Genomic DNA, 121896 nt, shown 5'->3' on the forward strand with positions numbered 1-121896 from the left:
CAAACAGGTACATCTGAAATAGAGAACTTTGACTCAGTTGCTCAAACACAGACATTTCAGACACCTAGGGTATCTGAGACCTGGGGCTAGCAGACATGAGTCTAGAGGAAATCTGAGTCCTTCTCGTGTGACAGCTGGAGGCTAGATTAAATGTGGTAGGGCATTTCAAATTGCACTAGACACTTCTATTTTGATTATTAAATCCTACCTTATATGTTGAACTAAATATCTTAAGCTTACAGAGTCTCAAATGTCAGTTAAACATTTCCATTTACAAGAGTTTGGTAGCCAGTAAATACACCTTCTATGTCAAAGCATGCTGTTGGTGCCCTAGTCAAAGAATCTCAGATAATTAATGTTTATTGTCTAAGTCCTGCTTATCAGCAAACAATAGCAGCTGATTTTTTATAACAATTACATCTAAACTACATACATTTGCACTGTGTAACACTCTACTTATTTTTTAAAGTCCTCAGCATTTAATACTGTCACTAAAGGACACAAAATGATTCATATGACCACTCTCAGTGTCAGAACAAAAACCTGTGACTTTATTCTCTGACTCCAGTATTTATAGATTCTCGACAATGACCAGGGATTGGATAATTAAGTTACCACCTTCCCAAGCACACTGGTCATGCAAAATGTCCATCAAAAGACATTTCTTAGAAGGAATGTGATAAACAAGTTCTGTTTACTGGACTTCCATGGGAAAGTAACTGAAACTATGAAAACATTATCAGAAGGCTTAATTTTCAGGGCAACATAATACTTTTCCAAATTTTATGTTAAGAACAGAGAAGTAGTTATTTATCACAGATGAACATTTCAACTTCAGCTACTACAGTTACCTTGATAAATTAATACAATGCTATTGTGATTACATATCATACATTCAAAATAGACTTATATCCACCAACCCAGAAGCAATTCTGCCTCCTTGTACCTTCGACTAACAACACTACGGTACTTCATGAACATTCACTATTCTTTCCCAGGGAACTCCAGGTTCAATTCGTGCTCAGGAGGAATGTGCTCTGATAGAAAACCATGGTTGTAAGTAGAATTTTTATTTCATTTGCTGCAGCACCTGGAAATTGTGTAATAAACAACTGCACAATTGAAAAGAAGGTATCATGATCAAAACAAGTGATAGCTTCCCTGGAAAACTTGGATTGTATTCCCCTGCTGCATGCCTTAATAACATTGATAAGGCACTTAAACTTAGCCTTTCTGAGGCATCATTAATTGTGCCCACACACATCCTGCTCCAACTTATTCCTTAAATATCTTTTGCAAAAATGCTGATAACATAGCTGTAAATGTAATCCAGAGGAGTTCTGCTTTCAACAGAAGTTAATATACAGCATATAATGTTAAGTACTCTGAAAAATTATGGTGTAAGGTTTATTTTTTTCAATTTGTATGTCCTGGATTATTTTATATGGATAAAAACATTTTTCTTTCCTCCCTCATTTCTCTAGAATATTATAGAAATAAAATAATTAAGATTATGAAGACTCAGACATTGAGCAGCATGAAAATGCAGTAATTCAGACCAGTGCAAAAATGAGCAACATGGAAGGCAGAAGGTTACATGTCAAATGACAGGCCAACAAAACTGAAATACAGTTGTAACTGAGACTTGTATTTAATATCTACATATTTAATCTCAATTGCACAGATTGCAGTCAGAGGATAAGCACTGGAATTCACTTAACTGTCAAGGAGCGAAGAGTTTAAGAGTGTCTGGTCATGGAAAAGTAGTGGATGGACATGAAAAGGAGTCTGGAAACAGCATTCTGCCAAAGAGGCAAAGAATGAGGAGAAGCCTAAGAGTAGCTGGGCAAAAACTGGAAAAAAAAAGCCACAATGAGAAATGAGATAAACACTCATTGTATTGTAATACCTGTACTATATCAGAAAGCCTCTGCCACATGGAGAGTAGGGAGGAAAATTTGCTAAGATGTTAGCAAAAGCTGAGATTGGACATGGCTATGAATGAGACTAAAAACTGGGAGAAGTATTTGGAGTAAGAACTAAAGTGGCTACATAGGAAATGTGGAAGTGTATATGCAAAGCAGAAAGGAAATTTGACTAAGACAGTGGATACATAGGCAAATGAAACTCATACTTCCCATCTCTGAGTTTTCAGCTTCTCAGCCTAAACCTACCTTCCAAAAAGTCTTTTTCACAATTACTTTCAACTTTATCCTCCAGTTTCCATTCAGTTTCTCTCTCAATCTTTTAAGACTCAGCAGACGTGTTGTTTTTAACCTCAAGCCGATCCAAGCACCAGCAGCCAGGCTAAGGCTCACAGTGGCCCAGCTGAAAAGAATTGCATTGCAAATCACAGAGCTGATGCCTCATTGCTATTCCAGCTCAGAACTGCTCTAAGAAAGAAATTTATTATGAGTCAGAACTAGTTCAGTAGGAATGGCCCAGGTGCTAACTGATGAGACAACCACATGTCTGGGGTGTATGCACAAGCTCTTATTAGATGTAGGAGATGCAAAGGGGAGAAATATATTCATCTGCCATCCCTTACAAACTATGAAAGAAAAGAGCATGCTTAGTGATTATGATAGAGTATTAGAAATTAAGTTCCAGGAAGTCCCTGCTAACTATACATACACTGAGCACACAAACCTCAGTTTTTCAAAAGATAATAAATCTTGAAGGAAGGGAATGGGGAAGGAAGAGCCTAGTGTGGGAGCTTTGGGTAGAATCTTTTGCAACTAGTAAACCAAGTCATACTCCTGATGTAGCAGCTAGTCCCATGTCAAAGCACAAGAGTCACGAAGTATTTGAACTAAAAATAGTTTAAATATAGTTTAAAATAAAAATAGTTTAAAAAAAATTTATTTTTTCCTCTTCGTTTTAGCTTCTTTTTATTAACTGACTGTGCCATTTTTGCTCTAATGATCTTTACAAACTACCTGAGGAAGACATCAGCATGAAAATTTTTGCATCAAATTTTTAAACTAAGGCAAGTTTTAAATAAATGAAAATAGGCCTGTAATACTACTGATCCTATATCCATCCCTGTTACACTCTTCCTGGGGAAATACCGTTCCTTTGCAAAGGCCAAACTATTTGTAATTATCATATGATTCTATCTTTTAGAAGGAAAATATTTTAGAAACATTTTACCATGACACATAATAACTTTATCCTTAATGCCATCCATTTTTAACTTCACTTCAATGCCTGTCTGTAATACTAGCATAAGCTACAATGACGATCCCAGAGATGGCTTATTTGTACCACAAAGTTTAAAAGTAATTAAATCATGTTCTAAAAATTCTTTAATGTCTACCTTCTGGAAAATGCTTAAACATTCACTAGTCACCAAAAGAAAGAACACAAATGTGAGATTATTTTTTTCAAGAAATAAGGAATTCTTTTTTAAATGGTAATTAGCAAAACTGGAAAAAACTTGCTTCATCATTTTCTTGGTGGTCAAGAGTTTCCATTGAGAAGTCAAAGTGATCCTTTGCTCTAGTTAAGAAATTAAAGAAGATACTCAGAAGTACACTGATGAATTCTGCTTTACATGAAATACTTACACATTCATGCTAGCAGACAGAAAAAAAATCACTTTCTCTCTATGTAGTAAAAGTATTGTCATGGAGAGTAGGAAAAGTAAATTTGTCCTGACATAAACGAAGATAGTGCACTAAGATCTCCCACATCTGAGCTGAGTATTCTAGCATGTGAACCCCCACACAAAATGGGTAGGACAACACAAATATCATTTACATTATCAGTCCAGTCCTTGCCTTTCTTTTTAATTCTTTCTACTTTTTCTGAAGGCTGTTGTTTGGGTAAGTCCATCCCAAACTGTGATTTGCTTTAAATAAACCAAAAGCAGAGACCCAGACTGCATTTAAGTAAATGAAAAATGCAGTAGGTCTCTGATTTTTTTAAAGAAAGCTTCTCCCCGAATTAGTAGCCTAAAAGAGGCTTAGCATCAAGGAAGAATGCAACAATGTATGATTTAGTGTCACTAGAGGTGACAACAGAGCTGTAAACTACAAACACCTAAAAGCTTACAATACAAGCTGTCAAGCAAAGAACTCCCTGCAGGTTTAGACCATCTGGATAGCTCCAAACTTTTCTTAATCTCAGTCAAAAAAGAAAATGAACTTGGATGTATAAACAGTGGAATCTCAAAAAGGAATGGAGACACTACTTAGTATCAGCTACTTTGCATCTGATTTCTGCATTCACAAATCAAAAACAACGTCAGTAAGTAGCTAAGTATTCACAATATAACCATCAAAGTATTCAAAAATATGACCTAAAGTGAGAGAACCAAGAAATTTCACCTTCTTAGTATAATGGATAGCTATATTACAGTCTATAAATATATACACAGGAAGACAAAATTCATTTCAATCTCGCAGACTGAAGCATAACAAGACCCAGGGGCTACAAACTGAAGACAGACAAACTTAGAATTAACATCTTAATTACCAATGATGAGTACCTCATTGAAAATTGTGACAGACACTCCCATCCTTGAAGTTTGCTTTTTAAAAAGAAAGGTAGAGAGGTTTTTATCTTTAGAGAGACATGACCTAGTTCAAATGGGAAGAAACTAAGACAGCCATGAGGTCTCTGTTGTACAGTATGCCAGGCTAGATGATCACAGTACTCCCTTCTGGCTTTTTAATCCATGAAACTGTGTACATTTCCATTTCAATGAAACTGCATCTTTCAATGAGCATTTTTTAAAGGAACAGCTTTCCAGTGAGCTCTAGTTATGCCTTGAAGGCATAGCACTCTTTTGGTGGAGGCTTGTGAAAAACTTCTGGATAGCACAATATGGTGTTACTCTGAATGGAGGAAGCATTCAGTCCTTTCTGAGGCAGAGCTGGGACCAAGTACAGAATACAGTAGAATCTGCTTTGTTTAACGTATTAATTTGAAAATTAACTCTTTGCAGCACCACAATGAATCAGTTTAAGTCCTCAGTTCCACCATCATTTCATGAATTTGACAATTGCTTGGCATAACCTAATTTTTTGATTGTGTTTACCAGATACTTTCTCTTAAATCAGCATAGAATGGGGAGGTGGCGGGGGGGGGCGGTTCTAATGTAAAACTGTTACACTGGAATACATATGGATCGGGACTTCTGATTTCATTTCTTCAAAAAGGAATTTTGTTTTCTTGTATCAAAATTCATGGAAACCTGAACCAGAAAAAGACAAATGGATAACACTGGGCAATTCAGAGTATTTTTTATTGCATCAAGATAAATCACTAGGGCAGACACAGCCTTCAGAGACCCTCTGGTTATGGCAATCTAACCAGTTCACTATTTTCCATCTGAGTTAAACCATCACTTTACAATATTAGCTAATAAAAGATTTCTTTTTTTTAAATCCACCTCACTATAGGATTTTGGAGTTTTGAAGTCACTTGTTTTGACAGTTAGCAATAAATTTAATCTGTTTTCAGTACGAGACACAGAATGTTACTTATTCATATATATTTCATTTTCTTACAGCACTTTCCATTTCATTAATATGTTCTTGTAATTTTTATTATCTCATTTCAGATGTGTAAGGAATCAGCCAAAAAAAGCAAAGAAAAGATGACTATAATTCTGACACAGAAGTAAAACTATAGACCTTTACAAGAAACTAATTTTTGATGCAGGTAATACAACAAAGTGCGGAAACCTTCAAGTTCAATGACATAATAGCAGCTTAAATACAGTTACCCAATAAACATAGTGCATAAAGACTTAAAATGCAAGCATGTCTTAAAGGTAGAAAGGATAATCAGAATAGTTTACTACCTTCTGAAAGTATCTCATTATTTTGTGAGTCAATCTCTGACTGCAATTTGTATGTGTGCATGCACTATAATCACATTTCACCTTGAGAAAATCTTGCATCTGTTACATGCTTTCAGCAGAGACTACTTGCACTAGTAAGTCTGAAAATCTGATCTGACTTTATACTTCCTGTGATGCCAACAATGCCTCATGCATTTTTCTTCTTTTAGATTAGTGTTTCTGAATAACTTCTTATGCCAGCTATTAGTTGTTATCTTTTTCTTATTATAATATTTTTCATCATCATGTCTGTAAAGGTCACTGTGATAGAAAGGGTAAATCATATAGAAAATATCTGTAGTCATAAATAAAGAGTTTGAAAATAATGCTATTTCTTTTTCACTGTTTCATTCACAATGTTACCTCTCACGGTCTGACCTCAACTGTGCAACTATACCCGATGAGAGCGTAAGAATAGCAACCACATGTTTGTCCATAATTGCTGTTTGTCAGCCATTTCTTCAGCATTAACAATGTTCCAGACAACTCAAGGTCAACTATATCTTATGCTAAGGAAAAGCACCCTTCCTATCAAAAGAAGCGGGCAAGCCAACTAAATCCATTGCCAGCTTCCAGATGAGTGCTTGATTCTGGCTCAGTTTTGTACCCACAACTAAGGAAAGCAAAGCCATTGAGTAAATTCTGCCAATATAAAATGGCAATCAAAGCAACTGAAAATATTGCCAATACCTTTTTTCTCTTTATACTCAACTCTATGTTTTTGCACAATGTTTTAATTCAGAAAGTTAATCTAGTGCCCTGAGATGACCTTCTTCATAGATCTAACCTTGAAAGAGTTCTAGAAGACGTTGATGTAAAGACAGTTCTCTAACAATTTCTAGTGTATATTAAAAGGTATAAAATTACATATCACCAATTGTCCACCTTCAGTGTTACTAAATTTACCATTGAAACTGATAAGATACATTAACCTAAAAATAAATTAAATAATATGATTTAAATACAGATTTGATTAAGACCTGTACTAGGCACACAAGGGTTGAAAAATTGAACCATGTATAGTCTTAGAAGAATTGCATGCAAAAGAAACAGAAATAGGATTAAAACAATTTAGAGAGAGCTTTGCAAGGAAAGTAGCCATATATCACCAATTACAAAAATATAGTATCTTCAGGATGTAAATAGGAATTACTGTTTGCCATTTGCACCAAGTGCTCGGTAAAACTGTATGAAAGGAAGTGTTCTATAGTTTGATTTCTCTTATACTAAAATCAATGAGATTTTTATTCATTTTCCATAATTAGACATTTCTAACCAAAAAAAAATAGTTCTCATTTTTTTATAGGAAAATGAAAATAAACCCATGAAAAAGCTATCAGCTCAGTTAGAAAGCATAAAAGAATATTCCTTTATTCAAAGATGCAAATACCATTTGAGAAAAAACTTTAGATTATTTTTCATTAGAAAATTACTTTAAAATTTAATACTGGACTATTCATCCTTTCTGTGGAGTACTAAAGGACAAGATTAATGTATTCCAATCTTTTGATGGAAGTTTTAAAAGAAAGATTTAGAAGGGTCTAATGCCATGAAGCATTTGGCAAGAGTATCAGTTGACCTTATGCACCAATTGTTTCATGTCTTTTGGCACTGAAACTGTTTTTTCTTCAGCTCCACAATATGACCCCTGTTTCACTGCCAAAGCAGACCTTGACATTAAGAAAAGAAATTCTGGTGGCAGCAGATTTTAGGGCATCAAAAACGGCAGATTCAACATCAGTCTCATGAGAACATTGCAGTGTGCTGATGGAATTTTACCCAAAAAAATTGTTCAATATCAACCCAGAGTTGCTCATAAAAATTGTGTCATCTACTTTTCTGTTGCAATGCCATTCAGATAGATAAATTCTAAAACTTGCAAAAACATGTCTGGGTTTTTTCCTATGCAAAGAACTATTGGTAATAAAGGTACATGTCTCAACAGGCAGACATCAACTAATGAAGCTTGACACCATGCTAAACACACTTTTATAAGTAACCTATGAAGTTTTACAGAGATTAAGTGGTAAGTGCCACAAGCTCTGCTCAGTCCAAGTTCCAGGTTTAGATTTATGATGTGCATTAACCAAATTTGTTTGGACTTCATACAACAGGGTTTAAGTCTTGTCATTATAGTAGTTCAGAGTATAACTAAATGTCAGATTAACTCTTAGCTCAGTCTCTTCCATGTATTAAACAAAAAAAAAAAAAAAAAAGACATTCTGATGACAGAAAATCTAGGTGTAAAGGTATCATTATAATTAAATCATGTAGTACAATAGACGTGTAACATGTGAAATATGTTAATTGAATCTACCTGTTGTTTTAGTTGTAAAGTGACAGCCTACCTACACATCCCAATGTTCAGAGCTATTTGACTGACCATGTAATCACTGAAGGTCTCAGTGTTACGTGTAAGTGAATACAAAACATGGAATAGGAAGGATCAAAAATTGATCCTTCACAAACTGAAGAGAAAAAAGATTTAGAGACAAGACTAAAACAATATTACCTCTAACATTCTTGCTTATATTAAATTTAATGATTTGAAATTTTATATGTCTACACAGTATTCAGGGAAATATAAGCCTTTAACTCTACATATTTGGATTGTATCTCCTCTTCCTGACACACTTCTGTTTGGGTCTCAAGCTCAACGCTTAATTTTAATGTGTGTAGCTCTAATGAAATCACAATGAGGTGTTTGGTATATGGATATCTTTAGTATGTAAGTTTTCTAAAGGAATCATCATTCCACATCTTTATATAAACACCTCCTAGAGCAGTGGTTTAGTGTGGGACATTCTGGCACTTATAAGCTTAATTCAATAGTTTAACAAACTAAACGACAAGAGTAGTTTGTTTACATTATATAACACTGTTAATCAGGTATAAAAATATAATATCTTCTCTAAAGGACAATTATTACATTTTTAAAACCCTTTCTAAAGCAGAAAAAAGATTATCCAAGACGTTTGTTAGATTTCTATTGAAATTACATTAGAAAATTCTTTCCAAAACACTTAATGTAATGCAGCTATTCTAGAATAGGAGGTACTTGCTCAGCAGGGTGCTTATACTGCTAAGGGAATACAGATTTCTCTACATTAACTTTTTCAGCAATCTTTAGAAGCACATAATACAACTACCTGGCAGCATATATACCCTATTCAATATTTTGAATGGGAAGAACAGAAAAGTTATACAACTCCAAAAGTGTGATAAAGTCATGTGATGCAATGGGGGTAAATTGAGATGGTAAGTGATAATGCCCTTTTACCTAAAATTTCCTTTTGAATTTCTTAAGCACAGCAAGGATGTTCCAGAACTCTTCCCTTGTCTGCCCCTTCACAATTACAGCAATAATCACAGCATTTTAATCCTAAAAGTATAGGATTAGGTCTTTCGTCTTCAAATGTCTTGCCTTTACAAATTTATTCTACAGCTAGGCTGAGGCCATAAGAGAGACATGTAAATCATCACTAAAAACATCTTGGTGCTCTTATTGTGTTCTATGTCAGCTGGGCACCAACAAAGAAGTCAACAATAAATTAAGTATTCATGCTTTTATTCATAAGCTACACTAACTTACAGTAATCATTAAATAATGTTGATTTTATGGAAAATATGCATTGGAATTAAACTGTACACATATTTTTTTTCTGAAATACATCAGAAGTATGAAGCAGATTTACTGCTTCTATGGGAGTCTTTTCAAAGTGCATCTGAAAAACTTAATTCTCCTCTCAGCAATGCTTAGCTAAGACAATAAATAAAGAACAAACACACCTTAGAATGCGTTGCATCAAACTTTCAGTATGAATGACACTGGAGCTTTTCCTCTGCTTATTTACTCCAAAGGAAACCATTAAAAAACATTTCTTCTCTAAGCTAATACAGCATTACTTCACTAGAAAACACAAGTTACAATGCCATTTATTGCCAATGTTTGTTATCCAAGATTATTAGGAATATATGATCAGAAATAATGAGTTTAATGGAACAAGTATTAACTTCAGCTGAATTTATAGGATCACAGAATATCTGAGGTTGAAACAGGCCTCTGGAGGTCATCTGGCCCAACCACCCAGCTTAAGCAGGGCCATCTGTTCTTCTATTGTAGTCATGCAACCATCCCACTACATCTCAATGACCCCACCAAGATAATATCCCTGCAACTGCATGTAAATCTCTGATTTTCCTCATATTTATTCTCTGCAACACTGTACAGACCACCATATAGGCACACCAGCATGCCAATTTCTCAGAGTCTGGGTTGTTGGGTTTTTTCCATAATGGCACTTCCTTGTTTACACACAAATGCTTGAAATGCCCCCACTTTAGCCTTGTTTTGTTGATTTTATGCTCTCTTTCATTCACTCCGAACTTTTTGTAGTTAACCCCAACTTCTCCGTCTCTGGTGGTAACTCTCGCCCTTGTTGACCTGAGTATTTGAAAGCCCTAATTATCAGGTCTGGCAAAGACACCAATGGCCTGCTTATGGGGGTGGATTCCAATCTTTTCCAAGCAGGTGCTGGTCCTCAAGCAAGGTCCCTTGGTCATAGAAACCCAATCTCAGTTGTAACCAACAGCTCCACATCCAAACACTGATGTTACAGCATCCTTCCAGCCCTCCCTTTCCTTGCAAGATCGAGAACAAGAACTGGGCCTCCACATTGCTGACTATATCCTCCAGAGCTCTGCAGTCAGTTTTGATACTCTCCAGGTTGCCACCAGCAGTATCATTGGTACCCACAGGAAAGAACATCAGGAGGCAACAGTCACAGGCCTGGACAAGTTTTGGCAACACAGTCCCAGATTCAGTTCTCAGGCAAACAGAAAATCTCTCTAGGTGACAGGTTGGGCTGGCAAACAGCTACCTCCAGACCACACTGTGCAGAGGTTCCCACTTCTGCCACTCTCTATTTTCTCCTATCAGCTTGCATAGGTCAGGGTCAGCTGGCCTTTGCTTTGCTGGAAAGTATATCTGTATCCTCCTCAGCTTTGAAGAATCTCTTTTTACTCCTGCCTGTTTTTGTTGCTGGGTATCCAGTGTGCAACCATATTCTTAACTTCAGAACTAGCAGTTCCAACTTTCCAGATACTGAGTAGTTAATTCCTATAGAAGGCACAAACCCCTGCATTTTTCTTTCAGAGAAACTACATCACAGATTATGCACATGGAATATATTTAATTTTTGAACATTATTGATTAAGAGGGTGCTAAAAGGACACTTCTTGTACTATATTGATACTCTGAGTTACATGATTTATTATTTCTATGAAAGGGCTTTGGTTACCAGACAAGCATTTATTATGAGGGTGTAAAAATAACTGAAATAAACAAAGTACTTTAAGTATATTCAATATTGCAAATTTAGTTTTGTGTAGTGGGTATTCCAAAGACTTAATGTTTGATATATGAGCCAATTAGACAAAAAGAACCATTCAATTTACTTTATAACAAATACATTTTATTCAAAATGCCCTTGAAAGCAACTATCCACATCCTGAGTGTATGGTGTTCCTTCCTATGTACTCTCTAATCTTTGCCAATGAAATTAGCCTTTATTGATTTCGTAGCTCACTAACAAAAACGTCAAAAGAGAAGAGATAAATGAAAATAGCACTGACCTCAGTTCCTCAGTTTTGTACTTTTTGTTCCTCTTTACATATATGACAAGTTTATTCATAAAGTCACTTTTTGTGCCTTTTTTTTTTTCCAGATGTTTCAGTCTGTCTAACACAGTATTTAACAACATCAGGCTCTCACTACAGTTTTTAGTATTACCTGCAGAGGCTTATCTTTTTGTTAATGCATTTTAATACTGCACAGGCAAGTGTGGAACTATCCTGCAAATTTTAGGTTCATCTCCATCACATGTAACCTGGACCCAGGCCACTTGGCCCGACTGAACCCCATGATATTCCTATCGGCCTGCTCCTCAAGCTTGTCCAGGTCCCCCTGGGTGGCATCCCATCCTTCCAGCATGTCAGCAGTGCCACACAGCTTGGTGTCAACTGCAGACTTGCTGAGGGTGTACTCCATCCCATTGTCTGTGTCTCTGATGAAGACATTTAATAGCACTGGCTCCAGTACAGACCCCTGAAGGACACCACTTGTCACCAACATCCATCAGGACATTAAGTCATTGACCACTTTGCATTATTCGTGTACTCTGTCATGTCCCAGTGCTGGGATTCAAACTCCTCCATTTGCTGTCAACTCTTTTTAAATTCCTGAATAGCTGAAGGACTGAAACTACTTAAAAACTGAAAAAATCCCCCATCAGAAATGAAACAAACTCCATTCTTATTTTCATTAAGCTGTTCTAAGAAAATCTGTCATTTCCTTCAGTTGCATTGTTTTGTTTGCTCACAAATCTGTGAATTTTAGAAATAAAATATTCAAGGAAGTTTATAAGATCTTTCAATATAGCCCCTTCAGAGCACTCCCTCTCTTTTATAACTTTCTAGCAATTATAGATTTGGTTTGGTTTTTTTGGTTTTTTTTTTTTTTTAATTAAGAGTATTCTCCACTGATCAAGAAACTCACGAGATTATTTGAAATTTTACTTGTAGGTCATATGGCTATTAATTAAATAAGAAAAGGAAGAAATATCTTGTAAAGTATTCTTGAATTCCTTAATTTTTATTAAAATTATCGTTTTGTGCAAAATTAGCTTAGAGTGCCCATGCTTGGTAATGTAGAAAGATGTGCAGATAACAATAGGAAAAATATGTGCAATTATTCTTTGAATTTTAATCCTGCCTTTGAAAATTCTTCTAATTTTTGATCACCTAAACACACTCACACAAACAAAAAAAGGTAAAAAAAGAGCAATTAAATTAACTGAACATACGTGAAAAAAGTCTTAATTACTTATCTATTATGTAATTAGGATGACGTTGAAGGAGATCAGAGCTCTCTAAAGAACAATAGTGTAGCCAACTGAACACAAACATATACACATACCTACAAATATGTATACTCATGCCTATATTAATTACATATTAATTACGTAATTAATACAAAACCAGCACATTCCTATACTCCTGCATATACCATACATTTGGAAAAAACTAGGTCCTGCTACTTTTCCACATGACCATAGCAACAGTCCAGGTCAGACCCGGAACCTCTACAACAAACAACTTTCAAGTTGCTCTTTAAAATGTTTCTTCTTCATGTGCTACATTTTTGCTAACATTGTATCAAATATAGAAACATTGCACTTAAAGTACTTATCTAAATTCACAGAATAATAGCTAATCACCTTCAAGATAAAGGCCTGGGAACTTCTACATCCAGTCTCAAGTCTATTCCAGTTGTTATGGTATTAAGACAACTTAAAATTTAACAAGTTATACTTTATAGAATCTCAGGATGGGTGAGGTTGGAAGGTACCACAGTGGGTCACCTGCTCCAGCCTGCCTGCTTGAGCAGGGTCATCCTAGAGCACATGGCACAGCATTTTGCTCAGACAGCTCTTGACTGTTACCGGTGAGGGAGACTCTACAACCTCTCCAAGCAATCTGTTCCAAGTGCTCAGTCACCTGCACAGTAGAGAAGTTCTTCCTGATATTCAGATGGAATTCCCTGTGCATCAGTTTCTGCCCATTGTTGGTTGTCCACTGGCCAGCAAGTCCTTCTCTGCAGAGCTGCTTTCCAGCAGGTCAGCCTCCAGTGCTGGGGCTATTCTTCCCCAGGTGTGGGACTCTGCATTGCTTTTCTACAGATTACTTTGTCTGGATTTGCAGAACCATTTCACACATATGTGCTAATGAGATTCAAGAATGAAATCTGAAACTGGATTTGAGTATTTCCCCTTAGTTCACAATTTGCGCACTTTTTTTCTCCATGCTGTTCCTTTTGATTAAAAAAAATATAGACTTTAGCAGAAAAAAGGTGGTTATTTATTTCTAGGTGCTGAAGCATTTGAAACAATTAACATCCCAATACACATTAAAAGATTTATTTATTTTACTTTAAGTATATTTGATTTTCAAGCCCACCACGAGAAGTCAGGATCGAAGAGCTAGAAAAAAGGGCACTTGAAGATCAAAAAGAGTAACTGTGGCAAGTATACAACCTTAAGATTTCTTAAGTCATACCATCAAAATGATTTCTAAAAAATAACTGGAAAAGTTGAAAGGCATAAGATGGAAATAACAGAAAGCTTAGATTTTCAATATGTAAAACAGAATCTCCATTACACTTGGTTTTTAGAAAGAAGTGAAAAATCCACTCAATGATTCCCAAAAATAAAACATCTATCAGTCACTTTTATTGATAAAAGTGGTAAGAAGCTTCAGTCACACAACTGTCACAATCAGAAAAAGATATCACAAGAAAAGTCACGGAAATTTATATGTATGTAAGAGTCCTTTTTTTCCTTGGAAAATTAATTTCAACATATATCATATAAAATACTTCCCCAAAATACACTGTAAAAGCCTGTGATACTGTAAAAGGAGTATTTAATTAAGTGTTCTTTAGGTGAAGAATCCTTGAAAATTTAAAGAATCTGGAATATGAACAGGTCTTGCATGTAGAGTTTTATTACTCTATAAAATCTGCACATGCATGCATGCATCAGTGAATCCAATTTAAATAAATATTTTTCTGCCTTTTTTCTCAGTGCTACATTGTAGGCAGTGCCTGCATATTTACCTGTATAATTACAATGCTCCCTAACTCCAAACCATTAACCACAATGCAAAACATAGCAATACAAAATAATGCTCAACACAAAATCTTTAGATCTGCTAACATGTATTTCTGTGTGTGTGGAGTCTAATTCTCTTTGATGGATCATGACTGGTACGTGAATTTCCATTCTAGATGACTGTTAAATTTTTTGACAAGGTTATCAGATTGGGGCATTTAAATTGAGCCAAAGCAGCAGATGTTTTGTGTTAGTTCAGTGGCTATTCATGAGCACATATAACAGGTACCAGAGGAGTTGTTATCGAAGATGATTCTATTAAAGTACTACTACCAACTGTCAACTTTTTAACATTTATCACTTCATGTTTGTAGATATATTCCAATGATTTTTCTTTTCCTAGATTAAGAAAATTGATGGCATAGACAAAACATAAAATGACATAATTTGAGCTAAAATTTCTAAAGATTTTTAAAGCAATAAGAAAGAAACCTGATGCTTTTTAAACGCTCAGAAAAATGTCTACCTGGCAATAATTGCTGATTTTTGTCCTATTGATTATGAAATAATTAAGGAAAATTAATGGATTATTTGGAGCTAAGAAAGTGAATAATCCATTGCAAAATTATAAAATTATCACTTGATAAAAGAAAACAGTGAATACTGTAGACCATAAAATAATACAGATATGAAGAGCAGAGGACAGTAAGGAAATAGGAATGCAGGGCATATGGTTCAGTTTTCTAGGGTAAGAGTAGAAAGAAACATCAGTAATAGCTTTCCATCAGAAGCTCTTACTCCTAAAAGCCTGGCACCTGACCTGATTCTTCAGGATATGGATCAGGTTTCTATGAATAAGAAATAATGAGTATATTTAAATTAGTTTAAATGAAAGAAACACCATATCTTTACTAAGACACCAAGCTTGGCAGCATTTTTTGCAGACTCTGAGAGAACAAAAAGCTCCTTGAACCAAAGACTATTGTTCCTTTTTACATGGTTTCCTGAAAAAAAAAAGAGCTGCTTTGCTCAGCTCCTCTTGATCACTTCCAGTAACCAATTCCATCTAAGTCCAATACATGGGAAAAGGTCTCAAAGATTTAACATTCCTACAAACTTTGTGAAAGCAGACAGCTGTATGGGGTGTCTGCTAGCTAAATGAAAATGCAACATGAATGCAACTTTTACTTAGTAGTGTAAAACTCACTCCTCAGTAAAGGCCTTCCTTTCAAATTGATTCTCTCTTGTTTAATACAGTGTAAGCTTATATTAAAGCCTGAGTATTACTCAATTAAAATACTAACTCACAAATCCAAACCCATAGGCAATATGGATTCATTTAGTCTTACAGGACTATTTCTTAAACCAAAATTCTCTAATTCAAAGCATAAAACCAACCAACATGCTGCTCGTTCCACTCTCTCCATCTCTTTGGCATGCAGCCCACCACTCTTTCTTCTTCTCTCTTGCACTAAGAATCTGGCATTCCTGCCTGCAGTGTGGCTCAGCACCCACTGTCTCCCCCAATCATCCCTCTCAGACTATTGAACAACCTGGTAGTTAAAACGTGCTACATGAAAACACAGATGTGATCACACTTAGGGATTTCTGCAGAGCTTAGTGCTGCCCATCTGCACTGAGAGCGTACCAAATACCTCTCCCAAAACATATCAGACACCTCCAAAGATGAAGGCAGCATTTCAGTGCCACCCTTTTTATCACTGGATTTTTACAGACATTGAGGAAAAGCAAGAATGCAGTGGTCATAGCAGGTAGCTAAATGCAAGAACCTAAATTTAAGGGGAAATTAAGATTATATAATGTATAATATATTAATATATACATGTAGAGTTTAAGGGATATGCTGGTTTAGACAACTGTAAGAGCACTGATTTCCTGTGCCATTTTCTAGAATTTATGGACCAAAATTCCAGAAATCTCATTTTAATAACCAAGACACGCAATCTAGCTCTCACTGCTCTCGATCATCAAGAATCATGCACATTAACAATGTGCAAAAATGGTATGGAATTGAAGTATCTTATACATCTACTTTTCCTAACCCTGCCAAAAAGTGCTGCAAATAACTAGCGAAATGCACAATGTGAAAGGAAATGTACATTTTGCTACTATGTCACACTGTTTTCTTTGCAATAGGAAGCTCATCTATTCTCTGGATAAGACTTTAGATAAAACAGTTGCTTTAAGAACATTTGAATGGGATCAGATCTCAAGTCCAACTGGTTCAGTATCCAATACAGGTTAAAAGCAGAAGTTGGAGAACACTTAGTAACAAGACATGGATCATATCATTTCTGTTATTACTGTAACTTAACAATGTAAAATTTAAATGGGAAAAAATTCTCCTATCAGGCTGTTGTATGATAGGGAGCATCCCACAAGAATTCACTTGGCTTTATTAACAATCTTTACAGTTGAGCTGGAATGAGAGAAAGTTCATAAACAGTGTTAACACTGGTAAAATAGAATACTGCTTTGTCTTGTCAACTGATAATATTTTGAGAAGCATTAACATTTTGAACCTCAAATTTCAAAAATCTACTATTCAAAATGAATATGGAAAAAAACTGCAATTTGCATTTGCAACAGTGTACTGGGGAGACATCCCAAATATTCGTTCAGATCAAGGTATGTCCTGAAGCAGAAGCAGACAGCAGTATTGCATCACCACAAAGCTATGTTCAATTTAGCTGCTGTGTTAAGATGCACAGTACATCAGCTCAGAAAAAACAATATGCTAGTTCGGTAATATTATTTTTGAGATCCTAGCCAGTGTACTTTCTCTTCAAATATAACACAACTGGCCTGATTGACCCTCAATTTAGGGTCAGGAAAAAATCTTGTAGGTTAATTATCATACTGTTTATTTATAATGGATAGGTGACTTTTGTGTAGCTGTGATTATCTCATATATCTAGCTGATTTCTTGCTAATAATAGCTGACTCTAAGAGGTATTAAGATACAGTATTGATTTCAAAAAGATTAAACCACTGTGCTAATATACAAGAGATTATTCAATTAGTAAAGATGACTGGCAACATCTATCTAAAAATGCTCCCTGCTCTATGGTGAATATTAAAGTATAACTTAGCTAAATACATAAAATCAAAATCAAAATACTTGAAAGCAGTCAAAAATGTGAATTCTAAAATTTCAGGAACAAGAAACAATTTCCAGAAAATAAAGGTTTATAAAACCTGATCTTAAAGTATTTCAAAGTGCTGTTACTAAATAATCAACTGTTATTTTTTTAAAACTCTAAAAATTCTATTTTGAATTAAATTGCCAGATTTTCACTGTAAGTTCTCTGACACATTCTGTTCCATAAAGCTGGAAATTTTTTGTCGTCCAGCTGCTTTACTAAGCAGTATAAAGGTGTTCTCTATTGGTAAATAGCCAAAAAATTGAATGACAGTCAATGACATTCATTCTCTTTTTCAAGTTTCTCAGTGAGTTTCCTGTTGGCTTTCTTTTTAGTGGCTTTTGCACAATTTACGGTATCATATCTTCCATTAAAAAATTAAGATTCAGCTTAAATAGCCTCTAGATGAGGTCAAAACTATTTTCATCATTTCAACCAACAATATTGTCTCTGGTGTTCATTATGCCAAACAAACAAACAATAAAAAAATCTCTTTTTATTAGTGTAGGATGAATTTATTCTCAAATAGCTGTCTATTCAAGTGTCTGCCTTAGTGAGCAGCTATCCATCACACTGAAATAAAACTGTAAATTTTCATCACTATTGCAAATGGTCAATTCTTTTGGTTTGCTAGTTTGTTTTACTAAGAACCATATTCATGCACCAGGAAAAGGGACTATGCAAGAACTTTTCCCATCAAAGTGCAAGGGTCAGCCATATGTGCCCAGAGTGGTGAGGGCTGCTTGTAATTCATCCCTTGGTGAAACACAAATACCATTCATTCAATACACATCAGAAAACCCATTTTTTTCCCCAAATAAATAGTGATAAGGGAGGTCCATTGCCTCAGTTCTTCCTCTAAGATAGGCTTTCACAATCTCCTGGAATGTTCAGCTTGAATTTGTAGTCAGTGTTGAAGTGGGAGAGGTTATTTTTCTACTTTAGTCCACAAAGGATATCCATATACTGAAAACCACATCAGTCTGAGTAGCGGACAAATTACAATATCTTTGGAGTGTTGTTTTACTGGATAAGGTTGACTAAAAGCATCTAGCTCTAAATGTAATTACAGCACAATTTTACAGCTTTTACCAACCTACTTGAAATTATTAGGTCTAATCTGTTATATGACACCATTGCATAATTTTCATTTTTCAAATAGAGTGGCTTCCTTATTTTGGTAAGTATTGTTAAATCTATTAGAATATGCAACATGCAATTAGGTATGATTCATTACTTATGCCCAGTAGTTAATTTGAGACGCATTTTCCAATACAGTTTTCATGATAATGTATCTTAATTTCTCTAGTTTTAGCTTGCTGTGAGACAGCTGTCAATTTATTCTCATTGCTCTCTACTTTCATTGCTCCAAGCTTAAACTTCACATGTCAGACTGACAACAAGGGAAGTTTAATGTACTTCTAAGTCTTACAAGCATACCTGGCAAATTACAACATAAAACCCTTATCAGGAAACCTGAGAAATCTCTAAATATATATATATAATTCCTTTCAGCTTCTGTGTGTATGTTTACTAAAAATAGTGAAGACAGAATAAAATTTAAGAGACTTTACAAAGGGGAAAAATACTTCAGATACACAAACTTTCTCTTCTCTCTTGCCAGAAAGAAATTTCCCTCTGGAGATTTCAGATCTAGGCATCAAACATCATCCTCACCCTTCTATCTTATATCTAACCTTTCTATGCCAAAAGGATAATACAACTCCTGTTCACATCCTACCGTGGACATCTGGAGACAGGATCATCACAATAGCATTATTTGCAGTTATCATACAGACTGAGGCCTTCGGAGGTTAGATACCAGATAGATGAACAAAACTCTTCTGTTTTTTATCCATGAGTGACAGACACTGCAGAATAGTTCCTTTGTACAGTCATGTTAAAGTTTGTTATTATGAACTCTTCAGCCAGAATGCCTGTTTCAGCTATATTTATTTAAGTCATTGCTGTCAAAACAAAGATTACATCATTTTACACCCATGTTTTACAAATTAGGTAGCCAGGACATCTGCAAAATGAAGGGTAAGCTCATTTACTTTGGCAAAGGGTTTGATATCAACTGATAGAAGCAGTATCTGTACACAGTGTTCTTAGTGTACTGGGTAACAGCTCATATTTGGACTACCTGTACTGATTTCCAGGTACATATTTAAAAGTTTTTGGTTTTACTGCTTCCTGTTACGCTTTGGAATGCCTTCAAAGAGAAAGGTCATTCTTTCTTCACTAATCACTTTTTCCAAGGGGAAAAAAACCAAACAAAACACAAACTCCACAAACTTAATAGGAAATAGTTTTATAAATATATCTTTTGTGTACATAGGTAAAAAATAGTTTTATGACGCAGTTCAGGCAGCCTTATCCCACACATTGAAATAAGTAAAATAAAAAAAAACCAAACTTCAGGGCTATAAGATGGTGTTTCTACCAAGCTCTAAGAAACAGCAATGGGAAATCATATTAAAGGTATCCAAAACATGAACACAAAAACATGACCTAAAATACATAAAAAGCAAAATAAAACTAAAGAACACAATTCGAATTTGAAGGCTTTGATTCAGAGCTCCTTCTAATAATTAGTATTCTGACAAATTTCTCTTGCAAATCTTGAAATAGAGTTATAAAAAGATGTTTTATGTAAAAGATGTTTCACATCAGGCAGTATATTAAATAACCCCTTCTGCGAAGTGTTTATCATTTTAAAAATCACCTCTTTCTCCACCTCCTTTCAAGAATCTCAATACAGAGATGCTCAGCAGAACTCCTTTATGATGACCATTAGAAACACTTGTTAATCTCTGTACTTTTTCATACCAATCTGTTTTTATACATTTGCTCAAGTCCTAGAGTATCTAGGAGCCTCCCAATGTCTTTAAACAATTCTACAATGTCACTGGTGTGTTTTAATGACATCCTAAGAGACAAAACCTGCATGAAAATTCAAACTGTCCAAAGAGATTTGAACTTTAAATTCTGTGAGAGGTTTCCTTTTCTATTACACAGCTGAGTATTGGAGATGCAAGAATGAAGTGAGCTCCTGAAATCATGCAGGTGAACTATGTAGAATGAAAAACTGTGTATGAGCCATCACCTTTGAATCATTTTTGCTAATTATATCTCTGTTTCCTAAGTTGATAAAGGAGAACTTGAGATACACACTTTCTTCCTTCCACTATATAAATATTATTGTAATATTCAGAGGGTAAAAAAATCAATATTTTCTAAATACAAAATCTTTGAAGTTATGCTAAGTATCCAATAGTCATCTGACTTTTTTTTGTCAGGTTACATTGAAGCAAAGAGCAAAAAGCACTGAGAAAAGGGAGTATTTCTAAGATGGCATAAGAATGGACAAAATAGCGTGGTGTTGGAAACCATAGCTGAAGCTTATTTGAGATCCACTTTCTTGAATGATTTCTGTAATTCTCAAATGACACTGGTCAAAGCTAGCTATTTTGCTTTTTAAACACATCTTTGTATATAAACCAAATGTGGTTTACACTGAGTGCCTTTGTATGATATCCACATTTGCATCCACACAAAACATTGATCTGCTTTCTAAACTTCCAGCCTCTGGACAAGTCAGGAGAAAGAGCTTTGCTGACTAGCAAAGTGGGACCCCAGCCTTTTGTCCCAACACTAGACAGTGCAAGGTGGAGAGTGATAGCTGGACTCAGAGAACTGCACCATTTTCAAATTAATAGCCTTCATTCAAATACTGTCAACTAAAAATCCATGCAGTGGGGGTAAAGCAAATATTTTGGTTTAAAAAAATTCTGCATCAGAAAGTGTGTGATATGGTTCAGTCAGAGTTTCCTGCTAAGCTTCATATTGGACTGCACAGTTGTGCCTTCCACTTCCCCAAGTATACCTTCATATTTGATACTACCAACACGGTACACCAAAATGCTGATAGACAGCTGGATCAACCACTCTCAGCTAAAGCTATTCCTTCTGGAAAAAAAATCTAAAACCCTCATTCTACAGCTGGACTGACAAAATCCTTCATCTGGACCAAGAGAGTCTGTATTGTCACTGTGTACCATACACCAGAAAGAATTTATGTACCTGAGAGACAAAAAGTTTTCTGAATAGTTTTATTTGACCTAGGGTCTCTCTGATGAAGTATTATATTGGAGAAGCAAAGATAGTAAACATACAGCATGGAACAGAAATATTTTGAGGTTAAGTTCTGTTCTGCTTATTGGTGGCCCCTTTACTTTTCACTTTTCTTGCACCCTAACCTGTCAACTTCCCAAAATCCAGATGAAATTCTACTTTAAAGAAGTTCTTAAGAGTTGAAAAGCCTGTATTACTAGGGATTAGAAGGATGGCAGTCAAAATTATTAACTTCAGAAACTTTTCATATTCCTACTATTAGAAAGAGTCTAAACCCCCTTTATTTTGTCCTCTCTACAAGCACAGAAAAAACCCTTGTTTTCACTAATGATCTTGTAATCTAAATACTGCAAGAGACAAGAAATGGGATACTACAACAAAAGAATGAAAAAAAGGTATGTGTGATATGAAGATTTCAAGGACTGTTGCAAACACATGTAGAAACAAAACAAGAATTTTAAGGAGGGATGCTTTGGGAATAGCAAAAGCCTCATGAGCTTCAAAAAGAACACTGGGAAAAGCTTAAAAAGAAAGGCTGAAAAATTAGCACACAAGAAATATAAAACTCAGGTTTAATGAGGACATGAAGTAGTTCCTGGGATGTCAGTCAGTACAGAACATATGTGTAGATGATAACACAGAAGAAAAGCCACTTGGAAGCATCAAAATGCTTTTGTACAGTGTTAAGTATTCTTACTACTATTTTTTCCAGCCTACTACAGATACAGATAAGAACTGCAAAGTTTTATGGATTTAAATTTTACAGAAGATTGATTATTTGAACTCATTCAGTATATTATGTTATTTCCAGACTGACTTTGTAAAAAAAGCCCAAACTGGTTTATACTACGAATATTTCTTGCTATTCTATTTTACATAATATATACATACATATATATGTATATATACATGTATATACACATATACACATACGCACACACACACACATATATATATATTTTGGAATTCTTATCAGTGGGTCAGTTATATGGAATTTTACAGACTAGAATGCATATGTTCTACTTGTGAAATATTTCCTAGAAAGCATTAGTGAATATAAATTCATTTGAGATTTCTATCAGATTTTCTGACTACCGTCATTCTATTGGCATACATGTTTCAGCGGCGAAACAGACAACTTTGGAATTAAAAATATTATCAATAACCTTCTTTCCACTTTCAGAAAATATTTCCTTTAGTCAACTTTCTTCTTTGTCAATCAAGTTAAAACAAAGACTCAAAATGAAGATATCTTGGCATATGTATCTTTTATTCTTTCTATAATGTAGTACTCCCACTGGCTTTCATGGGAATTATGCATATGAAAAGACTGCATTATTAGGCTAGATTAAGAGAAAACATTTAGAAATACTTAACACATCATACCACTTCAGAACCTAATATTTATAGTGGTACTTAAGCCTGGAGCAATATAAACAAAAGTACAAAATACAACTCCTGGAAATGTACTATGGATGGATTTTTCTTAACTTTTTCCAATAAAATTTTACTGAGTTAAAACTATTTTTCCTGCTTTTTGATATATGAACAAATAAAGAAAAATTAATCAGATCACTCCAAAAGACTTGCAATATTCCTAAATGAAAGAAATCACATGTCAGCAAAAGGGGACAGTAAAAGGGTTACATACCAAAATATGAACTAGATCTCTGTGTAACCACATTAAGGTCCTTAAAATTTTTCTTGGTCCCTATGTCTTTTTTAACATATTAAATCTGATCCTCTGTAAGCATATGCAGTCATCTTTAACTCTTAAGACACATGCTTTCCATTTTGACTTCATAAGTGTTGTTCTCCTCCCTTGCCACAACAACTCAAGGATAATATGAACAATCTTCCTCTGATCCAGGAAAGATATTGGGCCCTTCCTTTCAACTAAAATCGAATGGTTCTCCACTTTAACAGATTGGGTACACAACAATTGGCCCTTCCCCAGATGCATAGCTCAGATGTAATCTTCTAGGCTAGTTAGAATGTGATAACTTTATAAATGTTTCCTTTTTTTTTTTTTAAAACCTAAAACATACTGCTTCACAGTTAACCCTGGATGGTAATTTTTGATTGCCAATAACACTCTTGCCACTTTTGTAAAAAAGTATTCTCACCTGCCTGTAATAGTGCCTCAAATTCAGATTGTCCAATCTGACTAGAAAAGTTCAGATTTTAACAACTAGCCACCCATCTACTTTATAACAAGGGCATTGTTATGAAATTTTGACTCTGCAACAGTACTTCTACAACTTGAAACAATCCTCTGAGGATTGAACATTTCAGATATTCTTTACAGCTTGATACCTCACATCTGGACATCACTAATCAGGTCAGTCACAGGCACTTATCTTGTGAGATAAGGATATTGGAAACAATAACTATGAAGACTCCTGCTAGAAATCATAAATTCTTGAATTAAAGACCTGTTCAAACACATGCTGCACCTTTTTCAGTTAACTGTAGATACCCTAGACTGTATTCTGGGTTAACAGATGTCTTTGTACCCACCATGTGCAAGTCATTGTGTTAAAATTTTCTTAGGGAAACTAGATTTTCTTAAAAAGTGACAAACCACATTTCATTAAGTGAAAATATAGAACTTATATGGCATTTGAAACCATGTCTAAGTCCAAAACACTGCATTTCAAGAAAGTAGAAATAATGAGAGTCCAGAGCACAGCAACAAGAATTAAAGGAATACAAGAAAAATATTGGGGGTTTTTTTCTATTAGGTTGAAAACAAAAAAACAGGGATTGTTTAAAAGAATAACACAATGGAAACATGACTGAGAATCTCAAATATATAAGAGTCTGGGGAAAAGAGGAGAAAAAAATCCCTGTCACTACTAACTAACAAAAGCTCATGGGTTCAACTAATTTACTTTTAGCAGGTTAAGTTTAAGATCAGAAAGCACAAAAAACATTCTAATGGGAAGACTAGTGAAATATTGGAATAGATAACTTACTTAGGTAAGTAATCATAACAAATCTTTAGGCAGGCAGGTGCTCACTTAAAAAGACAACTTTTATTGATTGTGGCTTTGGAGGAAGAGTGAGGGGGCAGATATGACACCTTTTGGGAATAAGTTTCAATTGTATGATTCATGCTGAAGTGACTGAAGAAATGTGGCTGTGTAGTGACCCACTTGCTGTGGGACCTTGACTTGGAAGGAAAGTCTTTTTCTGGAAAAGACCAAATCAAGTTCTTCATGTATACAATCACTTGGATTCTGCTACAATCTACAAATCACCTAGTTACATTGATTCAATCTGCAGCTTCTTAATTCAACTGTTTAATGATAACGACTTTCAGGGCTGGACTATATACAACCAATATCTGATCCAACCATAGGATACAGGATTTTGCTTGATAAGAGGAATTACTTAGTAACACGTCCCATGGCCTTGAGGCCAGACAATACTAGAAATAGCTGCTAATAACACTGAATTCCAGATGTAGACTTTGCTGAAAAACTTAAAGAAATTAGTTTTACAATATTTTTCTTTAAAAATCTAGATGTACTCCAAATTCTTATTCTCATATATCTGCTATTAAGTTAGGATCTTTAGTGTTTTGATTGTTTTTAATTTAAGCCCAAAACTTCACTGGCAGATCTACTATCATAATTAGAGTCACAATCCTGTACAAAGGCCACAAGCCTTTGGAGTCTTTGGAGAATCAACACTAAGTAAGGAACCTTCTCTAGTCAGTTATTTTGTTTCCAATAAAAATGTCTGATTAACGGGAGAACACAGGACAAATGTACAGCTTGCAGTCTCCCAGATTAGCAACTAAGTATGGAAAAACTATCATTTTACAGCTTCATTTCAATATTCTTGACTATCATTCTATAATAAGAAGCATGTAGAAGTAGGAAAGTTACACAGCCACACTTATTCCCTACATTTAAATCACTTGATCTAACACCAGGTAAATGATCCAAGGAAAAATCAAGAAACCTGCATCAGAGTTCATCTTTTGGATGGTGAGAACTAAACTATTAGAAAATAAAGTTTTTAAAATGTATAAAGACCATGACAGCTGTAATAGGTGCAACAGCAATATAGCAAGTATCAGATGTTCTCAAAGTTTCTACACATAAAAAGTAGCTCCCACTCAAAACACCGTAATTTGACTAAGTTACGAACGTCAGTGCTTCAAATAAAATCCTTTAAAACACATCTCATCTATACATGATTGCTCTCTGATGGTGTTTACTTTGCTGCCCTTTTCACAACCACTACAAAGAGGCATGAAACGCAGCTCCGCCTCCACCCTCCGATCAGTAAAGTTGCCAAAAACGCGGTCCCGGAGTAAAGCGAGCCCCCGGGTTGCCCATTCGGGCTGTCCGCGGAGTACTCACCATGGCGGGCTAGTTTGGAAGACTTTCTTCCCCTCCCCCTGCACCTACGCACAATGAGGGAGAACGGAGAGCAGTTTCAGCATTAAATTTGAACTTCCCTGCTTTTGTTAGCATGAGTCACCACCTTAACATTATCTCAGCTGTAGACTTTTATCTGTGAATATCTAAGCCCTGTCTTGTGGAAAACTAATTACTGAGCCACTGAGAGGCTTCATAATGTCCTGCATTTAAGTCCTGAACATCATACATAATGCATAGGAAGCAGTCGCTGCACTCTGATTACAGAACACTGTCATTAAGAGAGCAAATTAAAGATGTGAATAATTCACTGGCTGAGCTTATTGTCAGTGCTGCATTGTGAAATTAGAATTTCTAATAAGTACTGCAATTTTTTTAACCCAATTAACACAGAGAACATCTTGAGTCTGATTAGTACAATAAAAATTATTACCTTATTCTTTTGCTTCACAACAGCCAAATTAAATACTGTACTTAATTATGCAGCATTCATCGCTTCTGTGCTAGAAATAATAATAATAAAAAATTCTCACTATCGCTTTAATAAGACTTCCGATATTTAGAGTGCAACTGAAAAATAGAGCATATGAATCTTCTGCACAATTTCTTATCACAAAGTTACTGGCTTTTTTTTTTACAGACTTTGAAAATAGGGTTTAATATCAGCAGCCGACCATGATGTCACTGCTGAAGTCTTCTCTGGAAACAAAAAGGTATTAAAAAAATCCCACAAAACGACCCTTCTGAACAAGCTCTGAATATATATTGTGAATTAACTTTCTCTGGGTTGATGTGAAGGCAGAAAAAAAAAACCAAACCACTCACTGGCTTGAAATTGAATACACAAACATAGAAACATGTATACATACACACAGACACACACACACACATATATATATAGGTTGTTTCAGAAAAGATGCTTAGGAAATATAGTAGAAAAAAAAAAAGGAGCTGGATCAGCTCTCTTACCTCAGTTCCCTCTTGGCACGGGATAGATAACATCCTTTCATCCCAGAAAGGATAAAAGTCCGATTCAACATCCAGCATGTTGATTTTTCCCCACACGATGCCTGCTGCCATGTTAAATAAAGAAAATGATCACTGAGGATGCAGCTTTTGTCTCCAAATATTTGAATACTGCCTTTTAGTGACAAGGACCCCAGGAACCTTCGCACATCTGGCAGCAGTCACCACTGGCTGCAGCTGCTGCAATGGGATTTTTCCTCAACCCTATTTCATTTCCAGCTCCTTTTTCTTCCCCATCCTGAGGAAGTTTAATCACCAAGCATGGCTAGGGAAGAAAAAAAAGGAGGAAAAAAAAAAAAAAAAGGAAAGGTGGTATTGCAATCACAAGCTTTCTTGGTTCTGTCCTAGAGACAGGGACTGCAGCAACCACCTTGCATCTTTGTCTAGTTATTTTAGCATGTGCGTGCAAGAGGAGAGGAAAAAAAAAAAGACTGAAAATTATTCAGGCATAATGCAATAGACATAAAGAGACAAAAAGACAAGGAGAGAAAGAGAGGGGAAGAGAAAGAGGGAGAGTGAGGGAGGGAGAGGAAACAGAAAGACTAAGAGAGGGAGAGGGGGCTGTCAGTGCAGATAAATCTGCATATGGAAATCAGGGTTATCCTGGGTACAGTTTTATTTAACCATGATGTACTGTTTTTTTAATTAGACAGGAATTTAAAGAAGGAAATGAGAGATTCTTACAGACACAGGAGCAAATGAAGCATTTTAAATCACAGCAAAGCTTTTAGAGCAAGCTGTAGTAGCAACAGCAAAACTTTTTATAGCAACTTTCTTACTAGAAGGAAGTTTCGTGTACTGCTGCTATTTTGCATCCAAAATCCAGGCAAAACTGGAAAAGCATTCATTTTGAACCAAAATCAAACCACAACAATCCAAAATAATGCAACACTTTTTTAATAAAAGAGCCAAAAGCCACTAGGTGCACAATGTGCACTTCAAGCTAAGTTATGCCAGTCACAGGTTTTAGGACTTTTGCCCTGGCCACCATTCTCTGGTGATTGTCACACCCAATGGAGGTGCTGCAGTAAATGATAGGAGTGATAGCTAGCTTGAATTACAAACGCACTAAACACCTCTTCCCAAGCTTGATGAGAGTTGTGTTTGGGGATGCAAACATTATCTGATAGACATAGGAAGCTTGGATCTGAATCTGTAAGGCATCAGAAAAGACCAGGAGAACCTCATGCCTGTCTCTGTGAGGGAGCATGGGAATGAGTGAACTGAGAAGGCCGAGGAGAAGAAGGAAAATGAGGTTCAGTTGAAGTCCAGACAAGAAAGACACCAGAGAAAGAAAGGGGACAATTGCAGTGCAAGGAACGATGTATAGGATGTTACAGGAACGATGGGGCAAAACTATAACAGCATGTAGTGACAGGACACGGGGGAGTGGGTTCAACTTGAAATAGAGTAGGTTTAGATTAGGTATTAGGAAAAATATCTTTACTGTGACGGTGGTGAGGCACTGGAGCAAGCTGAACAGCGATGTTGTGGATGCCCCATCCCTGGAGGGGTTCCAGCCAGGCTAGAGGAGTCTCTGAACACTCTGCTGTAGTTGAAGTCACCACAGGAGGTTTGGAAGTAGATGATCTTTAATGTCCCTTCCAACCCAAGCCATTCTATGATTCCATGATTCTGTGAGCACAAGGGAGGCAGCTGAACAGCAGTGGCAAGATGGTGGCGTTCACATACAAGGTGGCCAGAAACCACTTGGCGCTGGCCGGCCCGCCGACGGATACCCGGTTAGGCAGGGAAACCCGATGGCCTGGGAGGAGCGGCGGGCGGTGCTTCGGCCTGGAGTGGGCGGGGCGGGCCGGGGAGCGGAGGGGGCGGGCGGGGCGGCAGCGGGGCGGGCGGCAGCGGGGCAGGCGCGCCCGTGCCGGGAAGGGGCGGAGCGGGAGGAGGAAGCGCGGCCGGGGAGGAGCGGCCGGCGGCCAATGGGCGCCTTGGCGCCTGCGCAGTGCGCGGCTGGTGGCGGCGCGCGGGCCGTACGGAAAGGGCGCGGGCGCGGAAGGGAAGCGCCGGCCCGGGCGGCGCGCGGGTCCCGCCGGAGTCCCTCGGCCGCCGGCCCGGGGCTGGCCCGGAGGGGAAGCGCCTCCGGGGAGAGGGCGGCGGCGCAGGACCGAGGCGTTACACGTGCGGGTCGTGTTCGTGGGCGCGTTCCGGCGGCCCACCGGGCTGCTCCCGCCGCTTTGCAGCTCCTGCCCCCGGATTGCAGCCACCTGGAAGGTTCTGCTTGGAGGATAAGGAGCTGAGGTGATTAAAGTCCTTAATTGTTTCCTTTGCATCAGGGACGTATGGAACTTGTACCCAGACAAGTACGGAACTGGTGAGGATTATGTGCGGGAAGAGCTGCCCTCTTATGTAGCTGTTCCGCCAGGGGTTTGTGTCGTATGGGGCGATTTTCATACCCCGAACTGAGCAGGCTTTTCTTGGGAGCTCTTGTGGTTGGGAGCATTCCCTTCAGCTGACTCACCAGCTGTGCCAACACCGTAAGTAGGGTCCTGCTGTAAACTGGAGCGCAGAAGTCATTCTTCCCCTTCTCGCACAGCCTCGTGCTCCGCAGGAATGTGAATGGATGTGAGAAAATAGAACAGAAGCTGTTTTGTTCTTTATTTTCCCCTGAGCTCATTTTTTTAAATATTAACAACCTCTATTATCAACTTCTAGCCATGGTATATACTAGTTTCTGCAAGAACCATATCGAAATCCACCAGCAAAGAAGTTGAAAACTTCAATTTAGGGTTTTAGTTATATTGTTTACATGTTTTTATAGGACTCTCTGATTCTTGTTGCCTAATTCTGCTCTTTCAGTATATTGTATAAAATATGAATACACTGATATTAATTGTACAGTGAACTTCTTTTGGACATGGTAGTCTTTCTTTGGTTTTGTTTCTCTTTTTTCAGATTCCTAGGTAGTTAGATTTTTATTTTTTTTTTAATGTTGGGAGCCTCTAATACATGATGTACTTCTGTAGGATAGCTACTCTGGTCATAAAATGAGGTGTTGCTGGAAGCAGCTTTGTAATGCATTCCTGCCTTGTGTTATAACCTACTGCTAGTCTAACCTCATCACTAATTAATTTAGAGAGCTAAACCAGAAGAAAATATACCTGTTTGGGTTTTTTTTTTTTAGTCACTGATGTGTCTTCTTGAACAGGTTCTGTTCAATGAGGAAGATGTGGTTGTACGAAGGGGCAGAATTACGTGACAGGGCATGTGACCACGATTGTCCTTCTTGGTCCTTCCTTTTACTTCAATGTTACTGTTGGTCAGATCTGTAGCCTCACTTGAACTGAAGAGTTATGTGGAGTTGTAACAATGAGAAAATTATTTGAAGAAATGCTATGAGTATTCTTGTATTTATCTGTTTGTTTTCTGGGCCAGGTGAAAACAATGGAGGATGACTTTGGGGCTTCCTCTACATCCCCATTTCTCACTGAAAGCTTGGAGCTGGCAATGGAAGTGGTGAATGAGAACTCAAGGCCATCTTGCTTTTCTTGCGCTTTTGACAGCCAGAATGGAGGGAGAAAGTTCTCTGCAGAGTCTTATTTAGCAAGTGGGTCTCTTAAGAGGTATGGGATTTTTTTTGATTACAAATATAAAAGTCTTCTAGTAAGTTCTTTCCTCTCATGTTTGGTGCCTTTGAATGCTGACAGGTTTCCAAATCAGTTTGTTCTTCAGCTCTTCTGATCCTGAAATCTACTTGGTCATACCAAATTGGGAAGGGCTTTTGTATTCATAAACAGCTTTGAATGGTGCTCTAGACGCACTTCTTAGCTTTTTGAACTTATTTTCAAAGTACAGTAAAGGACATTTACAAACCTATTCAAAACTGGCCTGTTGGGCAGCAGCAGCTGAGATCACTTAAATTTCTGAGGAGGCCTTAGCACTGCTCTTCCCAGTCATGTACTCTATTAAATGCTGGCCATTTTTCTCTTTTATACTCTGCCTGGCTTCCCTGAATTGCTGGGGCCCTAGTAACTTTAAGATCATCTTTCTCAAAGCTTCACCCTGCATGCGTTCTGGATTTAAGTTTCTGAAGTCATAGGCATAGCAAATAAGTATTTTCTGTGAGATTTTAAAATGTTAAAATCTGGTTTAGTTGTTATCTACCTTATTTTCTGTCATTCAGCTTAGTTTTCTGTGCTGTTTTCTCATATTATAGGGATTGTCTTGTTTTTCCTACAAAAGCCTAATCTTTCTGTCCTCCTGCTAGGCTTAGTATTTTTTCCCATTGTGTTTTCTGTAAAGGCTTAAGGGGGGTTCCACTGCACCTCCCCCTTTCTCTGCCTTATTTATCATATGTTTTAGTTGTATCAGAGCACGTTCATTCAACTTTATGTCAAGTAGATGATTGAGGGATCCTGTGTCTGCATGAATATATCAGTAGTGGATTGCACATTGACATATTTCACCTGAAATTAAAACTCACTTGATGAACTTGTATGTAAACAGGTTTCCCAGTCACTATAGTTATATATATATTTTTATATGTATATATAAAAAACCTTCTTTTTTTATATATATATAAAGTTCTCCAGTTCTTCTACTGTGTATTTGTGTTGTCTACCTGGATTGCAAAGTCCTAGAAAATCCTCCATGTTAGAGACTGTCTTTGTTGCTTGGAACTGGAGTAGCTGGATTTAATTGCTAGAGGCTTCAAAAGAGTCCAGTGTTCAAGAAGTTACCAAGTGAACTAAGGTGTTATGGGAGGTTGAGCCAGTTATTCAGCAGATTCTCTTTTTGCCTCTGAGAATGAGAAATAGTGTTCAAGCAGAATATTAATTCGGTGTGCAATGTAATGGAAACTAAGCGCTTGCCTAGTATATATTTTAAAATAAAAATATTTTTTACATATTAGAGAATTGAGCTTCATCTGTGTGGGATTATTTTATGAAAGGCAGTGGGAAAATTCTGAAATAATCTACTCTGCTGTCATGCAGTTTGCTGTGATTTTTTTTAATGCATGTTAATGAAACATTTTTTTATTTGCACAGTTATAATGTTTTAACAATACAGGTATCTGCTTTTCTCCGCTTGGAGTAAAATGGTAATTTTGGTGTTAATTTTTCTTTAGCAAGAGCAAAGATTAATTTTGGCCTAGTGTTGCTGAAGTTATAATGACAAGGTCCCATTCTGACTCTCATCTCTTCATCTGCCTAAAAGTGTGCTTTTAAAAAGTGTGCTTTTTAAAAGTGTGTTCAGTGTAAATATTATTAAATGTATGTAAATGAGCAAATATATGTTATAGCATTAGTTCCTAGGTATGTAGTGTGCCTTGAGACAGATCCCAAGCATACAGAGCAGTGTGTTACCCTACATAGCAGCCTCTTCTCTTCACAGTCTGTATGTTACGTCTCAGCCCCTTTGTAAGCATGATTTACTTACTGTTAAGTTTTGTTTCCAAAATATACTTTGACCTGTGACTATATCCTGTTTTTATGATTTTGAAGCTAGGAGTTGTCATATTTTATATATCATATTGCTCTAAAAGGTACAGTTGTCTCTGAGACATCTGTCACATATATGTTGCTGATATATTGAGAAAGTATATTGATGGTACATAAGCCAGCTGTAGATATTGTACTCAATAGGTGTATTACTGGAAAATGTATGAATGTTGTTGGCTCTGTTTTGCAGGGTTTTGCTGAGACTAGATCCTTCCCCAAATGACTATGAAGAAAATACAGTGGAGTTGTTTGGCTTTCAGTGGGTTACTGAAATGGCTTTAGTTGAATCCTGTGAATTTCTCTTTGGATTACTTAGGTATGATAACATTGTATTTTATAATGAATCCACATGTGTAATTATATCTACTGGAAGGGCATAATTTTTCACATTTCACAAACTTTTCACATTTCTAAAAGTAACATCATAAAAGACTGTGGGCTATGCAGTGCATCTAAAAATGATTATTACTGTCTGTTTAATGCTCCAGTAAGTGATGGATAAGACACAGATGGAATTGCAGGAAGAAGTACATTGTGTCACGGATTCTCAATATTATGTGACTTATTATTAAGTTTCTAAGTAGTGTGATGCATATCTTAGGCATCACCAGATTAAAAAAAATAATTAAGTTTAGTTATTACAACAGAGTGTTGGGGTTAATTTAGAAGACTCTAGCTTCAGAATTATATTAATAGACTATGTAAGATTTCCTTGAATAAGATTGTGCTATCCATATAATTGAAGTTGTCTTTTGAAGATTTTTAGTCCTTTTTTGTGCATAAAGGAAAGTGGAGGTTGAAAATCAAATACTATAAATGCTGGATGCAGTGCTTTCTTCAATTGTTTGGATTAGGATAGCTTCAGCAATCTCTTCAGATACAGTTACTCAGTGTTTGACTAATTCAATGTAGATGCTTAATCTGGTCAATGCAAATACACAGATCGCTGATAATCCTCTTTGCTACTGATAATCCTCAGGATGTACAGCACATACAGAGAGTGGATGGGAGAGGAGCTTTTGTATGATTTCGCAAATATATGTGATGTATTCCATCGCTCCTTTCATTACAGTGGATGCTTCCATCCCTTTAGGGTATGTCCAAGGGCATGATGTGCAACATGATTAATAGGGTCTGGCTTATTGGAACATGGTGATATAGATGACTGGAAGTGTATTAAAACCACTATTATTTAGCTTTGCTTGTTTGATGCAAGCTTTGACCTCACTGTATTTTTAAAAAAACCCTAAAGTGATAAAGGGGGAGATAGGAGTATAATTAAGTTAAAAGTTGCAGCATTTAGTCTGATTTTATAACTGCTCATTAGCATAAAATCACTGGGCAGTGACACAGGAATGTTAAATTAAATGGCTATTTTTAAAGTTTTGGTTTTTTTCCTGTAATGTAAATTGCTCGGTAATTGTAATAGACATGAACATAAGCATAATGTATTTTATTGTGGTTTTTAACTTATTCATTCTTTAGAACCTACTGACCTGATAGAAATAATGGATTTCAGCTAGCTCTTGGCTGAGTGGTTGGTTGCTAAGTTGTCTTTTGGCGTGACAAGTCCCTCTGCAAAGGGAGATGTCTCTGCAAAGACATTCAGTTCATTTTTTCAGTCATAAAATGGAACAGTTTCAGTTATAGACCAGTTGACAACTCCTTTTTCCCTTGTGGAAACTGAATATGTTAAGTACAAGTTACAACAGTTTTTGAGGATAGGTTGTCTGTAAATAGTTAAATTTATGAAGTACAGTTCATATCTATGTTTAAATACATGCTTACAGAAAGCTAATCTCTTTTAATGTCTGAGATTATACTTAATATTGTAATTAAAAGTATTTACAGTTTTTAAATATTGTAATAAATAATAGTATCCTGCAGAACTGCAAGTTAAAAGAGTAATTGCATAGTACAAGGTCTTACGGGTTTTCATGTGATAGAAGTGTGAGTCAAAGTGATTGAGACTATGTAACCATTTAAGTTGGTATATTCAGATAATACGTCTTTGATTAATAAACAGAATTACCAGTTTAACTGTCGGAATGTGTATTTACAAATCAAACAATTTAATGATTAACAGCCATGAGGATCAGTCCTTGAGGTACAAATGCAAATTGAAATTAAAACAATTTATTTAAGTAGTAGTATTTTTGTTATGTTTCTTGTGCCCTGTTTGTGCTTTAATTTTATCAGCCCACTGTATTCTGTCTTTGTCAAGTCACTGGAGCGTATTTTTCTTTTTTTTTTTCGCTTGTGGTTCCTCTCTGGTACCTTCCTTCTCCAAACTCCAGTCTCAACAGCCCTATTTCATAAAGCCCTCCTGCTTCAGACTTCCTTCCTTTTTACATAATTACAATCCTTGAAAAATCCAGGCAGAAATTCAACTTGGATTTCAAAACAAAAAAACAAAAAAACAAAAAACCTCTACAACCCATGTAAATGATGGTAGTGTAGCTGACATGACTTTATCCAAGAAAGCAAGAGAGTGCTAAGGGAGATCATTTTACTGTATGTTTGCACTATAATATGCAAGATAAAACCTGTAGTTTTGTGTCTTTTAGATGTTTCTTGTGTCTTTTAAATTCTTCCTAGTTTTCAGGGTTTTTTTTCATAAGAATATTTGATTTGTGTTAGATCCAAGTAGCCTATTTTAGAATCCTTCAGTAGTTATTGCTTCGACTGTATAAGAAATGAGGCAGAGAGCTCCCTTCTCAATTTATGCAGCATTTTCTTTCAAAAGTCTGTCTGACAGTTGTGCTTTTCATATATTCAGTTTAGTACTGCTTTATCTCTGTGGAGATTCTACTGGAAGACCACTTGCGAATAACAGTTGTTACAGAATATGGCCAAGCATTTACCTATGTTACAGCTTTTCTTAAAATATTCATTTTCAGTGGCACTCTGGCTTCTTTAAAAATGTTCTCTTTCCTCTCAAAAACTGAACTGAGCTTTCACTTTTATAAAGACACCTCCTTTTACTCTACAGTATTTATTGCTGTTTTTGCTTTGTGCTGCAGTTAAGGAGATGATCACCCTAAGCAGGAAGCAGGAGAAGCTGCTGACAGGATGTGCTAATGCACATTCACAAGAAGATTAATTTAGTGTGTACTGAGTGTGTGCCATTAGGGCTAACTTTTAGGTTTATTCTGTGGTCAAATATGAAGTTGAGTTATGCTTGTGGAAAGATAATTTGCAGGGAATGGCTTTTTGTGGGTTTTTGTCTGTATTGTTGTGTTCTTCCCTTCCCCAATTTTTAGCCAATTGTTGTAGGTTTTTTCTTTTGTTACTGTGTTTAATGATTTATAAACATGCAAAGATTTTATTCAGTCTGATCCCTTCACACTTGGATATATGTTCATTGCCTTCCAATAAAACACTTTTCTAAGTTTCCCTAAGCTTTTTCAGAACTACAAAGCAAGAAACACCTCTTACCTTTCTCTGTTCTATTCTGAGCTTTCTAAAGTGGAGTTAAACAACTTTTACCTATATAAATACCATATATCTTTGTATTCCTTTAATTAGGCAACAGATATACAGACTGGAAAACCTAGTACAAATGAGTTCATCTGATTTTGGTAAGTTTTATGAATTTAATTTGACATTGCAATAGGCAACTGACTATCTTTCATTAAAGAAGTAAATTCTCACAGATCATGCTAGTGCTTTTACTCTTGACTGAAGGATTTTGGAGTGTGCCTCAGAACAGCATATAAGCAGCATAAATCTGCAGTAGGGGTAGAAATACAGACACCCAAGTGAGGTTAGATAGTAGGGAAATAGTGGAAATGTTGGGAGTTGGTTTGGGACCAGATTTGCCTGTATGGTAGATGCACAGGGCAATCCTTACTGACCTTTGGTGGGCATTTTGCATTAATTTGACTTCAGTTAAGGTGTCACCCTTAGAGCTGAATTTGGCAAAATTATTAACCATTAATTAAAACCAGAAAATTTCATCAAACATCCCAACAATTATTTTAGTTGTAAAGGCAGTAGCTTGGAATTTTTTTGTGTTCTGTTGGCTTACATTTAAACGAGTTAGTTATATTTGCTTAGTTTAGAGTTATTTACAAACTTAATTCATCTTTGCAGTAGGATCGATAAAACGGGATCACTACAAAATGCTTTGTTTCAATTAAATGCTGAGGCATGAGAAGCAGCATGTTTCTGAAGGATTATTGCAGCCTCAGGCTTATTGTAAGTTGAAGGCTGAATTACTTAGCAAGTTGAGAAGTTCAGTAATTACTCAGAAATAAACTGTCTATGTTGTCTTCTCATTACAGATAACGTGCTAGTGTTCTATGAGTGAATATTTTTACACATTGCTATTATTTTTTTATATTTTCATGTTCTGCCATTAAAACCATTGATGTGAATTTATCATCAAGCTTCTTTCATATGCAATTATTGATAGTATCCAAAAAATCTAATTTTTTAATATAAATGGAAATAGCCTATTTTAAGTTATATTTGAACTTTTATGTTGTAGTTGGACATCAAGAAACTGTTCTGTAGGGGTTTTTTTCATTTAAACACCTAATTGGTTGTCTTCTCTTCTTTGTATCCTGCTCTTCCACTTGTCAATTAATCTAGTAAAATTAAGAACTTGAATTTTGTGCTTTGCGCCAGGCTTCCTTTCTGAATCGGAGCAAGTTACCGATTCAGCTGTGACTCAGTTCCACCTTTATAGAAGTGGGCTAGTAGTAGAAGGGTGTCATGAGGATTGAAGTATTTAAAATGGTTAGTAGGGTGATGTTAGTTGTTATTGATGTCTTAAATAAATTTACTGTCAACACTGTTTAAAACCCCAGTTAAGAGTTTTGGCTCAGTGTTCATATAGATATAAATATTGTACCTTAAATTTAATTTCTTATCAGTCTTGATGAGCTTTGGAGACTTTGTACTGAGAACTGTGTAAAGTAGAAGGCATATAAAAATACTGTAATATAAAATTTTGCTTAAACAGAACTGAGAATTTAGGATATAGTATTTGTTGTTGCTACAAATCAACATTAATATCTATAAATAATTACTTTAAGAGGACTATTTCACTTTGTTCTAAACTTGTGGTTCATTACCATGGCAGATGCTATGGCTTCTGGTGTGGTGCAGGTAGGCTGTACACTGGAATATTCTGGTGCTTGTACCAGTTCATTTGCTTTGCCCATTGAGTGTTGTTACTCAAAAGATGTTGAGATAGGCTTGTATGCACAAAGCTGTATTTTTTGGGTCTGTAACAAGTAACATATATCAACTTCCATGTTAACTGGAGGAGATGGGGGAAAACAAAAGGGAGAGTGAGACCAAGATGAAAAAAAGGGAAGACTCCCCAGTGGTCAGCTGGGGAGAGGAGCAAGGAGAACCCTTTCCCTGGCTGTACAGTCCAGTGTAGTAGGTGACCAAAATTTTGTTGCCATGCAAGTCCTCTGGTGACACACTTTAATTGGGCCCTGCTCAAGGTCCTCATTTGATGCTTGCATTGAAGATGCTCTGAATAATCCACATGTGTTGTAATCAGGTACACATGTTTCAGGCTGCTTGCTAAGCTTTTGTATGTATATATATTATTGGGCAGTAGTTACTTGGTATTTAAATGACTATATTTCAATTGTTGTGCACTAAGTTTCATCTTTCTCTAATACAAGCTGAAAGATACAAGGCAAGTTGTAGGAATAAATAAGGAGTGGTTCTTACAAAGTGGCAGTAACTTCCAGTGAGTCTCTGCTCTAATGGGAGTGCTTGAGCTTCCAAGTACAAGGTGAGGATGGTAACACCATGAGAACAACATCTTCAGAGAACAAAGGAAAGGAGACATATAGCCAGAATAACTGCCTGAAAGGATACATGCCTGCAAGTGAAAGGCAGGATTGTGAATGGATGGCTCTTATCATTATACAGCTGAAGGTTCTGTGCACCAGTGATGCTTCCAAGAAAAAGTTACAAAGCATATTTATAAATAAGTTCACCTGTTTAAGTCTGTCAAGAGAAAATTTTTTTACCTGTGTCTTTACTGAAGGTGTCTTGGAAGCAGTCAGGAAGCAGGGCAGTAGGACTGAATGTTTCTTCTAGCACTGAGTGCTTACCCTCACCTTTCCTGAGGGTCTTCTTTTCTATCTGTATCTGGATATGTACTTGAGATGGTAAGATAAAGAATGTATCCCTTTGGCAGGATGACATTTAGAAGTGGGTGTTTACCACTCAGTCACCTCCCAACTTGTCCTCAGAGGATGTCTTACCAGTGGTCTGCTTTAACTTCTGTGGAGAATGCAAATGTTAAACAAGTCATGGTGTGGTTACATCTGCTTTAAACTATTGATCTCTTTTACTTCAGGTCAAGCTGCAAACTTGCACTCTGAAGCAGAGAGTATCAGGCATCAATGTCTTAAATTTTTGCATTATGTGAAGGTTTTCATCTTCAGGTGAGATTTACACACATTTTACTAAATTGGGTATTGAACTTTGTGTAGCTACTTAGCTGTTTTCTGATTGTGTGTATTTTTCTGTACATTCAGGTATCTGGAACCCCCTAAGGTGGAAAATGATGGAATGCTGCATCCCTATGAAGAACTACAAGCTCAGTTACCATCAGTGCTGGTGGAAGAACTTCATGCTTTGACCGTGCACCTTGGTCACCTTTGTGAACTTCCTAGTAATGTTCTGGCAGCATTTACTATTCAAAATCAGGCAAAGGTTGGTGTCTTTATATAATTTTAATTTTTTATGTGGCATGATGCATTCAACTTGGAAAATTTTGGCTTGATATAAGTTCATATTTTTGGTTTGGTTTGGGGTTTTTTTGCTTTATTAAGTGCCACCCTGTACTTGGTAAGCACAACTAATGAGATCTGGATTTTTTGTTGTTGGTTTATCTGTTTTCGTTCCATAGCTTTAGAATTCTTCCTATAGTATACAAGAGATAATACCAATTACAGGTAGGTAAACAAGTATAGCTTGTTTAAAAAATTCCTTGGTGTTTGTCTGTAGTAATATTTAAAATTTCTGAGCATCTGAGTAGGAGGGGCATTTCTTTAAAAGTACATTCTGAAATCTGACTCAGAATGGAAAAATATCTTCTATACAAAGACAAGTGCAGATATGGAAGGAGGCACAACATCATTAAATACTAGTGAAATATACACCATTAGGATTTAGCATGCACATAGCTAGTGCTTTCAAATCTTTTATAAAGACAGAAAAGGAATTTCAGGCTTATGTTGTGTAAACTAATATCTGGAGAGGAATGATCCACTGAGAAGCAACATTTTGAATCTTTGTTTAGCTTGTTAGTAGTGACTGAGCTGATGAAAAACAGTCATTTCAAGTAAACTTTAAGGAAGAGGTTACTAAATTTTTGGAGTTATTTTAAGAGTTCACTTTAGCAGTTTTTGTGCTACCTAATACTCTGTAACAAAAAGGTTAACTAAGGGCATTGTAATTTATCAGACTTGAATCTAAATTTCATAAATAGCCTCTTACAGACAGAATTGTAATGAAACCTTTTGTTGGTTTCTTTTTTTCTTTTTCCTGAACTGAATGGCATGTTTGTATGTTACGTTGTATTTGATCATAGGTATTCATAATGTTCATTGCAGGCCATCTTAGAATGTGAAGTCCAACTGTTTCTACAGCACCTCCACATTCTCCTCTAAACCATGTTCCCAAATGCCACATCCATGTGTTTTTGAAGACTTCCAGGAATAGTGATTACACCACTTAACCTGGGCAGCTTGTTCCAAAACCTGGCCACCTTGTCTTAGCACAGTATCCAGAATTCACTAAAGAAATGCTAAATATATGTAAATATATTTCTAATTGCAGGTACTTCCTCCATCATGGCACTTACTACATCTCCATTTGGATATTAACTGGCTAGTATTAGAAGTTCTTCATGTACTAGGTGAAAAACTGAAGAGTAAGTATGCAAGCCTTTTTCTTGAATTTATTTTTTTACATATGACTTACTAATTTTCCCATCTTGATTTGTCCAGAATCAAAACTACTTTTGCTGGTTTTTATGTAGCTGTGTTTAATGGGATAAACTCAGATATGGTAAAGGTAGATTCTTTGTGAATCATCATGTGACTCAAATTAAATAAAATTGTATTAGAAATTTTTTCTGTCAAAACAAAGATCAGAGTTCATACTCAAGTGATGCAACACACTACTTAATAGCAATGCACTTCCTGACCTCACAAATAAAAATGCATTTACAGATCTTCAGAATGTATAACAATGAATGGCAATTTGATGAAGACAATGTAGGAGAAGTGTCCAGGGATGGACCAGAACAAGGATTCTTGGAGGAGAGAATTTGTATTGCTAACCATGTGCAACTCTAAGAAAATATTGGGCAAAAGAAGAAGCCTCAATCAGGGGAGCTTATAAAAGTAGAGAAAGAAAAGGGCAAGGCAGTATCTTTTAAAAAAAAAATTATAAGGCTTTAAAAGGGCAAAAAGTAAGTTGATAAGAGTAAGCTGTTCATAGAAGTTAGATTAAAAAGGTCATAGAATGCAATTGAAAAACTCAATTTCAGAGTAGTTCAGTTTCATGAAGAATTGTTAAAATACAGAAGAGAACTTTATTTGCTTTGTGATGCTTATATCTATTTTCCATGTCCATTCTACCAAAATAAATAACAAAAGTGTGTTTTCTTCTCTAATCAGTGTGTCACTGTAACCATACATTCTCTCACACCACCTGATTATAAGTTGTTAATATAAATTCCATACAGTTGAAATAATGTTGAGGTATAGAAAGAAAGGACTGTATGTTTACCCCAGTAACTGATGCTGAATCTGAGCTCTTGCCTGCTTCAAGTGCTGTCTCAACACAGCCTTGCTCTCATTAACACATTTTCTCTGTTTCTGCATTACTGTATAGTGTGTGGGTTGGCTTTTTGTTCCATAATTCTATGTTTCTTTTATGATCCATTGTGGGATAGATAGCCTGTTTACCTTTTTTAGAGTATTTTGGAGAAAGGATAGTGAAACTGTTGGAGGCAATTTATTTTTCAAAATTCAATATTTATTTCTAGATAATGTTCTGAGTAAGAGTGATCTATCTTTGTAAGAGGAAGCTCATGCTTTTTAACAACAAAATTTACTAGTCAAGACAGTCATATCTCTACATATATTATCTTGTTTTCTTATGTGCTTAGAATTTCTTACATTTTTATCTCATACTATGAAGCATTCTGAGTGGAAACTTCACACTGCTGAGACCAGTGGCAGGATAGTGGGTTCTGGGCTTCACCTTACATTTCCAGGAATAAAATACAAACTCATTCTGTGTATCGTCTGCTGCACTGATGTCAAAGGAGATGTACTGTTGAAAAGCTTGTGGGATAAGATGTTACAGCCTCTTAACTTCACCATTTTATCTGTTAATGCCTACAAATGCTCAAGTTGGAACATGATCATGCCAGCTTTTTACATCAACACATCCAAAGGAAAGTGTTAGACCTCTCCAGAATTGTTTGTCATCAACTTGCAGATCTGCAAAACATGTCATGATTCCAGAACATGCGCACTGGCATGTGACAAAGAGGAACTTGCAGATAAATAAATCTTTATTCCTCTGCAAAATCTGTGCCAATAAAAGGCTGTAAAGTGCCAAGCTTTTTTACTGTCAACCTGAATAATACCAGATTTCAGTGCAATGATGAAGGGATTAGCTTGAATTTAGGATGAGGTTTCTCACATGAATTTTATTATATCTCACATGAATATCTCACATGAATTAATTTTATAAATTAAAATTACATACAGATCAACAAGCCCATTCTTAGATATATATATATATATAGATAGATATATATTAGAAGATAAATCCTCTTTGTTTTATATTGGTAGAACCAAACCTGGAACTAACCAATTCTACTTTTCTTTTTGTTTTAGGACAAGTTGTATATGCTAACCATTTCATTAATCTAACCGGAGAGAATCTAACCAGTATCAGTTTATTTGAAAAACACTGTGGAAATCTCATATCTGATTTAATAAGCTTGGCCATCAACAAGTATACAAAGGTAACTCTTTTTCTTTATACAGGCCATGGGCAGTTAGATGCTTGTTCTGGGAACCATATGAATTGGGTATTGCACCAGTGCATAGATGACTTGTGAGTGCTTAGTTTTAAATGTTATGTATGGCTTTGTATTTCCATGTTTTAAAGAGTGTTATTTGTTAGGAGCTCAAATTGTGTTATATTTATTCATGACCATCTGGCAGTTGAATGAGAGAGTAATACTGAAATGCACTGTGTACAGAGCAGAAGTGAATGCCACATTTTCTGAGTTCAGTGTTCCAGGTTTAATGCCAAACATGGCACAGTCTAAAAGGTTTAGATAGATGCAAAAAAAAAAAGAGTCTTTTCAAACTCTCTCAACAGGAACAAAAAGAGGATAACACTAATCCTGGCACTAAACTAACTGGACACTTAGAGAATATCATAGTACAGTTTATTGTTGCAGTGTGCCTATTTCCACCACCTCATCTTTCTGTTACAGTACTTCTGCATTTGTCATGGGAAAACTTTTCTGTGTGTTCTTTTCCTTTTTCTTTCCTTCTATATCTGCAGTATTTTTCTCACTTGTTTTGAGTACTCCAAAGCTAGAAAGTCATAATAGCATATAGCATCCAGTAAAAGAGCTGTGTAATCTTTGTCATTTTGAAACCTGCTTTAGATGGACATGTATGATCCATGAATGCAGGACTGAACTCTGAGAATAAGCAGCAAGTGACCACTGTAAAATTTATGTTTTCCTAGTACAGAAACATAAGAAATAGAGTCCCTCTTCTTTATTTTACTTTTGAGGATGTGGGGAATGGCTGTACTAGCCTTTGATAACTGTTCTTTTAAAATATCTTTCTGTAGAAAATCAGTTTTGATCTATTAAATTATCAGATAGTACTGCAACTTTCTCCCCTGAACAAAAGGAAAATAGATGAGAATAATATTTCACAAAAGAAAATTCAAATAGTATCTATCTGTTGAACATAGTGCTTGATGGTAGTCTTGGAAATGTCAGATGATAAAACAGAATTGACGTACTTTACAGAGCCACATTGCAAAGAGGAAAGGTTGTTTTGCCACTACTTTTTCTTAAGCTTTTTCTAGGCATGGGCCATACTTCTTAAATTAGTTCTATTTGAGATCAATTTCTGAAGCGAAGCTTGCACTTGAGCTGGTCACTCCTATAGTATGCAGTCATTGCTGTCATCTGTAATGGAAGTAGCATCCCTCAAAATTGCTGAAAATGCAGCTGATATCTCAAGTAGGTAACACCATCAGCTCATCACTAAAATATGTCCCTGGGCTTTTTTCTGAGAACATTCATGAGTGCAGCTCTTAACATTTGTGGATATCCTTGGAAAGAGGGACATAAACTCTAGTGTTCCAGACTCATATTTTCAGATTGGTTTCATGAGCAGCTCAGGTATGAAAAGGTTTGACTTGGGTCATATACTGAGTCCAATGTGCTCTGAGACACATTTGGCAGAGAAATACATATCTGTGGATATCTTTCTTCTGTCTTCAGCAGCCATACCTCTGGCACCAGAGCTGTATTGTCCCAACAGCATCACAATTTGGGGTTTTGAACATTCTAAGCAAGATACTCTGAATTTCTTCTCACATCCTCCTCTGTTCAGTATCTCTGAAGAAAGCAGTATCTTGGCTATCCTTAGTCTAAGCAGTATCTGTATGGCATCTTGATTTAATACTGCTACCCAGACTCTATCCTGCACAGAAACGCACATTTCCTACCAAAGAGATCCTGCAATCTTTATAGAATAGCAGAGTATAAATACAGATGTAAACAGTAGAAAAACCCTTGTTGAAGAAACCTTGCTGCAACAACTGATAGTCCACATAGAAAGCATGAAACTAATTTCTAAGTTATTTTCTATGCCTAATACTTCTGTAAAAACCTCCAGTGTTACAGTGCATCTGTAGTAAGTAGACTGCTATTTCCAATGGGTCTGTTTTGCTCTTTGGTGGTAAGTCATAACCAGAGTTATTTTTGAGGCACTTTGATTTTGGAAAGTTGGTAGTTGAATCATGAATTTTTTCAAGAGACTTTAGTGGTTATACTGTTTATTCTTAAGATAATATATACATAAGATTAGTTCAGGTTGTTGAGAAATTCCTGCAACAGCTCTTTAACTAAATGTGTGAGGAGAGAGAGAGGGATGTGAAATATTGTGCATATATGTAGGAAGTGAATAAATCATTATTTCAAATAGATCAGCTCTACCATGACAATTTCATAGGATTAACAGGATTCTTGAGAGAGAGAAAAAACAAGTTGTCACATTTATATATGAATGTAAGTTCGTTTTTATAATTAAAATTATTTGAACCTGATTTGGAGCTGTATGAAACTAGTTGTAAACATATTATTCTAAAGGTGGATGATAAATAAAAAGTTTGCATCTTAATGGAATATTATACAGATTTGAAATTATTGGTGATATACTTGTTGTTCTAATTGTGAAAGTGTGGGTTTTTAGTCATTCACTCCCACTTCTGTAATGTCTCACACAGCCAGTGCTGTCCCTGGCATTGCATATTTTTATTTAATTTTTAATTTGCACTGTTAGGTTTCCAAATTCAGAAATTATTTTAAGTGCCAGTGTGATTTGAGAATAGCTGTGCATGAATGGATCAGAAAAAACATGAGGATATAAAAATTCAGGCTCCACCTCATCAGATGTAGATGGCTAGGAGTTAGTTGGCTAAACTAGTCACCCGAGGCATTTTTTATTGTCACGGAAGGATAACAACAGCTCTGCAGTGATATTGCTTAATCTCTCTAGGTACCTATTCCCCTCTGTTTGCTTTAGAGAGGTATAGGTTGATTATTCAAGCTTGGACTACTCACTGTTTAAAGTGAATATAAGCTGCTTTGTCTTCCCTCTTTCTACATTTCTGCCATTGTGTCCTTGCGGAAGGTAAAAGGTGCTGAACTGAGCTATTTCAGCAAAGCTTTTCTCACAGTTTTTGTCACCTCTGAATATAGTTCAGTACATTCATGTGTTGAAGGATAGAGTAAGTAAAGTTTTGTCTATAGTATGATTATATCAGATACAGGTCTGGTAGATCTTAAAAACATGAAAGCATACAGAGTTTTTTAATGTATTTAGCACTTCCTTTTGCTGTTTTGTGTTGTTTCACAATTCAGAGAATGTAAAATTGAAAGATGAATCGCAAGAAGACTATTTTGCATTTGAAATGCATCAGTCTGAGTGAATTTTGTTAAATATGGAATAGTAATCAAATAACGTACATGACTTGAAATATGCTGTTTTCTGCATATTAAAAGAATGCCTTGCAGTAAATTTACCAAAAAGCAGATTTTGTGAAATGTTGTGGGAACATTAACATCCTCATGCCAACAACAACATATTCTACTAGCGTTATGCCTAGTCATTAAGGATTTTTAATATTAGCTGGTAAATAATTTGAAATATTTTTCTTCTCAAGAACATCAAGAAAATGTAATCAATCATTTTCTTTCCCCTACTATCAGACAATGAAGTAGTATTTATTGTAACTTCTTTTCATTTAGGACATGGAATGCCATTTTTATGCGATTAAATAATGTCTGAGAGTGGATTAGAAGAAACTAGGAGATAGCACAACCTATAACTTATGAAGAATTAGGAGTCTGTGTTGTATGAGACAGATATTTTGGATGTTAGTGAAATAATGCATCTTTGAATATGCAATTGTAACTGTATTATTTATCTGAAAAAAAACCCCTCAAACCAAACAGCCAAGACAAGGAGAAATACTGATATATAAAACACCATTTCTGAAATTAACTCTTGTGTGAATAAGTCTATATTCTCTTTCAGGTGCGACCTTCTGAGGCTCTTACCAGTAGCCATTATCCCTGTACCTGCATTAAAGAACTATGGATTCTACTTATTCACTTGCTGGACCACAGAAATAAAGGGTCTAATACTGAGGTAAAGGGAGATACTGTTACATGTGCAGTAAAGTTACCAAATGTTCCCATATGCACAAATCTGATGGTAGAACTGAAGACCGTATTTGCTCCAGGAGAACTGCATGCTAACTGTGATGCCTTGGGCCACTGTCCTGAGTGCACATGAAGCCCTGACTAGGTTTGCAATGTACTGTTGGGTTATGACCTAGGGCATGGATAAGGACTGCTCCTACTGCTGAAGAAAGCAGAGCGAAGGAGTATACTATGAAAGTTCCATTCCTTTTATGGAAGAACAAAGCACAAAAAGCCATGTTTACTTATTTTTTAAAAAAAATATTTGTGATTCCTGTGATATGTCATACAACAAGTCATCTCCAGGCATTGGAAACATGGGTACAGTCAGAACAATGGCTAGCTCATGTTTCTGTCTTTGTTATCAGTCTGTACAAGAACAACCTGTTCATAGTTTTGAATCTTGTAGCTGCTGACTTCTCTAGATGCCCCCTTAAATTTCTATTGTAAATCAGCAAATCAGTACCTGTTCTCCTTTATACCAGTACAACCTTATATGCCTCTTCAGTTTATTTTGTTGGTGTTTTTTTATATCCTACCTTCTGCCTTTTCTAGGCTGAAGATTCCTACTTCTTACAGTAATTCTTTACCTCTGGTCATCTTTGTCCCCCTTCCCTGAACCATTTTCCATATCACCACATCCTATTTTGATTAACAGAGTGCCAGGATTACATTCAGTATTCCAAGTTTGGGTTAAGAGGCCATATGATTTTATACATTTGCATAATGATGTCTTCTGTTTTATTCTTTTCATTTACTGATATTTTCTCACATTTAAATTTTTCTCTCTTTAACTGCTGGTTAGAATTGAACTGATGTTTCTGAATGAATACTAAAAAGTGACAGAAACTTAGAAAGTTTTCTGAAATAATCTTTATAAGAACTGAAGTGGCCATCTGTGCCGTGAGTACAGTTCACTTGGTACAGAATGAAGTACTTCAGAGTAGAGAGTTTGCATTGATGGCTGTTTACTTGTTGGTGACAACAGATGTAAAGGTGGACAGCACAAGTGAAATTGTGTTACCGTTAAGCATTTGCACTGGCAAGAGCACTTTGCAGCTAAGTTAGGATCAGGACCCAGCTAAGGTGGATGAAATACACGTGTGAAGAAGTTCCAGAGAGCTTTCTTAAAACTAGGAACATTAGGCACAGAAGTAAGAAGTAGTAATGCTGTGATATAGACAAGGGTCTGAATCAAGGAGAATTAATCAGTTTGTCAGTGCTGGAACAGACTGTGACAAAACAGGTAATTGGAAGCTCAGTTTGCTGTCTTTCAGATTGTTTCTCTACCATCTACTGTATTCCTCTTGGCTAGGATAGTCTGGTGCTAGAAGTTTTTAAAAAACATAACAATTTTTTACTAAAGAACCTTTCTCTTGTGCTTGTTGGGGCACCACCCTGTCTACATGTCAGACATCAATCCATCAGCTTGTAATTTTGTCTGTGTAGTATTGCACTGGATTCTTCTTGGTGACCCAAGCTTCTTTCACATTGCTTTCTACTGACATTTGAGAGAGGACTTTCTAAAGTAGCCTTGAGTTTTCTGTGATAATACTGAGCACTGCTGTTTGTCATTTTCTTTAAATGATTGTCATCTTGCTTGTTCTCTGTAAAAGCAAATTAATCAATAGAAGAGTGTTGTAGAGAAAATTGTTAAAATAGGTTTTGTTATTGAAGATAATTCAAACTACCTTTTGCATTTTCTACAGTGTTTCTGGAGCTTGCTGAACACAACCCTAAAGAATATCTTTGAACGGCCAAGTACTTCTGAAAGTGAGTCTGCCTTTGAAACAGTTCAATGTAAAGACCCACTGAGTTTTAGCTGGTGGATTTTGAGTCATCTGGCACCACTCTACCAGTTTGACCGTAATGGAAATCTAGATGAAAAGGTGAGTATGCTTTTTTCTAAATACCAAAGAGTTATTGATTTTGATATCTTTGGTTATTTTGGTTGACAGAAAACAATTTGTTTTGTATGCAGGAATTTTCATACTCCTTAAAAAGTTGTTTTAAGGTTGAAAGTGTTAGGATATGCTTTGGACAAGTCGGTATATGTTCTAGGAGCCCCAGACATATTCATATTACATACCAGATATTCAGTAGAGTACTGTATGAAGGAAACTTGAAATATCCCAACTAGTTAGTAACACATATACTTAATGATGTAGCATATGCTTTAAGATTGTCTGCCTGCAGCATAAATGCTTCACTGGGTTTGATGTTTTAGGACTTAAGCACATGAGTTTGTGCTTTATGAAGTATAAACCTCAAACACTGACTGTAATTATTAATGCCACTTATTTTTCTAAAGTGGTAGCTCTGCTCTGGAATCTGTCTAATTGCACTGCCTGTGCATCACAGCCATAGCACCATAAGATGCATCTATATCCAGCTTAATTTTTATGTAGGTGTGCTACCAATAAACATTGTCTGATAACTTGAATTCAAATTTCAGTTTAGGAAAATTGCACTTGCTGAGGCAGTTAATCTATTTTGAGATGTGTAAAAGCTGACAATTTTTCTTAATTGTCTATAGAGGAAGCTTATTAGAAGCCAATGAGATGGATGAAGACCCAGAAACTAAGGAATTTGGGGTGATTGTGGTATAGTGTGTTTTGCCTGGGTTTTTTCTCCCCAACAGTGCTTTTTGCACTAGGGAGACTAGTTATGCCATCTTCTGTCATTTGTCCTTCTATTATTTTATCCTCTTATTGTTATTCTTTTTTTCTGTTTGTATTGGTTTTGGGGGCTCTTTTTTGGGGGGGATGGGGGTGTTTGTGGTCTCTTTGTTTTTGTGTTTTAGGGGTTTTTTAGTGTGATGGCTTTTTTAACCTTCAGCTGCATTGCCCCTATTCCTTAATTTTCCAAGCATAAACTCTGTATGGCATCTTCCACAAATTGGCCTTAATTGCTCTTTATTGTGAATTGCTTATTATTTGTAATTTAACAGTGTGTATTACAACTGGAAAGGCTGTACCCTTTTTCTGCTAAAAGTGGTACTGTGTTTTCCATTCTTGCTTAGGATGAAAGGTTAAAACCTGGAAATGTGTTTGTAAACTGCAAATCTGTAAGAAGGGAAAAATGTTCATGTAGGCTGAGCAATTTTGATAACTTAAAATCCCTCTCTTTGTCTTTAAAAGCAGTAAGTTTATAAAGAGCATGAAAGAAAAATTTTGAAATTCTGGGAATGCTTACAATCCTAAGTAAAATTAGATTTAAAAAAAAAAATTAAGAATTACTTGAGTTTTCTAATCTGCAAATTTGTAAAAAATTTAAATGTAGAAGGTGTGATAATTCATGCTTGAATAGTTCCTTGAAAAACTCATGACCGTGTCTGTTTGCTAGAAGACTTGGCCCATGTGGGATGCTTATGCTGCTTCTGTTTGCCAGTTGACACGTCCTTTAGGAGGCTGTGGTAGGCTACTTGTTATCATGTGGCAAAATGAAGCAACTTCCTGCACGTTTATACAGTGTAAAGTTGCAGGTCTTTTTACAATGAAGGTTATCTTTAGCTTCCCTTGGTTTTGCCCTGTTACTACCTGCTGCAGGAGAGAGACACAGTCTGGAGCTTATTATAGAGGGACCTTGCAAGACAGAATTACTACACTTCCTGCTTAGAGGAATTTAGACAGTGAGAAAAGGTTATTCCCAGGTTAAATACAGAAATCAGTGGGAAACACATGTTTATACTGAGTTTCTTATATTTAATGCCCTAATCCAAATACAGTGATACTGATTACTTTTATCTTTGGGACTTATTTTCCTGTGTCTTACTCGGATAGATAATATGTATTTAGCCTCATGAGAAATTATGTTTTTGTCCCAGGCACCATATTATTTCCATAAGCCAAATAAAGATATCGAATGGAAAAAAAGGATTTCAGTTGTTCTTATGTTAAAATAGGAATCTGAGGTACAGTGACAGGAATTGACTTGCCCTAGATTAAATAATACTTTTTCCTTAGACCCCACCTGGGGAAGAGAATTTCCAAGTCTTGAGTTGTAAATCATGAGACCATCCTGTGCATGCTTTCATGCATGTTTCCAGTAGCCTTTATGTTCAAACTGTTAGCTGTGCTTTGCATTTGAGCGTTACTGTGAGTCTGTCCAGGGATCCCTGTTCTCCTACAAAAAAGTCTTATCAGTAACATCAGGGCCTTTTCACCCACCACAGTAATATAATCTGTCATAGACAGTTGATGGTAATGGGATGTTAAAGGTAACATCCCTTTAGGTCCTGTTCCCCTCCTTGAATTGCAACCTCAGAATGTTTTTTGAGCATTATAAGGTAAAACAGTCTGTGATATGAGTTTGTGAAGTCGGTACAATTACATGAAGACTCTGTAGTCCTGTTTTGTTGATTAAACATATGATGCAATGGCTTTGTGACACGTGCTTTCTTTTAATTAACTGTGATCAGAGGTGGGAGAGTGATGCATCATAAGATGATTATTTGTGTGCTCTGTAGCAAAAATTGCCTCTAAGCCTATGTCATGTGTGGAAGAATTTCAATTTTTTCATGTGGTCTACATGGCTGTAAGGTTGTTATGAAAGCTTTTAAAATTCTAAATAGGTTTCAGACTTGCTTCTTTTTATTTTCCCTTTAGCTCACAAAATGCAATTTTAAATATGCAATGATTCATATATATTGAATATATATTTCACATACATGAAACCACATTTTTAAACTAGAACATTTTGGACAGGTTTCTTCCAACTGTTCTGGGGGATGTACAGTACGTGTCTCTTTCCATATTCCCCTGTTCAGGTCCACTTCACTCCTCTGAAAAGCAGGATTTGTATATTTAAAACTCAGATGGGACCTGATGAGAAAATTTGCTACTTCTGAACATTGCAGGGGTCAGTTTTAATATCCTGTGGGCTAAGGTAATATAGGCAGAGTTCCTTGGGGCTAAGAATTCTTGCCTTTGAATAGAATAATCTGAAATGACTACATGGCAAGATATGCAAACATGGACTTCCAGCTAAGAAACCTAATATGCCTTTTCCAGGTACTCAGCTGTTAGTCCTTGCAAAAGTTTCTTCCTGCAAACTCAGCCCAAGTTTTTGGTTTTAGCAGCACTTCTATGCAGTGTGAGGTTTCCAGCTTCTGTTGATTTTTAGGGCTCTGTGGGGTTGGAAGGAGGATGTTTTAAGACATGTGGTTTGGAGTTGAAGATGTAGGTTCTACATATGCTTTAACAGGGACGTATTGTAAATAGTCGTAACCAGGTGCTGTGCCATATTGCCAGTGCACTAGGGAATACTGTTTGGATATAAATCTATTGGGATTTGAATGAAGCAAGTCTTTTAAACTAGAGAGAGAGTTATAACGAAAAAGAATGCAGCAGGTGGTTGGTTTCCTGAGTTTGGGCTGAACTTGGGTGCACTCTTGTAATCAATCCCAGTTGGTGTCAGGAGTTCACCCTAGATTACTCCAAGATCTTGTAAGGTGATCTGCGTACTGAAGATGAGCTGGAACTTTGGCAACAAACACCTGTTGTATAAAACATGTGTCCTTGGTCTATAGTACTGCTAAAAACATGTTATAAGCAGGCTGATCCAAACATTTAGTGCTCTCATAGACTTTTAGCATAACTAATATCTACTCATTGCTGCCAGAACTGGCCTTTTAGCAGTTCCTTAGCTTTACTTGAAATCTGCAGTAGGATGTTGCCATTGTGTAGGTGTTCACATAACATCAGGCTCTAATATGCAGTCAAAAATTTGATGTAAATACTGGATTTACTGTTACTGAAGTGCTGCCTTTATTCCTTGGCTATCTGTTGATGCAGTGTCCTCTCCTGACGTGACGCTAGCTCTGGTTTCATGATACATAGCCTTTGGCATCAATAACAGCTTAAATCCTGTTTACCACCCTAGGCATGATATGTCCTCTGCTCTTCTGGCACAATTTTTGGTGTCTCTGTCTTATGACCTAAGTCAGGCCATATTCCCTTTTTCTTTCTTTTTTCCTCTCCTAAAGCTCTGTGTTGATTCACTGTTCTAGCTTGAAGTCCCACAAACAGAAATACCAGAACAAGTGAGCAGTGGTGTGGTATAGCTCTGAGAGCAGAAAGAGGAACTGTCAGAATGAGGAAGAAGCAGTGGGAATTTAAGTGATGTGGGTCAAGTTCCTGAATCATGAAATCACATCTTTAGTGTAACTTTTTGTAGATCTGTCCTTTCATTTATATTTGTTTCATAAATGGTCTATGGACTGTGACTTGCTACCATTGTCTGTCTTTCAATATTCTCTTTTCCTTGTGGTGCAAAAATGTAAAGTCACCAAGTACTCAAATAGTGCTGAATGAGTATTAGTGCATCTTTTAAACTAATTAATTTTTTAAATTATCTTGGTACTTTCTGGAGTTCTCTGTGACATTGTCACCAAGCCACACCATTAACCAGTTTGATCAGTAGCAGAGAAAGATGGACCACAGTGGTGATGCTGCTGGAAAGTAGTTATATTTCAATTACCAAAGCATAAAATGCTCTTTATTGTAAGTTCTAAACTGATGTTTAAAGGACAGCTATCTGCAGAATAATGTACAAGGCTTAACAGTTGTGGTAGTGGAGGGAACAAGTAAGGCAGGACAATGACAGAAGTATTATGTTCACACATCTGCTTATCTACAGAAGCTATATACATAGCTGAATGTAAGACACAATTGTTGAATTTCTTAGAAATGTAAGTATGTTGGCCTGGTTGCCCTTTTTTTTTCCCCCCTGAGAAAATGGCCTTAGTTGCAAAGCCTTCTACCCTTTCCTTTCCCACTTTGCATAAATAGATGGAAAATAAAAAGCAAGAAAATGTGAGATTGTACCTTTTCTTCCTTCTTACCTCTTACAGCTTCCTTTTTACAGAACATTAAAGAAAGAAATTGCAAGGCATACTGCTTGGACTAATAAAAAATGCCTGAATGTTTTGCATCTCCATTAGAAGTGAAGGTTAGGATTGCAAATGAGTCACTTAAAGTGGTCCTGGTGGCACTCTTTTTATTTTTGGCTTTTTATTAGCTTTTTGACAGCTAATTTTTAGGACAGATCAATTACATTCATGTTACAAAAAGCTCTTTTAGGTAATGACTGAAGTATTCTGTCATGAAATTAAATATTTCTGGAAATATTTTGCCTGCTTACTTTCATGTTATTACATACTGCTTCCTGTAAGGGATACAAATGCTATTTCATGTTGATAATTATTTTTCAGAAACAGAAGGAATCCAATTGGAAATTTGTGGAAGAACTCCTTAAAAAATCTACTGATGCTCAAGTAAGTGTATAAAGGAAAGAATAATGAACAAGGAAAGTGTCAGGGAAGCTTTCAGGAAAAGACAGTGCACGAAACAAAGTCCAACTAACAAGTGTATTTTTGAGTTGTAGTGTTTTTATCACTGGTGAATGAACAACCTTGACATAGCTAAGCTATGACAGTGTACGGTTCCCTCCTTGTTAGCAGTTCCACTTGCTTTAAAGTGCTTGTGCTTGATGCTAAATTGTCAGATAAAGAAAAAAGATAATTATCCTGGACGGGTAGTATATGGCTTCTCAGACAAGATGTATTCAGCATAAGAACTGGATGCTTAGAAAATGTAAACCAGATACCGAATGTAAGGATATCAAGTTGAGGAGACATGATGAAGGAGATAGTCAGTTGCATTGAAAATTCAGCTATATCCTCATCACAGCAGGAAGGTGACTTGCCTTGCTGAGCAATTTGTCTTACAGGCTTGAATCAAACTCTTACTGATAAGGTTCTAGTTTCTGAGCACTCATTTCATACCTTATCATTTTTCTTTCTGCAGAACTGTTAATGCAATGCTTCATGGCCCAGAGGTCAGAATTGACCTCCTTTTAATATGCTTTTAAATACGCTGTTCATCAAGTTTTTAAAATAAGTTACATTGTAGCTCTGTAAATGTGTTCTGAAGTTGCATGTTACAAATTGCAAATGTTGTATCTGTAGCACCTGTAAATATAATTTATTTATTTATAAGACATGAATAAGCATGTTTATTTTTTCCTTTGGTCTATGAAATTTATTTTTTCATTTGGTATTTGAAACTAAGAAAAATCCTGAAAAGTTCTGTTGTTGAAAGCAGAAGGGGAATTGGTTCTTTTAGTTTTTCTAATTATTATAATAATATATATACAAATAATATAAAAATATAATAATATATAAAAATATATATATATCTTGTCTTGCTCATAGAGTAGCAACAACCGTAGTTAGAGCTGGCATATGGAACAATACTGGTTACAACTTTTCGACAAGAAAATACTGATGGCTGTTAGGAGAGTTGAAATGATAGCATGATTTTTTCAAGTTTTTAATATTCTAAACTTTAATACTTGGCTATGTAGTCTTTCAGCTTAAAAGATTAAGTATTTTTGAATGATTTTGGAATATGACTGAAAACTCAAACTGCATATACATTAAAACCACAAGTAATAACATTACTTATTGGATGCTTACCATTCTGTGAGAGAAACTGGAGAGATTTAGATGATGCATAAAAACTGAGTAGCTTATTAGCCACCTTCCTGTTTGCATCTTCTGTATGGCAGCAACCTGAGACAGAGTAAGAAGACATTTGCAGTTAATGTTCTTTTCTTCAAAATAATCCCCTTGTGAGTGTATATTATTTTGAATAAAGATTACTTTGAAGCAGAATATACATAAAATACAGTTTTTGATGCCTCTGTTAAAAAAGTATTGAAGTGTAAACATTTGGAAAGGCAGCTAAGTGGCCACGTTCAGAAGACTTTCATATTGAGTCAGTCATGACACAGTAATATGAAGCAAATATGTGTTTTAATTTCCAAAGGCAACCACTGTTGGAATTAAAACAAACCCTCATTTGCCAAAGACATGGCTGTAACTATTACCAACCATCTAAGGAACAATCTAGTTTATCTCCTTTTTTTATTTGTTCATTATTTTTTCTTGCATTATGGAGTTAGCTGCCTGAGGGAAGTGCTCCTTGGGGAGCATTAATTCCTATATGTCTATGCACAAGTGAATGTAGTACTTTATTAAAACACGCATCCTGCTCCCTGTCCGCACAGCAGCCTTCTTGGCAGTGCCTAGGAAGTAGAATTCTTTTGCCAGTAGACGTGTCTGTCTCCTCTGTTGATCTGTCAGCTTCAAGTGGTCACTCCTACCTCTTATCTTATCCTTTTGCATCTCTTAAGTATTTTTGAGGCCAGAAAATGTAGTACTGAGAAGTGCAATGTGGTATCAAGAAGTCAATACTGAAATGGAACGTGGAAAAGTGGGAAAAAGCAAAAGTGATAATAGTACTCTTTGAATAAACAGCAGGACAGAATTGATGATACTGCCTATTAACACTTGGCATGACTTTATTACTTAATCCTATCTGAGCCATCCTTTCCAGCCTGTAGCCTGTTACCTACTAAAGACGCACAGAAATAGCTGTGCAAAATAAAAGAAATAATAGTGCTCAATTGCCTGTTTGCTAGAGAGGGCAGGAGTTGGGAGTTAAAAACTTCATTTTTAGGTATATGGGAACTTCAAAACTAATCATGTTTAGTACTGTGTTCATCAACCTCATAATCTTCTTGTGCTTGTTTTGTTACTCCTAATTTCCTTGTAGCTTGTAGACTGTACATGCTCAGAGGAATGTCAGTTTAGACTGAATGGGAGGAAATTAAGAACTCAAGTATGTGTAGTTTTGTGTGTTCAAATGCATTTGAAAAAGGTGCAGAACATACATTCGTAAGGTAAATTGATAATCTCTCTCCTGCCAATGGCTGTTAATTTCTCTTCATGTGAGCTTCAAATTCTATGCTGTGAAAAAATGAATCAATAAGGCACTGTTGTAGCCACTGAGGGTAACAGAGCATCATGAAGCAGCTGAAGCTGGAGTGATCCTTAGGACAGCTAAGTGTTGGGATACAGAAATGCCTAACCACTGCTAAATCTGCAGCATTTTGCTAGTTTCAGTAATACTGTTGTGTTTAGCAGTCTACATGCAGGCGGTAGAGAGCCTAAGGCATGTTAATCCAGGATATGCTGGATTTTGGGTGTGAAGACCTCCAGAAGAAGGTGCTGCATGTCCAGGTGAAGGTGGTAGAGGGGTGCCACAATACCCTGTTCCAGACAGGAGCTCCTTTAAGATTCAGTCTGCCTGCTGCTGAGCAAAGAAAATGTGAAGGTGCCATTCCTCTTATGGGATCAATAGTGATGGGAAGCAAATCACCCTGTGAGAAGTTATGAGCAGTCATGGATAACTGTGCGAGTGTAGTGTGCTTCTTCCTTGGATATATCTTTTCAGCTTTAAGCTGTTGACCAACAGCTGAGTTCTTCGGCCACAAATCGCTTTCTTTTTAAATTCTAGATGGATAAAAGTTGAAGAAAATTGCTCATGTGAAAAAACTCCCACTTCTACCACAAAAAAGGGCATTTTTGGGGAAACTAGTTGTATGAGGTGTTTCCTACCTTTTTTTGTCATTTGAAATTCTCTTCCAAAAGAAGACAAAAAGCTGGTTTGCAATTATTTTTCTACTACAAAATGAAAACTGTTGTAGTAGTAGTATTATCACAACTGTATTTGTCTACTAGGAAACATCAAACTGACTAAATTTATGGATTGTCAGTATAAGAGGAATTTGTGTTTATGAAGTTTTATTGTGAGAATCAAAAGCTTTTTAGTTCGCAAAAACTAATAGCAGTCTGTCTTATTAGACTTCTCATTTTAGAAAAGAAATGCTTTGTGCTGTTTCATTTCTGCCTCAATTTTGTAACACTTTCACTGCATTTTTTGTTTAATTCTACCTTAAGAGAGATAGAGAAGTATTTCTTGGGTTTCTAGGAAAACCAATTTTGTTACTACAGTAGGAGGTCATAAGAGAAAAATGTTATGTTTAGATAGTACTATCATTTTGATAGTATCAGGTGTTCCTCCCTTCTGTGATAAATTAAAATCTGACTACCCTCAAGAGTTCTGATAGTATTTCCAGCAGTGCAAGAGACCATTTTAAGCAAAAGAGCAATGAGAGAATCCATTAATCCCAGGGATATTTGAAGTCTGGATAACTCTTTCATATTAAATTTGAGATAAAGCCTTCAGTGCTATCTTGGTTTTGGAAACTGTTCTGAAACTATTGTTGGACAGATAAATAACAGTTCAAATTGAAGCTGCTCAACTGCTGTGTTTATTGTTGAATTAATTTAACTGAAGCAGTCATTGTTTGTTGAATTAGATCCTAAACATAACCCTAGACTCAAAATACAACTTCAAGACTAAGCATTCCCTTTCTGAATGGTGTGTGTTTTGGTTTTGTGTTTTTTTGTTGTTGTTTTTGTTTTGATTTTTTACATCCTTGTAACTGGATAGATTCCCCCTAGAGAAATAGGTATGTTCAGCTGCAGGTTTTTCTGTTTTACATCAAGATTCCTACTTTTATCCATTAAAAAAAAATAGCTGCTGTTCTGTCCTTGTTTTTCGTGCAAGATTATTTTTTTGGGAAGTCTATTGAATTTATAGTTATGTCATTAATTAAAAACAGTACTTGAGTATCACCTTTCATTTGTAGGTATTTTTATTGCATTTGAAATACTATTCTGGATATTTTTAATGAGTCTTTACTGGAAAGTTATTTTCCTATTTCATTGAGTTTTATATCTTACACATAATGTCTTGAATATATAGTTTTCAATGACTGCTGAAAATGCCTTTTCAATTTAACAAATTGTTTTAGGAATGTACAACTTTAGAAGCCATTTGCCCTACATTAATTGTTCATGAGAAGAGAAGGCAGACATCGTTAGGAGTTACTGTACAGGTGATTGTATGATGGTTTGCAGTGTTGTGAAAAAGTGTAGCGAGTCAAGTTTTCCACATGAATGTATAGCCAGGTAGCGGCAAGTTAATGAGTGAGACTCATTTGTGTGGTATTGAAAATGGGGGAAAAAAGCCACTCCAAAACATAGTGAGTCACAAGAAGTATCACTGTGAGTATGTCATAGAATCATGGAGTGGTTTGGTTTGAAAAGGACCTTAAAGATCATCTGCTTCCCACACCTCTCACATGGGGTAGAGGTGTTAGACTCACATATGTAAGTCTACTCTTAAGACAGCTGCACACAAGTTGGTCCATTAAACCACTTCTGCAGGCAGTGGAGACAAAGCCCTTACAGGAATTACCATCCTGAAGTAGATGCCTAAAATAGACTGGGTTAAACACATAATTTTATGCAGGGCTTGGGGTTCTTAATATCCTGCCTCCCATGAAAGTTCAGGTTTGTTGTTACCAGAAGCTGGATGAGAAGAATTCCACTTTCATTATCCCACAATTGCAACCTCAGTTCTTCACTGTGTTCAAGTTATTTGCTATTTTCTATTTTCTTTCTTATGAACCTTTTCAGAAGTCTTCCAGCCTAAATAATTCTGGGATGAACCAGTATTGGCTGGTTTGCAGGGTGCAATTGTCAGCTTTTATCTTCAAGTTCATTGCTTGTATTAGCAAATGAGTTTACTCAACAGTATATAATCAAAAATATTTTTTTATATTAGGAAGTTACTTTGAATAGTCTGGTAGTACTGATTTTATGTACCCTACAAATAACTTCTTACTTTTCAAGACTGGTGTGTTAGAGGAACGCTTACGAATGCATCTTCAGTGCTGTTTGACTTTGTGCAGTTTCTGGGATTTGAACCTATCTATTGTCACTATACTCTGGGATTATTACAGCAAGAATCTGGTAAGTAGATGAATATATGAAAATGTAGAATTGCATGTAAACAGTCCTTGATTTTGCCGATTGATTCTGATTTTCCTGTAGCCAAGCTTGATTACTGTACTTCTGTAAAACTACCTGGTCAATAGAAGTATCCTTAAATTCGCTATGTTTGTTTAATGAAATAATTTTTAAATTTGTTATGATCCATTACATTATGAAATTATAGAATGTGATAATATATTTTAAGTCTTATTTTTCATCCGGACTGCTCAGTTTAAGATCTTTGCATGCACTTGCAATGCATTTTTATTGTTTTAGCTGTGGTAGGAACACATCCTTTTGTTCCTGTGAAGGAGTGCATCTTACTGCCTTTGTAATATTTGCACTTATTGTTATTTATAATATTTTCTGTTTTCATCTATTCTTTTAGAACAGCTGCTTTACTGTTCCTTGGCTTGGTCTGAAGGATCTGGCAAATATTAGTAAGACTTCTTTGTCAATGCTTGAGTTGGTGAAACGCTGCTGCTTTGAACAGCAGATCCCTTCTCTGTACAACTCCAGCAACAGTTACTTCATTTTCCTCAGCATTTTGGCACGGATTATGAAAGAAGGAAACAATGGTGTGCACCCTTGGAAACAAATTAAAGGACGGTATGGATGCTATTTAGTTTGTGCCATTATGTAACAAGTGTAGTGGGTCAGGGCCCACATGCGAGACAGAGGGCACTCTGCTCATGATAGAGGGTGAGGGATCCGGGGTGACTCATAATTTTAAAAAATCACTTGTTCCCTGAAGTTTCTGTTGCCAGCTGAGACTGTAACTGGGTCCAAGAATCACTTTGGCATCTGCAGCAATTTACCTCGTCCCACTGGCCAGGAATTTGGTAGACTGGCAACCAGTGCAGTGGTACAATCCAGTTGCCAGACAGATAATGTAATTAAAGCACAGAAATTGTGTTTGAGCTGCAGGTAAGCCATGTGTTGTTCAAGAACATGCAGACTGGCACTTGCTAGACGTGCATTTTTATTTAAATATTTTATTTTTTCAGTGGTTTTCAAAATTTCTCATAATATTTTTGAGAGGATTTTTTTCACTTAATTTTGAAACATACTAATTAAGGACAGTCAGTCATGATACAAAAAAACCATAAAATATATATGTTCTAAATGAAACTCTTGATGTTTTATATTCTTACTGAATCCTTGAGACTTTTCTTATAGTAATGCGATAGCACTTGTAATGATTAGTACAGACTTGTTAACTTTTTTCATTAGAGAAAACAGAAATAGTTTTGGTTTAATGTTCTGAGTTCTTTTTAAAAGATTTTATTAAGTATTAATATAATTAATTAAAACTTTATTAAGCATTAGTAAGATGTTCAAGTACGTAAGTAACAATCATTAAAAAATGCCCATGTGTATACACACAAAGTTGTGCTGTTTTTCTTCCAGGAAAGAAGGGTTATCTTGGCTATCAGAAAAGATCAGCATCCCTAATGTCTATGTATACTTCAGAAGTTGTTATAGTGTAAAGTTTGGGTTTATAAATCACTGCAACTATATAGGAAAAAAATACAGTGTTGGATTCTGTAGCAGTATCTTGCTTTATTTTAAAATTTTAATTAGCCAACTCTGTTCTTACTGAGATGGAATTATACTTACATTTTTGTGCTCTTATAGCTTCTTACTTACTAATTTAAGAGGGGGAATAATAACACACAGCACACAGTGCATCCGTCTGCTCAAACAGTTTTCTTCATTTCTACCTTGAAAAAATCAATTACACAAGTAACAAAATTTAACAGCCTACAGCTATGATTTTGGGATGAACTCTGTTTTTAGCAGCTAACCAAGCATTAATTGATGCATGAAAAACATAAATGCCTGTCAGTAGTAATTTACTACTAAGCAACATTAATTGGATTTGCTGTAATTTTTGGTGGCTAGATTTGATAACCTCAACACCACTTCCAACTATTTTCCAGGTGACAGAATAGGAAAACAACACTTATGGATGTTTAACTAGTTTAGGTGGAACTTACTTTAAATTAAAGGTGAAGGATATACCCAAACTTTTAAAGACAAAAATCAAAAAGTTATGCCATTTTCATCTTCTCTGTTGTAAGAATGGTGATTTTTAAATAAAAGTCCACATCCAACCAAAGGTCCCAAAAAAGATCTTTTTGTATACACTTTTTCCTTTTTGTCCACTACTTTAAAGTTTCAAAGTCACAGTGCTTGTCACCATCAGCTGTGTATGACTTCTTGAGCAGTCTCCTGTAAGCAATGCAGATAAAGTTTCTTAACATCTTCCTGCCTGGAGAGCGGTTTCTTGTCCAAATACCTCAGTTTCTCTGTTTTCTTTCAAACCTGTCCATACCATAGGCATGCAGGACAAATTGATACACGCTTTGGCAAAGCACTGTGGGAAAAATGGAATTTTCCGTTAGAAATCTTCCTTTTACTTCAGTGATGGTTTGGTAGGTGAGACTTGGATCACTGCAGCTGCAGCACTGTAACGTAATAGTAGAAACCAGTAGCTGGTTTCCATGTGGAAATGAAGAAGTTGGTGTACAGGAATGCCTTGCTGTCGCAAAGAGATGCCACTTGACAGCTTCCTTTCCTAGGATCCCTCATGGGCTAAACTTGATTGGTTTGAAGGCATAGTAGAGGACATCCATCACAGACAGAGCAGAGTCTACTCATAACATTGTGCTCAGCTTGGTAGTAGAGGTTAAGGATAAGGGGGATTAGGCTGCACCTCTGATTGGAAGCAACACGTGTTTTAAATCAAAAGCAGAAAAACTGAAAGAGCATGTTTGTTCCAGTAGCCATAAGAGTAATGAGAAAAAATAGTATTTAAAATTTAAGGGTTACTGGAAGCAGATAACTGTAAACTAAAAGTATGAAAATACAATTTCAGTCACTCAAGAAGATAGAAAAGTGCATGCTTTAAGAAACTTCCTCTTTCCTGAGTTTTTTTGTTTGTTTTTCTAATGTAGAATTTATTCCAAGTTCCATCGGAAAAGAATGCAGGAGCTGACAGAAGTGGGGCTGCAGAACTTTTTTAACCTGTTCCTCATGCTGGCAATTGTTGCAGAGACAGAAGATATAGTGAGTCGGGTGTTGGATCTTTTGGATTTCCTGACTCCATCCTCCATCACCACATCTCGGAGAGCTCTCATCTGGAGAGGTCATTTTGCTTTCCTTTTAATTTATGTTGAGAAGAATATGGACATTAGTGTCCTGGCTGAGAAAATCTCAAGTGCTTTCCGTGAGAAGGCAAAGGAATTTTTAGTAACCAAAAACGACTACGCACAGAGACAAAATCTCTGGACTCTGCTATCCACCTACATTGATGGTGTCCAAGAAGTGTTTGAGACCAGCTGCTACTTGAGCCTTTCTGAGGAAAAGCTGCTAAATGATGGCTTTACTATGCTGCTGCCTGCATGTAGAGGAGCTGAGCTGAGCATGGTCCTGAATTTTCTTCAGGTTGTTCTAGCCAGACTTCGGTAAGTTATTTAGTTAAGTTGTGGCTATAGATTGGCATTTTGGTTTTGGGGTTAAACTGTAGTTCCTATGAGTTTTTTTACCAAAATTGGGTAAATGGAAAGAGTAATCTCTGAAGGGCTGTGAATGATATGTTAAATTTCAAAATCCACCAATACTTCAGTGCATTTAAAATCTTTGAAATGTTTCTTTATTTTATTTCAGGAGATTAGGTTTGACATCCCGATATTTCATTATGAATTACTGTCTCTTAAGAAAGTCATCCAGTTGCTTCTATTTCAGGCAATATCGTCTTCGGTACAGAAAATTTGGAAATCATTGTCTGTGTTAATTGCATTAATTGGGGAGGTGGTTTTTTTTGTCTCTTCATTTAATGTATTCTGTTTTTCAGACTTTGCATTCTGTTTTTTTTCTCTTTCACCAAGGTTGCATTCAAATACTAGAGTTATGGAGATTTAAATGTTTGTCTGGGGTTCAATAGGAAAGAAGGAAATCATATTTTACCACTTTCAAGCAGATTTGCTTTGATGTACTAGTTCATTCTTCAGCATCCACAATGCCCTTCAATAAACATATTTTTTTGTCTACTGATGCCTTTGAGAAGCAGTCCTCCAGTTTGAAGCCCAAACTGCTTTTTTTTTCATAAGATATTAAGAGGCAGCTATTGATCTTCCATTACTTCAAATGTGCAAGACTGAAATATGTGTAAAGAGCTGTGGAAGAGTGCATAATAGGAATATTGAGGCCCATATGCAAGATCTCTCTTTAACTAGGTTCTTTGTTTTTGTCTAGTAGTTTGACTGCAGCTGTCAATAGCTTATAGATCCAAAGACAACTGTTTTGCAGGCAGTCTTTTGAAAAGAGATGAAGCACAAAACTAAGTTTAGTTGATTTATTATTTATTATTTCAGTTCAACTGAATGTATTTCCTGGAATAAATTGGAGACTTCAAAAATACTTTGACGTTTTCTCTATTAGCTAATTCATTGCATTGTTGTGTTGTTTTTAAAGATGAAATGGGGATAAATTTGAGACTGGTGAAAAAATTGCCTATTTTATAATTTGGCATTATTTTTAAGCTTTCCAGGACTGGGGGGTTATGTGGCCCTCTTGTAACATGCCCACAGAGGGCGTGGAAGTTCAATCTAGGCTTCTCAGGTCATCACAGACAAGGTACAGGACAGTATTAGTATGTTTTTTTACAAAAAGTAGTTCTGCTGAAATATTTGAATTACCAATATGCTCAAATAGTAATTGGTATGAGAGAGATTTTTAGAGCCTTTCATTTAACAGTTCTTTCAGTTTCTGTATTTATACATTTGGTTACTGTCACCAGCCTATTTTTTCCATCTACAGAGGAAGTAAATTCCTTAACACTTATAAAACACTTTGATCTTCAGATAGTATGGAACAGGAAAATGTTGGTGTTTTTCCTGCTTTGACAGACTCACTGAAAATAGTCTGTCCTCTATTGCCATGCAAATAAAACAACACTAAAACCATTTTTTTTGGTTCAGAAGATACGGATGACTTTGTGCTAACCAAATCCTAAAATGTTACGGAATTGAACAGACTGATAAGGCCTTGTCTGTTTTCAAATTCAGAAAAGGATGAAATGCTTGTTTTTAAAATCCAAGCTGATACAAGATAGTAGGTCTTCCATAAATGTAATTTTTCTGTACACTGCACTCTTAATTTTTTGAGTGTGTGACAGGGAATTTACAGGTAGGAAGGAAGTGAGATCACTGATGAAAGAGACAAGCAGCTCCCTCTAGGCTGTTGGGAAAGAATAACTTCATGTGTTACTTTCTGCTAACCCCAGATGATGGCTCACAGGAGCATTCTTTATTGCTGATTAAGTAGCATTATGAAAATACTGACTTGGTTGTGTTAACTAAGTGCCTCAATATTTAAAGCTTAAAATGTCAAATAGTTTTAGCAGTCCCCTTTAACATATCTTGTTGGGTTGCTGGAATCTCATTCCAGGTTTCGCAGTTGTTTTTATTTGAGAATACTGTAAAAATTCTAGTCTTTCATTGTCAGAGTGAGGTGTAGCCAAAAGCTCTTCTTTAATTATAGCTATTCATGCTGCTGTGGTTAAGGGTCTGTCAGCATTTCCATTATAAACCTTTATTTTCAAGGGTTTGTAGCATAGCAGTGAAAACTTGCTCTGGGCTAAAACTTGGCATACAAGGATTTGAAAGTGTGCTTTTTTTCTTTCTTTTTCTTAAAAGACATCTGAAAACAGACTCCCACCTTCACTATTTTTACACTACTGTGTTTTAAGATAACCCTTTCCAGCTTTTTCTTGTATTTTTCTAGTCTGTTAGAAAAGTACTGGTAGCTTTTGATTGTTGTATTTACCTATGCTTAGACTATTTAAAATAAGGTTTCTTAAACAACTTTTTTATCCGTTGTTACCATTACGATTATTTTGGGATCCATATATTTAAATAAAACTGTCTTGGCAGGAGAACTCATTTTTATCAGTTTTTGATATGTGGTGAGTGGGTAATTGGAATCAAGATGCTACTTGCTGGCACTTGCAAGTATTTGATCTTCATAGTAAGGTGCACTGTGAAGTGTGAGATTGTATTTTAATACTGTCTCCTTTTAAAAAGCATGTAAAATAAATAGTAAATAATCAAGAAACTCCCCTAAATCAAAACTTGAAGTGCTTCCTTCCTATGTTTACTTATTCTGCTTCTAGCTCAGACTTAAGCTTTTCCTTTTTTTTTCTCTGTTTTTAAACAATGGTTTTATTTTTATTTTATTTTTTTTTTACTGAAAGGTAAATGCAGGATGCTTGCCCATGTGTGCTTTCATTTGTTCCAAATCTCTAGCACTATCTGTCTGTCATCTGAGTACCTCATGGCACAAAAAGAAGCCCTGGGTTAATAAAAATACAGGCATTAAATGGCTTTGACAGAACTTGTTGTAAAAATGGATCCAAGATTCAGAGAAATCGGCTGTAGGTGCTGGCATTGCAATATGTTATTCCTAAAGGAAGTGTTTGAAACATGCTAAAAATGTCTTGTATTGTAATGGGGTATTGCTTTGACATGAGCTTTCTCTTACTATTGTCATCCTGGCATTTGGGTTTTGTTGAGTCTTAGCACAGAGTTACAGGACTATAAAATGTGAGTACGTGTCCAGGTGTAAAGTCACTGCTGTGCTCTAAAACATCTTTTCCTAGTTCCAAGGAGACTTTTGGTACTGATTCCCATAGGAGAAATGAGAAGTACCCCACCCTAATACCATGATAAATGATAATTTTACTTTGAAAACAGTTATTGTGCATTTGTGCCCATTTATACTTTTTTGCTAATTTTTTGAAAATTTTAGTGTGTAAATTTCATAAGCTCTTACAGCAATATTGACCAAGTAAACCTGTCTCTAGTAGAAAGTTACATTAATAATTGGGCCATGAGTAACAGGAGAACTGGATGTTTCTATCTGTTTGAGTGTGTTTAGCCTTGAGGTTGTGAGAGAAACCACAACAGGACTGGATTATCCAGTATATCTTTGCTATGGAAATGTACAGTCATTTGTAATTTTTTTTTTTTTAGTTATACTTGCCATCAAAACAGCCTGTGGGAAGCTTTTTTGAGACCAACAGAAGCATCTCTCCCCCTTTCTGTTACTGTGTAAGTTAGTAGATAAGCTCAGCAGTAGAATAGAGAGGTCCTCCCTCCTTATTTTCTTCCCCCTCAGGGGTTATAGTGTTAGTCTTTGTAAAGTTATTTTTCTGATGTTGAGCTGCTGAAAACTGTATTCAGAAGAGTTTGGAAGATCATGAGTCTTCGCTTACCCATACCATCCTGTGAGGATATTTAGAGCTACCAGCTGTGATGTCCTGATAAGCACAGAAGGCAGCTCTGTGACTAAGCCGCTGAACTGAGGGTCAGAAGATGTTAGTTTAGCTCTAAGATCTCCCAGGCTTAATGAATGACCACTAAAAGGTGCTGTGAACTTTGTTCACCGGTGTGAAAAAATGGAAATAAATCCTTTCTTTTTCACTTTACAGCAAATACCTTATGCTTGGGGAGCAAGCATGCCTTGCTATGCTAACTTGCCCTATCTTTTTTAAAAAAAAAATATTTTTTAAAAAAATATTTTTTACTGTTTTTTTTGAAGTTCAGATATTCCATTAACAAAACTGGTATTTAAATAAATGTAATGAAAATCTAGCCTCTAAACGCTCTAATGCAGGAGACGCAAGCACCGCTTAGAAGTTTTGAGATGTTTTCTATGTATAAATCCCTAAAAATAATCTGTTACCACCTTTTGAGGGAATACAGTGTGTGTTCTTAGCTACAGTTGTTGCCTTAAGATGTGGCTCTGGTAATTAACACTGAATTTTCTTTAATTTTTCTTACTTCGTGGGATTTGAGAGGTTTTTTTAGGTTTTTATTGGAAACTAAAATAATGTTTTACAAATTTGTCCCTTATATTCTGACCTTCAAAGCTGACTAGCAGAAACTAATGTGTGTTTTGATTGTTTCATCTCTGCTCTGAGGATATTACAGTGTAAAGAAATTAAATAAGACAACAGTATGCACTGGAAATGGGTATCTAATACTTTGCATATAGAAAGTTCCTGTGTATGTCACTGGTTCAGGTTTGCAGGAATATTCACTTCACCTTCTCAGTGCCCATTTTCTTGAATCGGTAAGTTAACAATTGATTAATATTAATTTCACATTGATGTAATAGAGAGCATCTGCCTTAGAAGGAGGGCAACAAGGCTGGAAGGCATGATCTGTGAGGAGTGGCTGAGGTTTTGGGGCTTGTCTGGTTTGGAGAAGAGGAGACTGAGGCATGACCCCAGCACTCGCTACAGATTCCTCAGAAGAGAAGTGGTGAGGAAAGTGCTGAGCTCTTCTCCCTGGGCTCCGCTAGTAGGACATGTGGCAATGGTTCAAAGCTGCACCAGGGGAGGCTTAGACTGTACAGTAGGAAGCATTTCTTTAGTGAGAGAATGGTCAAGAACTGGAACAAACTTTCTAGAGAGGTGGTTGTTAGCCCAAGCCTGTCAACGTTTAGGAGGCAATTGGACAATGCCCTTAATAATTTGCTTTAGCTCTTGATCAGCTCTGAATTACTTAGGCAGTTGGACTAGATGGTCATTCTACATCCCTTCTTACTGCAATATTCTATTCTACTGTTCTGTTCTAGAATCGGTCTTGACCAAACTGAAGCGTTAAAAGCTATCAAAAAACCTTCTAATTGTTGATGCCCAAAATGTCAGTCTTGGTAGACACCCAAAGCTGAAGAAACTCATTCAAGTCTGGTACACTGAAATGAATCATGAAGATACACAGTTCAATCCCCTGTGCTGTGGATGGAAACACTTTTTGTGTTCCATTGTATCCGTTTTATCTTCCAAAAATTAATCCACATGAACTTTCTGTAGCCTACCTGACAACAGTACAAGGCTTCTGTTGTGAAAGAGTAAATCCTTGAAAAAAAAGTGTAAAATCATATCCAGGTGTACTGAGAACCTGCTGCTTGGGACCCTGCAGTTGTTTAGAGAAATATGTGCTCCCTGAAGGACATAAAACACAGATTTGTTTTCTGATGGAAGTGTCTCACTTCTGAAACTATTTTCCCAAAATTAACTTTCCTCTCAGTTTTCCTTTTATTTTTCACATAAGGTGTGAGAATGGCTTTTCATATAGGGTGGTTTTTTTTTGTTGTGGATGCTTAACAAAAGAAATATTTTTGCCAATAAAATCCTTATATGCAAGTACCCTTCTAATATCTTAATTTTGATTGTTTCTTCGTTACCTTACAAGATCTATATTTCTTCTCTCTTTAGGATATCTCATGTCAGATTTAAGGCTTATTTAAAATGAACAGAAAGCTGAAGCAATTTTCTTTATTCCATTTCAGTCTCCTAAGGCCTATTTCCCCCTGGTGAGCTCATAGCAACAGGGGGGTTTAAGGGAATTCAGCTTTCTGCAAATTAATGTCTCACATCATGAAAATTCAGGACCTTTTTTTTTTTTCTATGTCTTGAAAAAGTAATACAGTGAGTGCGAGTATTATTTCTTGCCAGCGGGTGGAAGATGAATGATTTTGTCACAGTTTTACTGCTTGATGAGCAGTGTCCTGAGGGTCAGGCTTAAGTCTGTGTCACTATGCTGCTCATTACTCTTGAGCTAAATAAGGGCTGATTGGATCTAAATTGCCTAGCACATGGGCCGCAGATGAGCTCAGTGAGTAGGGGATGACCTGCTATTCAGGCTGGGAGTAACCCCGGTGTGCAAATGCTGCATTAGAACACCGTGGGAGAATGAGAGGCTACCGACCGCTGCCAGCAAAAGAAATCGAAATGTAAAAACTCTTTGATGCTGCAATGTTAGAATTTGAAATGTAGGAAGTGACAGGTTGATGGTACTTATCAGCTTTGGCTGGATTAGAGAACAGTGTCATCTTGCTTATATAATGACAGAAGAATGAAGCCCGTTCCCAAGTACTTTGCGGTGCGGAGCTGCTGCTGGCAGAGCCAATGCTGCCTCCTACTGACAGCCTGCGCGGGAGGATGGAGGGAGCCACGGGCCGCTGGCTCCGGGCCGAGAGCTCGGCCGCCCTGCCTGCCCAGCTGTGCCCGGCCTTTCTGGGCTCTCAGCAGAGAACCAGAAACCTGACTGATTAAATAGCAGGCGTACATTTTGGGACAACGACAAGCCACGGTCTCGGATGTGTCAAGAATGTTTAGACGAGTCAATTATGTGCACTGAACCAGGCACATCTGGCTCTGCTTCACCCAGAATATTTCCCTTTGCGCTCTTGTCTCCATTGCTAGCCCCTGAGATGGGAGTTGATATCTCTGGAGAGGAGAATTAATTTGTGCCTATGTGTTTTAAAGAAAGTTGACCTTTAAAGTGAAGGAAAAAGTCTGAACCAACTCCAAGGAGAATCCTTATGCTAACCAAACATATAAATGTGCTTGTCTTAATGGAGGAAAATGAAGAGCAAGGAAAGTCCTGCTGGATGCTGGACACAACACAGATTGAAGCACTTTGTGCAGTTCTGAGAGATTCTGTTCAGTGACTCAGTAGAACAAGCTTTTGGGTTTTGTTCTTGCCCCAGCTTCACTCATACTTGAGAAATTGGGTAATAGCTACAGTGATGAGAAATAGCCACTTGCTTCATTTTTTCAAAATTTGTTTCAGATTCTGTTACTGACAGCTGTAGCCTACTAGCATCAACATTTCCTACCAACTTCTGGGGCTGTCTAATCAACGAAAACAATTTGGTGTGCTCTCCTGAAAGCAATGACCAAGTGAAGAGAAGGGATAAATCTCAATACATTGTGTTTTCTGTTTACTCTTTAATGCTTTTCTGTTTTCTGGGTATATACGGTTTCATCCTTCATCCCCTAGGATGCTTTTGCTTATGATAGAATTTCTTCTTGGATATAAACAACTCCTAGTGTACTCATTCCTAGGGATTCTAACCCTAATACCCTAATAAATCCTAATAAAAAAGGCAAAAAAAAAAAAGAAAACAGTAGCCTTAAAAGTATAAACATTTTTTCTATAAAATGGCATGAGTCTATGGGAATGAGAGAGAAAATTTTCTTTAAAGTGGTAGTGTAAGCTTCAGTGTTACTTGTATAATCTTAGTATTATCAGTATTTAATGGCATTTGTTCAAATCACTGAAAATGAAGAACTATTTAGAACTAGTAGATGAAAAAAATTAGGGTTTGAGATTGTATGTAGCCAGAAATTAGAGGGTATTTGTGTTCAAATGGAAAACAATACCAGAATTTAAAATTACTTTGATATTTTGAAATAAATTGCCATCAACAAGAGGAAATAATGAAGGCCAAGTGCTGAAATTAGGAAGAACACCTGGAAATATAACATAAAATGCTTGACTTGCAGCCATACTGTCAAAGTATGGGAAGATGAGAGAAACAGGGGATCTCCACATCTGGGGTTGGTTGAAGTGAGGTAGTTGCCATTGCTGTTACCCCATTTCTGCCCTTGCTTGTAGACTTGGCTGCCTGCTCTGCACAGATTCCTGCAGGGTCCAGTATTGTCCCTAAACTAGCACTGTTGCCGCCTAGTGCGGGGGAAAAACTAGAATTGTTTGTGAGCTGGAACTGTTAAGCGGATTCTCTTGTATCTTACAAGGAGTGGGAAGTGAATCTGATACTTACTTTCACCTCAGTTTATAGGATGTTTACTTATGTGAGTTTCTAAGACCATAGTATCTGCAGGAAAATCTGAAATTTGAATGAAATTTATTGACTAACTTTTAACAGTGACTTTTTTATGCACAAGCCTCTATGGTATTACAAAACAGGGCCTAATGTGATTCTGCTTTAGGAGAAAACAAAAAAAAAAAAAAATTCTATTTTGTTGTGAAGTGTATTAATGAAACTCCTGCCAATGAGAAGAGCTGCTTATTCTGTCTTTAGCTGCAGTGTTCTGTGTGCAGTTGTGGACATGTCATTTTATGAAATATTTATGAATAAATTGAAAATTGGAGAGAGTCACAAATTAATGACTAGAGTAGGCAGTTTGTATAAGTTTGATGGAAGTGATTTCAGCTAGGAAGAGTTGAGGGGAGACATGCTAGAAGTTACTCAGTTACAGGTTTTCTGCTGTTGTTCGTGCTAGTGAAGACAAAATTGGTTAATTTTGGACAGAAGTTTAAAGTGGTTATTTGGGTTAGGCTGCAAATGTAACACTCTTGCAGTCTTCAAGGGAAACTTGTGGAATAAAACTTATTTATATTCTTTTAGAGCTTTTTTCACTTTCCCTGTTCTGTTGGGGGAGAAAAATTGAACCTATTTAGTGCTACTGTAGCCTACTTGTTGGAATTTCTGGGGTGGGAGTGTAAAGATGGCTTCTACTGTACACACTGGACAGTGACCCTGTAGAAAAAGGTGATGGGTTTTTGGTGGTTTTGTGTTCCAGTCTTGAAATCTGTCTGGAAAATCACTTTGCATATGCTTTTTTAGGCATTGATACGGGGCATGTAAATGTGCATTGCTATGTTTTATTTGGCTTGGAGCAAGTCCAAGTGTCACTAATTGCCAGTGGCTAAATGCTCCAGCTTTCCTTACAGTGGCACTAAAAAAGGGATAGTGAAAATGTGTCTAATGGGAAATGAGCCCAAAATAGGCTACCGTATATATATCCTCCCTAAAAACAATCTGGAGAGAGGAAAGCATACTCTGCAATATGTTCATTGTGTATCATCTCAGGGTCCTGTGGGGGCCTCTTCCTAACATTGCTTTTTTTGGGAGGAATTAAAAAAAAAGGTAAAAGCAGTTTGTGGTTTACTTAGTTGTCTGATAAGGTGAAGGTACTCTCTATTCCCTCTTTCACAACCAGAAGGCCCTGTTTATCTCTAATCGGGGTTAATTAAAGCCTGAGGGCAATACTGAGCCCCTGCCAAGGCAGTAAGGTACAGACATAATCCAGGCTGCAGCCCCTCACTGTAGGGAAGGGGGAGGTAACCATGGGCTTGTCACAGGCTCTGATAATGCAGATATGGTAATGCTTCTGAAAATACAGGAGTAAACTTATTTTTGGTCAGATAGTTCTGTTCATTCAATAATTTCTGGCTGTTATCAAAGTGTTGTATGAAGTGTGTAGTTTAATGTGCGTGCTTGCAAATCTATGTGAAAAGACAGAAAGCTCCTGGTTCTCTCTGTGGCAGTGCAGGGGCTGCACAGGCAGCCACAGCAGCCATTATGCACGCAGCAGGAGCATCCTGCTGCCAGGGATGTCAACCTTTACTGAGGGGCAGGAGAAGGGAAGAACAGCCAAGTACTGGCAATGTGCTTGCCAGGACAATGAGTTTTCCTTCTACTGCTTTTTGCAGTCTTGTTTTCCTTACAAAAAGTCACGAGAATAAAACTGGCTATTTTCATTGATACTCTTTTATTTCTCTGGACAGGAATTTATTGTTTAGCTATTTGAGATGTGCCTTTGGAAATACTTCAGTAAGTTCCACGTATGTACTTATTAAAAATATTCTAGAGCTGCTAAAGATTTGCTCGCAGGGAGTGCCTCTGATTCACACCACACCTATTTATATTAAAGGGTATTCTACAGCAGCTTGAATTGATGAGGAAAAGCTGTGTGTATTTGTCCAGTGTGTTACATTTATGTGGACTTTTCTATCAGGTGCAAAATGACACCAGAAAAAGTAATGTACTGTGATCATCTCTTAAATAATAATTAACTGTAACACAGCCATGATCATCCAAACATCATAGGGAGAGGGAATATATTCAGGCAATCAAGGGATTTTACAATAAAATTATTAGGCACTGGGGAGATGTGACCCTGTTTAGGGTAACAGGGAGCTGTGGTTAATTGATGCTAGGATAATCAGATTTTTGCTGTTTTATTGTTCTGGGACCCTAGGCTTTGCAACAATATGTGTGCATGCACTTAGAAACAAAAGAAACCCTGAGTATATGAAATTATAAGCCTGAAAGTGTATCTTTAAGCTATGCTTACTTTATCATGTCTTGCTGTACTGAATTACTGGTATGATTAGAAGTGTTGAGAAATCATCTATATTGTCTGTAAATCATCCTCATTTTACATCACAGGGAAAAGTCAATATGTCTTGATTCCGATTAGTTTGTAAAGGTATCTATTTTCCTAAGACATGAAAAATGACTAGCTTTTTCCAAGTCAAACTCAAAAATTGAAGGTGTTCTTTTCTTGCAGCCAAGAAATTTTTGTTGTTTTCTTCTTTGATATGTGTACAGTCTGAACATTATGACAGAAAATACGGTAGATGCAGTCCACCATGAGCTTCATTGTCGTCTCCAAATTTAGAATGTGAGGTAAGAAAATGGCATGAAGTTGCACCAGGGAAAGTTTTGATTGGATATTAGGAAAAAATTCTTCCTGGTTGTCAAGCACTGGAACAGGCTGCCCAGGAGGTATTTAAAGAAAGGAGATGTGGCACTTGAGGACATGGTTTAGTAATGGACTTGGCAGTGCTGGCTTAATGTTTGGACTTGGTCATCTTAAACGTCTTTTCCAACCTAAAAGGCTCTGTGTTTCTGTGAGGATGTAAAACAGAATTTAATTTCATTAAAGTTCATTATGAAAGCATTTCCACTGCACCGCTGTGATACTGAACCTCTGGAATTTCTGATAGCTCAACCTGCCAAGATTTGAAGATTAAGTGTAGCATTGCTATTGTCTTGTACTAAAAGTTTGTCTTGCTCTTTTTTTTCCCTGTTCTCTCTCTTTTTCCTGCTCTTTCTTAAAACGGAGTAATTTCTGAAACTCTTCAGCAATCCTATCTCCATGTAAATTAATACTGTAAATTGTGCTGCTAGTGAGGGTGGAGGGGAGTAGTAAGAGTGGGTGGGGGGAGAGAGAATTAAAATCATTCCAATAAATGGTTTAATTTATGCCTCAGCAGTTAAGCATGCTCGTGGTTAACAGAAATACCCTTCAGCTACACAGGATTTGGGAGGGTTGGAGGGCACTCATTTGCACATAAATAGCCATTAACTGATAAATTCCCAGAGGTCTCCTGTTGCATGCTAGTGGTTCTGACCTACTTAGCTAGCTTAAATTTGTTTTACAGAATTATTATAATTCCATCCTTGGTACTTAAACTTTGTGATTAATGCATGCCTCACAATACAATTAAAGTATAATTACACAGTTTCACAGTTTGCTATCATGGTGTTATTATTATTACAAAGAGCTGGATTTTGCAAATATTAGAAGAATTAGAGTTCTGATACCCATCACTTTGCTGTTATTAAGTGATTATGTTAAATGGGACCCCTTTATGTCTGAAGAATGAAGTGGAGAGAGGGGAATCATTAACTAGCACATCAGATGGTTTCTGATTGAGGAAGAGATGCGTGGTGCGTTTTTTGCACATCTGTAGATGATAGGTGCAAATACCTTTTGTTCATCTCTGCCAGCTGCCTATGACATGCTCTGGCACATCTGTGCTGTAGTGCTTGAAAAAGTTTCATACTAAACATCTCCTCTCTGTAATTTGTTAAAAATCATTTGCATGTGTTAAACTTTGATTTTATTGTACTTCATTGAATCTTTTTATTAAAGTAACTCTTTTTTATACTCTTACAAAAACATGAGCAGCCAGATACAGATGTTCAATAGATCTGTGTAGGGTAGGGTGTACTTGCAAAGATGATGCACTATTTTTCTCTTGTGGTTGGTAAACTTGGAGCAGTACTCTGTGAGAGCTTTCTGACTTTTCAGAGAAGCTTCCTGACTTTTCAGTTTGTGCTGAATGTTTATATTTGTGCTGAATATTTATATTGGCTACAAATAACAGTTAGTCACAAACACTGCTATTTTTACCTTAACTGTAGGGGTTACCTGGCCTTCCTTATTTTTCAGACTGAATTTTTTTCTGGCTTCTACTCATTCCTCAAGGGGTGATCCAAGAATCAGTAATGTTACTTGTATATGACCTTAAAAAAAAATGCTGCTGTGGTGCATAATTCTTATTGCATCCATTTTCTTTTTTTTTTTTTTCCAGTGCAGCTGTATCAGAAAACTTAAGTCTTTACATAAATGACTGAAAAAAAATTAATAATATTTTCCTTATCCCATTGTAAGTAAAAAATCTAATTTTATTTTGTTTATCTGTGAATATGTGCTATATTGCAGAGTTCACTGGTGGGAAATGGATCAGTTGATGCATTTTCTGAATTACACATTCGGTCCTTCTAAAGCTCTAAGGTTATACTATTTTTTATCTATAATTGCAACTGGAGTGAAAACTCTAAATGTGATACAGAAATCAAATGTTGCACCCTCTAGTCTTTTTTGATCCAGTGCCTTGGTTTTCATTTTTGCTTAGTTTAAAAAGACTTGTTGCTTATGTGGTTTTCCATTTTCCTAAGTTGTGCTATTCATTTCTTCAACAGTGAAAATATTTCTTCTTTTTAATTCCAGAGAACACAAAGAGTAAAAGGAAAATAGAAATCTTCCTTAGAATTACTCCTTTCACAACTGTATTTTTTTGTCTATATTTATGCTGCTACAATGATATAAACTTTACTTTTGCTGTTATCATTTGAGCTCAGAAAACATTGGTCATTATTACTGATGCATGGAAGCATTCAAACAGGTAGCCAGTAATTATGCTTGGAAGAGTGTACTATATTTCAAGGCTTCCTACTTGAATATTCGTAAATTGGTTTTATTTCTAGTCTTTTAAAAAAATACTGCATTGAAGTGATTTAAATCATTTTCATGTGACATTGCAAAAATGCAAAGGTACATTACCAGAAAGAAATGGTCAGCAATAAGAGCTGTTCTGTGAAGTTAGCCTGCAACAGCTACAACACTATGTGGAGGAAAGTTATCCTGTAATAATAAGACTAATGAATTCAGAAATCCATTGATTGAACTGGCTCTGGGTAGATTATGTGCAGGCTTGCTTCAAGGAGGGGAATTTATGAAATGTTTGCTGCATCCAGCAAGCACTGCTGCTATAATACAGCTGCCTCCTCAGTGGTTTGCTTTGATCCTGTGGAATGAAAGGACAGGAGGATCAGCTCAGGTCTAAATGAGATTACAGCTGGTTCGGCAGCTTATCTGGTCTAATGCCAACTAGTGTGGCTTTGCACGTCCTAAGGGGTTTACAACAGAAACTGTTTATTGAGTATCATCGGTTTACTCAACACAAGCAGGCTAATCCTTCCCAGCCTCAGCATGTTGTAGGATTGTGTATGAGCCAAACCAAAAGCTGGTGCAGCCAGGGCCTCCAGAGCCCTTTGTCTCGCTTCATATTGATTTTTTTACCTGTGTTAAAGACAGTAAAAAATAAAACCAATAACCGGCCCTATTGTGAGCAAAAGGTTAATCTGGCCTAAAAATCTTACAAAAGCGTCTTTTAACCCTAGAAGGGATGGTAGCCTTTCTCAGACTTTTCACTCTAGGGATTTTCTAGTTTAGGGTTTTGAAGAGCAAAATAGGAAAAACAGCTTCAATATTTAACTCTGTGTCTTGAATTTGCCTCTGAATTCTTTCAGTGGTTTAAAAGTTATTTGTGACAGTATTAACAATGTGTTGCCTACCTGTGGTAGGTGATACTGCGTGGCAAGGACATGCTGAACATAGGCAGAGTAGCAGGAGCTGGTAGGTGTTCCAGGGCTCATGCTGGTTTTTCACTATAATGTTTTTTATTTAAAAAACATCAGAAAACACCTTCAGCCACTACTTTCTCAGTGAAAAAACAAATATTTTAAAACTGGCAACTGCATCTTAAGAAATGAAGTAACAAACAGGCACATAAAATCAGAATGTTTTAAAAAATTTTGTGCTGCAAGTTTTTAAACAGCATCCCTTTCTGTTTTGATATTAAATACAATAGAGTATTACAAATCCAGCACAATTTCATACAATCCTACTTTATTGAGCGTATTTTCTATCTGTGGTCTTTTGGAAGGCATACAGCATGTATCACTATAATGAAATGGTTTTCATAGTATAGAAAAATACTAGACTAAACTTTAGGAAGCCCTGAGTAGTAGCAATACATTTACACTGAAAAGAAACATAAGTTATTGGATCTACATTGTTGGACTTGTTATTAAATACTTTTTTTGCGTACTGTGCATATTATTGGGAGTTATTAAATTGGTTTTGCCATGATACAGAGAAGAGAATCTGTTGGCACACCTGTCTGTTGTCAACTGCATGTGACAGACTTAAGCTGGAAACTATTTGAAGGCTGTTCTTGTTCTGTGTAAAAGAAAAGATGACAGTAACTTGAGGAATTGAGTGGCTGTTTCCTGTTTACTTCACCTAATTGGAATGAATGTCTATTTAAGCTATATATAAGCAAAGATGTTACCATGGACACCAGGGAAGCATTAGGAGTGTTTTGTGGAGAAATTGCTAAAATTATGAAAGATAAATGTGAACTTTAATAATACTTAAGCCTAATGGATAAGATGTGGACAAGTTTAAAATGTAGTAATTGTTCATTTACTTCTATCAAATCTGATTTTAAAGCAGTAGGTTGCTCTGATTTAGTATTATACTTTAGCATTTTTGAAGATAAAAACTATTGTCGATGATTGCTTCAAGTCTGTTTGTTCAATCATTTAAACAGTGCAAATCACAGCATTTTGTCAGACTGTGAGAAGTTTTGCCTGGATAATGCTTCCCACACACACAGGTCGCAAGATAAATTATGTGCACAGTTTTACAGCATAGCTGGTGCTGGAAGTTAAATGGATGCCCAGTGGTAGAACTTGTAAAACATTTTCCTGTTAACACTACCAGGCAGAATTGATATTGTTGATGGTACCTTTGATCTAATAAACTATCAGTTGTAACAGTGATTTTTACTGTGTTTCAGAGGGGATGATGATATAAGATTAGCAAGCCTGCCATTCTTCCTGGATGACAGAAGATTAGCTCTACTGTCTGTATTACCCAGTGTTGAGAAGCATGTCAGTACGGGATGTTTTGTACCCAAAGTAATCAACTCCTCTAAAAGATGTATTACACAAACAGCATCCTTTCCTGCAACAGATACTCCATAAGGAACAAAATTGATTTTGCAGGAAGGAATTGTTTTGGAATTTGGAAACAAGTTAGTTCATTATCTTGAGTACAAGTTTGCCTGCATTCCAAAATCTGTTTTCTCTCTTGAGAGGAAGATTTTACTAAACCACTTAGAGTATATGAGTCTGAGCAGCTTGCTATAGAGTATCCATATGCATATAGGTTTTGGTTTTCTGCAAAGACAGCTAGAGAAGCTGGAGCAAGAGAGTTCCATTTTAGAAAAGAAAAACTTCATTTGAACTGCACCTCTGCTCTGTGTTACTGTCTTGTTTTAAATTAAGAGTATTTTGAAGTATTTTTCGGGCTTCCTGCCTGAAAAATTAGTTGTGTGTTAATACTAACAGTGTTACAGGTGTAATGGTAAGATATGTCTGCTACTGGAAATTATTTCAGAATGTCTGAAGAGATAACTATTGGTAGTAGTACTTTTAGTTGGTTTTCAGTATTTGGGTTTCAATATTTAATATTTTGATACTCTCCTCAAGACTTTGTGCAGTTATCCTGAGAGTCTATTTCACGTCTCCTGATCCCATCAGAAAATTTTAACTGAGGTGGCACCAATTCAGTACCTGAATTTCTGCAGCCAGAATAACAATATGTGAAGTTTTGAGGCTAGTGAAGACCTGCTCAATGAGAGAAACTGCATTTCTAAAGCTGTGCTAGATAATGGAAGACATTAGAGAAGTTGTCCTCAGTGAATGTTACACGCAATTTGTTGAACTTGGAATTTTATTTTTAAAAAAAAATAAAATAGCATAGCTAAGAGGAATTTTAGTGATTTTTGCATAGCCATAATTTCACCATAACATTTCTAAGATTGTAAACTCTTCCAAAATTATCTGTATTCTTTTGATAAATTTGAATGAAACACTGTGAGCTTAACTTCAATACAGCGTGTGGGTGTCTCTTCCCCAGTATGGGGAGTCCATCAGCACTGGCAGTTTGATTAACTGCTTGGGTCTGAATTGTAAGAAATTATATATTTAGGGTACCTTTACCTTTAAGTTTTAATTTTTCTTTCAGCCATCTGCACTGTGTAAGAAACTACTTTTAAAAGTGTAAACAGTAGTTTAGAGAAGAGATGAATCCATCCTGTCATTATAATTCTCTGTCAGCTGCTTTTACGCTGATCTCAGAATCCCATGGAAGAGCTAAAGGCAAGATTTTGGAAATTACTACAGCTAAAATTGGATTTCAGTGCTGGCCTTTCAGAACTATTACTTGGCATTCCAGTCACACTATATAGTTATTGTTTCTCATGATTTTTTTCTGAGAAGAAAAGACAGTAAGGAATTGGTAAAAAAGACCTAGCTTGTAAAAATTCAGAAAATTTGTTGTATCTGAGTCTGGGCTATTGTGTAGCTATAGACAGCTACATTTCATTGCCCTACTGGTGTTCTACCAGAATATAGTTCAAATAAATTATACTGTATAAGTAAGCAGCATATTGGGTTCCCAGTAAAAGAAGAGCATTGAAATACTGATTTAAGTTGACCAGAGGATGAACAAGATGATTAGGGGGCAGGGGCAAATGCTCTTACAAGAAGAGACAGAGAAAGATGAGTTTTTCATCCTTAGGAAAAGAGAGTTTGGATGGGAGATGGTGGGTGGAAGGCATTTTATTGATTTGTAAAGGAATCTAACAGTGGAAGCTTATGGATAAGAGAATTAGACTCATCACAAAGGTATGTATGGTTGTAGGAATCAATGGACCGAGATTGTGAGGAAAGAAGTTTTTATTAGAAGTAAGGATAGAATTTTCACAAACATTGGAACAAATTTCTAAGACAGGCTGTAGAATATCCATCCTTAGTTTATTGAAGATTGGCATTGCTTTGAGCCAAGGGTGTACCTCCGGGGGTCCCTTCCAAAAAGGGTTTTTTTCTGTGGCTTCAGCTCTTAATAAAAAATGCACAAAACAAAACCAACAAGTGACAAATAAAATACAAATGGAAATCCTGTTTCACACATAATGTCTAGAGTATGATGAATTTTAGAAGTTCTGCTCAAATGGAAGAGTTTTATGAAAGATACCTATTTGCAATCTGCAGTTTGTTTATTAAGTAATATGACTTTAAAAAGCACTTGCTTTTGTCTTCAGCATTTCAGTTTCTCAAATAATCTGGCATTCTGATTCTCACTATAAATTATATTTCCATATGAGTCATTTTATAGTGATGTGGAAGGTTTTCATATACCTTCATCAGGCATTTCAGCAAGAAATGTGCCCTTGCACCAAGAATGCTGGAGACATCCTGTACTACAGTAGGCAGAGCATTACCAGCTGGTCAGGGTGGAAATCCTTCCCCTCTGCTCATGGCAAGGCCACAGCTGGGAGTGCTGTGTCCAGTTCTGGCCTACTCAATACAAGAGAGACATGGGCATAATGGATAGGGTCCAGTGAAAGGCTACAAAGATTATTTGGGGACTGAAGCATCTCCTTGTGAGGAAAGGCTGAGAGAGCCAGGACAGTTCAGCCTAGACTGGACAAGAGGGATTTTATCACTAAATAGAAGTATCTGAGGGGAGGGTGCAAAGAGGACAGAGCCAGGCTAGTACTGGTGCCCAGTGATGAGACCAGAGGCACAGGGGAGTCCCTCTGAACATCAGCAAACACTTTTATTTTCATTGTGGGGGTGACTGAGCACTGCTGCAGGCTGTCTAGGGAGATTGTAGAATCTCCATACTTGAAACTATTCAAAAGACATCTGGATGTGGTTGTGGGCAGTCAGCTTTTGCAAGCAAAGAGTTCCCTCAGAAGGTACTGATGGGGTTGAGTGGATCTTTCTTTTGATTATTTTGAAGAAAGATACTCTTTAACAGGGAGCAAATGGTGCTAAACTTACTAGCTGTGACCCTGGAGTCTTTGGTTGTAACTGTTCCGCTGTGATGGCAAGAAGGAAGAATCATGGTACCAGCAGTGATGTGTTGTGAAAGTATGAACTTTCTTTTCCTATGTAGGGAATATTTCTTTCTGTTCCCTGTGTAGCAGATATTTGCATTTGTGTTCCTAATGAAGTCTGAACTTGAATAAATATAACCCAAAGTGATCTGGGCTCTCTGTTCTTTCAAATATAAAATAGTTTGGAAACAAAATTTCCCTTCAAAAAAAAAGATGAAACAAAAAACTTTGGTCCCTGGTAACTTAAAGTTACAGAAGTATAATGACAGTTTCTTAATTCTCTAAGAAATATTTTAGATAAAAATTACTATTGTTTTTTTAAACAAACAAATTAGCAAAATCTTTAAAACCAAAGGCTGAAGTGTCTCAGGGCAGATCACCAAATTTCCAATGATTTCTGTAAGCCTCCTCCTTCCCATCAGTGGTGAATGTGTGTTTTGTGTTTTCCTTTTAAACTCTAATTTTGTGAAGTGACAGGGAATTTATTGATGAATTTTGTCTTAATTTGACCAAAACTAATTGTAATGTTGCAAAAGATTTCTATTCAAAATAAGGCTTTTAAAAATTGAAATGCAGCTATTTTAAGTTCTGTGATATGGCAATGACTTATAAATATTAAACTTGGTTTAGGTATGGGTTTTTGCATGCATGTGAACTAAAAAAGGGGGAATACAACAGCCTAGAATAGTATCAATTCCAATGCAGCTTTTTAAAATTTTTTTTCTTAATTTTTTTTCTTTGTTCTTTGAGTGGATTAAAAATTTCTGTATCTGATCTATACTGAAAGTCTGCTTAGGGTAACTAAATGTCTTTTTATCTCTTTACTTTTTCTGTTGTTTCTTCAAAAGAACTGAGCAGGGACCTGTTCAAAGCAACAAGACGACTTCCAGTACCTTGAATAGTGCAGAATTTAGGAGAGACTACTTGGCTGGGATCTGTGAATTGCTGAGCCCTTATGCTAAAATGAGTACCTGGACACTCTCTCCTAGGACTTCAGATTTTGGGACAGCAGAGGGTCACTTTGTGTGTTTGTGCATTCCAGCTTGTATTTTGCATTATGGACACAAAGGAAAAGGCAATCTTAGCATATGCCTGCATAGTACAGGGGAGAAGCTAGCGTGGCTGAACACCAATGAAGGTAATAAAGGAAAAAAAAATGAAGGAAAATTGCAGTTGGGCTCAAATCAGGTGTCTGTTTTTCCCAACAGTATTCTGCAAACTGAAATGTGGACTAGTTGCATGGAATTAATACAGATTGTGTTGTCTTTGCTGCTCTTGTAACCTTATCTTTTCTAAATGTGATTAGGAAAACAGCTCTCTAACACTAATTTTCTAGGGGGGCTGTGGCAGATGTAATATTCCCCCACAGCAGACCTAGACAAAGCAAGCTCAAGCTCTGTTGCTTGCATTTAAATTAAGGTCATAACAACTTGTCTTTTCAGTGATGCAGTTAAACCCACTAAGAAGGGTTAAGGAGAAGGTGCTAAGTAATATTCTGCAGCTTGGAATGTTTGGCTTTTCCATACCTTTGTGTTTTAGGGTTGTGTGTCTGTTCTTGTTAATATCTTTACTTTGTCTTTGAGAATGGTAAGGATGTTGGGGATTTCTTGTTCTCCCCATGTATTTTGAAAGTATTACTGAGCGCACACAACATGCTGTCACAGTGAACACAGGGTTCTCTATTACTGTGCTTAGCTATAGAGAGGATTATATTAAACTCTGTAACCTTGCTGGAGCACCTCTGTACATTGCTGCTATATTGATAATCTTCACATGATTCAGTTGCAGTCAAAAATATTTTATTCACAGCATTAACACTTTCAATCCCAGTGAAGATTAGAATCTTTTATAAGAGGAAATGAGCCCCTTGATGGGCTGACTATTTTTCTAAATTTTTAAAATTTATTTATTAGTGTAGTCTTGCAACTATTGCCTCAGACATTTCTTCACTTAGGCATATAGAGGGAATAGTTATCAAGCCTAGCCATTCAAAAATGGGTAAAACAATTTATTGATGAGTGAATTAGTGGTTAACTAAGAGGCTCTTGCGCTGTTTAATAATTGTTTACAAAATAGTGAGTGCTTCTGGAAAATATGTGTTTTAAAATAAATACACAAGAACATTTTGAAGTAATTAAAAAAAAACATTTCCTAGTGTTTCCCATCCACAAATTATCTGTGAATCAGTGGATTGAAGGAGCAACATAAGATTTGTTGACATTTTCTGTCATTAATGCAGACCTCATAATGAACAGCTTTCCTCTAAAGTCTGATGTTAAATGTGTTGAAAAATCATTGGAACTTATTGGCCCACCTTCAATATTGTACATTATAAAATCAGAATTTTGGTGACAATTCTACTGCATGTCTTTAAAGTAAAGAGAATCCAGTCAGTAGAAAAGAATTCCAAGTTGGATTTACTTTGTCTGATTATATTATATGCTAGTTCTTTTCCAAATCCTTGCTGTTTCTTGTAATTTAATAGGAGTTGCTTCAGGTAGACTGCTGACCCATTTCTCCATTTATGTAAGACTTTCAGGAAGCAATCACTGGAAAGTTCTTATAAGTGTTTATATGGAGCATTCATTTGGATCTCATGATTATCATTTCTTTGGCCTGCATCATTGCAAGTCTCACTGAGGATCCAAGTCTCTTCTGTTGTAAGTGCACGGGGTGAAGGTCACTGCAGGAAGAATGGGGTAAAAGAAATGCTATTATATAGTAGGGAGAGCTGGCTCTGCTTGACACTTCATTTGTGTGTTTTATTTTTTTTTCTTGGTTAAATTCTACAGAACTTGCTCTGTGCCCGTTTTCCTCTTTGAAGGATATCCACATTTCTTCCTGCAATTTCATGAGTTTTAAAATACCATTTTTTTTATTCTTTTGTCTCTGCCAAGTCTGTGATATCTTGGGAGCTTTCACTGCTCTTCAGTGAAGGGTGGGAATATTCAGGGTAGTACCACTTCGGCCTTTGTGCAACTTCTGCCATCCAGTAGAAAAAAAGTAAAGGAGTACATATGAATTACACCTAGACTTTGAGTCTTTGTCACACTGATGTACGGTTTCCTTCTAAAAGTCCAGAATGTGAATTCCCTAAGATATTTAAAGTTTCAAGGGATAGCTGTGTTCAGAAACGTTGCAGTTTGACAAACTAACATCCCTTACTCTGTGTGCTTAGTTTGAAAACTTTGAAGAGGATTAGGTCATGGCTACTTTTGTGAGTTTTAGTGATTCCTTGATTGGGAAGATCATTTAATCAATGAGAACTTTTCTGGTTATATATCATAGCACATTACTGTTTCCATATTGCTGTGGAAAAAAAGTCTTAAAAGCCTGAGACTTTCAGTTAAGTTGTTTTTCTGTAGTACATACTATTTGCTCTTTTACATTCAAATCTAAATAATTCAGTGAAGAACATAAATCTAGCAAATTCCTCTTTATTAGTTTCAGAAAAAGAGCCCTATTTCTTGAATTGTATTTCTATAAAGAAGTAGCAGTTAAGTTGTGTATTAAAAAATTTAGGAGCTTGGACTTAAATTTGAATAGTGTATATTTGCCATTTTTGTGTATTATGGGATCAATTGCAATGATTGTGTTTTGTGGGGAGTTTTTTGTTTGCTTTGTTTTGTCTTTAATATAACCTTAAAGTTGGAAAACTATGTAATTGGTTTTGATTTACTTGTAATTTTTTGTCAAAATGTAATCAATTGCTTTTAATTGTGGAGTCCATAGACTGATTTGCAGAAGATGCATGAAACAAACAAAAAAATTTAAGCAAAAGCAGTAAAAAAAAATTGCTTATGAGAATATTAAAAAAATTGTAAGCACATGATTTCCTATCTGTTGGTATAATTCTTTAATTACTACATCTTCCATCATCTATTCTAACACCCTCTCAGGTAATGTGAAAAAATATTATTGCCATACTTCACTATAGCATTTAAAGGCATCTGAAACATTTTCTCCTCTCTTCCCTGTATTTTAGTGAATATTTCAAGTAATGTCTGAGAAATTAAATTTGGTCCTAGCCTTCAAATCAGTAGGAGGAAAAAAGTAGTAGTTTAAAGTGGTTAACTTCTTAAAATGTGTATATCTTCAAAGAGCTTTATGTAATTTCCTGAATAGGTTTAGTTATGAGTAAGGATCTTTTTGTTTAAGGCATTTTCTGTTGGTATTATTTAACTTGGGAAGGTGACCCTGAGCTAAATTGCAATGTGTAATTTGAATGCCCATGGGCTGTCCTTCATTGGCTTGATTGGGAGAGATTATCTGGATTTCTAATATACTTTAATTACTCTGCTTATATAAATTGTCACATTAGAATCTTCTTAACTGTTGAGTCTGTTCTGTCAATGATTCACTAACAATAGGAATATACTAGGCTCTTCCACTGAGATTTGAAGATTTATACCACCAAAGAAAGAACTGTAATGGTTCTGTTTGAACCTACTGTATCTTGAGTAGGAAAGAGTGTGTGATCTGCTTCTACCCAGGCAACAGTTGATGTGTGGTAAATTGAAAGGATCTGTAGCCCTTTTTTATTTTGTTAAAAGGCATTTTTTCAGTTAAGGCAGCACAATGCAAAGTATGTTTAAGATGTTTGGGGGTGATGTATTCCTAATGTGCATGTGGCAAAAAAACCAAACAAACATAGTCTGAGTAGGAGTTTTGGGTGGAGGAAAATAGAGTATCTTTTAGCAATGGCTAGCTAAGGTTTATAGAGAAGCTGTAGTAATTGGAATTATAGAATGGGTCAGGTTAGAAAGGGACCACACAGGGGTCGTCTGGTCCAACCTCCCTGCTCAAGCAGGATCATAGTAAAGCCTGTGGCACAGGATTGTGTGCAGGCAGTTCTTGAATGTCCCCAGTGAGGGAGACTCCACAACCTCTCTGGGCAACCTGATAAAGTGCTCAGTCGCCCATACAGTAAGGGAGTTCTTCCTCACGTTCAGGTGGTACTTCCTGTGCATCAGTTTCTTTCTACGGCATTGTGGTGATGTTGGCTTCTTTTGACCTTTTATTCCTGGCTATCTTTCTGCCTGACAGCTCTGTTCAGGTGAACTTAAAGGTTACCAGCACTTGAAAGAACTCTGCTCTGAAATGGTGTAGGGGTCTCCCAAGGTACAATGATCTGATGACCTGCAGCAACAGGTCCAGCTCACCAGCAGCTCGTTTGACACATGCAGCATACGTGTCTTGTACAACAAACTGCTTTTGCCTCCTCTCTGGGATTTTGTCTCCTGTTAAGCTACGAAAAATGGAAAAGATTGAATCCAGCATGTGTCCGGTGGGCTCAGAGACATCTGATTTAGTGTCATGCAAACAGAAATCTGTGTGTTTGGTACCACTTGTAGAACCCAACTGCTGAAGATGTGTGCTTGAGTGTCTTGAGGTTTTGTTTTGTTTTGTTGTTTGTTTGTCACTTAAATCACAGGAAGCAGCTGGAATGATTAAGTATCTGCTCTCTAGTGGTTAGTATGTAATATTGGGAGAGAAGAGTGTTGTGGTCTCCATTCCTTGTTCTGGGATTTCACATTTTTATCCAGTAACTGACTTAAAGTAGAACTCACAATCAAGAGCAGATCCCAAAATAGTATCAAAACTGGACCCGGCTGGCCTCTACCCTGATGCTGTAATTCATTGGTTGTTACATAAAGTGTATTCTGTGTCTGAAAATGCAGGTAGCTACTGCTGCACCTTATGCAACCTGGTTTTTTGGTTTTTTTTTTTGTTTTGTGTGGATTAGTCATGCTCAAATTTCTGGGCCCCAGTAGACAGAGATTGTGAATCAGATGCTCAGCTCGAGGCTTTTGTGTAGATTAGTTGCAGGCACCTAAGGAACTTTCTGGTCAAAAGAGGGTGATCTGACTAAGTGAGCAGTTTGGAAATGATTATTCAGGAGTCTGATATCTGTTTGTGCACTGCTTTTTAGCCATTACATTCTTGTATCCCTTTGGATCTCATCCAGCATCTGAGACATCACTTTGTGTATGGTTCATGTTGTTCCTGATGAAGGCATGCTGTAACACTAATGGTGTCATGCAAGTCCGCTATAACGAATTTAAGCACCATGGGTGAATTTAAGCATTTGATAAAAATCCTATATATTTGAGTTCTGAGAAACATCCCTCTTCCCTTGTTAGCCCTCCCTACTCCATTGCATAAATCAGTAATAATCATTCCCATTCATAACCAGACATGTTATTTGGACTTCCTTTTTTGAGTAAACATTTAAATAAATGGTTTATTGAAGCAAATTAAAATGAAGGGAGAACACTAAAACATCATTTAATAAATACTGAATTGATAGGGGTATGTTGATGTTTGCTAATACTGTGTCATGATTTTTCCAGTTCTGCTTATACACTCGGCTGTACAGCAGTACAGCTCTGTGGTGGTGCTATTGTTATGGTTTACACAGTGCTGACACATTATAAACCGTGGGATCTTTTTCCAAATGCTTGTTTTAGTGGATGGGAAAAAATTATTTTTGGTCTTAAGTTTCTCATCTTGCTTAGCTTTTCGAAATGTAGTTCTTAATTCCAAAAATGTAGGTGAAAATTCTGTGCACTTTGAGAGTTCTTACTGCAGTCATACCAGTCTCAATATACTGGGTGCTATATAAAGGGGTATAAAAAATAAATTGTATCCCAGAGAGCTTAGAAACGCATTTAAAAGAAGGCTTGGATGTTTGAATCAGACTTGGGTAGAATTTAGTCACCTTCCTTCATGCATGTCTCACTGAAACAGACTGAATGTGGAAGTATCTGACAGTGTGTAGGTGACTCTGTTTTAAGCACCCAGCTTCCCTAGGTACCAAAATGTGTGCCCAGAGACATTAAGGCTATTTAGCATCCAGCTTAAGCACTTTGAGGCCGTAAAGTAGATGTTCTAGCACTTAAAATTCTTGTAAGCATGCTGTCAGTGTCCTTACTAAACATGCTGATAACCAGGAGTTCAGTGCAAATTCTGCCACTTGGCACACCTGCATTCATAAGGGGCCAAGAGAAAGGAGGCTCAGGTTTACACACATTAGGCCAGTGTCACATCATTCACCAGTGAAAAGAAAGCCAAAAGCCTTTATCATGCGATGCCTGAAACCCACATCTGTGAGTTGCCACCACTCTAAGCTGCACCACCATGCAGTTAGTGTGCCTTTTTTGTGAATCCAGATCCATTTCTTTTGCATGAATATGCATTTGTAAGAGGTAGGATCACACAGGTTGTTACTTGTATCTTGGCACAGTGCTATGTTACTGGATTGAAAGCAGACTTGAACCTATGTGCAACCATTTTGGTTTTGCCTTTGCGAGTACCGGTACTGCAGTTCAGACTGAAACTAGCTTTTCTTTTTTAATGTTTTAAAAAATTCTGTATAAATGTATTTAACTCTCTCTAAAAGTGTGTTTTCCTTTACACTTTGTATGATATTTTATGGTATTGGAAGTGGTTGTGATTCAGAAATGTTGTGTTTAGTGTTAACTGCATATTTGAAGCAGAGACAAAAAAATTAATAAAAGCCTATGAACAAATTATTAAGTAGAAGTAGTTGAACAGTGAGTTTGGCATCATGGGAGTTGGTATCCATAGGGATCAATGAAATAAGTGCTGAAGTTGTGATTTTCTAGAATAAGTATGACATATGACAAATGACATAGTAGTCAACTTAGTTAAATACTCATACTGGATTTTCAAAGGCGTATGGGAGGGTACACAAAGAACTTTTTCAGCTTAATCTTGGCTAGATTTAGTTGCTGGAAATGTGTGTGGCTTCTGCTGAAACCTTGCATGCAGTTCTGGTCACCATAACCAGCAGTTCTGGTGGTATGACAGGAAGAAATTAGTAGATGTATTAAAGAAGTACTGGTGTTTTATGGCATTTGAAGGAAGTGAAATAGAATGAGTAGTTTTTAAGTAATTCTGCAATGCTGTTTGCTAAATATTGTTTGGTTGCAAAAAGCTGCGTGTACTGCTTGTCAGAGACTGGATATTTCATGTCTTGAAACATCTTGGAATCCCAGTAACTGTGTCTGGTGGGAGGGGCAGGCCAGGCTTTACTAAAGGTGAGGCAGTGCCCTGCTCCACCCCCAGGCCCTCCCCAAGCCCTGGTTGAGCTGTCAATCATAGCATCATCTGGGGACCTGAGTAGAGGATAGATATGGACCTGTTGGAGCAAGGGCAGAGGAGGCCATGAAGCTGACAGGAGGACTGGAGCCTACAAAGGACTCCCCTACAAAGGCTGAACAAGCTGGGGCTGTTCAGCCTGGAGAAGAGAAGGTTGTGTGGAGACCTCATGGCAACCTTCCAGTATCTGAAGGGGCCTACAGGGAAGTCAGAGATGGTCTCTGCATCAGAAACTGTTTTGACAGGACAAGGAGGAATGGGTACAAGCTGGAAGAGGGGAAATGCAGATTTCCTATTAGGAAGAAATTCTTTACTGTGAGGGTGGTGAGATGTGGCAAAGGTTGCCCAGAAAAGTGGATGCCACGCAAGGATTCAAGGCCAGGTTGGATAGGACTTTGAGCAACCTGGTCTAGTGGGAGATGTCCCCCTCCATGGAGGGTTGTGAGAAATGGGTCAACTTTAATGTTCCTGCCAACTGAAACAATTCTACGATTCCGTGAACTGTGTTGATAATCTTAATGCTATAAAAGAGGGAGAATGTTGGGAAATCTCAAAATTTAGGTATTGTGCAAGTTCTGTTGACTTGCAAAGGGCACAAAGCACTTATTACATCTCTTTGAATCTGGTTGTGATGGTGCTTTGCTTCCTTTTGCTTTGCCTGAATTTTTCTGGAAATAACTGATGACTGCAGTTGAAATTCTGTTCAAGACCGTTTACCATTTTAGAAATACTCATGTATCTCTTCCCAATCTCCCTAGTTTTATTCAAGTGTGTTCATCCTTCAGGTGGTTTTTAATGATTTATTTGTTTCAACATCAAAAGGTCATTCAGGTCCTTTAAAAATACTTTCTTGAGTTTAATCTTGGCTGTACTGGGCAGCTGAGATTTGTAGATGCTATGGCTGGCCTGCCTTGGACTGGGAGTTGAGGATCTGGGGATACTGTCTGTGGAGAAACCAGTATCTGTATTCATAGCCTGTGAGACCCTGAGGGTGGTAGCCTCTGGCAATACTGGTAGGAGAAAGGTCTTCTCTCATGTTGGGGAGTTCTGAACCCTTGTAAATCAAATTAAATGACTTTGCATTATGTCTGGATGCTGTTGTGCAGCCAGTGCAGATTATAGACTAGTAGTGACTTGAAAGCTTCCATTTTATAGGCAGGCTGATGAATTTTGTGTTTTACTTTTCTGGCTTGACCTAAAGTTTGGCTCTGCTTTAGTAATGTAGGCTTGCAAGGACATATTTTATGATTACAGTATTCACATCCAGATAAATGGCTGCAATTCCTTACCCTAGGTGTAGGGTACAGGAAATAATCCTGCATGCTGCCATTATACCTACACATCCAGCACAATCCTCATTCAGGTAGCACAAACATTCCCTTCTTTAATAAACCCAGAGTTTATTTGATCTGATGGCAAAATGAAAAAAAAAAAAAAAACACCCACATCTTTTTTTAAAGAAATATGAAATTCATTATTTAAAAGAAGTAAAAACCACACCAAATTATTACCAATGTAATAAGGAAACTGGTGGTTCTAGAGTTCTTAACAGAATAGAAAATTAAATGTATAAAGTTTTAGAAATTGAGTGATGTTTGATGGTATGCTTGTCTACTGTTAGAAAAAAATAGAAGCCTGAATAAAAAGTGAAATTGCATTTATTCATATTTTTGTAGAGTTAAAAAAATGTGCTAGTTGGTAGAAGTAGCTGGCTACATCAGCTGCAGCATATATTGATGCCCCATCGATTTCAAGCATTTACCTTATTGCCAGCATTTGTGTAGGTTACTATGAATAAACATAAATACTGATTTGTACGTGTTGCCCTTCCACTGACACAGAGATATATTACCTTACTTTGGAAGTCTGTACACCCTTCTACTTTGCATAGATGGCTAAAGGAGATGCAAGGCACCCGTCTTTGGAGAGGCAATTTAGAGGAGAGAAAAAGGTCTTTGTGCAATTTTACAGCATAGTCTGGGTATAAGTAAGGCAGAATTTGGTCCCAGAAGTTTTATTCTCTGCCTTACGAGGCATCATGCTTTCCTTTCCTAACAAAATAGAAGAGAAAAGCCCTCGTTTTTACAGTTAAACTTTTTGTAATAGGCAAAAATAATTTTTAAACTTTTGTCTTTAGCCTTGCTTTTACCTTTCTATCATTTGACCTCTAGACCTCACTGTTTCTGCACCCTTCTCTTTGTCCTTTTTTTATAAGGGGATGCTCCCAAAGAAGTGTTGCTTGACTTTTTATGCTAATCTTGCTTCTATTTCAGTTCATGTTGACTTGGAGAATATGCCTTGTAAATAGGAATACCAACTGACATACTGAATATAATCCTCAGTTTCTAAGCATTGATTGTTTTCACAGCATCCTTAAAGGGTAAGCTGTCTCACTATCCAAATATCATGGCTGGGAAACTGAGGCTAACAAAGGCTGTATGATTTATGTGAAGCCACAGAGGGAATAAATGTTGGGTTTAGAATTCCTGGCTTCTGTTCCTGTGTTTGGACTCATGCCATCTCTCAAAGAAATCCTTGATTCCTCCTAATGCTGCATACCTTTCCTTGTCTGTTAAATGTAGCCATTCGAAAAGTAGCTGGTACTCAGTTTTCTCTGTCTGTCCTATTGAAACTAATGAATGCCTGCAGGCAGGCATAAGGTATCGTTACCTTTGACAGCCAGTATGTTTTATGTTTTAAATTATGTGTTGGGCAGAATTTTTGGATACTAATTTGATATAATGAGATGCACTTCTAATATCAACCGTAGTACGGGAAGGCCTTGCAGCCAACCTACTCTTTATTTAAAATTATTCCATTTCAGATGTCCTAATGAGTGCTGTGAGTTGTGTAATTCTTTCATAATTTTCCTCCGTTCCCAGAAGGGAACTAGGAGCTGGAGTTTTTTCTATTTTTATTTTGGTGTATTTCAAATTAGGGTAAGCATAAAATAAAGATCTAGGGGAATATTTTTGTGAAAACAGTTGCTGTTGTGAGAGTGGCAAGTTAAGAAAAAAACATTGTAGTCTAGAAGTGTTAGTGTTAAGGCAATTCTCGATGCCTCTGCGGTTTGCCATTATCTTATAAATATCTCGACTCTGACTTTACAGTGCTGTTTATAGAATTTAATAAAGCAAATGTAATAATGTTGCCTGTGCTTTAATGCACAATCTCAATTGGGTTGACCAGAAGATAAATAGGAACAGGAATGATAGTGCGTTCTTACAGATTGTTTTTAATAAGCATGTTATTTAGTTGATCAGCCCGGTACTGAAATGCCTCCTATCCTGCTCTACCAGACAAATTTATTAATGTGTCCCCCCCCTCTATTTCTCGGAGAACACTGATTCCCTGCAGACATATCTCTATTAAACCTCTAGAAAGTCACAACTTCCAAATTAGATTAAGTAGCAGGAATGGTACTAGAAGAATCAAAGAAAATTGAGTGTGTTATTGAATTCATGCCACATTGTCTGAGGAAGAGATGGGTGTTATGTGTAGTGGTAACTTTTGTCTTTACTGTACTAACAAAGCTGTGGGCATTGCTGTCAAACCTAATTGTCTGCAATGCATCAGGATAAAATGAATCTTTTATCTAAACTCGTACCTAGAGAGATTTTACAAGTGAGAAGTAGATTTCAGAAAGAAGCTTTACAATTGATCAAAATCATTTCCCATTATTTACTGTACACAACTCTATCCTAAAAATCCCAGTGACAAAAATTTCAAAGAAGCACCTGGTTTTGGATTGGAAGCAGACTTGCTTGTCATGCTAACAGTTGCAAAATGCAGATATTAATTTTAAAGCTGCCAATTTCTCATTTTGATCTGACATATTAAAAAGCATATAATTAATGGTTGACATTAGTAATTAACATTAACTTTATGGTGCTTAATATGCCATCATTCATCCATCAAATAACTGGTATGCATAATGTCTTTGCATAAAGGTTTTAATTGCTCAAAATGATCCTTCAGTTCTCAGACTCTGTGGTTTAAAGTAGCTGTAAATGCGTTTTTAAAAGATGTGAATTTTTCATTTATTGAACATAAACATTGTTTTTGTTTCTCCCTAGGAGCATGCATGAGCGTGTAAGCCAGGGACTTCAACTAGGAAACACAGCCCCAGATGCACATCTTCCATTACTGGCTAAAGAGCACCACCTTGCTGTCGCCAGTGCTCTCTGGAGAAATTTCTTTCCCTACTTGAAGAGCCAGAGAATGTCACAGACGCCGCCTTCCCCACAGCTTGCTGATACAGCTGCAGGTTAGCACTGACCCTGCCTGCGACCTGCTGCATTCGGTGCTATTCTCTGGGTCACAAACTTTCAAGGAGTTTGTACTTTGGGATATTTCTCCTTCCATGTAGTAACTTAAGTATGTATAAATGCAAAAAGGATCTGTGCTAAATGTTTTGACACGAAGAAATATTGTAATGTTGAATTCCTTAATAGGGTACAAACACATTAAGAATGCCAAAGGGGTCTGAAGCTTTACCAACCTGACTTCTTTTTCACTACTGGTCATAGATTATAATCAACATGCTAGTGTTATGTAATATAAATAAGAATACTGTTTTTCATTATATTCAGAATTCACTTGCTTATCTAGAAGTTTATTTGTGTTGAACTGTTCATAATGGTTGAGATTCAAACTAAATTTTTTAAAATATTTTTCATTTGAAAGCAATTTTTAAAAGGTTGCTTACTTGAATGTTGCTTTTTGCTAAACCCTTATGTTCATGGTCATAAAACTGTTTCATAATTCATTCTAATTATTTGTCTTGCTTTTCACTGAAGGCTTTTAATCTTGAAGTACAGCATTCCATATGTGTGTGAACTCCACATGCAATGAGCCAGCTTGGCAGTGAATAGAAAGATATCCCAGTTTGATCTTTCACATCAGTAGCTAACATGATATTCTGTAGTTAAAATGAAATCTTGTATCCAGTTAACTAAAATTCAGATGAGTGAAACATAAAATATTTTTTCCCATCATGATATGAATTAGATAAAGTTACAAGCTCGGGAGTACTGAGTTGGTAATAGAAAAGCTATTTGAAGCAGCTCTGTGGTAGTTAGGAGGCAGCATTAATGAAAGAGGCAGTGTGCAACAGTAGTGGTCTCACACAGCTGAAACATGTGTGAGAAACAGCAATACAAATCAAAGGAGGAGGTTGTTAATGTCAAAACTTTCATTCATTTCCTACAGTGACATAGATTTTTTTTTTTTTATTTTATACTAGCACAGTGAAATAGCAAGAGCAGCAAGCTATTATAAACTCCTCCGAGAAGGAGGGGAGTGCAGTTGTGACCTGCTTTATAGAGATGTGTTAGGTAGCACTACAGAGACAGGCAAACCTTTCCCACGCTGTTTGAGCTCCTTGCCTTAAGGTTGCAGCCCAGAGGAGAGAGCATCTGTCACAGCTCTCCTGCTCCCCCTGCCAGGCAAACAGCCTGGGCCTCACAGCTCTGTTCTGCCTCCCATTTCTCCCCAACCTCTGTTATGGCTCATGCTACAGAAACGAGGTGATAATCTGGAAGAAGGCTGGCACAAATTGTTTCCTCACCTAAAGCAGACTGGGACTTTGTATGACCTTATTGTTTGTTCTATGGCATGTAAGAAAATGGGAAGTCCTTCATGGCTTAAGATAGGCTGTCCCTCTGCTGTTAATTAAAACAATTTTATTGTAGTTTCTGAAAACTAGCCTTTTCTGTCTAATTAAAAGTCAGTTTATCAATGCATGCAGGTTTATATTTATTTGAGCTGGAGAATTTGGGAACTAATAAGCCCCTTTTTCATTTCCCTCCAAAGTCAGTTTTCCTGACTCATTTGATGCTTCTCATTTCCTATAACCCAATAAGTGCTCAGCATTTAAGATTACATCTAATTTCTGAGTTTTAATGAACTTGTGATTTGCAATATTAAGAATGCATTATATTTTTTATTCTGGTAATGTTGGAGATAGATTCTACAGTAGAATTAACTGAAACAGCAAAAGGTTCTGCTTCATTAACAAAATTTTGCACAAAGGTATTGCCCCAGTTTCTAGATCTGCAGCAGTTATATGGAGATCCTTTTCAAGAGTAAATTTTTTTCTGTAGCGCTTTATTTATACGGTAACTTTTGATACATGGAAGTCTTCTAAAAATAGAGAGGTACCAGCTTTTTACTGAGTGAATTTTACAGATACAGTTTTTCACTGTGAGAAGTGTGTAAAAACAACAAAACAAATAAATAAAACTCATCCTGGTAAAGCACAGTAGTACTTAAGTGTACAGGGCAAGATAGAGAGGATGGAAGTAAAAAAAAAAAAGGGAAGTCAGGAAGACGAAGATGCAGGTTTTAAGACATTGCAGAGGTGGTAAAACTATGCCTTCAGGATTTATAAACTGTGGTTTTGTGAATCTGTTTTCAATTGCGTATGTTAGGATCCATTTTTCCTCCTTTGTAGCCCATGTATCTTGTTGATTTACAGACTGCTTGGGATAGAGACTACATTTTTAACATGGGTAAAAACAATTGCTGTTAGAACAGTTGCCCAGTTTTAATTGAGATTTCTGGTACATCTGGACTGCACATCAGTAATTGTAGTTAATTTTCAGTACTTTTTGTGGAATGGGGATTATACTGAGAAATTATTAAAATGGTTCCATGTTTTTCTTTCTTTAAAAACAGGTTTTACTCTCTTAGCTTTGGATATACCCAGCAAAGCCCTATCAGACCTCCAGCCACAGCCTGTTCTGTCAATGATGCGGCTGTTTGGATGGGATGACATGGTGTGGCCTCAGCTGGTGTCAAGATATCTAAGTCATCTGATTCAAAACAGGTGAAAAATTGTGACTGTTTGTTCTTCCAGTACCTTTTCATCCTTCATCAGACTTGAGGAAAACCTTGCTTCAGACTGTAATGTTTCATTAAAATGGTCCAGATTCTTTACATCTTCTCAAAGAGGGTCAGCTAGAGCAGATTGCCCTGGACAATCCAGTCAAACTGTTATATACCTGAGAAATTTTATTTTCACTAAGTAAGCCTCTGTGAACCTAAGATGGATGGGTGGTGGTTGTTTTTGTTGTGTGCTTTTTTTTGCCCGCCTTGCCCGCTTCTGATTCGGGTTTTGGAAGCAGGGGAGGTGAGAAGTGAGAGAGAAAGAGGGAATATTTCTGTGTCGGACTGTATTTGAAAGTGAAAAATGTTGCACATTTTTCGGGTACATAGTGTACTAAGGACAGTAACTGTAAATCAGGATATGGTAAAGAATATTTAAGTGTGATTGACAAAGATGAGGCTATGGCCTTCTTGCAGGGAGGTGTTAGAAAAGGTTGAATTTAGTTCCTTGTGTGTCAGTTTGGAACTTGTGAAAGGAGTGTTCAGTCCTCTGCTATATTTCTCTTATGATTTTTACAGGGTGAGTTTCATTCAGGTTGCAGATACCTAGCATGTGCTGAATGAAGTAAGAGTTAGGCACATAAATTCCTTTTATAATTTAAATTTTATAATTTAATTAATTCTTCAGGTAAGATCAAGAAAAAAAAAATGATTCCTGAACTTGGATTTTGGTATTATTTAGGTCTTAATGTTAATCAAGTAGGTGTTTGAAAACAGTTACTTAAGTATTTGTTATCAGTGTTCATTAAGGATCTGACGTATTGTTAACAATGTATACATAGATACACTGTTATCCTAGCTCAGCTTCCTTGTGAAAGGGCAGTGAGTAACTAAGGGAAGATACTTTTAGTAGAATATAGAGCTATCACTGTTGTCTTGAAAGTGCTATTTTGTAGCATGTTTCATGTACTTATTTACCTTATGCGGTTTTAAAGAAAAAGTTATCAAAGTATCTAAGTGCAGGGATCTTAAGACTTCGTGGTTCTGTGCTCTGATAATTTTCAATAGAAGTAAAAAGATTTTTTTGTTTCCAATACTGTTAGACCTGAAAGCTCTGGCAACATACACATGACCTGTGGAATTTTTTCTGCAGAAGAGCCTAAACTTTCATCTTCAGATCCATGTTGTGTAGTTCATGATAGTGTTATAACTTGTCTAAACTAATGTTGAGCATGTGAATAAACTCACTGTTTTAAAAGGACCACTTGCCATGCTTCTAGCAGGTAGTTATTGTTCTTTCCTTTCTAAGGATTAAGAGCAGATTCCTTTCCAGTTCTAGGAACATGCCTAAGTGGCCCACCTATCAGCAGGCAAGAGAAACAAGAGTGAGACTACAACAGAAAGTGGTTTTGTGAGCTTTTGGGACCAAGTAGACTAGCAGTGTACATCAAGATTACATGAGACTGAACTTCTTTACATGTTATGAGCACTAAGCCCATAGGCAACCTATTTGTTCTCTTTTGGTCCTGGAATTGAGTGTTAATTTTTTTTATTTTATTTGCTTTCATTTCGTCTCCTTACTTATTTTGTCAATAGTACTTCAGCAGGGATGTTCAGACAAAATAAATAGATAACACTGATTTTAAATAAATGAAGCAGAAAAACCCCTCAACTTCATTAATGTTGTTTAGTGAGAAGTAGAATCCAGTTTGGTTTCCATCTGGACCTTTGTTGACATTCTGTTGCAAGCATGAGTAAAAAAATCAGTAGAAAATACGTAGTTACATGTACACATTTCAAGAAAGAGTACAGGTGTTTTTCATTAAAGTATCTCAGACTGCCCAGGGAGGAGGTCTCTCAAAAGGTGTAACTATGCTCAAGAAATATCCCCACCTGAAGCACACATGCACCTCATTTGATGGTAACTGGGAGCAGAGTTCAACGCACACCTGCTGTCTTTTAGTAAGGAGTTTCTCCAGAATTAATGATTCTTGATACGCTTGGGAAAAATGACTGCAGCAGCTACTCATGGTAATGAGGCAAATAAAACTTGGGGAATACAGAGCAGTAAAGTACAGGGACTGTGCATTGAGTGACCCTGGTCTGACAACTGACTGGTAGAATGGTAGCAAGTGTTTAAAAGCATATATAGCAAGTTGTGTGGGAATGAAGATACTTGTGTGTGTATACATACCTAAATGAATATGTCTGTACCTGTACTGCCAAGTACAGCAGTTTCCTGTCTCATCTCCAAGGTGCCCTTTTATGTTTCCCTTTTGGATCTGTTTCGAACATGGCATATCTTTATTTGCTAAAGCAGACCTTCTTTTCTCCATCTTTAATGTAGCTAGAATTAAGCAGACTTCAGAGTAGTGTGGGACAACTGGGCTAGCTTTACATGAAAGGCTGAAGCAGTGCAAGCAGAGTGTCAGTATGAAGTTCCAAGCTGGTTCAGATAAACTATTTCCAGCGTTTAAACGTTGCCAGTTTAGATAATACAGTCAAATCATCCGTTGTTACAGTAAGGCATTTCCCATTGTGTGAATTTTCCTCCCTCTGTTTTTTGTAGCCAAAACATATGTATACGTGTATATATGCATCAACAGCCAAATGAGACACTCTGTCACCTTTCTGCCTACTTTATTAGATTTCTCTACCTTTTTTCTTCTCCTTCCACCTACGCAGTTCACTGTGTGAAGCATTTTCTAGCATGGGCTATACATCCTACGAAGCTTTGACAGTACGTTCATGGTTTCGCTGCATTTTGCAAATGTTCCTCGATCAACCAAGTGGCGCCTTGGCCAAGACAGATGCTGAGAGAACAGTTGGTAAGTGCTCACATTTCCCTCATGTTTGCAGTAACGGGGCTATATTGCAAAGCTGGCAAACATTTTCAGCTAATTACAAAATGTATTTTTGTTTGTATTGCTTTACTTTTAACTAATTACAAAATGTGTTTCTTTACACCGCTTGTGCTATTTATTGATAGTTTGCCTGCTCTGCATATGACAAATTTATCACAAACAAAGATAAAAGAGCTTGTTTCCTTGGAAGCAAAGAATAAAAACTTGCTCCCAAAGAGACAAGTTATTTTTCCCCCGTGGAGAAACTGCTCTAAAAAAGTGAAAATCTGAAGTAAATAGTCAGAAATCATGCTGTGAATGGCCTAAAATTAAAAAAAAAGGGAGGGGTGGGGAAATCTAGCTGCAATTAATTCTCCTCTTTTTTATGCTGGATACTTTGCTTTCTTACAGCAATACTTCATCCCTTCTTCTAAAACCACTGCAGTTCTCATTATCTGTAGAACATGTCTTCCAGTCACTAGTTCTCATACATTTTGCAGATTTCGGACAGAAAAAAAAAAAGCCCATCAGCTTGGTTATCCATACTTAAAACTCTTCATTCTCTTACAAATTATATCAGAAAAATAACTCTTTTTTTCATTATTATTTGTCTGGAGAGATGCAGTTGGTTGCTGAATACTTGTGTTCTAGTTATTTTAAAGTAATGTTTCACTTCATCATTTTAGGACTAAAATAAATCTAAAACCATAACTGTGTACTGTATTTACTAATGTGCTCTCTTGTAATAATCAGGAAAAGCCTACATGGAGCAGCTGACTGAACTGACAAGACTGATTTTTAAACTCTCAGAAGTAGAAAACATTCTTTTAAAGGCTAATGTTGGACAGTCAGTTTTCAAGCAAGACCCAAAAAATGCTCTTGTCCAGTTCATTAAGGTACTGTACATCTACCCTGTGTTAGTTTTGTAGGACAATTTTAATGGAAAGAGACTATATATCAGATTTAGAGTGCTGAAAAAGAAATTACTCCCAAAAGTCTCCTGAGAGACTTAGTTAGCTGATTTATATTTATTTCAATGTTTTTGTTTTCTCAGGCTGTTGGTAGAACTTACAGTGGTCTTCAGACACTCTCTGAGAAATCTGCCATGGTAGCAAAGACTCTGGAGTATTTGGGTGATGTGCTAAAGTACGTAAAACCCTATCTGAAGGCGAAAGGACCTCCAGAAGGTCTGCAGATTACATATTGGATCATAGGTAATTATTTTATACCTCTTTTCTTTTAGGAAGTAGTTTCAAAGAATTAGTAAAATAAACTTATAATACTATCCATATATACTTTTTCTCTGTACTATTTAATGTTTGAAAAAAGAAAGTCACCAAGATGCTACAGTTAGATTCATTTTTTTAAAATTTTCTCTAGATCCTGATGTCTAACCTCCTTGTAGTTTTTGTTTGTGGGTTTTTTTTTAATTACCCCTGCAAATCATTATTTTCAGAAGTAAGATGTTTTATGTCTTTCATTACTGAAAACCACCTGTTTTATCTAAACAAACCCAGAAACAGTTGCAAGAGTTGGTTTCTGGCTATTTAGCTGTAGTGAGGGTTGTTGTAAGTCATAGCAGTTCCTGAAGTTACAGCAATTTATGCCCTCAGTGGATGTGCTCTTCCCATGGAGGGTTATGACATCCTTTTGTTATGAGGTCTTTTGTTGTTTCCTTCCTCTGCCCACTCATCTTAAACAGAAGTGATGAATTCTGGGTTCTTCTTGTAGAACATAGTGTACACTCTTCTGAAAGAATTCCAGGTTTTGAACCATGTCGCTTGAGACAGTGTGCAGCTTTGATGTTAGGTACTCACGCTATGGGGCATAGCCTGACTTGCCAAAAAAAAACACTGTAGTAATCACTTATTTAAATGGGTTTTTTCAATCATTGTATTGTTAAGGTAAAAGTGGAAGTGCAGCCAAGGAGTCACAGAATTCAGCAAACTGTAGGTAGATTTTGTTAGGGCCAATGGAGAGGGATAAGGTAGAGTTTAAAACAATGGTTCTAGGGAGTTTAGGAACAGGTTTTTGACCCAGAGGGGGATTGGGCACTGGAACAGGCTCCCCAGGGAAGTGGTCACAGCACCAACCTGACAGAGCTCAAGAAGTTTGGACAGTGCTCTCTGGCACCTGGTGTGACTCTTGGGGTGTCTTGTGCAGGGCTGGGAGTTTGACTAGGTGATCCTTGCAGGTCTCTTTCAATTGAGGATATTCTGTGATAAGCAGTATTATGACAGGCTACATGGTATGTAGTAGAGATATGTTAATGGATTAGGTATGTACTTCACTTCTTTTCTGGAACTGTTTCTTTGACATGCACTCTGTACTTTACTAAAATGCAATTCTAGCATTTATTCATTAATTGTGGAACCACTGATAGGGTGGAAAAAAAGAAGAGTGCTTTAATTAACAATGAATGTGCCAGTCTGAGCCACTTAGCTTTAAAAACAGAGTAAATCTTATATATCTGAAAACAGAGGCAATAATTTGCATACACATACACTTTACATCATGATTCTAAGAAGCACAGGGAAAGCATGACCAAGATGCAGGAAGTGCATCAAATGTACTGGAATTAGGGCTTTGTAAAATACTTTATGTTGTGTGATCAGAATACTTTGATACACAAGATGTATATCAAACTAAACATTTTTAGATACCCAGATGTGGTTTGGAGCCTTGGAAAGTAATTTTAGATTGGTATTCTCCTTTTTAGATTGGTATTATCTTTTTTGTTCTTTGCAGTAGGAAATTATTAATCTTCAATCATGCTGTTGTGTGCAAGAAAATGTCCTTTCTTTTTATTTAAGAAAGCATAAAGAAGGTTTAAAAGAAAAAAAAAAATATTCAAGTGTATTTCGATCACTGCTTCACATTCTGTGGGCTTGTTAAATTATAAGGACAAAGAACAAAACTTAACAAATCTAAACACCTTCGGTCTGTAGTCAGATTGTGTCTTGTACTGTCCCATACATCACAGCAGTGATAATAGAAGGAGTACTTTTAGCTGGAATGACCATGTTTCTTTCAAAGCAGGAAGCTTAGACAACATTATTAGAAGTATTGTTAGGTGATCGTTCTCTTTCTCTATGATTGATCATTGTGTTTTCTTTCACTCCACAAGATTAATGTTGTTTTGCGTTGTTTTTAGAGATGATAATGAATGACTTTTATAGATTAATAATATCTTGTAACAGCCTACTTTTGATTTTCCATTATTTTCAAAGTCTTAAACGTGTTTCCTTGGGATATTCCGGTATTTTCAACCCAGCAAAGTTTTTCCTGCCTCTAATAAAATGTAAAGTTGAAAATGTCTACATAATTATCTTGCTTTATTTGATGTGTGTTTTGAGTATTAACACTTCTGATTATGGAGTTAATTTTTCAAGAAAAATTGCACCTCGCCTGGAATAAAGATGTGTCTCAGAGCTGGAGTATTTACACATCAACACCTTTTTCCTTTTTTTTTTTTTTGCAAATAAAAAATCTTAAAACTGGCTCAAAGCTGAGCAAGTGATAGATTGTTGTGCTGCAAACAAGAAGGATGTTCTCTGAGGCTCTCTGTGAACTGATAGCCCACAAAGACCTGGCAAGACCGTGCTGGTTTAATGGAGTTGGCTGCCCCTCGTCCTTCTAAACATGCTGAAATTAAATGCAATTTGAAGGATATTTAATGTTTTGCTGATATTAAATTGCTGTGAGTAGCTGCTGATATGGTGTTGCCACAGTGCTGTTAGACAAATGTGAAGGGAAGGCAAAGGCAGCATTTCTCTGCAAAAGGGATGAATGCATACAGCAAGGTAAATGTTTGTGCATATGTGCTGATTGCAGTAGGGTTACAGATCAAGTTTAGTTAAGTTTTCTGCAGGGATCTAAGAGACTCATCCTTTCTTTAGCATTGCTGTACTTTACTTAAGCACTTTCACTTGCCTAAAAACTTACACCTGTAACATGATGAATCAATTTAGTATTTTAATTTGATGAACTGGAAATGGAAATGGACTTCTGAGTTGATGACTGGGATTTTTTAACGGGATGCCATGGAATGAGTACATATGAGTGAGACAATTCAGTTGCTCTTGCTACTCTCAGATTATTTAATTTAATGTAATTGCTTCTTTAGGCTTTCTTATGTTTTTTCCTATCTGTAAATTGTTTCGGGATTTTTTGAATTTTTTTTCAACAGGATGCCTGGTAAAGTTCTGTGCACCGATACTGGCTACTTCCAAGGCACAGCAACTCTTGTTTCGCATTGTGGATTGCTTACTGCTGCCACACTCTGTGCTCCAGCAGGACAAGGAGCTGCCTGTGGCTTTGCTCTCTGCCATTCAGGAAAGCCTGCCTCTTTATCTCCAGGTAAGTATCTCAGCTCTATTACCAGCACAAAAATGAATCTCCAGGAAAAGAGTAATATTGCAGAGGTTGTTTTCTTTTTCCTTAGCTGGAACAAGCACTGACTTGAATTTCCTGAAGCAGTAAGTTTTTTCTTCTTATAGAAGTGGAAGGAAAATTGCCACCCCTTTGGCTTTCTTCATTGCAGGCAGCTATGCTGTGGTGCACTCCAGAACTTCCGGTCTCATCACTGCTTATGGAAAACCTTTAGCCAGCCTGCTGGTTACATGGGTCTCCAATGTGACAGATTTCTCAACCAGTGCATCAAATAATCATAATATGTAGTGAGAAAATAGTTAAGATGACAGAGCAAACAAATATTTTAAATCATCCTTGACTTGGCTAGCTGTAGATAGTTATAGATGAAATACCCTTTTTTTGTTGCTCTTAGGAACAAAAGAAAATACTTGGTGTATTATGCCACTGGTTTGTCTTAATACTTGGAGAATGTTTTGCTAAATCAAGTTCCTGCTGCTTATGATTACATGACTAAAGCTTTCTTTTCCATTATTCCTCCTACTCTTCCCTCAGTTACCCTGTCACTCTTGAAACTCTTGTAAGGCTTGTTGGCGTTGTAGAAAGAGACTAATTTCTGCTGGTGAGAAAGAGAAAAGACTGTATTTTGAAAATAAATAAGATGACATGTATTCCTTGTAAATCTTTGTTTACTTTTTTAAACAATTTTTTGCTTACCATTTTCCCTTCTCGCATAGTCATCATTTTGATTGCAGTCTTAACTCGCTACTTTGCAGGATTGTGTTGTGAAACAGTGCAGTGATGATATTGTAAACATCACTCAAATTTATTAGTTTCAAAAGCAGTTTGTTGTGATGGAAGGCATGTCATATGGAAGTGAATATGGTTATGTAGTGCTCTGCACAGTATGTTTTGCTTTATTACTCTGTAGGTATTTTCAGAAGCTGTGTACATGTAGAGCCATCTGGACAATGGTATTAGCATGAAGTCAGTGTCTGTTTGATAATTTGGTATTTCAGTTGTAGAGCCAGTTTCTCTGGAGCCTGCACAGACAGATGTAGTCTTCAGATGAAACCAGTTGAGTTGGTTTTGAAGTCCTGAGTGCTGTGTACCCTTGTTTCCTGTTTTATTTGCCAGATTCTGACTTCCAGACCTCTCTTTTATATTCTTCATCAGTCTGCTGCATTATCCATGTGTTTTCCAGCTATGCTAGATTATCTTGTTTGACCAAGTATTTTATTTTAGATGAACACTGCTTCTAGAAAACAAGTAATTCTTTAATTTGATAAACCCTTTTGGGGAGAAAAGAGGAGAATTTGTGAGTTACTTTTCCTGCTTCAATAGGAGACTTTAGTATTTTAATAATAGTTTGTATTTACAAGGTTCCAATATTTTTAAGTGTTTCAAAATGCTTCATTTATTCAAGAATGCTTCCTTTTATGTGGAAAAGTGGAAAAATTCCAATTTACAATCAATTCAAAACAAAAATATTTCAAGATCAGTTCAAAAACAACAACAAAAAACTCTTCTGAGATCATTTGAGATTGAATGGATTCTAGGCACTCTCTGGCATCTCAGGTTATTGTTTCACAGTTGGCTTAAGGCTACATTCATTACCTTTCACCACCATATGCATTCCTATTTAATTTGCTTTAATGATTCTGTGAATAGCAATTTGTGACTTGAATAAAATAGTAACTAGCTTCACAAAGCAAACAAAACCCAAAAACTCAAATGGACATATCAGAAAAGTGATAAAACAGTATATGTGGGAGGGAAGTTGGAGAAACAGAATTCTTTGGGAATAACCTCACCTTGACTACCCTAAACTGCAGGTGAAATGTGTGATGAGGCCCCTCTTGGGTAGCCACCCTGTGCCTGGTGCTCATTTGTGGAGGTAGAGCACTTCAATTTTAGTGCAGGAGCCTTAATTCACCCTAGCATTAGACATTGTTCTGTAGATGTGTCTCTGTTAATACTACAGCTTACAACTTAATCCTTTTGCAGTTACATGAAAATAAAGAAACAGGAATTTAGAGACCATGCAAAGCATCATCTTATACATGCGAGTTCTTTATTCATAGTCAAGGTATAAAAGCACTTGAGTGGAATTTCTACTCAGCAGCCTTTCTTTTTTTAATTTTTTTTTTCTTTTGTCTTCTGACAAGTTCCAGGCTCCATGCTTTTGTCTTCTTCAGTTCCTACAGTGTGGGCTTCTCCTGCTTTGCTCAAAAAATCTACTTCAGATCTCAGAAAACATTTTCGTTTTGCTAGCAATGACCTGAAAAAACTTCCCTCTTTCCAGAGTTTTTAACAGCTAATCTTAATGTAGTTTACTTGATCGTTTTTTTGGGTTTAAAAGGGTTTGAAGTCAGTCCTAGTAGCATTTTATTTTACTTATCCACTGATGCAGAAATTTTATGAAATCCTATAGAATTCCAGAATATTTTCATCTTTTAGGACAATAGATGAAGCTCCTTCTCTCCACACAATGTAGTTTATTACTACTCAATTCATCAGAACCAATGACTGTATCTCACCATCCTTTGCCACCCCAAACCTACAAATTTATTTAACTTTACACAAGCACACATAATTTTCAAAGGCACTAATTAAGACTGGATGTTGCATTTCTCTCTCCTCACTTCAGACTGGCTGTGTTTACTTGTTATGTTTGTGCTTCTATCGAACTTTGGGCTATACCCCTGCCTTTGAGACAGTCTTTGAGCAGCTGGTCTGGTCTCTACTGTACAGGGAGCTTACCAGATTTTTTTCAAACTCAGTCACTGGTGCTGCCTTGTCAAAATAGCTTAGCTCTAGCAACTTTCAAAGTCATTTTTTGGGTCTTTTTATCTTGCCTAAAGAGTTACTGTCTGGGTACTATTTCTTTCGTTGCACATCTGTTTTGATAATAATTGATGACCTAAAAAAGATTTCTATTGAGAGATAATAGAAAAATTGCCCTCAGAATTGTTTAAATGACTGCTTTTGGAAAGTAAAGCATGAAGACTCTGAATGAACAGACATTTTACAATTGTATGGGACTGTTCCTAATTATGAGATAGTGAGGTATGTAAAATTTAACCATAGGTATTTCACTGCTGCAAAAAGAAGTTGAGTTGATTTGTGTGGTAGTGGATTGCTAAAATCTATCATAGGAAGTTTCAGACCAGTATTGCTGTTGATGGATTTCTTGGAGAATGATTTGGAGGAATTTTAGTACACATTTGCCAGAAGTATGGGAAAGAACTGAAGCAGTGTAAGAAACTTGTTTTGGAGAATAAATATTAGTTTAAATATATCTTGCAGAATACATTATGGGTGCATGGAATAAGCACTGTATACATAATGATAGGGAAGGTAAGATACCCTGCTTGATTTATCAGTGTTAATCCTGTTCAAATACAGAAGATTTGTTGATTTCTATCTAAATACTGAGAGTGGCAAAAGAGCTTCATTCTGAGTAGTGCTTGGCACGTACATTTCACAGTGATTTTAATGGCTCTGTGCAGCAGAGTCAGCATTTGTCAAGAGATCAAATCTTAAAAGCTCTCCCATGAGCCACATCTGTGGTCTGATATTTGAGCAAGCTTATTAATACATTTTGTGTATTATATAATATGTATTTAATAGGAATTGTACAACATTAATTGGTGGACAGCAGATTTATTCCAACAGCAGGACTTGCAGTATAAGTCATCATTAGGTAGCTTGGCATTTCTGTAGTGAATAGCTCCAGTAATCCACACTAATCGGTTCTTTGCTCTCCACAGGTGATTTACAGATATACAGATAAATCAGAAGAGGCAGCTCTGGCCACAAAAGGTTCCTGCAGTGAACACACACAGGAATCAGTTGCCTTTGTGCTAAAATGAAGAGCAGATGATGTCATGCTTCTTTGCTCCCCTTAAAATGCCCTTTTATTTTTTATCTTAACCTCAGAAGATGGCTAAAGAACATAGCTAAGGAAAAGAAAGCAACTCTATCAACCCTTTAAAGTTCATCTGCTTTGTAGGGATTGTCCTGTGGGTCTGATGTGGTTGATTTCAAATCTCTGGTCCAGAATTGCAGTCCAGTTGCACATGTGTTGCTTTTTTTCTCTCATTTGAACGGTAGCTTTCTTCATTTTGCTTAACTACTGGTGGGATTTAAAAAGAAGAAATTTCTGTGTGATTACCTTGCAATCACATCCTTGGCCAGGACTGCCTAAGATGTTTTGCCATTGTAGCTGGAGATTTATAGTTACTGTGTGGAGTTGGTAATTTATGCCTTGTGCCACTTGGGATATGGTGTTGTCAGACCTTGTGCAGGTCTGTTGCTCTCTGCACTTTGTAAGGAAAAGGAGGAGTCCAAAATAATGAACACAGTGTTGACCTGAAGTCAGTAGGCCTTTTAGGCCAAGAGAGAAATCCAAGTTATTTTCTCATTTTTTGGGATGGAGTTTCCAAATCAGTTTATTTCAACCCAAAAAAGGAAAATGTTTTTATGAAGGACTAGGTTAGGTTTGTTGGTTCACTTTCAGATGAAATTATTAGACCTGCAAAAATTAGTAAACATTCCTATAGATATCTAAATTATAGTATTATTTTCTTTTTATTGCAGCTATTTAATAACTCTAGGATCATTCTTAACAGTAACTCTTACTAGTTAATAACTGATGTGTTCTTTTCTTGATACAGTGTATCATTTGTTGATCCTCAGTTTGAAGAACTGTCTCATTTTACCAACTGTCATTGTTAGTTCTTCAGAGGTACTGCATTCTTCATGTACTCCTGCACGTATCCTCTGTAAGGTTGTGATGTTCTTTGTGTCCCTTTTATCAGATAAATTAATGCACTTTGTCATACATGTTTGGGTTCTTTTAGTGTTAAAACAGTCTAGAGTCTTTAGAGTGTGGTTCCAATATTTGGATTATGGAATACGTTCTCTTTTTTTGTATGAACTTTACTACACAGAAAGCACAGGCAACTTTATCCCTGCTGCAATATCTTACTGAAAACATCAAACACTTAAGTTTACACACTAAATAGTCTGTCATCTCTAACAGTCTCTCTGAGTCTACTACTTGCCAAGAAGTAGCAGATTTTTTTTTTTTTTAAGAAATCTGATACAGCAGCAGCTGCTTTTTCCTACAGTAATTTACTCTATGAACACAAAAGGAGGAGAAAATCTGAAGTTTTACTCAAAGCCTCAGTTCAGAAAGTGTATTTTTTGTCATTGAGGCTTGCCAGAATTGTCAAGAAACCCTTGAAGTGTGTGAGGTGAAACCCTTAGCCCAAATCTGCATTCAATAGAGCCACCAACAGCAAGTCTTCAGGCACCTCATTTCTTGTAATCTCCTGTTTCCTGTATTTGTTTACTGTGGAACCAAAAGAAGGAACTCCACATTTCAAGACCCTCAGCTATGCCTCTGCTTGCTTTTTATTTTTCCCTGAATGTTATGTCACTTCCACATAGACAGGTATAGATGAAAATGTTTTTGGGGAGGGACTTCTATGCAAAAAGCAACAGAAATACTTTTTCAGTTACTGGGGAACAAAAGCAGCTTGACTTGATCTATTCATCTCTGTATTAGGGGCAGTAGTTTACCTCACCAATGATAAATATTCAGACAGATACTCCTACTAAAACTGGAGTCTAGATTGCAATGCTAATGGAAGTTTGAAGTACTATTGAAAATTGCTGTCTAGGGAGCTCTGTGCTTGACCTTGTTTTACACCATTATTCTTGTTGGACAAAACTATTGTGAAAATGGAGTTCTCAAGAGGATTCTGTTTGTGCTGCTGACTGTGACCCTTGAGATAGGAGATCACAGGACCTTTTTATTTTTTTCTTAGTGACTTGTTCTTCTTCCTCTCAGTAATCAGAGGAGGGGGAAGGAAACAAGATCTTAACTTTCTCTTATTGGAGCCCATTACAGTAAGAATACTACTCTTTTTTTCAGGGATAGACCATATATGTTCTATCACTACAGGTGGAATTTAGATAGGCACTTTCTGGGCAAGTACTTTCATTATAGATTTTTCTCTGGATCAATATTGCTTATATTGGATAAATCACAGCAGTTTTAGCCTTATCTTAAACAGAGTTTAAAACCTCCTCTAAATCCCTTATAAATGGTGCCTAATTTACCCTAATTTGTTCATACTCTGAGCAAATCTTTTCTTGTTGGAGCTCAATTTTAACTGCTCATTTTTCTGCTATATCATTTATACAAAAATTTCACACAGTCATTTACAAGCAGATGAGGTGTTTATTCTTAAATTGTCCCTTCTTAAATTTTACCTAACATACTTTGTTAGACGATGTACAGGATTGAAAACAGAAATGAGAAGCTTCTGGGCACAGAAGCTTTCTCAGGTCTGAAATGCTACAGTTTTATTTTGAATTTGAAGGGGAGGTTGCATGTCCCAGAGCTTACCTTCCAATACATTAATCTATTGAAAAGATTTTTCTCTCCTTTTCAAGTCTTGCCTGCCTCTGTCTTCATTTGCAGATCATCATATCTGCAGCAAATCAGTGATGCTTATTTTTCAGGCATAGTTACTGTGTGCAGCAGTTTATACAGCATGTAGTGAGTGTTTAGGCTACAGTTGTTAAAGATGTATTCAACTGTATTGGTAAAAATTTATTGAGTTCCTCACTTTCTAAAATTCTCTTCTACAGGGCCTGTCCTTCATATGTTGTCAGACCCAAACACAGAGTGCCTATTTAAATCAACTCCTTGGAAGCATTATTCAACATTATTTTGGACGATTTCTCCCTTCCTCCCCGACTGCACCTGGTGCTGGACAGCACCCTCTGCTCACTGCTTTAGGCAGCTCCATCACAGCCCCCCAGCTGCTCCGCCTCAGGAAGACCACTTTGCATGTCATAAGGTAAGGACCAGTGGAGTATAAAACATCGCTTACTCAGGTCTCAGATTCAGATTTCACAAACAGCTCATGAGCTCAGGCCTCTGCTTTCCTCTCAGCTGATGGCATTGCTCTTGGAAGAGTCTGGGAGTTGCTGGGCAGGGAGCAAGGGAAGGACAGTGTTTATATATCAGGAGAGTGAAACTGAAAAGATTTGTGAGAGAGTAATTAAGGGATAAAGGTCCTAGGCCACAACAAAAAATATTGTAGGGGGTCACATGAAAAGCAAGTAATTTTCTAGAAAAATTACGCTCCAATAGATACCATCATGAGTATGTCTCAAGCTGTATTTAGGGGCACAGAGTTGTAGTGCTTAGAGCTGCTTCAGTTACCTGTGCATGTGGGGCCTTGTTGCTCTCTGTCAGGGCATGCACAGGTGTGCCACCTGCCCAGTGGACATGGAAAACTGCAGGTGTGGGAAGAGGAAAACAGAGAGGCAGGGAAACAGGATTTGTTCACTGAACCGTCACCACCCGCACGATGTCAACAGCAGCTACAAATCTGTGTTCCTGCTGCTGGGAGGCTGGCACTTGGTTTTATGTACTGCAGAATAGTGAACAATCTGTACTTTTTGTCCTTGTGGGGGAAGGATTTAAACCCCCTCAAATACAGGCTTATGTCCACGGTAATGGGATCTTTATTTGTAAAAGAGTGGGTATACATGTTGATCAAAAAAAGAATGTCAGTGCTGATCTTGGGTAAATATGACAGGCAATCCTGTAAGTAAAGCCTGTATTATCACATATTAAGAGAGTGAATTAAGATTTCACAATCTCAGTTCTGACATGTTTTTGGATACCCAAACTTTGTCATCTTATTGAAGTTATTTTTGAATGTGTGCATGCACATGTGAATATGAGGATTGAAAGTGGAAACTTCTGAAGGTGTAATGGTACTTATTGATTTTTAAGATGTGAAACATTCCTTACTGTTCTGGGAAGAATGTGTTAGAACTGAGAAGCACTCTAGTTTGCAAACTTGCCGGGTGGTCATGAGACAGTTGTGGGGTGTGTACACAAATAGGTGCAGTTTGTTTGCCAATTTCCCATAGGAAAGCAGTGAATGTATTGCTGCTGCAGAGAGGAAAGGGAACCACACCATCAGGATTGTATTATCCAGGTCAGAGAGCTGTTGTAGTGGAAGAGCACACACAAAAGCATAGTGGGAAATTTTCAGAGTAATTAAAGACAGAAGATTTCGGAGTTGCTAATATTAAAGTAAGACCCCATGATACAAGAACTGTGGGTGTCACAGCTTTCATTTTCCAAGTCACACCAGTACTCTGAAGCGGTGCAACAAAGTACGCAGGGCTCTGAAAATCACCTTTCATTTGAAAGTTGTAGAAGCACCCTTACTCAGTTTTTAATAAGGATGCTTGTTTTTAATTGCTGCATTGCTCAGTCAACATGTGTGCCTTATTTGAGTAGATAACAGGACCTAATATTAAATATCTTAAAAGATTTTTTTGAAGGTTCTGGGAGTGTTCTTGCTGACTGATGAATAAGTGCTGTGTTCTCTCTCACCTACTGTCTTCAGATTCCATTAATCTGTGGTGCCAAACCAACAGTAGTTCATCTTCTTGTATTATGTTGTGGAAAATAAACAAATCAAGGTGTTAAAATTGGAACACTCCATGTGCGTGATGTTAAAATTTGTTCTTGTTGCAGATTGGCAGGTCACCTTTTATCCTTGTGCCAGATTTTATATCGGAGATGTTTGCGTTAATTCTGACAGAACAAAATCAGTCATTGACTGTATTGTTAAAACATACTGTTGGCAAAAATCAAATAACAGTACCAGTGTAACAGCAGAGCTCTTACCACAAGTACGATTGTGAGTTTGCCAAAGCATATAAAGCTAAATAATGTAATTAAATAACAGCTATATTATGTATGTTGGTTTAGGATTTTAGAATCTTGATTTCTTCATGTATTCAATTACATTATGAAGCTACCTTTGTATTTAGCTTTAAATAGTCACACTTGGGTTTTTAAATGAAATTATGATGGCTCTTATTTCTCAGTCCTCTGAACAGAAGTCAGAAGATATCACTGTCCTCTGACAAATTGGGAGTCATTGCTATGACTAAGACAAATAGAAGCCATTATTTGAGCCTAGATAAAGATAAAAATCTATGTAATAGGCCTTCTGCTGAAATATCACAGCTATTTCTTAAAATAACTTAAATATATGGTGCTTGCATTGCATGGAAAAAAACCCATAGACAAAATCATAGACCTTGTTCTGGTTTGCTTTGTCCTCTCAGGGAAAACTACCTGCAGTTCAAAGGGCATGCTCCACCTCCTCGCTTGGCCTCTGTTCTTGCTTTCATTCTTGAAGTACTTCAGGGAACCCAGAGCACTGAACTGTGTGACATCGACTTGGTTCTCCCAGCTGTGTTGAAATGCTTGGTACTGGTTAATGAGCTGCAAGGTGAGCTGTTTGTTTGCTTTAAGTAGATCTCTCCACACCTTCATCTTTCATCCCAGTATTTTAAGATTCTCAGATAAGGTGAATAAAACAATCTGGCCAACTAAACTGGACGAGGCTTTTTTTTCATTAACTGGTCTGGGACTTCTGTCTCTCAGGCAAAGTCCTGCCTCATTTAACTCTCTAATGAACTAATCAACTTCCCAGGAATCTGAAGGCATTTCCTTTTTCCCAATCCTTCTCATATAATCTCCTCCATTAGGAAATGTGGAACTTTTCTTCTACCTAAAGTTTTGAGACCAAATAAAACTAGTGTTATGTTCTCCCTATAGAGGCATTATAAATGTATTAAAAGTAGCGTGTTGCTCTCTGAAGGTATCTTTGAGTCTTCTTTCTTCTTTTAGGATGCTTTGTTTTGTAGCAAGAACATCTTTATTTTTAGCTACTTAAAGAATGAAGCACTCTTTTCACCCACCATTGTATAACGAATATACCTAAGCTCAAAATTTCTATTTCTTGCTGCTAGAGAGGCATTAAGCAAAATTTGGATTCACCTCTGACTTCTGGGAATTTTCTCTAATAAAGTACTGTTTGATTCTGGTCTATAATAGTTTCAAGGACAAGATGGGTTTAGGAAATTGGCTCAGTCATCACCAATTTTCTTCCGCCTTTTGCCATCACAGCTGTATCTGCTAAAAGCTGAGTACCCACCTTGCCAGGGAAGGAGCTGGAAGTCCTGTACTGCCATAGCCACCAGCTCCCTGCCTGCCTGGACAGGGCTCTGCCACACCCTTCTAGAAAAGTCCTTGCAGCCCAGTTGCACCTTTATAAAGGAAGAGCTGTATCTTGTAACTTGGGTATTTATTTGGAAACAATTATTGAGAAAATAGTGGGGGAGGTTGTTTGGTGTATTAGGGTTTTTTCCCTTAAATAAAAGATTTAGGGTGCATTTCAGAACAATCTCCATCACTGAAAGTATGGAGTAGATCCGCATAGCTTTGAGCAGGATATAATGCTGTGACTGCGTTTCTTTTGAATGAAATAGGAATGCTTAAAGACTATAAACAGAACTTACATTTAAATAAAACCTCTATTTCCTTTAAATGTATATCTCTTGGCTTTAAGTTAAAAAGACTATAGTGTACATAAAAATCTGTTTAAAGGATAATGATGGTGAAAATAAGACTTTTGCATAAACCCGTGACTCATTCTGTTCTTTATAGCCAATCTAAGTGCTCTCACAATCATTTCACTTGCATCAAAGAAAGATGAAATCTTTTTTTTTTCTCATTTAAAAAGTTTTATCTTCATGAAAGACATTCTCCAGATGGTCAGTTCAAGAGCTCTGTGTGAATCTTGTGATTTTTCTTTTGCAGTTAAAAAAATATCTACAGACATTGTACAGTACATGGTAGAAGGCTGCCAAGAAGGGTCAGGAGGAGAATATGCCACCCAAATGACTTCTGTATTTAGGTAACCAGAAAATATGCCAACTGGCAGCAAAGCTGCTGCAAGCCAATTGACAACAAACATGTTTTCTTAAAATAACTAATTATCCTAACATGCTGCATTGTTGCTTGTTTATGGTATTTTAGTAATGGTACTTTTGGCAATGAATTTGAACACAGCTTTGCCAAAAAGCCAGAGCAGAAAAATAGAAGTGAGATACATACCTGCTTCCTCATGAATGAGGTAGTTTTGAGAGGCATATAATAGGGGAGGTGCATTGCTCCTATGACAGGAAAAACTCCTTGGGAATGCTGATGGTGCTGTGAAAGATGTGTGTACCTAATTTGATGTGCAGCTAATCTTCATATAACAAGCTTAGCTTTTTTATTTGATTTTGTGACAATAATAGATTATTATAATGTAAATGATCCTTATTTCATAGCTCTGTGAAATGAATCCTGTATCTCACACGGATACAGTAGAAGAGCTGCATGACCTGGCACTCAAAGACATTCTGCAACCCTTAAGCACTGCTGCTGTATTGGGCTAGGTCTAGATAAAAGCCTCAAGAGGGACTCACTGAAAGAAGAGTGGGTGTTTGTGGGAATGTCAGTCTGTATGCAATACATCACTTCCATGGGATGTGTCATCCCTAGGGTGCTAATTTTTGATATAAATGTAATCTGTGAGCTTTAAAAAGGCCTCAGATCCTCAGGATGGCAAATGGATGTGCTTCCATCCAATGGTCTGCCCTGTTTAAGACCCAGGGGAGCTTAGAAGAAATGCCGACCTTGTTTCTGCAAATTTGAAACTAGAACTCTTGTTTTGTTAGTCTGTTTATTAAAATTATTATCTATTAAATAAGAAATACATGGTTTAGTTTTGCATTCACACACATTATAAAGTAAATGGAACAAGGCAGTCCTGGTGAAACAGCAGCAGAATCTGCCAAATGACTTGAAAATAAATGTGTGGAATTTTTAGCATTAGGCTTCAAAACCATGGCTTTGTTTAGAGAAAGTGTTCCAGGCAGAGTATTCCAGTGTAACAATATGAAAATTGTTATGCAGACAGATTGCTTGTTCTGATTAGACTCTTCAGTTGTTGGCATGTTCTCTGCATCTAGTTTTGACCCTGCATTAAATGCCCCTGTATCCCCCTCAGGCAGTTTATCCAGGACTACACTGCTGTCTATGATCACCGGGTTTTCAGCATACTGGAAACAGTGGCAGTCTTGGATCAGACTTTAGTTACCAGCCTGATTCCCACAATCACGCAGTCTCTGAAGGAATCTGAGCACAAACAAGGCCTTGGAAGAAATGCTGCACAGAGGTTTGATTTTTATTTAATAATATTTTTTTTACAATGAGTTGTAGAGCTTTATTCTATTGGAAGAAAGTGGTGTTAAGACAGCAGCACAGACACTCAAAAATGAGTGATTATTAAGTGTTATCAGCTAGAAATAACCCTTAACTCAAGCCTTCCATAGTTTTAAGCCATCTATATTTTCTAAATATTTCCAGAGATGTTTTGATACTAGGGTCCACAGACCAGAGTAGAATTTATGTGAAGCCAGGTTGTCTCTACAGTGTATGTTGCAAAATGGAGTTAAGAATTCCTTATCCGAAGAATTTTCCTATTAGTCCCCATTTTAGAGGACTTTATGGGTCATATGTGAAATTATAGAATAATCAGGTATGGTCTGAGATGCTTGGAAAATAATATACCTCCAACTTAGTATCAAGAGCTCTATCATAATCTAAACATAGAAGAGTTGTGGATGTCCAGGAAAGGCTGGCTCCAATAGGCACAGCAAGCTCACACATTTGCCCCCAGGAACTTAGGACAGAAATATTTGGCATATGAATCCATCTGGAGAGAAGAGAAGTTTAGTGCTGCTCACTGGAAGGCTGCCCATGACTCTCCTGTGGTCTGGGCAAGGAACTGGCCCCAGTGTTTGCATCGCTGCACATCCTGGGACTACCCAAAGGGGAGGATGCACTCATGCCTCACACTGGGGAAGTTTTGAGGTGTGTATTGGCAGGGCCTGGGCTATAAGAAGACCAAAAGACAGAGCTGGGCAAGAATAACTCTAGAGACACTGAAGGGAACTCACAGGGTATTCATCTTCCATTTAATGAAAAATGTATTTGATTCATTTGTAATTATATTATTCGGTTTTTACTATCCACTACCAACAACTGCATTTGCTTTTGTTTAAGAGAATTTGCCCAGGGTCACCCTGATGTACCATTATATGCAGGATTTCCACACGACCTGCTTTTCATCTTTTGATAGTGTGTTTCATAGCGAAAGTTTTTGTTTGTTTTTCTTTTGTTAAATACTGTTAATATGGTAACATTCATTTCGTTATCCACAAAATACTGAAAGTATGCAGGTTGTTTGAGCTTCCTGAAACACATGCTTGGAGATTACTGAAGAGCTACATTTCCTTTATCCTCATCACTTAAACCATATATATTATCTAATATGTTGTCAATGTTTTCTAATAGTAATTTGTATTTAGAATATGCTCCATTACCCAGCAGCCTGAGGTGATCCATGAGCATTTTATTAATTTTCTCTCTTCAAGAACACCTGATTTTCTCTCTTCAGTCCCAGACTCTAAATAACATGATATTAACATATTCCGTGCAATTACTGTAGACATTAAAGTACAAATCCATATCTATAAAAGAAGTAAGGTTCAGAATTGCATTAAATGCTTATAGTGGTGATGCCCGCTGTTGTTATTGCAAGGCACCAGTATGAAAACTGCAGTTTTGTTTGCTCAAGTTAATATTTCATGACAAAAATAGATAATTAGAAAAGACCTAAATGTCAGAGGCAGTACTTTAACAATAATTACATTGTCTGGGTTGGAGAGTATTAAAATGAACTTAAGGTGAAAAGTCTCATCGACACATATGCACTCTTCTGGAAAATCCACTTGAGTGACAGTTCCTTTCTGAATTCTAGGTTTATTTTAAAACAGTCATTGTCCTTGGTTGAGGATAGTGGTCTAAATCTGGGTCAGTACTGGGCTGCACCCAGGGGGCTCATCACTGTGCTGTGGTGAGAGTCACAGGGATTGCTTAGGCAGAAGTGAGAGAGCAAACATCATCAAGTCTGAATTCTATTATCATCTAGGCCTTGGAAACTCCACATTTTTAAGTAAGGAACTTGTATTTCACAGCAGTTCACTAAACAAGTAGGCTTCTAAGCCACTCTACAGCTGTAAATGGTGCAGTCCTTATTCTTCCTCTGATCTGGCCATGCTAAAGAGAGCATGCAAACAAGCAGTTGAATAGGTTGGGGGATGTTATAATAATAACCCAGTATCTAAACAATGTGTTTGGGAATGACACACTTTTACTCCTAGGATGTGTGAGATTGTTAAAGTAACATGTTATATGTTCTGGTTTTTTTTTCCCACCAACAGAGAAGCCTATAAGAGAGTCTTATCTCACCTTGCAGAAGCTGGACAAAATGAGATACAAAAGCTGGAAAATGAGACAGAGCAGTTGTGTGCTGGTGATTAATCCTTTCCTCTTGGACATTATGACATTGTTGGTACCTAAAACTACAGACTACAACACGTTAGACAAGTTCTTCATCTTTACAATAGAAATACGTGTATCAATTTTTGTGGTTGTTTTATTTTACCCAACTTATGTATTAATTTTAAAAAAAAAATCTGTGGTATTTTATTATTGTCATGCATGTGAAGATTTGCTATCCTATCAATAGCAATAGAAAGATTGAAAGCTAATTTATTCCATATTCAAATATCTATATGAACAGAGCCTGTATTGAAACGTATGAGACAGGATTTCAAAGAATTTCACAAATTTGTTCACATTGAATGAGACCTGTCCCTCTTAATAGTGTACTTTTGAAAATCTTCCTCAGTCTATTCTTAAGAAAATCATAATTTTGTAATTTCTAATTTATTATTTTAGTAGAATGGAAAAAAACATGTGCTCTCTAGTACTCAACTTGTTGAATGCAGTGCATTCACCAGGAGTCGTGCCAGTGTGATAAAGCTTGTGTTGAGAGAGCATTTTTTAAGAATATGTTTGTTGCACAGAATGTATATAGCTGTCTTTAACTTCCACCTGTATTAAAACATTTCAGTATTTCATATTCCATTTTGAAACCTCTCTGTTTTCTTTGCGAGTAATATAAGAAAAGGCAGGTTCAGATTTCCTGTTCCCTTCCTTTTGAGTGTTATGTTCTTAAAACTGAACTATAATTTCTGGGGGTCCCAATGGTCTTCTAATTAGTCATGACATTATTAATTATCCATTTAGACTAGGTGTGAAAGGTGGGAGGGAAAAAGAAGAGAAGACAAACTTCTAATTAAAATATCATTTCATGATAGGCTAGTAATTACTCTTGTTTGCTGGGAAAGTTGGATCTTTCAGATATTTTGCTTTTTGCTTCCAATATCTTGTCTTTCCAGGGTGGATCTAGCTCTGTAACTTTTCCTCCATTTTTTTCCTAAAGTGCTCAGGAAACTTTCATTAATGGCTGTGGTATCCACACTTTTCACTTCGCTCAATAATCTGAAGCTTTCTGAAAATTTCTGAAACTACTTACTGGACTTTGGAGTGGGTTTGCCATTAATGGCAACATCAGTGAGCAGGTTCTTACGTTTAAAGTTATTCACATTTTAATTTTACATTGTTAACATGAAGAAAAAAATATTTTTATGTCTAATAGCTCCGCAAAAATCCCTAAAATCTTGTTCAGAGCAGCTTCCCTTTAGTTACAGTCATCTTGTCAAGTTGAACTAGATAATCTTCTTGCCTAAATCTGCTATCGGTATTTCAGATAATGCAGTAACTAAAAGCCTCTTTAGGCTACTTAATTGTGCAGAACACGGAGGTTCTTTTCACTATGAAAGTGACTTATTGAACTTGCATTGTGGCTTCTCATAAGCTTATATACCTGGGGGTTTTATTCATCCCAGGAGAATTCTCTTTCTGAAAAGCTTTTTTAAAAAAATAAAAAACACCCCTCTCCAAGAGAAATTAACTGAGATACCTTCGAAATTTGAGTCCTACCACACATCCCAGAACAGATGTCTGACTGTAGTATTACTCCCTAAAAGTAAAAACTGATTTTAAAGGATAGAACAGATATTACAACAAAGCACTTAATGATGTGTTTAGTAGGTTATTGAAGACATATTTAATACTATCTGTAGTGGTTGGAAGTTTCTGAAAAAGCAACAGGACTTTATGTAAATACATAGCAGCTCCTGGCGCATGAGAAACTAATTTAAACAGTTCGGAAATTATCATTCTTCTTTGTCACAAAGTTAATGCAAACACAATGGCATTTTGCATCATAGTCATCAGCCACTGCCAAATGGGTGATCTGATTTGGTCTGTTTATTTGGTATGGACATTTGCAGATGTGACTGGTAGTTCCAATAATATTAATGAGAGGAAGACTTGCAGAGTGCTAGTTTATGCTGACCTACCACACATACACCAAAACAGCAGCCCAAAACCAGTTAGGAGGAAAAATGCTGATTTTAATTAAAATATAGGTAAAATCTAAAAGCTAAATATCTATCTATATATATAGTATGTCTTATTAGATGTTGTCTTTATAAAGGTTGCTTAAGACAGTAAACATTTAAATTAAACCTTTCTATCTTATTTTACATTGAACAGTTTGATTTAAAAGTAAAAAAAGGTAGATTCAGACTAGAGGTATAAAGATTTTTTTTATTATGAGAGTGGTGAAACACTGGGACAGGTTTTTTAGAGAGGTGGTAGGCAACCTCATTGAGTTGAAGATTGCTACTCAGTGTATGGGTGTTGGACTATGTGACCTTTAAAGGATCCTTCCAACTCAAACCATTCTCTGATTTACAGATGTTGTTGATGTATTTGCTTAGATATTCAAATACTACCTGCCAAGAACAGTCCATCTTACTACTGGCATTTTGACAGGTGCACATTGCTGCAGTTCTGCTCCTTTTCCCCAGCTCATTCTCTCCAAGGCTTCAAGCAACAGCATTGCTGCCAGTCCTACCTGGGTGCTCTCGTCAGCCTCTTCTCAGCTGCTGCCTGCACACAGAGACTGCTGCAGAAGGCAGAGCTCACCATGGGCCTCACAGAGATATTCAGTATTGGCAAAGGGCTGAAAGGCAGAACAGTGTTGCGTGCATGACAGCATTAGACTGCGCTGGTCTGAGCTGGTACAAGCCTGACCTGTTGTGCCACAGCCACACTGCAGGCGCGGTGTCTGTGCTAACCACTCCAGACAGCTTTGTGCTGCCACAGTTTTGGTGTGAAGCATCATCATAAAATGACTGCCTGATTTCAGCGTTTGTAGGCTCTTTGGCCTGCATGTTTGTAGCACTAGGGCATCATTTTACTTATATGATAGCAAGGGTGTCTCCCAGTACATCATTTAAAAATACCACTGCTTGCATGGACAGACATTTCTGCAGCTGTAAATTCCACAACTGATGGTGAAAAGATCCTGAAAATAAGATTGTAGCTAGAGTACCTAATTCAGAGAAATGTCATCATTCAAATCCGTCTATAGAATGAAAAGTTGGTGAAATTAAACTATTTTGAATATTGTGATGGTTTAATCCAAGCCAGCAGCCAAGCCCCATACAGCTGCTCCCCCACCATTGGAAGCAGGGAGAGAATTGAAAGGGTAAAAAGAAACACCTTGGTTGAGACAGACAGTTTAATGGGGAAGGCAAAAGCTGTAAATGGGAATGGCATGCAAATAAAGCAAAGCAAGGAATGAATTCACAGCTTCCCCAGGGCAGGCAGGCATTCAGCCCTCTCCAGGACAGTAGGGCCCTGTCACATGTAACAGTAGAGCATGTAACATGGGAAGATGAATGCTATCACTCCAAATGTCCCCCCCTGCCTTATGTACTGACCATAATATCACCACATGGTCTGGAATGTCCCTTTGGTCAGTTGGGGTCACCTACCCCAGCCCCATCCTCCCAAGTGCCCCTAGTCCTCTCTACAGTGTGGCAGTACAAGCAGAAAAGGCCTTGGCTCTGTGTAAGCCCTGTTCAGCAATAACAAAAAAATCTTTATATTATCCACCCTGTGTTCAGCACAAATCCAAAACACAGCCCCCTTTTGGCCACTGTGAAGAACATTAACTCCACCTCAGCTAAAACTAGAAGACAATTAATTACTCATAAGTATAGAATCACTGTTTATCAGTGGAGTTTTGTTAAAACTTTTAATTTCAGTATGCTTTCTTGCCTTAAGGCAGGTGCCCAGTTTGTGACCAGAGTGTCCTTTTGTTTGGAAATGCTAATACTGGTAATGGGAGATCTGTCTGAAATAGAGCCATCATAAGCCTTGACAGAATTTTCCACACTGATCTCCTTGGCCAGAGGACTGTTCCAGGATATAAGAGGGCTATGTGTGTATATTTACTAAGCACCCTTTCTTTTCTGCAATATATAGAATTGAAATCTAAATAGACAGTATTTAATCTTCCAGAATTCAGGATACCAGTC

General features: G+C 36.7%; 1 protein-coding gene across 1 annotated transcript; it reads left to right on the forward strand.

The window, feature by feature from the left end:
- Nucleotides 1–29281: 29281 nt before the first annotated feature.
- Nucleotides 29282–118486, forward strand: MMS22L (MMS22 like, DNA repair protein). The gene is made up of 25 exons (XM_005518223.3): nt 29282–29497; nt 30632–30819; nt 32888–33013; nt 36226–36278; nt 39032–39119; nt 39213–39390; nt 40519–40612; nt 42597–42727; nt 46560–46673; nt 48436–48615; nt 53940–54002; nt 59337–59456; nt 59866–60086; nt 62438–62947; nt 93616–93806; nt 96218–96368; nt 99053–99195; nt 99964–100106; nt 100265–100424; nt 103400–103569; nt 110248–110459; nt 112762–112928; nt 114302–114398; nt 115539–115706; nt 117817–118486. The coding sequence occupies exons 2-25, from the start codon at nt 30641–30643 to the stop codon at nt 117914–117916; spliced, it is 3759 nt and encodes a 1252-aa protein (XP_005518280.1). The 5' UTR covers nt 29282–29497; nt 30632–30640; the 3' UTR covers nt 117917–118486.
- The last annotated feature ends 3410 nt before the right edge of the window (nt 118487–121896 follow it).

The sequence above is a fragment of the Pseudopodoces humilis genome, chromosome 3 (assembly GCF_049639895.1).
Source record: "Pseudopodoces humilis isolate 2021_Gansu_Grassland_sample_001 chromosome 3, ASM4963989v1, whole genome shotgun sequence".
In the NCBI taxonomy this organism is placed as follows: Eukaryota; Metazoa; Chordata; class Aves; order Passeriformes; family Paridae; genus Pseudopodoces; species Pseudopodoces humilis.

What these genes read in the sequence shown, in the direction of transcription:
- MMS22L (XM_005518223.3), top strand. Translation starts at nt 30,641, where the DNA reads ATGGAGGATGACTTTGGGGCTTCCTCTACATCCCCATTTCTCACTGAA. An exon ending in GTTGTTCTAGCCAGACTTCG is followed by an intron (nt 62,948 to 93,615) that starts GTAAGTTATTTA and finishes GTTTCTCCCTAG; the next exon opens with GAGCATGCATGAGCGTGTAA. An exon ending in GATTACATATTGGATCATAG is followed by an intron (nt 100,425 to 103,399) that starts GTAATTATTTTA and finishes TTTTTTCAACAG; the next exon opens with GATGCCTGGTAAAGTTCTGT.